We start from the raw sequence: 144,179 nt of genomic DNA, 5'->3' as shown, positions 1-144,179 counted from the left end.
AAAAGTACATGGGGCTGTGGAGACCATTGGTGAAGCTGACCAAAGCAATAATCACAGCATTACCTGTGAGTGCCACAGCATAGAGGGACAGGAAGAAGCCAAGCAAGAACAGTCTCAGCCCAGGGTGCTCTGAGAACCCCTCCAGCACAAACTGGGTCACCAGTGTCTGGTTGGGGCTTGCCATCTAGATGGACAGGAAGAAGCCAAGCAAGAATAGTCTCAGCCCAGGGTGCTCTGAGAACCCCTCCAGCACAAACTCGGTCACCAGTGTCTGGTTGGGGCTTGCCATCTAGATGGAGAAACCTCAGATCACACTGTATCCTGTTTGTAGGTCTCTGAGAAGAGACTGTAGATCTTGAATTTCAGACTCAGCTTTCCATACAGGTGTTCATTTTAAAATCCTCATCCTGTGAGAAAAGGAGAGAGCAAGATTATTTTCTTCATGGGACCCAAGTGACCCTTCTGAAAACCACATCTTTCATTTACTTTTCATTTTCCATCCTCAAATACTTCATCCTGTAATTTGTATTCTGATGAGCATTTCCAATTTTCTTAACATTTTGCATGTGTAAGCCAGTTGCAGCCTACTTCTCCTAAGAATTGCCTGATCTTTATTTTTCTGTTACCTGTCACTGCCTCAGTCTACCAAGGCATCACAGAGACATGCCTATATTCCTTGTCTGTACAGCAGGCAAGGGATTCCCCAGCATTGCTGCACACTGGTGGATACACTCTGATAAGCTTCTTGTGACTTCCCTTGAAGCCCATCTCCTCAGTCACTGCTCCTTTTCTGCTGCTTGGAGTGAGGTTCTGCTTCAGGTACTTATTCTCCTCAATTTGTGGCAATCCCACTGCAGATCTTTGCACACTTTTTCTTACACTTGATCACTGTGATGTCATTACTCTTTGTCTTAGTTACTTTATGCTCATCACTGAGACAAAATACCTGATGCCCAAGTTGGGAAAGGAAAGGTTTGTTTCTTACAGTTTTTGGAGGTTTCAGTCCACACTCAGTTGGCTCCCAGGTAGGCGGGCATGGCTGGGACATCTTTCATGGTGACTGCAAACAGCAAACAGGAACCGGCAAAGAGCAAGACACACCTTCTTCCTGCTGTTGCATCACATCCTGGCTCCACCCCTATGTGAGTGCAGCACTGACACCATCAATCCAAGCACTAGACAATGAACCAATTACAAATTCACAATGCAAATTCGTGAGGCCTGGGGGACACAGGCATAAACCATGACACTCCTATTGTTGACCCTGCCCTCAGTCTGAGCTTTCTCATGTATATTACTCAAGAGGACCTCTTTCTGAACCCAGGACTCTGAACCCACATACTTCAATGGCTTTTGTGTCTTGTCAAACTATAGACAGTGACACCTCAACACTCTCACAGTAGCTCTCATTGTTATTCACCAAATCTATCTCTTGCATGATTTTAATGGCAGTACAGGGCAGCTCCCCCAAATGGTCTTTCAGTATCCAATGTGTTGGCAGGATTCATACTCCATTGGAGCAGGGTTCTATCTCTCTTGATCATTTCTTAGTTTTAGCATCTGGCCATAGTGGATTCCTACAATATATCTGTACAGTGAGCCAATGGTAGTCTTTTGCATCTTTTTACCTCTCTCATTCAATGATCATTGAAACTGCAGATAAAGCTTCCTGTTACAAATTCCCCTACTTCATTTTCTGAGCAGGTTTGTCATTTCATACATTCTGTCATTTACAAGATAGTCAGTTTATCTGTCTAGGATATATCCATGTTTTTCCCACTGAGGCAGGGATAAACACCATTGTGATGATTAATTAACTGTCAACTTGAGTGGGGATGTGGACGATCTACTTTAAGGAGGATTGTTGTTGGAGTGGTATAAAAGGAAAACATGAGGGACAGATTTCAGCTGATTTTCTTGGAAGAGCTTCATTGTAACTGATTTTCTTCAGAGGAGTTTCAGCTGCTCTCTTTGGAGGTGCCCCAATTTTTGTCTTCACTTTGGGCATCAACTCCTGGCTTTTGGTGCAGATTCTTCAGCTTCTTTTTTTAAAAATTTATTTAATTTTTTAAAAATTTTATTTAAACAAAGACTAAAAAAGCAGAAAATGGGTAGAAATAGTACATACATTCAGAGAAAAAATAAACAGTAAGAAGTCACTAGTTGATATTTACATACTGTCCTCTTACAAATAGTTGTTCAAGATACAAAAGTGGAACATATTAAGTGGGAATTCAAACAGTGAGACTGCAAAGAGTTCTGTTCCACTATCCAACAAAAACTTAGTAATATGGTTATCAATCCTATACACTTAGACATACATGCAGTTATCCATATCTTCATTTATGTTGAGACTGAACAAACCCAAGCAGGCTAATATCCCTCTGAACAAAGAATTATACTATTGCTGGATTTCACCTTATGACACTCCAGGATCAGCATTGGATACTTTAGTGTCTCTTTTTCTTCAAAGTATCTGTTCATTTCATCATGGGTCATAAGATCAGTTCTCATAAATTGTTTACAGATTCTATACATGCATGAGCCTTAACATGTATTTCTATCCTTTCTATATAAGAGGGAGAAACAAAACAAAACAAGGCAAAACAAAACATATTCCTATAAACATATGAAATGAAAAAGACATATAAGGCCATTATATGTCTACAATATGTCCTACAATAGTTCCTGTGTTGTCTCTTGTTATCTTCAATAGAATTGGCTATATCATCAGACATAGTATAATTGAATATATCAGTACATAACAGTATTAATAAAAACACAACTTTTGTATATAGTATAAAACTTCAAAAACAGGCAGTTATAAAACCAGAATGTGTATCATAGTCTTGTCATCTTCAGTGCAGTTGCCTATACTCTCAGACTTGATACTATTAATCATATCAGCTTTGAATAAAATCTTCTCTGCCTCATTTCTGTTATGCTCTTTTTTTGCCATCAGTTGTCTGCTTATCTTTTTCATTCTGTTTTCTGATCCATTCATTGAGGCCTCTCTGCCACTGTTCCTGGAATCCTAGTACTTTTCTCTCTCTCTAGAATTCCCTCAGTATTCTCTGTAGAGTTGGATTGGTGGTTGCAAATTTCCCAAGTTTCTCTTTGTCTTGGAAGCATCTTGTTTCTCCATTAATTTCTAGAGACAATTTAGCAGAGTATATCAATCTGGGCTGGAGGTTATTTTCTGTTAGGGCTTGTAATATTTCACTCCAGGCTCTTCTTGACTTGAAGGTTTGTGTCAAGAAGTCTGCAATTATTCTGATGGGCCTTCCTTTATAGGTGATTTGTTTCTTGTCTCTAAAAGCTTTCAATATTCTGTTCTTATATTGAATTTCTGGGATCTTGATTATTACATGCCTGGGTGTAGCTCTGTTTTGGTTGTAGGTGGCTGGAGTTCTGTATACGTCATACATCAGAATATCATTTCCTTTTCCTATGTGTGGGAAGTTTTCCTTAATTATTTCTGTGAATAACCTTTGTAGTTCCTTTGTTTGTACCCCTGCTTCTTCATTCACATTCTTTATTCTCAAGTTATAGATCCTCTTGTCATCTTCTAGCCTTTGTATTGTTACTGCTTGTTTCCTTGTTATTTTTAAAAAGTTTTCCCTTTCATACTTGCACATTGCAAACTTGTCCTCCAGTTTGGATAATCTATCCTCAGTTTCTTTCAAGCAGATTTGCCATCTTTCCATAGAGTTTTTAATTTCCTGGTAATCTCTTTGAATCTGCTTCATGTATTCCATATTTTGTATATATTCTTCCACAAATGATTCTCTCCTTTGTTTGAGTTCCTCTCTTCTTCCATCTGTCTCTGCTTGAGGGATGCTTAGCATCTCTTTTATTAATCTTCTTATATCTTGCTTTACTTGGCTAAATATTTCACTTTTGAACTCGTCTATGAGGTCCTGAAGATATCTCTTTATGTCCACTGGCACCGTGTCTGATATTGCATGTTTGGTGTTCTCATTCTCCTTTATATTTACCTGTTCTGGGCTCAGTGTTCTCAGGGTTGGGATCTGGGGATTTTTTGTTGTTGCTTCCTTTTCCCATCTTTCTTGATTCTTCTAGGAGGCCCCAGTTTCTTTCTTTGTTGGTTACAATTCTTCTGAAGCATGCTGGCTAGATGACCCTTCTTACTGCTGTGTGCTAGTGAGTTGCAAACAGGGACATTGTATGCTGGCCCCTCCCCTCCAGATCAATCAAGCTGATGTGGCCTGCACTGTATTACTTTGTGCTGCCTCCTCTCCAGGTCAGTCAAACTGCTGTGGCCTGCACTGTATTGCTTTCTGCCGCCTCCTCTCCAGGTTAGTCAAACTTCTGAGACTTCACTGGGTTAGTGTGGTTGGTGTGCACCACCACTGTAGGGACTTGATTTTGGATAACCTATTAAGTATCAGTCAGGTCATGTGACCCAGGCCTAGCGTACTCCACCAATCCCGTTTGGGAAAGGAACAACTGACTGAAGTCACTGCTGCCCTTTTACTTGCCAGTCTTGCCCTGTCCCAGAATGTCATCTGCTGGAGCCCCCCTTTCTATGGAATGGCTCCACTCCCATCACTCACCACAAGTTGATGTAGGCACCCTGGCAACTCAGCTCTCAGTGCAGCTTGCCGAACCCTGAACTCAATGTAACTGTGCCTCCAGTGAGTCAAAGCAGCAGGACCTCGGATGGCTCGGCAAGTCATGGTGGGACCTCAGCAAGTTGTGGTGGGACCTTGGCAAGTCGCAGTGGGACCTCGGATGGTTGGCAACTTGCCCACTGTGGCGGGAACACTGAACCTTTAGCTGTCCCAATAATACTGATGGGACTGTATGTTTGGTTGGTTCTTCTCGTCTTAATTTCTTCTTGGGACAAGAGAATTCATTTCCCTCTGTTTGGGGCTCCCCACTCTGTATTAGGTTGAATTCTAAGTTGACTATCTCAGGGAGCCTCTATAGCCAGCTGTTATCTATCTACCATCTTTGCTCCTCCTCCCTTCTTTGAAATTTTTTCTGTCATTGATTTGTATTTTCATTGTGAAGTAGTCTGAATGTATGCATGGGATAATTTCAATTCTTTTATATTTATTTAATCAGGCTTTGCACACTGGTATGTGATTTATTTTGAAAAAGTACCACATGCTGCTGAAAAGAATATATACTACATTGTAGAGTGGTCAGATGTTATGTAAATATCTATTAATTCCATATGTTCAAGGATGTGGTTCAGCTCTGATATTTCCTTATTGATTTTTTGTTTGTTGACCCAACTCTTTGCAAAAGAGGTTGTAAAAATCCCTTAATATGATTGCATTAATGTTTATTTGATCTTTTATGAAGATAGGTGCTCCAGTATATGGTACACATATATTTATTAATGCTATCTCTTCTTGTTAAATTGTTCCTTTAACTAGTATTTAGTTAAATCTTTGCCTCTTCTAATCAGCTCTAGCTTGAAGTTTATCAAGTATGTTACTGAATTGCTATCCCTGCTTATTTTCAGTGTCTTGGTACATGAAAAATTGTTTTTCTTCCTTTGATTGTTTAGTCTGTGAATATCTTTTCAGGTTAGATGAATTTCTTGAATGCAACAGATTGTTGAATTTTGTCTTTTGATCCAATCTGAAAATCTATGTCTTTTATTTGGAGTATTGTTGCCATAAATGTTGAGAGATATTACTGAGATATGTCGATTATTTACTGTCACTGCCTTATGCAGTGCAATTCTGTTGTGCAACTCTCTGTTTTTCTTTTCCTGATCTTTTTGGTTGATGTTTATCCATCGTTCTTACTTGAATTTTTTGTAACCTTTGCATATTCAGCTTTGTTTAGTAATTTCTATTGAGAATATTCTTAGGTATTTTCTTGTACAACTTTTGACCTGGTGTTTTTCATGGAAATATTTTATTTCTCCATCTTTATTTTGAAGGATAATTCAATTTGGGCTGGAAGTTATTTTAGTGCTTGATTTACTTCACTCCAAGCTCTTCTGGCATTCAGGGTTGTGTTAAGAAGTCTGCTATGATACTAATTTACCTTCAACTGTAATATTTTGTTTTTTTCTGACTGCTTTTAAAATTCTATTTTTTTTGGCTGGATATTTGGTAATTTAATACAAGCATGCCTTGGTGGGCTTCTTTTTTCTTCATATTTTTTGGTATTTTATAAGCATCCCTTACTTGTATTTGGGAAATTTTCTTTGATGATTTCTGTAAACATGGTAAATCCATCTGTTATCTTTTTTCCCTCTAACTCCACTTATCCTTATATTGGTCTTCTTATTGTCATATAGTTCTGACTGGTCTTTCTAATGTTTCCAGTACTTAACATTGAACAGTAGGATGATATTGGAATTTCTTATCTTTGTACGGATTTTAGAGGGAAAGTTTTCAGTTTTTGATCTTTTAATATTATGTTGATAGCCTGTTTGTTATAAATACCTTTTATAATATTGAAATACTGTCTTTTAAAACCTATTTTACACAAGTTTTTTTGTAAACTGTTAAATTTTTATTTTTACCTAATGTAACTAACGAAGTTAACAGATAAGTATTACATTTTAATGTAAAAAAATGTTATAATTGATAAATTTACCATCTATATTTTAAGGACTATTTTAGTATAGCCAAAGATTTAACAATTTATTTTTTATCATGAATACATTTTGAATTTTGTCAAAGGCCTTTTCTGAATCTATTGGGTTGATCATATGGTTTTTGTCCTTGCTTCTGTTTATGTGATGTACTGCATTTGTTAATTTGTGTATGTTGAACCATCCCTGCATTCTTGGGATGAAGCCTATTGAATCATGATGTACTATGTTTTTGATGATTTTTTGCATTCTGTTTGCCAGTAACTTCCTGAGGATTTTTGCATCTGTGTTTATTACAGACTGGACCCTGATTGAGGAATTGAGGTCATTCACATTGACAAATATGAATGAAAAGTATTGATTTGTTTCTGTCATTGAGTTATTTTCTTGTTGCTGAGTTTCTCTTCTGCTTAACTGCGTATCTTACTTGATGCATTCATTGCATTGGACATTTTTTCAACATTAACTTCATTATTTCTTTCTAGGATATCCTTGAGAATTTTTTGAGTGCTGGCTTTGTGGTCATACATTTTTTTTACAAAGTGCTTTATTATGTCTTATTTCTCCATCATTTTCAAAAGATAAGAGCCAGACACAAGTATCTCTCTCTGAGTCAATGCCATTCATAGACTGAAGAGGGAGAGAACCAGGCTACATGGAAGGAGCTCCCTGCCTGGATACCAGTGCCACGCATGGGTCACTGCTGGCTTGGGGAGACCTAAGCATCTCTTTGTGAGTCAGTGCCATTCACAGACTGCTGAGAGAGTGAACAAGGTCCTGTAGGAGGAAATATCTACTGGGAATCCAGTGCCATGTGCGAGTTCCTGCCAGCTTGGGGAAAGCCAGACCCAAGCCTCTCTCTCTTTGGGTCAATGCCATTTACAGACTGCAGAGTGAGGGAACCAGGCTCTACAGGAAGGAAATGACTGCTGGGAAACCATATCATTTTCATTGTTTTATTGGGTCAGGTTTTATTTTTTTGTGTTCTGATGGCATGAGCAGATATTTGAAAGATAGAAAGATATGCTTGTTTTGATGTCCTTAATTGCATTCATTGTTTTGTTTTTATTGTTTCTACTCTGTTCTGCTCTGTTTCATTTTTGATATGTCTGAAGGTGTTTTCTGTAGCTATTTTGTAAACAACAAAGACACTGTGGTAACTATTTGTTGATTTCATAAGGTTTGGAAGTCCTGTGTCACTTACTTTGGTTTATTTTGACTGCTTTTCTTTTGTTTTATTTTCCTTGGTTTTATCCTCTTTAAAATAAAAAACAAAAACAAAAACAAAACCCAAAAGATATGTTTACAAAATATATCAATCTGAGGTGGAACCTGTTTACTTTTGGGCCTTGAAACACTTCATTCTAAACTCTCCTGGCCTTCTAGGTTTGTATTGAGAAGCCTATTGTAATTCTGATAGATTTTCATTTATAAGTTGTTTGTTGCTTTTCTCTAATTGCTTTCAAGATTCTGTCCTTGAGTTTGATTTCTAGGATTTCATCTATAATGTGTTGTCAAGAAGTTTTGTTCAGATCATAGTTATCTGGGATTCCATAAGCTCATTTATTTGTATGTTAAATTATTTTTTTCACATTGGAAACTTTTCTGCTATTATATCTGCATTGTTTTCTGATTTTTTACAAATGCTCATTAATCTTAGATTAGTCTTTTTACATCATCTAGCCGTGGTTAGATCCATTTTTCATGGTCTCTTATTTTTATAGTATCTTCCAATAGATGGTCATTGACAAGAGTCAGTATCACTTGTCTTCTAGTTCTGGTACTCTTTCCTCACATTGCTTGCCTTTGCTGTCTATGCTTTCAGTATAAATTTTAATTTCCTAAATTTCTGTTTGGTATGTTTTCACAAACTCTCTTTTGTAAAGTGAATATTCATATTTTACGTTATTTTATTTAGCTTATCTGGATTTTTTTAGTGTTCTCTGTAGACTTGCTGGTCATTTTGCTTATTGGTTGCATTATCTGTTTAATTATATCTTCTTTGAACTCATGAACACCTTATTAATCTGTTTTTTTTAAAATCTCTTTTGTTATCTTTTTAAATAAACTTGCCCATGTCTTCTGATTTCCTCCTGTTCAGTGCCCCATGAAACAACTCTGGGGAGTTTTTGGAGGCATTTTGTTGCTTGCCTTCTCATTTCTATTTTTTTATTATTTGTTCTTTTGTACTGAGGCTTGCAGCTTCAGTATGGTGAAAGACTTTGTTGCTAGTATGGAGATCTTTTTAGTGAGTGTTTGCTTTCCAATGTACACTCTGGATGTAGTTAACTATAGATCTTTGCCTCTGTAGTTAACTGTAGATCTTTACCATCTGTGTTTATTTGAGGGGAAAGGCAGAAGTATATGTAGCTCAGTACCCAGTTCTCCAGGAATGGGTATTATTAATGACACAAAGGTAATTCAGATATGGCATCCAGAGAAAACCATTAATATCAACAAACATATCACCTTGTTTATAGTAGTCAAATCTCCAACAATAACATCAAAGACAAACTGGATATTAACATACTCTATGATCCAAAAATGTACATTTATACATTTATTCATTGAAATTAGATTTATAATTATAATTTAAACTGCAAGAAAAGCCAAATATTGATTTACAGTAAATATCTATTAAATGGAACAACTTTATCTCCTCCAACAATAGAACAGTATTTAATAGTATTAGCATAGAGTTAACTAGCTATCTAAAAATTTGTAAAGCTTAATAGTGAAAGTCATAAAATTAGAGGATTTTGGGGGTTCAGAGGATGAAAAAAGTAAAATTTGAAAAATTAGTCAATGGAAGATGAGGAGAAAAGTGTGAAACAGGCATTTAAGTAGCAAAGAAAAACTAATAGTATTAGAAAACAGACACAGAAGAGAAAATGATAAAACCAGAGAAAAAACTACAGGAAACAAAAGATAAGAAGGAAGAAATAAAAAAGCTGAAAGGAAAAAATAAAAAAGATAAAAAGGGTGAGAACTTCCCAAGAATGTGAATAGTTTTAAAAATTTAGAAATCAAAAAATTTCTCTATGTTTTTGAATGAGTGGTTTCATTACAGGATAGTTAATCTTAAAATTCAGCAACTCATGATATTTCTTTGCCTAGCTTTAGGGACTATGGTTTTGTGAGTTGCCCTCCCTGTACCACAGGCCCCCTGTTTGTTTATCCCAGAGTAGAATAACTGCCCAAATTGAGAAGTATTGTTGCTCTTGGTGGGCGGAAACACAATCAGCCAACTGGTGTCTGTTAGATGTGGGCCCTAGGGTGGGATTCAAGCATACTGTTGAACTAATGTGAACACTCACTGGGTCTGATTTGTCACTATGGAGACCTGGGCCCTTTTTCTTCTTTACTGGAGCTTAAACTTGTCCAAGAGTCCTCCCACATAGTATAAATAGCCAATAAATATTTTAATAAATGCTCAATCTGTTTAACCATCAGGGAAATACATACCCAAACTATGCTGAGATTACATTTTACTTCAGTCAAAATGGCTATCAAGAAGAATTCACAAAACAATAAATGCTGGCAAGGATTCAGAGAAAAACAGGATCCTTTCTACATTGTTGATAAGAATGTAAGTTAGTACATCCACTACGGAAATCAGTGTAAAAGTTCCTCAGAAATCTAAAAATATAGGTATTATATGACTGAACCATACTATTCCTTGGTATATACCAAAGGAAGTAAAGTCTGTATACTATAGGGATACCTGCATAAGAATGTGTATTAAGAAATGGTTCACAACAACCTACGTATGAAACCAGCCTAAGGGCCAATCAAAGAGTGAATGGATGAAAAAATGTGATGTGTGTACAGAAAAAAGTAGCATTGCTCATAAAGAAGAATGGAATTCTGACATATGTAGAAAATGAATGGAACTTGAGATCGACATAATTAGTAAAACAAGTCATGTTTGAAAGACAAGTACCATGCTTCTTTAATAGGTAGAATCAAACAAAAGATGACATGAAAATAGAAGGAAAACTATTATTATGCAAGAGGGAAGGAATAAAATGCACAATAAAGTGGCATAAGTGACAGTAATGGGGAGATGAATTTGGTTAAAGTAAGTCAGGTACCTGCATGAAAATACCACATTTAAATCCCAATATTTTATAAAATTATTATGTACTAATAAAATGTACTTTAAAAATTTAGCTGAGTGTGATATTTCTGTAATCCTAGCTTCTCAGAGGCAAATTAAGCCTTACCAACCTTGACAACTTAGTGAGATCCTACCTTATAAGAAAAAAAAGGTTATAGATGTAGCTCAGTGGTAAATTGTTTGCCTAGCATGTGTGAGGCTCTTGGTTAAACCTCCAGGATGACAAAAACAGTGTTTCTAATGTATGGAGGAAATGGGAGTAGTATGTTATATTTTCCTACTCTCTTGTTTGTTTTTTATCTCTATAATCATGCTAATTTGCTGTTATTTCAAAATAATTTGTTACAATGAAAATATATTTTAGTAACTTTCTTAGAAACCACAAAGCAAAACCTATAGTAGATAAAAGAAAGTAGTAAACAAAGAATCAAAGCACATTGCTACAGAAAAGTTGTTAATCACAATGGTATATTATGAGAGGGAGAAAACGCAAAAGAATGTGCAACAAAATAGCATCAAATTATAAAATAGAGTAAAATCTTGCCTATCAGTAAAAAATTAGATGTAATAAGATTATACTCTCCAATTAAAACACATAAAATGACTGAGTTCATTTAAGAAAAAAAATAATACCTAACTATATGCTATTTGAAAAAAAATCCCACTTCACCTCTAAGAAGATACAGACTAGAACTCAAAAGATGCCATTAGTTATTCCATGTACATGGAAACCAAAAGAGAGCAGAAGTATTCCTATTTATCTTAGATAAATAGATTTTGTATTAAAATAAAAAAGGCAAAAAAGATTAAGAGGTCACATTAGCATGATGAGGGCATGAGTTCTATATTCTACCACATCTTCATATCACTTGACCCAAAGGTGAATATTTCACGCCCTTTGCCACCACTGCCAGTATTTTTGAGGAAATGTTCATTGCATTCCATGTTTTTTGTCTCACTACTACCTTTTATGCAGTGGTTATCCAGTGAGCATTCTATCCCCATTACTGACTGAATCGCTAGAATTCTCCATCTTCCAAGTGATCCCCACACCTTACCAAAAAAGGAGCTTTCTGAGCTGTTGCTACATGAACCATAACAGAAGACACTGACTGAAACTGAAGAACTAATTAAGATTGCAACAACTGGAATCATGGTCACTGTAGCTCGCTAAGTCAATACCCTAAATGTATTTATAGAAGTAAGAGACTGCAAAAGTAATCTCATAAGACTTCATACAATTGAGACAACTGACCTATTAGAGCTGCAAATCTTAATGTAGGGACAAAGGAGCAGAGTAACTATAGGAATAGACCTTAAAGAAAAAGATATTGATAAAATTCTTGATAAAAACATTCAAAAGAGTAACTGTGAGGAAACTCAATGAAGTTCATGATGATACTGAAAGACAATTCAATGCAGTCAGGAAAAATTTATGAACTGAATGAGAAATGTGGCAAGGAAAGATCATAGAAAAGAATCAAACAGCTTGGAAGAAAATAGTCAAACAAAAATGCAGCTGAAAGACTTAATTACAGACTAGATCAAGCAGAATAAAAAACATCTAAACTTGAAAACAGGACCTTTGAAGTATGCAATTCAAGGAAAAAGATAAAGAATAAAGATTGTTTTCAAGATTTATCGAACACCTATAGATGAAGAAAATTTCATATTTTAGGGGTCCCATAAGGCACAGAGAAGGGAAAAATCATAGAAGATTTGCTTATTAAAATAATAGGTGAAAACATCTTCAGTTTGGGAAAAGATACAGACTTTCAGGTACAGGATACACAGGACCCCAAACAGACAAGTGCTGAAAACATTCTCATCATGACATATTGTAGTAAATCTTCAAAAGCTCAACATAAAAAGAGAATTTTAATAGTAACAAGAGAAAATGCTAAATCATATTTAAAACTACAATAGAGCAGGGGAAAAACTTCCAATTGACAGTACTATATTCAAAAAGCTATTCTTCAAAAATAAAGAAGTAGAGTCTTTCCCAAGGAAGCAAAAACAAAGTTTCATCAGGCCATATCACAAAATATGCCTAAGGGAGTCCTACATCCACAAGCAAAAGAAAGATAGCTATCACCAGGAAAACACATGAAAGATAAATTTTTTGAAACAGAAGATACACAGAAAAGAGTCAGCCCTTATCAGTAGAGTAAACTTCAAAGATAAGCAACAAGATAGAAAAAGAATAACAAACATAGTCAAAACAAATCAGAAAATTTACATACTATCAGGTTCATATCTTAGCAATAATAATCTTGAATGTAAACAGATTAAATTCGTTATAGGAAATATAAAGACTCCACCGAAGAACTAATAGAATTAACAAATTAGCTCAGTAAAGGTGCAGGTTTTAAAACTAACATGCAAAGGTAGGTAGCATTGCTATATACCAATAAAAAATTTCTAGGAAAAAATCATAAACACAATGCTATTCTCAAGAGCTACAAAATGTAAAATAACTAGGAATAAATTTAAGCAAGGTAATGAAAGACCTGTAAAATGAAAATTGTAAAACATTAATAAAGAAATTAAAGAAGGCATACATTCTTCAAATAGAGTGATCTCTCATGTTTCATGGATTGGAATATTAAAATATTCATATATCCATACCACCCAATGTGATTTGCAGATTTTGTACAATGGCATTTTTCAGAAAACTAGAATAATAATCTTAAATTTCATACAGAAGTATAAAAGACCCTGAATAGCCAAAGCAATCTGGAACAAAACAGCAAACTATAAGGCAACATGATAGCAGATTCAAGACACAGTACAGTGCTATAATAACCGAGACAGCCTGCTATCAGTATAAAAACAAGCATGTAGCCCAATGGAACATGATAGAGATCCGCAAATAACTGCATACATCCACAACTCACTAGTTCTTGACAAAGGCACCACAAACATATATTAAAGAGAGGACAGTCTCTTCAATAAATTGTTCGGGAAAAACTGGATGTGCATAAAGAAAAGAAAAGAAACAGTCCTTATCTCACACTACACAGAAATCAATTAAAGTCAATCAGATGTCTAAATGTATCTAAAAACATGAAACTACTAGAAGAAAATATAGGAAAAATATTTCAAGATATTTATATAGACAAGAAAACCAGACCAGAAAAAGACAAATGAGTTTGTTTATACTAAGAAGCTAGGCACAAGAAGAAAAGCAATCAACAAAGAGACAATTTACTAGATTTATTCTGAGAGCAAACATTTACTAATAAATATAAAAAGGACAACCTACAGAATAGGATAAAATAGATTGGAACATCTCATCTAATATACAGAGTATATAAGGAAATCAAAGAATTCAGTAAAAAAATCAATTCAATTTAAAAGTGGAGAAATGACTGAACAAAAATACATACGTATATAAGATTGCCAACAAATATATGAAAAATGGTCAATATTGTTAGTCACCAGGGAAATGCACTCAAAACTACAATGGAATACTATCTCATCTTGGGTACAATGGCTATTGCAAAAAATATCAAAAAATAACAAATTCTGGTATAGATTCAGAGAAAAGAGAGCTCTTATAAACTATTGGTAGTAGTGTAAATTGGGATAGCCATTATGAAAAACAGTATGGAGGTCACTCATTAAACTATTAAATGGAACTAATCATTAAATTGGACCCACAAGTGTAAATATATTGTCTGTCTTGTGTGAAAACTCCAAAAGGTAAATAAGTAGCAAAATGGAGGATAGAATTTGGGAAGTAAGATGAGCTTGTTCAAATGGGAGGGGAACAACAGAAGGGGTGAGGAGGAAGGGAGGATGATTAAAGGGGTTTTAAAAAAAGAGAATGAAAAAAATGGAAGCAAAGCTTCAATCTCATTACATATTCTCTGAGGAAATAATTCCCAGTAATGTAGCATAATTTATTTAAAAATTTTCACACTGCCAAATAGTCTTTAGTTACTGTAAATAATGTTCCAAAGTACTTTCATATGCCTAAATTCTCATGCTTATCACCATTTCCTTGTGATATGTCTCCTAATGGCTAATTATTGGGTCAAAGAGCCTAGCTACATGCAAGGGTACTGCCCTGCACCACGACATTACCCTTTAGGAAGGCTACACCAATGCTGACTATTTCAAATAATGTAGAAAATTGTACAGAAAGATTAATTTCATATATTAAACTTGATTTTAGCAACAGTCTCAATGATCTTTACTGAAAATAATTTAGGTTTGTTTGAGATTTGAGAAAAATGGAAACTATCTTGAGGTGATGGGAGCCAGGTCTCTCACGGCTGAGAAAGGAGTACCAATCCCAAGAGGAGAGATGAGAATGATATCTCTAGAATTGGATTATTGGAGATATTAGGATAGAGCCGTATCTTTGAAATAACTTTCTTGATGTATACTTTAATGCTTTTTTTTTTTTAAATCAGTACTGTGGATTGAACTTACGACTGCATGCTTGCAAGGAAGGTGTTTATGCCGCTGAGCTAAATCCCCAGCCCCAATTTGGTAAGTTTTGGCATGTATGCATCCACAAAATCATCATCAGTATCTCAGGATCTCACTTTTTAATAGACTAATATTGGGTTAGGGATATAGCTCAGTGGCACAGTGCCTACTTGGCAAACATGAGGTTGTGAGTTTGATTTCTAGTACCAAAAAACAAAACAAAATAAAAAGCACTCAAAAATAGATTAATAGAAAAACTCTGTGTGTGTTACTATATGTACTGCTCACACTCACACTATTTCTACTGAGAAAATCAGAAAGAGGAAAACCCCCACAGCAATGAACAACAAAATCTTTATCCTTAAGTATCAGTCTTCAAAAAAAGGAACCAGAGCTGGTTCCAGGATAAAAAGAAAAAATAAAAGATGAGCCTAGATTTTCCTTTGCACCAAAAAAGAAAAGAACTTGTTTTGAAGTCCTGTAATACTCCCACGATCTTGTTTTGACTGATTAGACTCTGTTCCATTCTATATGATAGTATCAAGTTTGAAAACATAGGCAACTACTTTGAAGGCAATAAGATTCACTAAGATGCCCATTCTGGTTTGACTATTGTCTCCTTTGGAAGTCCCGTAATGTTTACAATGCTTAAGTTTTATTGGTCTTGTTCTCTACTGTTTTGTCCAACTTTATAATATCTAATGAGATAGACAATTCTTTTTAAGGAAACAAGAGACAACGTTGATAACCATTGTTGATAACCTTGTACTCTGTTCCACACCATGTGCTATGTCTATCCTTGGTTTTGACTGACAGCTTTGTTTTGCCATATTTGACTGCATTCTCTCCCCCCCCCCCCAAAAGTAATAAGCACTAAGGAGTAATAAAATCCAAAATGTGTAAATTTTGTTGTAAAAAAGAGAGGGAAAAAAAAGAAAAAAGAAAAAGAGCTCTAACGGATATAACAGCAAGTGTGTTTAGGGGTGTTAAATAGCTGACTATATCAATGTTTTTGGATCATTGAACACAGCTGTTTGCAGTCTCCCTGTTTGAATGTCCACCTTGTATTCTTTGATACTGTGATTTGAGCAACTATTTTCAAGATAATAATATGTAATCTACTAACAGGTGATTTCTTACTGTTATGTTTTTTTTTTTTGTAGTTCTGTATTACGTGTACCCTTACACCGCTTTGTTTTGTTTTGTGTTTTTCTCTTTTTCCTCTTAAATAAAAAAAAAGAATTACTCAGAAGAAACATGCAGCTAGAAAGGAGCCTGTTGGTAAAAACTGAACCATCGAGAATTAAAGAATAGTACTAAATAAGTGATAGCAGAAGACTGTAATTTGTTGAATGAGATTCTCTGAATCCATGTTTAGACTAAGTAAGTAACTGGAAAAAAAGAGAGCTTGTTCTTGAAGAACATAGTATGAAAAACAGAATGAGGAAATTATCATTGCCAAGAATTTGCAGATGAGTAAAATCTCGGTTAGACACACATCTTTCATTTACTTTCTAAGTACTATAAAGGATTTTTTATAATTACACAGGGAAAAATTGTAACTTTCCATTATGGACTTAATAAAGTAAAAGAAATGAATGCCAGCTACTGGGACAAACTTCCCCATCCCTTGAGGGTCCAAAGGAGGTGGCAGAGAGCTTAGTTTTTGTGAAGGTTGTTATGGAAGATAGAGAGCAGATGGAAGGGGTACACTGGGAAAGACACATTAACGATGATTGTCACCCCTGTGCCTGTACCCCCTGCTGAAAACCACATATTCTTTGTAGGATGTGTTGCATACTTAATGGAGAGGAGTAGAATGACCCTTCTAAAAACTAATAGATCAATAATTATTTCAATTCCTGAACATTAGCTTTTCCAAAGACCACTGTGATGCCCCTTTTCTCTGTTGCCTCAAGAGGCATGTGGATATTTTAATTCCTCCTTTTCTGATTTGGGTCTAATCTCCAGAGAGAACAAATTGATAAATCAGTTTTGTAACTCTGCATCTATACACATTGCTGGGTAAAGGCATGGCTGTCCACTCATTTAGGCCATTCATTCAGGAAAAGGTCTTTAATTAAGTATTGAATGATCCACTATGCTCAAGAGTCTGGGCAAATCTAGTGACGAGGCATTGTTTTCAAGCAGCCTGGAGCAGTTTCCCAACAGCCTCGTCAGACAGTGAGGGAGATCAGGGTCTCAGCAAGCCTGACTCCCAAACCTGTAGGATTTGAACTCCAACCAGGACCAAGACTGCCCTGGGGTCCTCTGTCATAGACTGAAATGCCTCCAAACTCCAAGTGCCCAACACAAAAATTTGGCTCCTGTTGAGCATATTTATAGAGAAACTACCTATATCCACTGTCCTCTTATCACACATACTCCCTATTTTCTTATATTTTTCTTTCTGATTACAAGGTCAAATAGCAAGAACCTTTCAGTTTTCCAGCTCTGAATCTGCCACAGACTGCACATGGCTACCACTGAAATGACTGCTTCCATATTTCCATTTCAGTGGGTGGCAAAAGGCTGCCCTTAGTTGACACAGATATGTTTCATAATGTCCTCTGTGGACACAGCTGAATGGAAAAAAGTGTAAGTCTTGCTTAGTCACAGGTATTGGTACCAGCTTTTTCCAAGATTGTTCATTCCAAAAGTACTGTTATTGGCAGGGAAGTGACTAGTAAAGCCAGGTATTAAACATCAGATAAAAATAACACATGTAAATAAATCCTCTGGTCATAAAACAGCTCAATATTCAGCTTCTTGTATGATGGAGCACAAAGCCAAAAGGTTTTTGCTCCTTTTCTAAAGTTTGATTAATCACCTTTTATAAAATTCGCAATGCATTGAGACTATGACTATCTATACTATAGTACTATCACTCCACGGTGAAGTTCAAGCAGTGGGACCAACAGCATTTTTTGTGAAGCACTTGTTTTAGGAGCGCTGGTTGTTAGTTTGAAGACCAAAAGTGGCTAGGCTTCACTCACCTCTGCTGTGGCCTCAACAGGCTTCTGTGAAGGTGGCTTCAGCCAATGTCAGTGATGACTACTGAGCATCCCTTCTTACAGAAAATGTCTCTCATGTCCTCTTCACTCCATTTCTGGACAAAGAATCTTTTGGTCATCAAGGAAACTGCTTTTCTGAGATCAGAGGCAGATGTTTATCCTACTATCCTGCAAACTCACAGAGGAAGCACACAGGGGCAGTTGAATGTGACCTTTGGCTTCAGGACTAATGTTTTCTGCAGCATAGGCATTGAAGAGGGTGAGCAACTCAGCCTCATACTGTAGGGCAGGAGGGGCTTCTCCCTGCAGACCACTCTGCTTCAGCATGCATCTCCTAGGAGGAATAATTCCCGTTCAAATGTCCCTCAGCAGATGGTTTCACAATGTCTTAGGTGAATTCTCCTGGGTCCTGACTATCTAAATTTTTAATTCTGCTGGTGATATCTAATGCCAGATAGGTACACATTTGTAATTTTTATGTGTTGCCTTACTTTTCCTATATTTAAACAATCTCATATATTGCTAAAATGTACTTTAAATTGTTCACTTTTCTGAAATTCTGTAGAGCAAATTTAGAATGCTAATGGATTTTGCCTTTAAATTGCTTAGGTTCATTCGTTATGCCATTCTGATTCAGTTTGAATATCATTCAGCATTCTGTTTTTTGTTTGTTTTTGGAGAAGCCCTGAACTAGGAAAATAAGGGATCATCCTCAACCTCATCAAAAAAATCAATGAAAAGTTGGCACCTATCCTCACATAAAATGGTAAAAAAAACTAGAGATAGCTTTTCTCTAAGACAAAAAATTAGGACTTTTTATACTACTTCTGTTCAATATTGAGTAGAAATTCTGTCCAGTACAAGAAGGTGAGAAGAAGAGATGAAACATCTTGCATATAATACCCACTCCACCCATAATTCTTTACAGTAGTAACAATTAGAAATTGACATTTCAAAAGTACAATAGAAGGAAAATATGAATTTCCTAAGAGCATATTGATAAAAGGTTGTGAAAGACTGTATTCTAAAACTTAAAAAACAATGCTGAAAGACATTAAAAAGACTCAAATAACTGGAAAGATATTATGGAGATTCATTAAAGTCAGTATATCAGTTCTCTCCAGGCTGATTTATAGGTCCACAGCACTATTAGTCAAAATACCATTAATATATTCTGTAGCAATTGAATGGGTGAGTGGATGTGTAGGTGGATAATTGCATGAGTACATGGATGGATGATGGATGATGGATAGATGACAAATGGATAGGTGGGTCTGTGATTGAGTGGGTAGGTAGATATATGGATAGGTAGATGGATGGGTGGGTTGGTATATCGGTATATGGGTAGATAGGTAATGGGTAGATGTGTGGGTGAGTGGATGGACAAATGAACATTGGCAGAAGGTTGCGTGGATAGATGGATGGATGGATGGATGAATAAATGATGAGTGCATACGTGAGTGGGTGCCTGGGTGTATAGGTATGAAGCACAGTGGATGAATGAAAGGATGAGTGGATGGGTGTGTTGGAGTAGGAGTAAATGGGTGGTGGGTGAGTACATGAACGTGTAGGTAGATGGAAGATAAATGGGTAGGTGAGGTGACGAGTGTGAAGATGGATGGATTAATGAGATGTCACGTGAGAATGTGTGGAGGCCACAGGGTGGTGGGTGAACTCTGAGAACTAGGGTAAGGTTACTGAGAGCATTCCCTGGTTGAAAACCTAAGTATATGCTTATTCCTTAGAACACAAACCACTCTCTTATGAAGAGAAAATGAACATTCAATGCTAGTTCTTGCCATGAATGTGCATTTTCCAAAGACTGGAAACAATATAAAACAATTACTGTACACATGACAATTTAGTTAGAAATCTATTACTGCTTGTGGAAAGTTTTGATGATAAAACAAGGGAAGTGACACTTCTTATAATTAGGCAGAACCAGAGACATAGGTGCCGGGGCTTTGGTATGGATAATGCATGAGTTTATAGACAAGGCAGAGTCTTGATCTAGTGAGTCCTACATACTTTTTTCCATTTGTTCAAAACTTATAAGGATCCTGCTCATCAAGCTCCGATTTCACCACACACAACACATGCAGCACTTGTCAAGTGACTGCTGGTGTGGAGCAGACTTTAAGTCAGAAAAAAGGCGAGAAAGAGACACTGGAGGATTTGTAATGCAAGCATTTGTGTAAATCAAGGTTCCTTATGCCACTGTGTTTTCACCATCTGAAGCAGCTCACAATCCATAAAAAGCAGTTTTCACTGTTTTGGTCTCTCTTAAGACCAGTGCCCTCAGTTTTTCTCCTCTGTGTCCTGTGGATTTTTCTAAATCTATAATGTCCCACCTCTGTTTCACTCCCCCAAGTTTCCCATGCCTGTTCATTTCCCCCTAGTGATTTCACTGCAGGTTATATGCTATCTTTGGAGATCTATAGCCTTGATCTCAATGAGGAAATGGCAGGGACAGAGAAAGACAGAGAAAAGGTAGTGCTTTTGCAGTCCTTGGGGCCTCCAAACTTGCTGTAAGCACCTGGAGCCTGAGTGTCCAGTACTGGTGTCCACCCCTCCTTAATCTCATACTGGTCCTGACCCTTTCTACACCCAGCCCATGAAACAGTCACAGAACATCTGTACCTGGCCTCCAGAATTCGTGTACCTGGAAAAGGATACTGACTATCCACTCACACAACAGGCCTGCAATCCACAGCTACCAAATGGTCATCAGTGTGGTTCCAGTTTTGCAAACAAAGAAATTGCCCAACAATCCCCTTTTGGACAAGGGTATTGGAAAGTGGTTAGGTCTCTTGGACATTCTTTTTCTTCTCTTGCTTTTTTGAACTGATATTACCATCAAAATATATGTATATCACAAAAACAGAGTCATCCCATACCAGCATCACAGTGTCAAACATTTAATATATGGAAACCTACTTTCCTATCACAAACAGAAACTCTAGTTCTCAGTCTACCTGGCAAATATTTGCTCCAGTGACACTGTGCTCTGATCATTTGCCTGTGTTTCTGCTGCCCTCTACCTGGGAACAAGGCTGATTTTTTTTCAACACAGCCCCAGAAATAACTAAGAAACTCTGTTCTAGCCTCAAACTAATACTTAAGTGATGGGAGTAGATTACTTTCAATATTGGCAAGCTCAATCCTGAGTTTAAGTCATGAATTCTCCTTAAAAGTGTAGCAGTGTAACACAATTTTAGATGTCACCTGCTGCTTTCTGTGTGAATTAATGGAAAAGACACTTTTTATATTGAAGCCAGAAATACCAGATGAATAGTTGATTTAGGTGGGACGTAAGCTTAAGATATTTCCTAAATAGCATCAAATCCAGTTTTCTATCATGAATGTTTCAAAATTTTAATTCATTCTATGTTTTATAAATGACTTCTACACATAGAGATAAATTATTGCTTTTTATTGCTAATTGGTCATTTAAATACAATTAGTGCATTTAAAAGTATAGAATCTGTTTTCTCATTATGTTTTTATATTAACAAAATATGATATTATAACTATGGTATTTTATATAAATGCCATAATAATCCCAAAGGAAAATATCTCCATTAGACTCACAAAAAACTAACAAAAAATCATAGCATGCAGCTGGCAATAAACCCATATAAAATGGGTTTATTTATAATATTTACAAATAGGGAAAATAACTATAAACCATAGGTAACAAAATGGCAATAGTATGTCCATACTTACAAAGAATTTTTTTGTGTGAAGCTGGATTAAATTGCACAATTAAAAGATAGACCAGCTAAATGTTACATATCTAAATAAGTCTGTACCCATACTTTTGGGTCACAAAAGAAATAAAAAAGAAATAGTTCTTAGAGTCAAACAATAATGTCAGCACAACATATAAGAATCTATGGGACACAGTGAAAACAGGAAAGTTTATACCTATGAATGCACACATCAGAAAAACAAGAGTGATAACCTCACAGTGCTCAAGATTCTAACAAAACAAGAACAGTTGAAACTCAAAACTAGTAGAAGGAAAAAAGTTGTAAGCATCAGAAGAGAAATTAATAAAACTGACAAAACAAAAATACAAAGAATTAATGAATCAAAGTACTGGTTCTTTAAAAGAATAAACAAAATTGACAAATCCTTAGCTAAACTTAACAAGAGAAAGGAAAAAAATACGTATCAATTCAATTAGAAATGTGAAAATGAACTCAATGAAAACGGAAACTCTAAAGGACTAAAAGTATTTACTTTGAAAATCTATAGTACAAAACTTGGAAAATATAGAAGAAACAAACATACATTTTTAAAGACAGAATCTCACATGCAGTTCAGACTGGCTGTGAACTTATTATGTGGCCTGTCCAGGCTGGCCTTGAACTCAAATGATCCTCCTGTCTCAGCCTCCTGAGTGCTAGGATTATAAGTGTGGGTCACCATCCCCAGCTAAAGAAATCAATACAATTCTACATGCATAGGAATTACCAAAACTAAACCCAGAAGATATAAAAATGATGAATAGTCTAATAACAGGAAATGGAATTAAGGCAGTAATGAAAAACTCACCAACTAAGGAAAGCCCTGAACCTGATGGATTCAATGATGAATTAATTCTATAAGAACATCAGGGAACATCTAACACCAGTACTTCTCAAAATCTTCAACGAAACTGAAAGAGAAGTACTGTCAAATTCATTATTGGAATATAACATTACTCTGATACTAATAAATATAGCAAAGAAGCAGTATACAGAATCATAACAAAATTGATAGTATTCTGTATATCAACAGTGAACAAAGAAAACAATACCCTTTTCAAGAGATTGTGAAAGCAAGAAGTCACATATATGTATCCAAAGAAATTTGAGGTTCAGATCTATATGGACAGAGAACAGCCACAGCATGACTTTAAAAAGATGAAAGTAATGGGCGGTGGCCTCTCCTCATCTGGCTCTCTCTGCATGATCTTGGGGATGCAGAGCACCAGAGAGATGCTAGATTTTGATGGTAACCCATTTGTGGACTCAGATCTCAATAACCCTTTCAAGGATCCATCAGTTACACAGGTGACAAGAAATGTTCCACCAGGCCTTGATGAGTATAATCCATTCTCGGATTCTAGAGCATCTCTACCAGGCAGCATTGCCTAATATACCTAATACACAGCCAGAAATAGTGAAACCAAAACAGGAACATCCAGCTTATACAGAGAATGCAAAGGAATATGTTCTTGCTCAAACTGAACTTCTAAAGCAGCAGGAAGAACTAGAAAGAAAAGCTGATAATTGAGGATAAGAAATGCAAAACTTCAGTCAACATGGCAGAAAAAATAATTGGCCTCCTCTTTCCGAGAATTTTCCTGTGGGACTTTGTTTATATCAGGACTTTTCTGTAGACATTCCTGTAGAATTTTGGAAGACAGTAAATCTCATACACTACTTGTGGATGCTCCATGCTGTAACACTATTTCTGAATATCTTTAGATGTCTGGCTTGGTTTTTTGTTGATTCCTCAAGAGGGGTTGATTTTGAACTAAGTATCCTGTGGTTTGTGCTGTTCACATCTTGCTCATTTGTCTGTTGGTATAGACCACTTTACAGAGCCTTCAAGAGTGACAATTCCTTCAGATCCTTTGTGCTCTTCTTCATCTATATCTGTCACTTTGCTGTCCATGTGCTCCAGGCTTTAGGATTTTATAACTTGGGCGATTGTGGTTGGGTTTCATCCCTTGTTGGTCTGGGAAATTTTTTTTTTATTTTTAAAAAGCAAAACAGAAAAAAGGGTAAAAATAATACAGAATTAAAAACAGAAATAGTTAATATATTATGCATTGTTTGTTATCTTAGAAGTAGTTGTTCAGTTTACAAAATCTAAGCATAAAATGAACAGACAATGAAACAATGACAGTACAAACTATTTTCTCTGATGAAGTAACAGAGAATTAGTAGTATGGTTGTCTATCTTGCACACTTAAATATACATACAGTTAAATGTGTATACCTGAAAATTGTTCTTTCTTTTTGAGCACTTTCTTTCCCTTTCATTATTACAGTATCTATTGTACATTTTGGATCTTATTACTCTTTCAGTTCATTAGTATTACTATTTATTTTTTACACTAAAGAGACAATATGATATTTACAAATGTGAGTCTGATTCATTTCACTTATGAGTATAGTCTCAAGTTGTCTCCATTTACCTATAAGAGCCTTGTCTTAGTTACTTTTTACTCATTGCTGGGACAAAATATCCAACATCCAAAATGAAGGAAGGAAAGATTTATTTCTTACAGTTCTTGGAGATTTCAGTCCATACTCAGTTGGCTCCAGTGCAGTGTGGCATTGGTGGGCAGTGCTTCATGGCCACTGCAAATAGCAAAAGTGAAAACAAAAGCAAAAGGAGAAAGACACATCTTCCTGTCATTAAATCATATCCTGGCTCCACTCCTAGGTGGGTGTAGCACTTTTACCACCAGTCTGAGCACTAGACAATGGACCAATCAGAAATGTTAGGTTTGGTTGCATCCATAATTGCATGAGGCTTAGGGACCACTGACATAAACCATGACAATCCATCCCTGGCCCCAAAAAACTCATGCACACCCTTTATACAAAAGACATTTAGTCCATCTCCAAGAGTTGCCAAAGTCCTAACAATTTCATCATCACTGAAAAGTCCAAGACCCAAGTCTTCTCAAAATCTATGGCAAACCCCTTGTACAAATGAAGCAAAGTTAAACATTTCCAAAATGCAAAGGCACAAGATAAACTTTATCATTCCAAAAGTTACAGACAGGAGAATACAAAGCATTGGAAACAAAGCAAGTCCACCATTCTGCAGGGTGAACATTAAGTCCTAGAGTTCCATGCTCATACAAATGAAGCAAGTTTAAAAATCTCCAAAATGCAAAGGCACAAGATAATGTAAAACAATGGTAATGTTTTACTATTCCAAAAGTTACAAACAGCAATACAAAGTGTTGGAAACAAATCAAATCCAACATCCAGCAGGGCAAACATTAAGTCCTAAAGTTCTATGCTCAGCATTTGAAGCAATCAGGTTGCAAACTCTAAAAGACTTGGGTGATTCCACCTCCACGGCACTTCCAGTGATTTCAGCTCCTGCAGCTTCTCTCTTAAGTCCCCTTTACTCATTTTTTTCAGCTTTCCTTTGATGAGCCACATTCCTGGATTTTCCAAACTTCTGGTGTCTCCACTACACCTTTGGCTTCACCCTTACATCTTTACATATTGCCTTCTCAAGGGCACACTGCTTGGCTTCCCAGGCCTTTTTCAATCAAAGTGGAAGCCATCTTAATCACAGAATTTGTGCATTTCCCTTGCACCTAAAATCAGCATCATGTGGATGCCACCAAGGTTTGCTGCCAGCTCTAGCTATAGCCAGGCTTTTCTCTCTCTTGATTGTAGGGGTTGAGTGCCTGGATTGCTGGGCTTTGTGAATCTGATTATGAGGAAAAGCTTCTCTACCTTGCCACCATTCTGGAACCTGGGGTAGCTACTACCATTTTTGAACCACATATGACAGCTGCCATTTTGGAATGTCATATGGCTGCTACCATTTTGAACATCATGTAGCCTCTATTGCCATTCTAGAGCATGGTGCTCTGCCACTTTCTCTTCTCTCACTTTTATAGTTTTGAAGCTGCAAATCATGGAGGCCCACTGCTTCCTGGAATGACTGCTGGCCATTTTTTTTTTTTTACTTCTCTGTTCCTTCTCAGCAATTCAAGTCTCAGCTCTATCTTTACAATCCACAGCTTTAGTGGGGTTTTCCTTTTGGCAAAACTCAGCATTTTAAATTATTCTGTTGGGCTCTTTGCTCTTGATTTGTAACATAAATCTGGCTAAAAGCACCAACAATATCCATTCCACTGTCTCCACATAAGACTGCCTTGAAATTTATTTGCCAGATTAATCAGTCCTCTATCCTTACACTCAGTCTCAGGCAAAGTCTTTGGACATGAGCAAAATGCAGACAAACTTTCTGCCAAGCCATAACACACATAATCTGGAGTCCAACAACCAATGCAGTCCTTATTCCCAGAAGATTGGTCTCCTGAGCTCTGACAAGAATCTCCCATGCAAAACAGCCTAAACTGTTTCAGCTCTTATGCATTCAGGCAACATCTCTGAACCTTTCCAAACTTCCCACAAACCATTTCCAAAGGCTCTTGAACCACATAAACAGGTTAAGTCACAGCGATAAACCCACTCCACTGGTACCAAATTCTGTCTTAGTTACTTTTTACTTGTTGAGGAGACAAAATACCTGATACCCAAAATGAAGGAAGAAAAGGTTTATTTCTTACAGTTTTTGGCAGTTTCAGTCCATATTCAGTTGGATCCAAGGCAGGGTGGCATGGTGGGGCAGCCCTTCGTGGCCACTGCAAACAGCAAAAGTGAAAGCAAAAAGAGAAAGACAAACTTTCTTTGTGTCATTACATCAGATCCTGGCTCCACTTCTGGGTGGGTATAGCACTCACACCACCAATCCAAGCACTAGACAATGAGGCAATCACAAACACTAGATTTGGGTGACATCCATAATTTCATGAGGCTTAGGGGCCACTGACATAAATCATGACAGAGCCTCAAGATCATCCTTTCTACAGCTGAATAATATTTCATTGCATAAAACTACTATATAATTTTCATCCATTCTGTGGTTGATGGGCATTTTGGTTGTTTCCAAAATTTGGCTATTACAAATTGTGCTGCTGTAAACATGGGTGAACATGTATCACTGTGACACGACCTCTTCAGTTTTTATGGGAAAATACCCAGGAGGGGAATAGCTGGATTGAATAGAACTTCCAATCCTAGTTTTTTTAGGCATCTCCATACTGATTTGCACAGTGACTGCACCAGTCTACACTCCCACCAACAGTGGAGAAGTGTTCATTTTCCCCCACAGCCTCACTAACATTTATTATCTGGTGATTTCTTGATGGCAGCCATTCTTTCTGGGGTGAGATGGAATCTCAATGTCATTTTAATTTGCATTTCTTGAATGACCAGTGATGGTGAAGATTTCTTCATGTATTTATTTGCCATTTGTATATCTTCATCTGAGAAATATGTATTGATTTCAAATGCCCATTTTTGGTCTTTGATTTTGAGGGGCTTGATGTTTTTCAATTCTTTATATGTTCTGGGTATAAGGCCTTTGTCTGAGGGACTGTTGGCTAAAATTCTTTCCCATTCTGTGGGATTTCTTTTCACTTTGTTGGTGACTTCTTTTGAAATGTAAAAACTTTTTACTAAGATGAGATCCCAGTTACTGATTCTTTGAAGTACTTTTTGTGTGTTTTGCATTTTGTTCATGAACTCTTTGCCTACTTGTATGTTTTCAAGATTTCTACCCACTTTGTCTTCCATTATATTTAGTGTTTCTGTATTAGTATTTAGATCTTTGATCCATTTTGACTTTATTTTAGTGCATGGTGATAGACGTGGGTCGAGTTTCAGTCTTTGGCATGTGGAAAGCCAATTTTTCCAATACCATTAAAGAGGCTATCCTTTTTCCAGTGAACATGTTTAGCCCTTTTGCTAAAGCTGAGGTGGCTAAATGTCTTTGTAATACTGTTTTCATCTTCCGATCTGTTCCACTGATCCTCAGGTCTGTTTCTGTTTCAGTACCATGCTGATTTTATCAGTGTAGTTTTATAGTATAATTTCAAGTCAGGGATTAAGATGCCCCCTGCCTTGCTTTTGTTGCTGAGAACTTCTTTGTTATTCTAGGTTTCTTCTGTTTCCAAATGAATTTTAGGAATGTTTTAGCTAGATCTGTAAGATATGCTAATGGTATTCTGATTGCAATTACATTAAATCTGTATAACAGTTTGGGAGTATGGTCATTTTCACAATATTGGTTTTGCCTAAACAAGAGCAAGGGATACCTTTCCATTTTATAATATTCTCTTCAATCTCCTTTTTTAGACTAGTATAATTTTCAGTGTATAGATCTTTTACATTTTTTGTTAGGTTGGCTCCTAAGTATTCCATTTTTTTGGATGCTACTATGAAGGGTGTTATTTCCATAATTTCTCTCAATAAGTTTGCTATTTGTGTACAGGTATGCTATTGATTTTTGAAGTTGACTTTGTATCCAGCTACACTGTTGAATTTGTTTATTAACTCAAGTAGTCTTGATGGAGTTTTTAAAATCTTCTATGTACAGTATCATATCATCTGCAAATAGTGATAATTTAACTTCTTCCTTTCCTATTCTTATTTCTTTTGTATATCCTATTCCTATCCCTATTCCTCTCTCTTGTCTGCTTTTTCTGGGTAATGTTTCCTGAACTACACTGAATAGGAGTGGTCATAGTGGGCTTCCTTGTCTTGTTCCTAATTTGGAGTGAAAGCTTTCAGTTTGTGTCCATTTAGCACAATGTTGGCTGTTGGTTTGCTGTACATTGCCTTTATCAGATTGAGAAAGATACCATGAATTCCAACATTCTGTAGGGCTTTTCTTATGAACAAATGCTGTACTTTAACAAAAGCTCTTTTTGTGACTATTGAGATGATTATGTGAATTTTGCCTTTGGCTCTGTTGATGTGGTGTATTACATTTATTGATTTGCATGTGTTAAACCATCCTTGTATTCCTGGGGTAAATCTCACTTGGTCATGATGTATACTCTTCTTGATGATTTGCTGCATTCTATTTGTCAGTATTGTATTGAGACCCTTTGCATCAATGTTCATTAGTGAGATTGGCCTATGGTTTTCCCCTTTGGTTGGGACTTTCTCTGGTTTTGGTATTACAGTAATACTTTTACTCCCGGAGTGAGGTAGGGAGGGTTGCTTCTCTTTTTATTTCATTGAAAAGTTAGAGGAGTATTGTCATTAAATGTTCTTTAAATTTCTTGTAGAATTCAGCTGTGAGCCCAACAAGACCTGGGCTTTTCTTGTCAGTTAAGTTGTTAATGATGTTTTCAATTTCAGGAGCTGTTACTGGGTTATTCAAAATTGTTATGTCTTCTTGTGTCAGCCTGGGTACTTCATACGTTTCTAGAAATCTGTCCATTTCCTCTGTGGTTTCCATGTTGAGTACATATTCAAAGTAGGTATTCCTGATCAAAATTTCCATGGAATCTGTAGTGATTTCTCTCTTTTTAGTCCTTACTGCATGCATATGAGTTTTTTCTTGATAAGGTTGGCTAGAAGTTTATCAATTTTGTTTTTTCTTCTGAAAAACCCAGCTCTTTCTTGTTTATTTTAAATTTTATTTAAAGAAAGACTAAACAAAACAGAAAATGTGTAGAAATAATACATACATTCAAAGAAAAAATAAAAAGTAAGAAATCACTAGTTGATGTTTACATACTGTCCTCTTACAAATAGTTGTTCAAGATACAAAAGTAGAACATATAAAGTAGAAATTCAAACAGCGAGACTGCAAAGAGTTCTGTTCAACTATCCAACAAAAACTTAGTAATATGGTTATCAATCTTATACACTTAAACATACATGCAGTTATTCATATCTTCATTTATGTTGAAATTAAACAAACTAAAGCAGGCTAAAATCATTCTGAACAAATAATAATAGTATTGCTGGATTTCACATCATGACACTCTGGGATCAGCACTGGGTACTGTAGTGTCTTTTAAAAAACATTTTATTTAAATAAAGACTAAACAAAACAGAAAACAGGTAGAAATAATACATACTTTCAAAGAAAAAAATAAACAGTAAGAAATCACTAGTTAATGATTACAGATTGTCCTCTTACAAATAGTTATTCAAGATACTAAAGTGGAGCATATAAAGTGGGGGTTCAAATAGTGAGACTGCAAACAGTTCTGTTCAACCATCCAACAAAAGCTTAGAAATATGGTTATCAATCATATACACTTAAACATACATGAAGTTATCCATATCTTCAATTATGTTGAGACTGAACAAACTCAAGCAGACTAATATCCCTCTGAACAAAGAATTATACTATTGCTGGGTTTCACATTACGACACTCCAGGATCAGCATTGGATACTTTAGTCTCTTTTTCTTCAAAGTATCTGTTCATTTCATCATGGGTCATAAGATCAGTTCTCATAAACTGTTTATAGATTCTACACATGCATGAGTCTTAACATATATTTCTATCCTTTCTGTATAAGAGGGAGAAACAAAACAAAGCAAGACAAAACAAAACATATTCCTATAACACATGAAATGAAAAAGACATATAAGACCACTGTACAAGGAGTTCTACCATAGTTCCTGTGTTGTCTCTTGTTATCTTCAATAGAACTGACTATATCATCAGACATAGTATAATTGAATATACCAGTACATAACAGTATTAATAAAAACACAACTTTGTATATAGTATAAAACTTCAAAAACAGGCAGTTATCAAACCAGAATGTGTACCATAGAGTCTTGTCATCTTCAGTGCAGTTGTCTATATTTTCAGACTTGATACTATCAATCATATTAGTTTTGAATAAAATCTGTCAATACCAAACAGCAATCAATCAAACCAGATTTAATTAAGATCATAGATGACAAAGTAGTGTAAGTCATACAGGGCTCCAGATTAAGTTAATAGTAAATTAAAGATGATTACTGTGCTATATCCTGATGTTTTTGGGATAGCTATCTGTGCCCTGAAATCTAGTGCAAGTAGCAAACTGGGACAGAATAAAATCTATCTAAGCAGAGTGGTGCGAGTAATGTGGGTTACTGATACACTATTAACAATATCTTCTGCCATCTTTTTAAAGACTCTCCCTCCTCTTTTACTTCCCCAGTGTACACTGTGCATTTCTGACCAAGACCCTTGGTTTTAAATTGGGGGGGGGCAACCTGCTATTTACCTAAGTTTTTCCAAACCTCCTCTCTCCTGGACTTTATCTCTAATTGTATTCCTTTACCTATTAAAGATTGTCTTTCTAACCTATCCACACATACTGGTCTAGTTGCCCCTATTATTCTCTGGTTCTCTGTCACATAGAGCATTGTTTTCTCATATTTGATTTTCAGTCCATGTACTCTTTTTCATGTTAATTATATTTCCTAAAAATAGCATCTCGATGAACCTTACCTCCTGATCTACTCTACGTGTGTTTTTTTAAAATTTAGTGTATCAAGGCCATCTATATTAGAGATTATAACCAACCTTCTCTGCCTCATTTCTGTTATGCTCTTTTTTTTCCATCAGTTTTCTGCTTGTGTTCTTCATTCTGTTTTCTGCTCTTTTCATTGAGGCTTCTCTGCCACTGTTCTGGAATCCTCTCTCTCTAGAATGCCCTGCAGTATTCTCTGTAGAGTTGGAATGGTGGTTGCAAATTTCCCAAGTTCTTCTTTGTCTTGGAAGCATCTTGTTTCTCCACTAAGTTATTTTTTTATTTAAAGAGAAATAAACAACAACAACAACAACACCCCCCCCCCAAAAAAAACCACAGAGGAAAAAAAGGGTAGAAATAATACAGAATTACAGAAAAATAAACAGTAAGAACTCACTAGTTGATAAGTTACATATTGTCATCTTAGAAATAGTTGTTCAGGTTACAAAATTAAAGCATACAAAGTGACATTCAAATAGTGACATTGCCAACAGTTCTGCTCAATGATCCAACAAAAACTTAGTAATATGGTTGTCGGTCCTACGCACTTGTTTTTTATCTTAAAGAGGGTAAGATTAAACATGACAATACACAACATACAGTTCATAAAGAAACAATTTAAAGCAATACAGATTTCAAAGCAAGTCCACTGAAGGTCTTCACTGTCTATCTTATTGTCTCTAGTTTTCTTCCAAATAGTTGTTTTCATCTTCACACACATTGAATACATACTGCATATTATAGAACTAATCAAATCATTACAGGTTGTAAAGGCTTTTTAGGTCTTCAAGACCTGAAATTGAGAAAGTCAATAATGACTACCATAATGTCTCTTATTCTCTTCATAGTAGCTGTCCCTATCTTTATGTATGCTGAAACTGAACTTAAGAGACTAGACTAATATAACTCTGAATAGTGAATAATAGTATTGCTAGATTTTATATCATAATGCTACAGAATTAGCATTGGTTTTCTTAGTGTCTCTTCTTCTTCAAAATATCTGTTCATTACATTGTGCATTATATAATCTGTTCCCGTAAATAGTTTAGAAATTCTTCCAGTGTGAATCCCTACATATATATCTATCCCTTCTGTATTACAGGGAAAAACAGATCAAAGCAAGACAATAAAACAAATTCATAGAAAAACATGAAATGAAAAAGACATATAAGACGTTAATATTAGGTGATCTACAGTAGTTACTATGCTTTTTTTTTGTTATTTTCAATAGAATTGCCCACATCATCAGGCATTGTATAGTTAAGCATGGCATTACATAGCTATTTTTATAAAAACACAACTTTGAAGACATTGTAGGACTTGAAAGCAGTTAACAATCAAAACTGGTACGGATACCTTTTACATCTTGTCATCTTCAGAGTAGTTGCCTCTACTTTTAGACTTGATACTATCAAGCATACCAAATTCAAATAAAATCAGCCAAGGCAAAGCCACAGTCTAACAAACCAGATTCAAATAAGATCAGTCATCATAAAACAATGTAAGTAATACAGGGTTTCAGTTTAAGTTAATAGGAAATTAAGGATAGTTACCATGGTATAACCTGCTATTTTTGAGTTAGATGTCTGTGCCCTCAAATCTAATATGAGTGGATAGACTGTTTCAAAATAAAATCAAACTAAACAGAGTGATAAGACTACTGTGACTTTTAAATCCTGATACACTATTAACAATGTCCTCTGCCTTCCTTTTTTAGGCTTTTTTCACCTTTCGCCTTATCAGGATGCTTTGTATGTTTTGGGTCCCACTAGTCCCTTTAGTTTTTAGATTAGGGGGCCAGCCTATTGTCTATCTGAGTGTTGCTGAGCCTTTTTACCCCTAAGCTTAATCCTGAGCTGTAATCCTTTACTTAATAAAGTTATAGGGTTTTCCTTCCTTCTAGCTGTGTAGTTCTACACTGCCCAAAAATGTCATAGCTTTCCAATCTATCTGTGGCAGCTGGATGGGTTGTCCCTATTTGTCTCTGGTTTCCTATCACATATAGTTTTGCTTTCTCATCTTTGAATTTTAGTTTATTAACCCTCTTTTGGGTTGAGTGTATTTCCTATTTAGAGCATCTTGATAAAGTGTATTAAAGATTTTGTGTATTAATGATTTAGTCTATTAAAGATTATAGCTTACTGTCTCTGCCTCATGTCTGCTATTCTATTTTACTGCTATAATTTGTCCATTTTAGTCCTTCATTCCACTGTCTGCCCCATTCATTGAGGCCTCTCTGCCACTGTTGCTGGAATCTTGGTATTTTTTCCTCTCTATGGAATGTCCTTCAGTATTTTTTGTAGGGTTCGGTTGGTGGCCATGAACTCCCACAGTTCCTCCTTGTCTTGGAAACATCTTATTTCTCTATTAATTTTGAGAGAGAGTTTTTCTGGGTACATCAGTCTTAGTTGCAGATTATTTTCTTCCAGGGCTTTGACTATTTCCCCCCAGGCTCTTCTTGATTTGAGAGTTTATGTTGATAAGTCTGTTGTTATTTTGATAATTTTTCTGTTGTAGGTAGTATGCTTCTTTGCCCTGGCTGCTTTTAGTATTCTGTTCTTTTGGTGGATTTCTGGAATCTTGATTATTAATATGTCTGGGTGTAGATCTGTTTTGGTTGTAGGTGGCTGGAGTTCTGTATGCCACAATTATCTGGATATCATTACTTTTTCCTATGTTTGGGAAGTTTTCCTTTATTATATCTGTGAATAGTCTTTGTAGATCATTTTTTGTTACTCCTGGTTCTTCATTCACATGCTTTATTCTTAAGTTATGTATCCCTTTATCATTTCTAGCCTTTGAATTGTTTCTTTCTGGTTCCTCATTATTTTTAAGAGGTCTTTTCTTTTATGATTATATAGCATAAACCTCTCTTCAAATTTCAAAAGGCTAACTTTAGTTTCTGTCAAGGCATTTTGCCAGTTTTCAATGGAGTTTTTAGTTTCCTGGTAATCTCTTTGGATCTGTTTCATGTATTCTAGGTTATGTTTAAATTGTTCACCAAAGATTTCTCTTTCTTTTCTGATTTCTTCTGCTCTTCCATCTGTGTTCTCTTGGGAGGGCCTTATCATTTCTTTAATTAATCTTTTTATATCTTACCTCACTTGGATCAGAAGTACAGTTTTAAATTCATCTGTGAGGTCATGGAGGTTTTTCTTTATGTCTGCTGATGCTGTGTCTAGTATTGGATAGTTACTGTGCTGGTTCTCTTCTGTATTTACTTCTCCTGGGCTTATTTTCCTCGGTTTGGCAGCTGGAGATTTTTAAAAAAATTTCTACCTCTTGTCATGTTTCTGGTTTCTTTCATACAGGTGTGTCCTGGGGGTCTCTGGTCCTCTCTGTATTGCTTAGGGTCTTTCTGAAGTGTGTTGACTGGGGTTTTGCTGCCCGCCTCAATTTGCCATTATCTGAGGGACACACAGGGGTGCCTGGATGGTGCAGGATAGCCTCAAGTCTCTGAGTCAGTCAGTCCACAAGTTAGGGTGTACCTTGTGGATGTCACAGAGTTGCGACAATTTTGTACCTCCTATTGGGTCCCAACCAGGGGCATAGCTCAGCCCCAACAGACCCTACCAGTTCTCTCCACACCAGGGGCATCTGCCTGATGTCACTCTGGTGCCAGGATCTGTCCAACTGCAAATGCCCTGCACCAGTCCCCTCTGCACCAGGGGTGGCCAACTGATGCTGCTGCAGTGCTGGGCTTTGCCCAATTCCAAGATGTCCTCCAGTTAGTGACAGCAGCTGCGGGGCCCAATCCCTAGCACTCACTGGAAATCAATGCAGTTCTTCCTCTTGAGTCCACTGCACACTGCTCTGCGTATCTTCACTGTGCTCCCAGCACAGCACGGATTGGTCAGAAAACTGTGGTGCCCAGCTTTGGAGCCCAGGTATATGGTCCTCTTGCAGTCTTGTCCAGCGTGGCCAGGTGGCTCTGGCTGTTTTGTGGGGCCCCAGGTCCCAATTTCCAGCACTTACCAAGAGCCAATATAGCTCTTTCCCTTGGATTCACTCCTCACTGAGCTGCATCCTCCCGTTAAGGGCCAGGATTCACCAACTCCTATCATTGGTGGCTGTGGGCTCAGCATGACTTTGGATCCTCCAGGCACACCTAGTACAGCACAGAATGGATCTCAGTGAATGTGTCGGGTTTCAGCTCACCACCTGTGCTTTTCTTTCCTCTTCAAGTACCGCCATGGTTAATAAGAATCCTTATCCATTTGTCTGGCCCTCTCCATGTTGTCATATTCTGGCTCCTGATCTGATTTCTCTGCAGAGACTCTCCATCCAGCCCCCTAGCAAGCTGCCATTTTTCGGAGCTCAGAAGTATTATAGCATTATGATTATTAACCACTAGATGCCACAGTTGCTTCACACAATTGAAACCAATTCAGTCTTGTTCTGCCCAACTTTATTTGCCCTGCTTACTCTCTACTCTCCTTTCCATCCAGAGCATGTCCCTGCTCTTTGCCCTGTGTCTGCATTAATTTCTTTCTTTCTTTTTTTCTTTTACTGGTACTGGGGATCAAACTCATGACTGCCTGCTTGCAAGGCAGGTGCTTATGCTGCTGAGCTAAACCCCCAGCCCCTCTCCATTAATTTCTAGTGACAGATTTTCAGGGTATATCAATATGGGCTGGAAGTTATTTTCTTTCAGGGGTTGTAATATTTTGCTCCAGGCTCTTCTTGACTTGATGGTCTGTGTTGAGAAGCCTGCTGTTAAACTGGTGTGCTTTCATTTATAGGTGATCTGTTTCTTGTCTCTAACAGATTTTAATATTCTATTCTCATATTGAATTTTTGGGATCTTGATTATTGTATGCCTGTGTGTGGCTCTATTTTGGTTATAGGTGGCTGGAGTTCTGTATGTCTCATACATCTGTGTATCATTTCTTTTCCTATGTTTGGGAAGTTTTCCTTAATTATTTCTATGAATATCCTTTGTTTGTACCCCTGCTTCTTCATTCACATTCTTTATTCTTAAGTTATAGATCCTCTTGTGGTCTTTTAGCCTTTGTATTGCTACTGCTTGTTTCCTTGTTATTTTAAAAAAATTTTTCCTTTCCTAATCCCACACTGAAAACCTGTCCTCCAGTTTGAATAATCTTTCCTTAGTTTCTTTCAAGTAGATCTGCCATTTTCCCATAGAGTTTTTAGTTTCCTGGTAATCTCTTTGAATCTGCTTCATGTTCTCTCCTTTGCTTGAGTAGCTCCATTCTTCCATCTGTGTTTTCCTGAGGGGTGCTTAGCATCTCTTTTATTAATCTTCTTATATCTTGCTTTACTTGGTTAAATATTTCCCTTTTGAACTTGTCTATGAGATCCCAAAGATCTCACTTTATGTCCACTGGTGCTGTGTCTAATATTGCATGTTTGCTGTCCTCATTCTCCTTTGTATTTACCTGGCCTGGGTCAATGTTCTCAGGGTTGGGACCCCCACTTTTTGTTGTTGCTTCCTCTTCCCATCTTTTTTGTTTCTTCCAAGAGGCCCTACTTTCTTTCTTTGTTGGTTACAATTCTTCTGAAGCATGATGGCTAGGTGACCCTTCTCACTGCAGTGTGCCAGTGAGTTGCAAACAGGGGCAGCATATGCTGGTCCCTCCCCTCTGGATCAGTCAAATTTCTGAGGCCTTCACTGTATTAGTGTGCACCACCTCCTCTCCAGGCCAGTCAACCTGCTGAGTCCTTCACTGCATTAGTGTGCACCACTGACATAGGGAATTGATTTCAGATAACCTATTAGGTCTCAGCCAGGTTGCATGACCCAGGCCAAGCTCACTCCACCAATCCCACTCAGGAAGGGAGCAACTAACTGAAGTCACTGCTGCCCCTTGTTCCTGCCAGTCCTGCCCAGTCCCAGAATGTCATCTGTTGGAGCCCCCTTCTCTATGGAATGGTTTTACTCCTGTCACTCACCACAGGTCGATGCAGGTTTCCCACTAGCTCAGCTCTGTTTGGCTCACCGACCCCTGACCTCAGTGTGACTGGGTTTCCAGTGAGTTGAAGTGGTAGGATTTCAGAAGGTTTGGTAAGTCACCACTGCTCAGGTTTAGGCATTGCTGTAGGAGCACTGAACCTTTAGTTGTTCCAATAGTAGCACTGGGACTGTATGTTTGATTGGTTCTTCTTACCTTAGTTTCTTCTTGGGAGGAGAGAATTCATTTCCCTCTGTTCGGGACTCCCCACGCTATATTATGTTGAATTCTAAGTTGACTACCTCAGGGAGCCTCTGTAGCCTTTGTATTATCTAGCCTCCATCTTTGCTCCTCCAAAACCCAGATCTTTTATTTATTAATTCTGTGCATTGTTCTGTTAGTGTCAATTGCATTACTTTCTACTCTGATCTTTATAATTTCCTCTCTTCTATAAGTTTTGTGTTTTACTTGCTCTTTCTTTTTCTAGAAGGTTGAGGTGTAGCGCTATGTTGTTTATTTGTGCTCATTCTGTTTTCTTGATGTGACAGTTTATTGCTATATATTTCCTTATTAGGATCCCTTTCTTTGTGCCTCACAGATTTCTGTACATTGTATCTGCATTTTCATTGAGTTGTATGTATTACTTAATTTTTTAAATTTCCTCTGTTACTTACTGATTGTTCAAAAGGTTGTTATTTAATTTCCTTGTGTTTATGTAGGTTTTGTAATTTCTTTTGCCATTAATTTCCAACTTCAGTGCATTGTGGTCAGATAATATGCCTGGAATAATTTCAATAATTTACTTAAGAATGTTCTATGGGCTAATATATGGTCTGTTTTGGAGAATGTCCTATGTGAAGCTGAGAAGAATGTGTTTTCTAATGTGTTGGGTGGAACATTCTATTTTTTATGTCTTTTTTGATCCAGGGTCTCACTATTTGGTTCAGCTTGGTCTTGGGCTCACTTTGTAGTCCAGGTTGGTCTCAAACTTGCAATTATCTGTCTCCCTCAGCCTCCCCAGTGTTGGAATTACAGGAGTGTTCCACCATGCCTGACTAAGGTTGGAACAGCCTGTAAAATATACTAAATCCATTTTTTCACAGTTTTATTTCAGTTATATTTCTTTGCTGACTTTTTGTCTAGTTGATTTATCCCTTTGTGAAAATGAGTATCATGTCGTCTGCAAACAGTGATAATTTAACTTCTTCTTTTCCTATCTTTACCCCTTTTATTTCTCTCTCTTGCCGAATTGCTCTGGTTAGTACTTCCAGTACTATATTAAATAGGAGTGGTGATAAAGGACATCCTTGTCTTGTACCTGATTTTAAAGTAAAGGCTTTCAATTTTTGGCCATTTAGTATGATGCTGGCTGTTGGTTTGTCATAAATGGCCTTTATTATATTGAGGTAAAGACCATCTATTCCAATTTTCTGTAAAGTTCTTATCATGAATAAATGTTGGACCTTATCAAAGGCTTTTTCTGCATCTATAGAAATGACCATGTGATTCTTATTTTTGGCTTTATTGATATGGTGGATTACATTTATTGATTTGCATATGTTGAAACATCCTTGCTTTCCTGGGATGAATCCCACGTGGTCATGGTGTATAATCTTCTTGATGATTTGCTGCATCCTATTTGCCAATATTTTATTGAGGATTTTTGCATCTGTGTTCATTAGGGAGATCGGTCTATAGTTCTCTTTTTTAGTTGGGTCTTTCTCAGGTTTTGGTACTAGAGTAATATTTGCTTCCAGGAATGACTTAGGAAGGATTGCTTCCCTTTCAATTTCATTGAATAGTTTGAGGAGTGTCGGCATTAGGTCTTCTTTGTATTTCTTGTAGAATTCTGCAGTGAATCCATCTGGGCCTGGGCTCTTTTTTATAGGTAAGGACTTAATTACATTTTCAATTTCATTAACAGAGATTGGGTTATTCAACAGTTTTACATCCTCTTGATCTAGCTTTGGTACTTCATATTTTTCTAAGAATCTGTCCATTTCTTCTGTGTTATCAAACTTTTGAGAGGAGAAGTTTTCGAATTAGGTGTTGATGATCTTCTGCATTTCTATTGGGTCTGTAGTGATTTCACCTTTTTCATTTCTTATTGCATGAATTTGAGCTTTTTCTTCCCTTTTTTTAATAAGGTTGGCTAGGGGCTTATCAATTTCATTTATTCTTTCAAAGAACCAACTCTTTGATTCATTGATTCTTTGGATTGTTTTCTTAGTCTCTATTGCATTGATTTCTGCTCTGATTTTTATAATTTCCTCTTTTCTTTTGGCTTTGGGCTTGACTTGCTCTTTTTTGTCTAGCTGTTTGAGGTGTAGCATCAAGTTATTTATTTGTATTTGTTCTGTTTTCCTGATGTGGGAACTCAGTGCAATAAATTTTCCTCTGAGGACGGCTTTCATTGCATCCCACAAATTCCGGTAAGTTGTATCTGCATTTTCATTTTTATTTTAGGTATTGTTTCATTTCTTCTTTGATTTCTTCTGTGACCCACTGATTACTCAATAGTGTATTAGTCAGTTTCCATGTGTTTGCGGGATTTTTGCAGTATCTTTTATCATTAGTTTCTAATTTCAGAGCGCTATGATCCGATAACATGCAAGGGATGATTTCAACTCTTTTGCATTTGTTTAAATATGTTCTGTGAGCTAATATATGGTCTATTTTAGAGAATGATCCATGTACTGCTGAGAAGAATGTGTATTCTGATGTTGTTGGGTGGAACATTCTGTAAATGTCTATCAAATCCATTTGTTCGCAGGTGTGATTCAGTTCTATTATTTCTTTGCTCATTTTCTGTCTGGTTGATCTGTCCCTTGGTGTCAATGGCATATTGAGGTCCCCTGTTACAATTGTGTTACTGATAATTTGAGTTTTTATTTCTGTTAATAGTTGTTTTATATAACTGGGTGCTCTGGAGTTTGGTGCATATACATTTAAGATAGTTGTCTCTTCCTCTTGGAGTTTTCCCCTTATGAGTATGTAGTGACCTTCTTTGTCCTTTATGGTCATTGTTGGTTTAAAGTTCATGTTGTCTGCAAACAGACTGGCTACTCCTGCCTTTTTTTGGATTCCTGTTGCATGATGTATTGTTTTTCATCCTTTGACTTTCAGTCTGTGAGTATCCTTCTGGGTTAGATGGGTTTCCTGTAAACAACCTGTGGTTGGATTTTGTTTCTTGATCCATTCTGCTAGTCTGTTTCTTTTGATTGGTGCATTGAGACCATTTACATTAATGGTTATTACTGTTAAATGCTGGTTTATTGTTGACATGTTATCTCTCTGCTGTTGCATCTTTATCTTTCTGTTATGTTTAATTATCTGCTTTGCTTAGTGTTTTTTTCCTTTGTGTATCTAAACTGTCTTTCAATATTTTTTGCAGGGTTGGTTTGGTGTTCATGAAGTTCTTCAGCTGTTCTTTGTCATGGACGCATTGTATTTTACCATCAATTTTGAAAGATAGTTTTGCAGGATACATCAGTCTAGGTTGGAAATCATTTTGTTTTAGGATCTGGAATACTTCACTCCAAGCTCTTCTTGACTTTATTGTTTGTGCTGAGAAGTCTGCTGTGATTATGATAGGTTTTCCTTTATAAGTGATCTGTCTTTTCTCTCTGACAGCTTTTAAGAATCTATTCTTGTGTTGGATTTCTGGAATGGTGATTATTATATGTCTGGGTTTAGTTTTATTTTGGTTATGATTATTTGGAGTTCTATATATTTCACTGATCCTGATGTCGGTTTTTGATCTCATCCTTGGGAAATTTTCAGCTATTACTTCTCTAAATATCCTCTTGACATCCTTTATGTTGTCTCCTTCTTTTTCATTAATCCCTATCATTCTTATGTTATTTTTCTTTGCATCGTCTTGCAGTTGTTGAATTGTTGTTTCCTGATTCCTTGTTATTTTTAAAAGATCTTTCCTTTCCTGTTCAGTAGCTGCAATCCTGTCTTCAAGGTCTGAAATTCTATCTTCACTTTCCTTAAGGTGGTTTTTACAACTTTCAGTGGAGTTTTTTATTTCCTGTATATCTCTGTGCATCTGCATTATGTATTGTGCTTGTTTCTTATATTGCTTGTCTAGGGATTCTATGTTTTTGTTTAGTTCCTCCAATTTTTTATCTGTGTTTTCTTTAGATATATTCAGAATCTCTTTCATTTCTTTTATCATTTCATCTTTTACCTGGGAGATTATTTCGAGTTTGAATTTCTTTAAAGCTTCCTGGAGTTGCTTGTTAATTTCAGTAGCTATTGTGTCCGATATATGAGGTGAATGGCATATATTTTCTTCTATATACATTGCTCCTCAGGTTTCTTGAGATGGGCTGGAGGTTTGAGGTTGTAATTTGGTCTTTCGTTTTGTCAGTTTCCTATATTTCTGTGTTTCAAGTGTTGTTTGAACGCTTCCTCAGGGTCTGCTGGAAATCCCCTTCTATGTTTGCAGTTACTGAGACTGTGGCACCACGTTACCCCAAGCCAGTGGGCCTGCAGAACCAATGGCCCTCCTCTGCCTGTTCAGAACTCTGCAGTTCCAGATAAGCTGGGCCTCAGGGACACTGTGCACGCACCTGCCTGTTGGAAGCTCCACAGCTCTCCAATCGCAGCTGGGATGTGGAGGCGGATGTAGACGCCTCAAACCCACCTCTCCACTTCACTGCACCCATAAGCCTGGAGGGACCCAAACAGTCTGGGCTTTGGGCAGAGTGTGCTGAGCACTCACCACAGGCTGCAGGGCCTCTGGAACCTGTGATGCTCCACTGCCCACTGAGACATCCACAGTCCTCCAGACACACGGGGGGGGGGCTGATGCAGTTGCCCCAGATCCGCCCAGCCCCTCCTCTGCACACGGATGGCTAGGTGTGGGAGTCCCAAACAGGCTGGGCTCCGGGGATAGCATGGGCCCACCCACCCATTGGAAGCTCCGCAGTTCTCCAAGTGCAGCCAGGATGGGTAGGTGGATATAGAGGCCTCAAACCCACTTCTCCACTTCACTGCACCCAGAAGCCTGGAGGGTCCTGAACAGTCTGGGATTCGGCCAGAGTATGCTGAGCACTCACCACAGGCTGCGGTGCCTCTGGAACCTGTGATCCTTCCCTGCTTGCTGAGATATCCACAGTCTTCCAGACACCCCCTTACTGGTTTTAACCAAAATATTCCTTTTGGAATCATAATGATAATCATAGCAGCACTTTTTACAGCATCAGCAGTCATCTCACTAGTTATGTTTTAAAAAGTACATGGACTGTATTGCACAACATATGCTATCTTTGAGAAGGCCCAACAGGAGTTTGCAATAGGTGTGATGTTCAACAAGACTATCCAGACACTAGGTGCAAATATGGCTTCCACAGCAGTGACTAGTGTGGCAACAAGTACTTTCAAGGGTAACCAGCTCGAGAGTTTTCTGCAGCATGCATTTCCTTCTGATGGTACCATTATATCCCAACTACTGTATTCTGCAGACATTTTTATGTTGGGAACACAGTACAAACAACGTGGGTATTTCCTGTTCACATGTGTATGGGCTAAAAGCAGAAAAACTTCCTCATCTTATTTTATAAATAGTTTCTTCATATTTCAGTGTCCTGGCAAAAGAATATCATATCCTAATTAAATATTCTCCATATATTTGGAGAATGGTGTTCAGGAAATTATATCAGTGGTGACCTGCTGAAATAAACATTGTACTTACAATCTGAAAATCTCTTAGCACTAACTATAGTTGTTCTTTCAGTACTCTTTAAAGATAAATGGAAAGCATTCTCTTTTTCCTTATTTATTTTGAAAGAAATAGGTCAGCAGAGACAGAAAGAGAGAGAGACAGAGAGACAGAGACAGAAAGAGAGAGGGACAGAGACACAGAAAGAGAGAGACAGAGAGACAGAAAGAGAGACAGAGAGACAGAAAGAGAGACAGAAAGAGAGAGACAAAAAGAGAGACAGAGAGACAGAAAGAGAGAGAGACAGAGAGACAGAAAGAGAGAGACAAAAAGAGAGAGACAGAGAGACAGAAAGAGAGAGAGACAGAGAGACAGAAAGAGAGAGACAGACAGACACAGAAGACACAGACACACACACAGACACACACAGAGAGACAGAGAGAGAGAAAGAGAGAGAGAGAGAGAGAGAGAGAGAGAGAGAGAGAGAGAGAGATATTTTAAATTGACTTGCTTTTCTATCAGTTTCATCACCAGTGAGAGCTTGGGTGCTTTGTGGTCAATGATGTAGATTTTGCAGTCTTTTATGTTGTTTCTAAGAGTAGCTGATATTTTAAAAAAATGTTTTAAAATTTTATTTAAAGAGAAAGAACAAAACAGAAAAAGTGTAGAAATAATACAGAATTTCAAAAAAAGTGAACAGTAAGAAATCACTAGTTGATAAATTACATATAGTCCTCTTAGAAATAGTTGTTTAAGTTATAAAAGTAAAGCATACAAAGTGGACATTCAAATAGTGAAACTGCAAACAGTTCTGTTCAATGATCCAACAAGAACCTAATAATATGGTTATCAATCTGACACACTTAAATATACATGCAGTTATATACTTTAGAGCACTTTTTAAAAAAATCTTTTTTCTTTTTATCGGTACTGGGGATTGAACCCATGACTGCCTACTTGCAAGGCAGGCACTTATGCCACTGAGCTAAATCCCCAGCCCCTAGAGCACTTTCTTTTCCTCTCTTTTTTACAAAAGCAATTACATATTTTGGGTTTTATTACTCCTACATTTCTTATTACTTTTTACAATAGAGACACATGTGATATTTATAAATACAGTTCTTACTTCACTAATGAGAATAGCCTCAAGTTGTCTCCATTTCCCTCTGAAGGCCTCAAGATCATCCTTTTTATAGCTCAGCAATACTCCACTGTATAAAAATACCACACCTGTCTTAGCTACTTTTTACTCATTGCTGAGGCAAAATACCTAATGACCAAAGTTGGGAAAGGAAAGGCTTATTTCTTACAGTTTTTGGAGGTTTTAGTCCATATTCAGTTGGCTCCAAGGCAGGGTGAAATGGCAGGGCCACAGTTCATGGTGGCTGCAAACAGCAAGGCAGAAACTGGCAAGAGAGCAAGACACATCTTCTTCCTGCCATTAAATCACACCCTGACTCCACCCCTAGGCCAGTGTATCACTCACACCCCGATCCAAGCACTAGACAATGAACCAATCATATATGCATAATGGAAACACATGAGGACTGGGGGCCACTGACATAAACCATGTCATTCCACCCCTGACCCCCAGGACTCATGTATATTTTTGATACAAAAGACATTTGGTCCATCTCCAAGACTTGTCAAAGTCCTAATGGTTTCAGCATTGCTGAGAAGTCCAAATCTCAAGTCTCCTCCAAGATCTATAGCAAACTCTTAACTTCAATGCCCTGTACAAATGAAACAAGGTTCAACATTTCTGAAATGCAAAGGCACAAGACAAACATTATCACACCAAAAGTTACAAACGGGAATATAAAGCGCTGGAAACAAAGCAAGTCCAACATCCAACAGGAGGAACATTAAGTTCTAGAGTTCCATGCTCAGCATTTGAAGCAATTTGGTTGCAAGCTCCAAAAGGCTTGAGTGACTGCACCCCCAATACACTTCCAGGGATTTCAGTTGCTGCAGCTTCTCTCTTAAAATCTGTGCTTGCTTTTTTCAGCTTTCCTTGGATCATCCATGTTCCTGGCTTTTCCAAACTTCTGGGGTCTCCACTGCACTTTTGGCTTCACCCTTATATCTTTACAAATTGCTCTCTCAGGGGCACACTGCTTGGCCTCCAAGGTCATTTGCAATCAAGGTGGAAGCCATCTTACCCTCAGAATTTGTGCATTTTACTTGCACCTAAAAGCACCATGTGGATGCCACCAAGGTTTGCTGCCATCTGGAGCAGTAGCCAGGCTTTTTGCTCTCTTGGCTGTAGGGATCGATTGTCTGGATTGCTGGGCTATGTGAACCTGTTTGTGAAGAAAGGCTTTTCTATGTTGCTGCCATTTTGGAACCTCAGGTGGCCTCTGTCACCATTCTGGAGCATGGTGCTCTGCAGCTTCCTCTTCTTTCACTTTTACAGTTTTGAGGCTGCAAAGGGTGGAGACCTGATGCTTCCGGAGATTCCCTAGGGCCATCTTTCTTATCTCTGTTTCTCCTCAGCAATCAAAGTCTCAACCCAGTCTTTACAATCCACAGCTTTCCTGGAATTTTCCTTCTGGCGAAACTCACAGAGCTGTAAATTATTCTGGTGGGCTCTTTGCTCTTGATTTGCAACATAAAGCTGGCCCCCAACAATAGCCATACCACAGCCTCAACATTCAACTACCTTGAAATTCCCTTTTTCAGATGAACCAGTCCATTGCCCCTTGTCTCAGTCTCAAGCAAAGTATCTGGGCATGAGCAAAAGCAGACAAACTTTCTGCTAAGCCATAACACACATCATTGGAAGTCCAACAACCAATACAGTCCTTCTTCCCAGCAGAAATCTCCCACACTTGGTCTTTACCAAGAGTCTTTCTATCAGCTTTCTGATATCCTGAGCTCTGAACAGAATCTCCTCTACATAGCAGCCTAAGCTGCTCCAGCTCTGTTAATCCAGGCAACATGTTTGAACCTTTCCAAATTCTGCTCACAGGCCATTTATAAAGCCTCTCAAAAAACATGGTCAGGTATAGTCACAGCAAATGACCCCACTCCTTGGTACCAAATTCTGTCTTTACTTTTAACTTGTTGCTGAGGCAAAATACCTGATGACCAAAATTGGGAAAGGAAAGGTTTATTTCTTACAGTTTTTGGAGGTTTCAGTCCATTTTCAGTTGGCTCCAAGGCAGCGTGGCATGGCGGGGCTGCAGTTCATGGCAGCTGCAAATAGCAAGGCAGAAACCAGCAAGAGAGCAAGACACATCTTTTTCCTGCCATTACATCACATCCTGGCTCTACTCTTATGTGGGTGTATCACTGACACCATCAATTAAAACACTATATAATGAACCAATCATGGGTGCATAATGCAAATGCATGGGGCCTGGGGCCACAGATATAAATCATGACAACATCTTTTCCACCCTCTCTGTGGTTGATAGGCATCTTGGTTGTTTCAAAGATTTAGCAATTATGCTGCTATGAACATGGGTGCACATATATCACTGTGACATGACCTTTTAAATTTTTATGGGAAAATACCCAGGAGGGGAAGGGCTAGATTAAATAGAACTTACAGTCCTAGTTTTTTGAGGCATCTCCATACTGATTTGCACAGTGACTGCAAAAGTCTACACTTCCACCAACAGTGGAGAAGTATTCCTTTTTACCTGCATCCTGGCCAACATTTGTTAATCAGCTGATTTCTTGATGTCAGCTATCCTTTCCAGAGTGAGATGAAATCTCAATGCTGTTTAAATTTGCATTTCTCAAATGACCAGTTGACCGGAGCCGCGGGAGACAGGAGACCAAACTCGAGCAGGATCAGCTCTCAAAGTTTATTGCGTACAGCGAACCGGACCTAACAAGGTCCGCCACCCTCAACGTTGGTTCCTCTTCTGCCCGTTGGGGGCAGGAACAACCTCTTATAAGGGGAAGCAGTATCCAATCACAGAGAAGCGCGCCTAACAAGCTGATAGGCTAGCGTCACGGGTAGCTGGGCAGATATGACAATTTGGCGGGCTTGTTCAGGCCGGGAAGAACCCGGAAGCAGGAAATGGGCGCCATCATAGGCGGCTTCCCACAACCAGTGATGGTGAACATTTCTGCATGTATTTATTTGTCATTTGTATATGTTCATCTGAGAACTGTGTGTTCATCTCAGATGTCCATTTTTGTAGAGGGTCTTTGAATTTGGGGGGCTTGATGTTTTTCAATTCTTTATATGTTCTGGATATAAGTCCTTTGTCTGAGGGGCTCCTGGCTAAGATTTTACCCATTCTGTGGGTTTTCTTTTCACTCTGTTAATCATTTTTTGAAGTGCAGAAACTTTTCAATAATATGAGATCCCAGTTGTTGATTCTTTGAAGTGTTCCCCATGAAGATTGCGTTTTGTTCATGAATTCTCTACCTACCCATATATCTCCAAAATTTCTGCCTATCTTGTCTTCCAGTAGATTTAGTGTTTCTATTTTAAAATTCAGGTTTTTGGTCTATTTAGACTTTGGTTTTGTGCATGGTGATAAGCATGGATCTAGTTTCAGTCTTCGGCATGTGGAGAGCTTTCTGATTTTTCCAACACCATTTATTAAAGAGGTTATCCTTATCCCAGTGAACATGTTTAGCCCCTTTGTCAAATATTAGGTGGCTGAGTGTCTTTGTAGTTGTGTTTGCATCTTCTAATCTGGTAGATTGACCCTCAGATCTATTTCTTTGCCAGTGCCATGCTGATTTTATCACAGTGGCATTGTAGTATAGCTTCAAGTCAAGAATTGAGATGCCTCTTGTCTTGCCTTTTTTGCCCAGAATTGCCTTTGCTATTCTGGGGTTTTTATGTTTCCAAATGCATTTTAGAAGTCTTTTCTCTAGATCTGTGATGTATGTTAATGGTATTTTGATTGGGATTGGGTTAAATCTGTATCATAGTTTTGGAAGTATGGCCATTTTCACAATGTTTGTTCTTCCTAGTCAAGAGCAAGGAATATCCTTCCATTTTCTTCTTTTAAAATTTTATTTAAAGAGAAAAAAACATAAAAAGGGTACAAATAATACAGAATTTCAAAAAAATAAACAGTAATAAATCACTAGTTAATAGATTACATATTGTCATCTTAGAAATAGTTGTTCAAGTTACAAAATTAAAGCATACAAAGTGGACATTCAAACATTTGTGTTCAATGATCCACCAAAACTTAGTAATATGGTTATCTATCTTACACACTTAAACATACATGCAGTTGTATCTTTTACAGCACTTTCTTTTCCCTCTCTTTTTCAGAATAACAATTACACATTTTGGGTTTTATTACTCCCACAGTTCTTATTACTTTTTTTTTTTTGGAAGAGCATAAAACCAAATGTGACAAAACAAAGCAGAATTAGTCAAAACAAAGAATGGACATAGTACATGATGTAAAAACAGAATACAAAGTGATCAACAATGGTTACCATAATGCCTCTTGCTACCTTAAAAAGAATTGCCTATATAATCAATTATAATAAAATTGAACAAAACCGTACAGAACAACACCAGTAAAACCGAAATATTGGAGACATTACAGGACTTCAAAAGACGATAATAGTCAAACCAGAGTGGGCATCATAGTGAATCTTATTGCCTTCAAAGTAGTTGTCTATACCCTCAAACTTGATAGTATCAAACAAAACAGAATAGAGTAAAAATCAGTCAAAACAAAATGGTCAGAGCAATACCGGGGTTCAAATCAAGTTAAAAGGAAATAAAAAATATTACTATACTATATTCTGCTATTTTTTAAATTTATTTTTTCCTTAATTAAAAAATAATAAAAATAAATAAATTTTAAAAAAGGAGATTGAGATAAAAGAGGACATAACAACATAACAATACAGGTCAGAACAGAACAATTTAAGCAACATAGTGTTTCAACACAAGATAACACAACTTAATAGTTACCATAGTGCCTCTTTCCTTGAAATATTTGAGTATAACTTTGTATACTATAGCATCAAACGTATGAAGACAGTGTGAAACCATTCAAGAGAATGAAAGTATTACAGGGTATTTAGAACCAACTAGAAGAAAATAAACAATGGTTTCTAAATTACCTCCTTGCCTATAAAAATTTTGTTTATACTATCATATATAATAAAATCCAATAAGACACAACATGATAAAACCAATGGAGACAGAAGAATAATAGCTTGATGGGACTTCAAAACAAGATGATATTAAATCAACAATAGCTATTATGATGTCTTGTTTTCTTCAAAATAGCTGTTCATACCATCATGACAATAAAATCAAACAACCCAGAATAAAACCATTCCAGTTAATGAGTGAAAATATTATAAGTCTTCAAAGCAATATAATGAGGAATCATGATTACCACATACTTTTATGTGTTTGTGTCATTTCCTACACTAGGGAAACTATTCAGTATTCATACATGTGAGTTTGATTTATTTCACTTATAAGTATGGTCTCAAGCTACGCCCATTTATTTATAAATATATCAATGTAATCCTTCTTTATAGCTGAGTAGTACTCCATTGTATAAAAATACCACAACTTTTTTATCCATTCCTCCGTGGATGGACACTTCAATTTTCTAATATCCTCTTCAATCTCCTTTTTAAGCATAATATAATTTTCAGTATATAGGTCTTTTACATTACTAGTTAGGTTGATTTCTAAGTTTTTCATTTTTTAGATGCTATTGTAAAGGGCAATATTTTGTAATTTCCCTCCGTGAGTTTTTGTTTGTGTACAGCAATGTTATTGATTTCTGAGCATTGACTTTGTGTCCAGCCAAACTGCTGATTTTATTACCTCTAGTAGTCTTTTAATGGAGTTTTTTTGGGTCTTCTATGTCGAGCATCATGTCATCTGCAAACAGTGATATTTTAAATTCTTCTTCTCCTATTTTTATTGCTTTTATTTCTCTCTCTTGTCTGATTGCCCTGGCTAACATTTCCAGAACTATGTTGAACAGGAGTGGTGATAGTGGACTTCCCTGTCTTGTTCCTAATTTTAAAGTGAAAGCTTTCAGCTTTTGTCCACTTAGTATAGTGTTGGCTGTTGATTTGTCATAGATGGCCTTTACAAGATTGAGGTTGACACGTTGTATTCTGAGTTTCTCAAGAGTTTTTATCATGAACAAGTGTTGGACTTTATCAAAACCTTTTTCTACATCTTTTGAGATGACCATGTGGTTTTTGTTTTTGGCTCTGTTGATGTGGTGTATTACATTTATTGATTTGCATATGTTAAGCCATCCCTGCATTCCTGGGATGAATTCCACTTGGTCATGATATATGATCTTGATGATTTGCTGCATTCTATTTGCCATTATTTTATTGAGAATCTTTGCATCAATGTTCACTAGGGAGATTGGCCTATAGTTCTCGTTTTTGGTTGGGTCTTTCTCTGGTTTTGGTATGACAGTAACACTTGCCTCCAGGAATGATTTAGGGAGGATTGCTTTCTTTTCAATTTCATTGAAGAGTTTAAGGAATACTGGCATCAAATCTTCTCTAAAATTCTTGTAGAATTCACCTTGAGTCCATCAGGACCAGGGCTTTTCTTTGTTGGTAAGTTTTTAATTACATTTTCAATTTCAATAGCTGATATTGAATTATTCAAAAATGCTGTATCTTCTTGGTTGAGCTTCAGTAGTTCATGTGTTTCTAGAAATCTGTCCATTTCTTCTGTGTTTTCCACTCTGAGTAGAGATTTTCAAAGTAGGTGTTCATGATCTTTTGAATTTCCATGGGATCTATAGTGATTTTCCCATTTTCCATCCTTATTGCATGAATTTGGGTTTTTCTTTATAAGGTTAGCTAGAGGTTTGTTACTTTTGTTTATTCTCTCAAAAAACAGTTTTTTGATTCATTAATTCTTTGTATTGTTTTTAGTTTCAATTACATTGATTTCTGCTCTAATCTTTACAATTTCCTCTGTTCTAGGAGTTTTGGTTTTAACTTGCTCTTCTTTTTCTAGAAGCTTGAAATGAAGCACTAGGTTGTTTATATATGCTCATTCTGTTTTCTTGATATGACAATTTATTGCTATATATTTCCCTCTTAAGACAGTTTTCATTGCATCCCACAGATTACAGTATGTTGTTTCTGCATTTTCATTGAATTGTTGGTATTTCTTTACTTCTTCTTTAATTTAATCTGTAGCTCAATGATTGTTCAAAAAGTTGTTATTTAATTTCCCTGTATTTATTAAGGTTTTGCAATTTCTTTTGCCATAAATTTCCAATTTCAGTGCATTATGGTCAGATATTACACATGAGATAAGTTCAATACCTTTGCAGTTACTTAAGAATGTTTTATGGGATATCTCTGCCCAGACTGCTGGAGTTCCCCCAGGCTTCCAGGTGCAGTGAAGGGGAGAGGTGGGTTTGAAGCTTCCACATCAGCCTCCCCATTCTGGTTACACTTGGAGAATTGCTGAGCTGCCGACGGGTGGGCAGGCCCACACTATCAGCCTAGCACAGCCTGTTTAGCTGCCGCGCCTGGCCATCGGTCTGCAGAGGAGGAGCTGGGCAGATCTGGGGTGCCTGCATCGGCCTCTCCATGTGTCTGGAGGACCGTGGATATCTCTGCAACCAGGGAGGGTCCACAGGTGCCTGAGGCACTGCGGCCTGTGGTGAGTAGCCTAACCCGGCTGCGACTGAAGAACTGTGGAGCTTCCAAGGGGCAGGTGGGCACACAGTGTCCCTGAGGCCCAGCTTGTCTGGAACTGTGGAGCTCTGAGCAGGCACAGGAGGGCCACTGGTTCTGTAGGCCCAATGGCTTGGGGTAGCACGGTGCCAGAGTCTCAGTAGCTCCAAACATAGAAGGGGATTTTCAACAGATCCTGAGGAAGCTTTCAAATAACACTTGAAACACAGAAATATAGGAAAATGACAAAACGAAAGACCAAATTACAACCTCAAACCTCCAGCCCATCTCAAGAAACCCTAGGAGTGATGTATATAGAAGAAAATATATCCCATTCACCTCATATATCAGAAACAATAGCCACTGAAATTGACAAGCAACTCCAGGAAGCTTTAAAGAAATTCAAACTCGAAATAATCTCCCAGATAAAAGAAGAAATGATAAAAGAAATGAAAGAGATTCTAAATATATCTAAAGAAAACACAGATAAAAAATTGGAGGAACTAAACAAAAAGATAGAATCCCTAGACGAGCAATATAAGAAACAAACAGAATACATAATGCAGATGCACAGAGATATACAGGAAATAAAAAACTCCACTGAAAGTTGTAAAAACCGCCTTAATGAAAGTGAAGATAGAATTTCAGACCTTGAAGACAGGATTGCAGCTAGTGAACAGGAAAGGAAAGATCATTTGAAAATAACAAGGAATCAGGAAACAACAATTCAACAACTGCAAGACGATGAAAAGAAGAATAACATAAGAATGATAGGGATTAATGAAAGAGAGGGAGACAACATAAAGGATGTCAGGAGGATATTTAGAGAAGTAATAGCTGAAAATTTCCCAAGCATGAGATCAGAAACTGACATCAGGATCAGTGAAGAATATAGAACTCCAAACAGTCATAACCAACATAAAACTACACCCAGACATATAATAATCACCATCCCAGAAATCCAACACAAGAATAGATTATTAAAAGCTGTCAGAGAGAAAAGACAGATCACTTATAAAGGAAAACCTATCATAATCACAGCAGACTTCTCAGCACAAACGATAAAGTCAAGAAGAGCATGGAGTGAAGTATTCCAGATCCTAAAGCAAAATTATTTCCAACCAAGACTGATATATCCTGCAAAACTATCATTCAAAATAGATGGTGCAATACGATACTTCCATGACAAAGAACAGCTGAAGAACTTCATGAACACCAAACCAACCCTGCAAAAAATATTGAAAGACAATTTAGATACACAAAGGAAAAAAACCACTAAGCAAAGCAAATAATTAAACAGAACAGAAAGATAAAGATGCAACAGCAGAGAGATAACATTCCTACAATTAACCAGCATTTAACAGTAATAACCATTAATGTAAATGGTCTCAATGCACCAATCAAAAGAAACAGACTAGCAGAATGGATCAAGAAACAAAATCCAACCATATGCTGTTTACAGGAAACCCATCTAACCCAGAAGGATACTCACAGACTGAAAGTCAAAGAATGGAAAACAATTCTTCATGCAGCAGGAATCCAAAGAAAGGCAGGAGTAGCCATTCTGTTTGCAGACAACGTGAACTTTAAACCAACAATGACCATAAAGGACAAAGAAGGTCACTACATACTCATAAGGGGAAAACTCCAAGAGGAAGAGACAACTATCTTAAATATATATGCACCAAACTCCAGAGCAGCCAGTTATATAAAACAATTATTAACAGAAATGAAAACTCAAATTATCAGTAACACAATTGTAACAGGAGACCTTAATACACAACTGAAACCAAGGGACAGATCAACTAGACAGAAAATGAGCAAAGAAATAACAGAACTGAATCACACCTGTGAACAAATGGGTTTAATAGACATATACAGAATGTTCCACCCAACAACATCAGAATACACATTCTTCTCAGCAGTACATGGATCATTTTCTAAAATAGACCATATATTAGCTCACAGAACATATTTAAGCAAATGCAAAAGAGTTGAAATCATCCCTTGCATATTATCAGATCATAGCGCTCTGAAATTAGAAATTAATGACAAAAGATACTGCAAAAATTCCGCAAACACATGGAAACTAAATAACACACTCTTGAGTAATCAGTGGGTCACAGAAGAAATTAAAGAAGAAATGAAACAATACCTAAAAGAAAATGAAAATGCAGATACAACTTACTGGAATCTGTGGGATGCAATGAAAGCCGTTCTGAGAGGAAAATTGATTGCACTGAGTTCCCACATCAGGAAAACAGAACAAATACAAATACATAACTTGATGCTACACATCAAGCAGCTAGAAAAAGAAGAGCAAGTCAAGCCCAAAGCCAAAAGAAGAGAGGAAATTATAAAAATCAGAGCAGAAATCAATGCAATAGAGACTAAGAAAACAATCCAAAGAGTCACCGAATCAAAGAGTTGGTTCTTTTAAAGAATAAAAAAAATCGATAAGCCCCTAGCCAACCTTATTAAAAAAAGGGAAGAAAAAGCTCAAATTCATGCAATAAGAAATGAAAAAGGAGAAATCACTACAGACCCAATAGAAATACAGAGGATCATCAACACCTATTTCGAAAACCTCTACTCTCAAAAGTTTGATAACACAGAAGAAATAGACAGATTCTTAGAAGCATATGAAGTGCCAAAGCTAGATCAAGAGGATGTAAAACTGTTGAATAGCCCAATCTCTGTTACTGAAATTGAAAATGTAATTAAGTCCTTACCTACAAAGAAGAGCCCAGGCCCAGATGGATTCACTGCAGAATTCTACAAGAAATACAAAGAACACCTAATGCCGACACTCCTCAAACTATTCAATGAAATTGAAAGGGAAGCAATCCTTCCTAAGTCATTCCTGGATGAAAATATTACTCTAGTACCAAAACCTGAGAAAGACCCAATTAAAAAAGAGAACTATAGACCGATCTCCCTAATGAACACAGATGCAAAAATCCTCAATAAAATATTGGCAAATAGGATGCAGAAAATCATCAAGAAGATTATACACCACGACCAAGTGGGATTCATCCCAGGAATGCAAGGATGGTTCAACATACGCAAATCAATAAATGTAATGCACCATATCAATAAAGCCAAAAATAAGAATCACATGATCATTTCTATAGATGCAGAAAAAGCCTTCGATAAGGTCCAACATTTATTCATGATAAGAACTTTACAGAAAATTGGAATAAATGGTCTTTACCTCAATATAATAAAGGCCATTTATGACAAACCAACAGCCAGCATCATACTAAATGGCCAAAAATTGAAAGGCTTTACTTTAAAATCAGGCACAAGACAAGGATGTCCTTTATCACCACTCCTATTTAATATAGTACTGGAAGTACTAGCCAGAGCAATTAGGCAAGAAAGAGAAATAAAAGGGGTAAAGATAGGAAAAGAAGAAGTTAAATTATCATTGTTTGCAGATGACATGATACTCTACATAGAAGACCCCCTAAACTCCATTGAAATACTCTTAGATACAATAAATAAATTCAGTAATGTGGCTGGATACAAAATCACTACTCAGAAATCAATAGCATTCCTATACGCGAACAACAAAATTCCAGAGAGGGAAATAAGAGAAACTGGACTATTCACATTAGCAAGCAAAAAAATGAAATGTTTAGGAATTACTCTTACGAAAGAAGTGAAAGACTTATACAGTGAAAATTATAATACACTGAAAAAGGAAATTGAAGATGATCTCAGAAAATGGAAAGATATCATTCTCCCATATTACAATTCTGCCCTCCAGTTCAGTTAGTCTGTCCTTAGTTTCTTTCAAGCTTCCAGGATAAAGAGGAACTGGGGGAATTTGCAACCACCAATTCAACTCTACAGAGAGTATTGCAGGATATTCTAAAAAAAGAAAAATACAAAGAATCCAGAAATAATGGAGGCCACAACGAATGGAGCAGAGAACAAAGTGAAGAAGACAAACTGACAGATACTGACAGAATAAGAGCTCAACAGAAATGAGGCAGAGAAGATTGGATGATAGGAACAGCTATTTTGGAGAAAATGACATCTTAATAGGTAATACTGATTTAATATCATCTTGTTTTGAAGTCTCATCTAGCTTTTGTCCTTCTGTCTCCAATGGTCCAAATAGGTTGTATCTTACTGGATTTTATTATGTACGATAGTATAAGCAAAAACCTTTTAAAGACAAGGAGATTATACAGAAACCATTGTTCATTTTCTGTTAGTCGATTCTAAATACTCTGTAATGCTGTCATTCTCTTAAATGGTTTTACATTGTTTTGATATACTTAATGCTACAGTATACGAAGTTGTACTCAAGGATTTCAAGGAAAGAGATAATATGGTAACTACTTTTAGGTCAGTATTATCTGGTGGTGAAACACTATTCTGCTTAAATGGTTATGTTTTGATCTGTGCTGTTTCGTTGTTATGCCCTCTTTTATCTCAATCTCCACTCCATTATTTACTTTTTTATTTTTATCCTTTTAATTAAAGGAAAAAATAGCAGGATATATTATAGTAACCCACTTTGACTTTCCATTACCTCGATTTAAAGCCCTGTATTAGTCTCACCATCTGGTTTTTAACTGATGTTCCCCTATTCTGTTTTGCTGGATAGTATCAGGTTCGAAAATTTAGGCATCAGCTGTGAAGATAATGAGATTCATTATAACGTCCATTCTCGTTGACTTTTATCTATTTTTGAAGACCTACAATGTCTCCAATGTTTTGGTTTTGTCGGTTTTATTCTTTACTGTTTTGTTCAATTGTATTGTAACTAACGATATAGGCATTTCTATTAGAGATAGCGGGAGGCATTATGGTAACCATTGTTGATCACCTTGTATTATGTTTTCACATTATCTATTATGTCCACCCTTTTGACTTGACCGATTCTGTTCTGTTATATCACATTTGGTTTTACTCTCTTCCAAAAAAGTAACAAGAACCATGGGAGCAATGAAACCCAAAATGTGTAATAGTAATTGTACAAAAGAGAGGAAAAGAAAGTGCTCTATACTATATAACTGCATGTATATTTAAGTGTATAAGATAGAAAATGATATCACAGAGTTTTATTGGATCATTGAACAGAACTGTTTGCAGTATCATTGATGGAATGTCCACTTTACAAGCTTTAATTTTGTGACTTGAACAATTATTTCTAAGATGACAATATGTAATCCATTAAAAAAAAGGAAAGATATCCCTTGCTCATGGGTAGGAAGAACAAACATTGTGAAAATGGCCATTCTCCCAAAACTGTTATACAGATTCAATGCAATCCCAATAGAAATACCATCAACATACCTTATAGATCTAGAGAAATCACTCCTAAATTTCATCTGGAACCAGAAGAGACCTAGAATCGCAAAGGCAATTCTAAGCAGCAAAAACAAAGCAGGAGGCATCACAATCCCTGACTTGAAGTTATACTACAAAGCAACAATAGTAAAATCAACATGGTACTGGAATCAAAACAGAGCCGAAGGTCAATGGAATAGATTAGAAGATACAACCACAACTACAAACACACTCAACCACCTTTTCTTTGATAAAGGAGCCAAGCAGGTCCACTGGAAGAACGACAGTCTCTTTAATAAATGGTGCTGGAAAAACTGGCTCTCCATTTGCCGAAAACTAAAACTAGACCCATGTCTATCACCATGTACTAAATTAAAATCTAAATGGGTCAAAGATCTGAATAGTAAAACAGAAACACTAAATCTATTGGAAGACAAATTAGGTAGAAACCTTGGAGACATAGGAGTAGGTAAAGAATTCATGAACAGGACTCAAACCGCACGGGAAATTCTTCCCAGAATCAATAACTGGGACCACTTCTTATTAAAAAGTTTCTGCATGTCAAAAGAAATCTCCAGCATAGTGAAAAGAAAACCCACAAACTGGGAAAAGATTTTAGTGAATTCTCTCTCAGACAAGGGCCTCTTGTCTAAAACATATAAAGAATTAAAGAAACTCAGACCTCCAAAATTCAAAGATCCAATCCAAAAATGGGCATCTGAGATGAATACGCAATTCTCAGATGAAGAAATACAAATGGCAAATAAATACATGAAAAAATGCTCATCATCATTGGTCATTAGAGAAATGCAAATTAAAACCACACTGAGATACCATCTCACTCCTGAAAGAATGGCCAGGATCAAGAAAACCGACAACAAATGCTGGAGAGGCTGTGGGGAAAAAGGAACTCTCCTGCATTGCTGGTGGGAGTGTAGACTGGTACAGCGTTTGTGGAGATCTGTCTGGAGATTTCTCAAAAAGTTGGGACTGGAAATCCCATTTATTCCAGCTATCCCACTTCTAGGCATATTCCCAGAAGAACTGAAAGCATCATACCACAGTGATATATGTGCACCTATGTTTATAGCAGCAAAATTTGTAATCGCCAGATCTTGGAAACAACCCAAGTGTCCATCAACTGAGGAATGGATAAAAAAGTTGTGGTATTTGTATACAATGGAGTATTATTCAGCTATAAAGAAGGATCACATTGAGATATTTATCAATAAATGGGCGCAGCTTGAGACCATACTCATAAGTGAAATAAATCAATCTCGCATGTGTGAATACCGAATAGTTTCCCTAATGTAAGTAATGATTCAAATATATAAAAATAAGTGGTAATCATGATTCCCCATTAGGTGGCCTTGGAGCTTTATAAAGTTTTCACTCATTAATTAGAAAGGCTTTATTCTGGGCTTCTTGATATGAAAATATTTGAAGCTAGAGTATATGAAGTTTTATCCAAATATTTCAAGGAAAAAGACAGACACTGTGGTAACTACTATTAAGTCAGGTTATATGGTGGTGAAGTACTAGGTTGCTGAAACGGTCATGCTTTGACCTCTATTGTTATATTGTTATGTCCTGTTTTATCTCAATCTCCCCCTTATTGTTTTAAAAAAATTATTTAGTCATTTCTTATGTTTGTCTTAATTAAAGAAAAAATTTAAAAAATTAGGATATATAAATAGTAACGCTTTATGATTTTGTATTTACTTGTTTTGAAGTCCTGTAGTACTCCCACGATCTTGTTTTGACTGATTAGACTCTGTTCCATTCTATATGATAGTATCAAGTTTGAAGACATAGGCAACTACTTTGAAGGCAATAAGATTCACTAAGATACCCATTCTGGTTTGACTATTGTCTTCTTTGGAAGTCCTGTAATGTTTACAATGCCTACGTTTTATTGGTCTTGTTCTTTACTGTTTTGTCCAACTTTATAATATCTAATGAGATAGACAATTCTTTTTAAGGAAACAAGGGACAACGTTGATAACCATTGTTGATAAACTTGTACTCTGTTCTACATCATGTGCTATGTCTATCCTTGGTATTGACTGACAGCTTTGTTTTGCCATATTTGACTGTATTCTCCCCCCCCAAAAGTAATAAGCACTAAGGTGTAATAAAATCCAAAATGTGTAAATTTTGTTGTAAAAAAGAGAGGGGGAAAAAAAAGAAAAAGAGCTCTAATGGATATAACAGCAAGTGTGTTTAGGGGTGTTAAATAGCTGACTATATCAATGTTTTTGGATCAATGAACACAGCTGTTTGCAGTCTCCCTGTTTGAATGTCCACCTTGTATTCTTTGATACTGTGATTTGAGCAACTATTTTCAAGATGATAATATGTAATCTACTAACAGGTGATTTCTTACTGTTATGTTTTTTTTGTTTTGTTTTGTTTTTTTGTAGTTCTGTATTACGTGTACCCTTACACCGCTTTGTTTTGTTTTTTGTTTTTCTCTTTTTCCTCTTAAATAAAAAAAAGAATGTTTTATGGGATAATATATGGTCTATTTTGGTGAATGCCCTATATGCAGCTGAGGAAAATGTGTATTCTGATGTGGATGGGTGGCATACTCTGTAAACACTTACCAAATCCATTGCTTGCAGGTATGATTCAGTTGTATTCTTTGCTTACTTTTTTTTGGTTTGTTTTATTTAAAGGGAAAAATAAAACTAAACGAAGCAAGACAGTAAAAGGCTAGAAGTAATACAGTATTTCAAGAGAAAAAAATATACAGGAAGAATTCACCAGTTAATAGATCACACATTATCATCTTAGAAACAGTTGTCCAGATTACAAAATTAAAGCATACAAAGTGGGCATTAATACAGTGAGATTGCAGTCAGTTCTGTTCAGTGATCCAAGAAAAACTCAGCAATATGGTTCTCTATCCTACACATTTAAATATACTTGCAGTTATATCCTTTAGATCACTTTCCTCCCTCTCTTTTTTATGCTAACAATCACATATTTTGGTTTCCACTACTCCCACAGTTCTTATAATTTTTTCTTTGAAGAGGAAAAGAAAAAAGATAAAAACCCCCCAAAACAAGAAATGAAACAAAACAAGACAGGCCAAAGAAAAACCCAATGAGATGGAACAAAACAGAGTCAGAGCAGGAGGATGGACATAGTATATAATGCAAAGAAAAAAAAAGATTACTAGGTGATCAACAATGCTTACCATTATGCCTCTTGTTAACCTAAAAAGAGTTGCCTATATCAGCTGGTATAAAAGAATTGAACAAAGCAGTACAGAAGACCAATAAAACCCACATTGGAGAGCTTACAGGACTTTCAAAGAAGATGATAGTCAAGCAATAACAGGCATCATAGAATATCTGGTTGCCTTCCAAATAGTTGCCTATACCCTCAAACTTGATACTATTAAGCAAAACAGAATATAATAAAATCAGTCAGAACAAGATGTGGAGAACAATACAGGGGTTCAAATCAGGTTAATAGGGAAACAAAAAAGTTACTATAATCTATCGCACTATTTTTAATTTACTTTTCCCTTAGTTAAAAGATACTAAGAAATAAATTAATAAAAAAAAAGAAAAAAGGGGGGAGAGATTGAGATAAAAAAGAACATATCAATAGAACAACACCAGTCAGAACCAAAAAATTTTAACATCATTGTGTTTTACCACCAGATAGCCTGACATTAATAGTAGTTACCATAGTGACTCTTTCCTTGAAATATTTGAGTCTAACTTCATATACTATAGCATCAAACTTATCAAGACAATATGAAACCATTCAAGAGAATGAAATTAAATACCCCTGCAGGGTATTTAGAACCAGCTAACAGAAACCAAACATCAGTTTCTATATTATCTCTTTGCCTATAAAAAATTTGCTTATACTATTGCATACATTAAAATATAATAAGATTCAACATGTTAGAACCAATGGAAACAAATGAACAACAACTTGATGGGGCTTCAAAACAGGATGATATTAAGTCAGCACTAGCTATAACACTCTTATTTTCTTCAAAATAGTTATTTGTATTATCACAGACAATAAAATAAAACAACCCAGATTAAAACCATTCCAATTAATGAGTGAAAACTTTATATGGCTTCAAACCAGTGTGACTGGGGATCATGATTACCATGTACTTTCATGTATTCTTATCATTTCTTACACTAGGAAAACTTTGATATTTATAGATGTGAATTTGATTTATTTCACTTATGAGTATGGTCTCAAGCTGCGTCCATTTATTTATAAATGTCTCAATGTGATCATTCTTTATAGCTGAATAATACTCCATTGTATAAAAATACCACAACTTTTTTATCCATTCTTCAGTTGATGGACACTTAGGTTGTTTCCAAGATCTGGAGATTACAAATTGTGCTGCTATAAACATGGGTGCACATATATCACTGTGGTATGATGCTTTCAGTTCTTCTGGGAATATGCATAGAAGTGGAAGAGCTGGGTCAAATGGTGCTTCCAGTGCCAGCTTTCTGAGAAATCTCCAGACTGACCTCCACAATGGTTGCACCAGTCTACATTCCCACCAACAGTGCAGGAGAGTTCCTTTTTCCCCACAGCCTCTCCAGCATTTGTTGTTGGTGGTTTTCTTGATCTTGGCCATTCTTTCAAAGGAGTGAGATGAAATCTCACTGTGGTTTTAATTTGCATTTCTGTAATGACTAGTGATGCCGAACATTTTTTCATATATTTATTTGCCATTTGTATTTCTTCATCTGAAAATTGTTTATTCATCTCCGATGCCCATTTTTGGATGGGGTCTTTGAATTTTGGGGGGTCTGATTTTTTAAAATTCTTTATATTTTTTAGACAGAAGTCCTTTGTCTGAGGGACAGTTCACCAAAATTTTTTCCCAGTTTGTGGGTTTTCTTTTCATTATGTTAGAGATTTCTTTCGATGTGCAGAAACTTTTTAATAAGATGTGATCCCAGTTATTGGCTCTGGGAAGTTTTTCCTGTGCAGTTTGAGTCTTGTTCATGAATTCTTTACCTACACCTATGTCTTCAAGGTCTTTACCCAATTTGTAATCCAATAGATTCAGTGTTTCTGTTTTAATATTTAGATCTTTGATCCATTTAGATTTTATTTTAGTATATGGTGACAGGCATGGGTCTAGTTTTAGTTTTTGGCATATGGAGAGCCAGTTTTTTCAACACCATTTATTAAAGAGACTGTCATTCTTCCAGTGAACATGTTTGGCCCTTTTATCAAAGATAAGGTGGTTGAGTGTGTTTGTAGTTGTGGTTGTATCTTCTCATCTATTCCACTGATCTCCAGCTCTGTTTTGATTCCAGTACCATGTTGATTTTACTACAGTTGCTTTGTAGTATAACTTCAAGTCAGGGATTGTGATGCCTCCTGCCTTGCCTTTGCTGCTTACAACTGTCCTTGCTATTCTAGGTCTCTTCTCACTCCAGATGAATTTTAGGAATGATTTTTCGGGATCTATGATGTATGTTGATGGTATTTTTATTGGGATTGCATTGAATTTGTATAACAGTTTTGGGAGAATGGCCATTTTCACAATATTTATTCTTCCTATCCATGAGCAAGGGATGTTTTTCCATTTTCTGAGATTATCTTCAATTTCTTTTTTCAGTGTATTATAATTTTCCCTGTATAGGTCTTTCACTTCTTTTGTGAGAATAATTCCTAAATATTTCATTTTTTTTGGTTGCTAGTGTGAAGGGTGTGGTTTCTCTTATTTCTCTCTCTCTGATTTTGTTGTTAGTATATAAGAATGCTATTGATTTTTCAGTATTGATTTTGTATCCAGCCACTTTGCTGAATTTGTTTATTATATCTAGGAGTCTTTCAATGGAGTTTTGGGAGTCTTCTATGTAGAGTATCATATCATCTGCAAATAGTGATAATTTAACTTCTTCTTTTCCTATCTTTACCCCTTTTATTTGTCTCTCTTGTCTAATTGCTCTGGCTACTATTTCCAGTACTATATTAAATAGGAGCAGTGACAGGGGACATCCTTGTCTTTTGCCTGATTTTAAAGTAAAGGCCTTCAATTTTTGGCCATTTAGTATGATACTGGCTGTTGGCTTGTCATAGATGGCCTTTATTATGTTGAGTTAAAGACCGTCTATTCCAATTTTCTGCAAGGTTCTTATTATAAATGAATGTTTTACCTTATCAAAAGCTTTTTCTGCATCTATAGAAATGATCATGTGATTCTTACTTTTGACTCTATTGATATGATGGATTACATTTATTGATTTACGTATGTTGAACCATCCCTGTATATATGGGATGAATCCCACTTGGTCATGGTGTATAATCTTCTTGATGATTTGCTGCATCCTATTTGCCAATATTTTATTGAGGCTTTTTGCATCTGTGTTCATTAGGGAGATTGGTCTGTAGTTCTCTTTTTTAGTTGGGTCTTTCTCAGGTTTTGGTACTAGAGTAATATTTGCTTCTAGGAATGACTTAGGAAGGATTGCTTCCCTTTCAATTTCATTGAATAGTTTGAGGAGTGTTGGCATTAGGTCTTCTTTGTATTTCTTGTAGAATTCTGCAGTGAATCCACCTGGGCCTGGACTCTTCTTTGTAGGTTATGACTTAATTACATTTTCAATTTCATTGATAGAAATTGTGTTATTCAGCAGTTTTAGATCTTCTTGACCTAGCATTGGTACTTCATATGCTTCTAGAAATCTGTCTATTTCTTCTGTGTTATCAAACCTTTGAGAGTAGAGGTTTTTGATATAGGTGTTGATGATCTTCTGTATTTCTATTGGGTCTGTAGTAATTTCACCTTTTTCATTCCTTATTACATGAATTTGAGCTTTTTCTTCCCTTTTTAAAATAAGGTTAGCTAGGGGCTTATTGATTTTATTTATTCTTTAAAAGAACCAACTCTTTGATTCATTGATTTTTTGGATTGTTTTCTTAGTCTCTATTGCATTGATTTCTGCTCTGATATTTATTATTTTCTCTCTTCTTTTGGCTTTGGGCTTTTGGCTTTGCTCTGCTTTTTCTAGATGTTTGAGGTGTTGCATCAAGTTATTTATTTGTATTTGTTCTGTTTTCCTGATGTGGGAACTCAGTGCAATAAATTTTCATCTGAGGACAGCTTTCATTGCATCCCACAGATTCTGGTAAGTTGTATTTCTGTGTTCATTTGTGTGAGGGGCAGTTCACTAAGATTTTATCCCTTTTTGTGGGTTTTCTTTTCACTATGCTGGAGATTTCTTTTGACATGCAGAAACTTTTTAATAAGATGTGATACTAGCTATTGATTCTGGGAAGTATTTCCTGTGCAGTTTGATTGCTGTTCATGAATTTTCTATCTACCACTATGTCTTCAAGATTTTTACCCAATTTGTCTTCCAGTAGATTTAGTGTTTATGTTTTAATATTCAGATCTTTGACCCACTTAGATTTTAGTTCGGTACATGGTGATAGGTATGAGTCTAGTTTTAGTTTTTGGCACATGGAGAGCAAGTTTTTCCAGTGCCATTTATTAAAGAGACTGTTGTTTTTCCAGTGAACATGTTTGGCCCCTTTATCAAGGATAAGGTGGTTGAGTGTGTTTGTATCTTCTAATCTATTGCATTTATCTTCAGATCTTTATTACTTCAGCACCATGTTGATTTTATTACCATAAACTCTTATATACTTAGCTTTGTAGTATAACTTCAAGTCAGGGATTGTGATGCCTCCTGCCTTGCCTTAGCTGCTTAGAATTGCCTTTGTTATTGTAGGTCTCTGCTGGTTCCAGATAAATTTTAGGAGCGATTTCTCTAGATCTATGAGGTATGTTGATGGTATTTTCATTGGGATTGCATTGAGTCTGCATAACAATTCTGGAGAATGGCCATTTTCACAGGTATTATTTAGTTCTGTCCTGCTTTGTTCTGTTTTTCCCTCTAATATAGAAAAGATAGAAATACATGTTAAGACTCATGCTTGCGTAAAACCTATAAACAGTTTATGAGAACTGATCTTATGACACATGGTGAAATGAAGAAATACTTTGAAGGAAAGAAAGGGGCACTGCAGTACCCAGTGCTGATTCCAGAGTGTTATGATGTGAAATCCAGCAATATTATTAATCTTTGTTCAGAAGAATTTTAATCTAATAAGTTTTATTAGGTCTCAACATAAATGAAGATATGGATAAATGTGTACATGTCTAAGTGTATTGAATTGATAGCCACATTACTTAGTTTTTGTTGCATAGTGGAACAGAACTGTTTGCAGTCTCCCTGGTTGAATTCCCATTTATATGTTCCACTTTTGTATCTTGAACAACTATTTGTGGGAGGACAATATGTATACATCAACTACTGATTTATTACTGTTTATTTCTTTTCTTTGAAAGTATGTACTATTTCTTCCCATTTTCTATTTTTTTTGTCTTTCTTTAAATAAAAAAAGAATCAATCTGATTAAGGTGGTGAAACAACTCTAAGCACAGTGTTGTTGTTGTTCCCAATGGTGCTCTTGAACTAACACGGTGAGCTTTCTGCACCATAGAGCACACCTGTCTCCACCAGGCCAAGATGATGTGATCAGAGGTAAAGGATCTATGGGGCTGGGTTCCCATGAGTATTAGGCTAAGCATTGAGTAGGTATTACTAGGTTCTGCTTCTCTTCTCATTGGGGAAGGAGTCAATGGTACACTGATATGGATGGGGCTTTGCACATGGAAGAACACTGTCTTCTACTGGTTCTGCACCAATGAGAGCTCTGAATATAGGTGTTGTGACATTCCTCCTCCTCTGCACCCTATGCCATTGTTGGATCCCAAGGGCAAGAAACACCTGCTTAATCCAAGCACTGATTTTCATTTGACCTACTAGCTTTTAAAAGGCTACCTTAAAATGACATTTGAATTATCATCTTTCAAGACAGTTCAACCAAAACTTTCTGATTTCTGTGGTGCACATAACTGGAAGCAGTTTTTTATTTTGATATGTATTTTATTTAATAAAGACAAAAATTTAAGAAACATACAGGAAAAATAAGACAGAGGTTTGTGTTTTTTAGTGAAATCAGCTAGCTTACAGCCAATGACACCAAAGAAGGGAGTCAGTGCTCCTTTTTAAGCACTGCCTATTTTTGTGGCATCAATGATGCTAAAGGAAAATGTAATGTGTCAATGTTCAGTAACTCCCAAAAAGGACCTTGAGGCTGGCCTCAGTTCTTGTTGAGGTGACACCTGCAACTCATCTACAACATGTCCTGGCCACTTACAGTAGCAAGGATGGCTTTCCCCTCTCTCTCCCCTCCTGTCCTTGAATGAACTTAGTAGTAATTAGTCATTATTTCCACTGTTTCCACATGCACCCAAGAATGGTGACCTCCTCTTTTCATGGTTAAGGGAGCTGGACAAAATTTTTTCCCTCAGGAACAAATCCTGCTTTGTGTGGTAAGCCCTAGAATAGATAGGTGTGCCAATGGAGAGGAGAAAATCTTGGTCTTGTTCTCATAGGTGGAAAAACATCAAGAGGAATGAAATACTCAGGAACAGCTGATCCTACTAACCAGGAAACACTTTTGTTCAAAGTTGTGATTTTGGTTGTACACATGAAATCTTGTGATTTTTCTACTAGTGCTTTTCTACTCCTGAAAGCAAATAACAGCTTCTTAACACTTGATCAGACACATTAGAGAGACTGGAGAACAATCAGAGGATGACTGGACTCTGATGAAGAAATAAGGGCATTCCTGGAGAAGGGTCATGTAGGAGGTATGATCTCAGGATGCTGTCCATGAGAGGCAGCCATCAGTCCAGGTTAGAGAGTGTTGGGGAAGCAAGAAGTTATCTTACAGAATGAGATCCCTAAATGCAGAAAGAGTGTTGCAATGTAGAAGAGGCTCCCTAAAGTAGTTTGGAGGAATAATGGGGTTCAATTCTATTTCCTGTAAATGACTGACATTTCTATCTGATGAATTGTTTCTCTGGAGTCATGGGGTGATCCTGGTGGGTTTACTCTGGATTTATAGTGGATGTATTGAAATTATTACTGCATATTTTAAATTTTATAAAGAAAAAACAATAAAAGATACAAAATTTCAAATCAAGATAATAGGAGAGTAACATTGGTTAATATATTTTGCATTGTTATCTTGAAAATAGTTGTCTAGATTACAAGATATAGGCTTGAAAAATTCATCAAACAATATAAACACAAACATTTCAATGAACTAAGAGATTAGTAGTATAACTATTATGCATATGCATTTTTTTCCTTTCCCAATCCCAATTTCTCTCCTTTACAATGTTTTCTTTTCATTTTGCAATACCTATTATACATTTTGGATCTTATTTACTCTTTAAAAAATTTCTCACAATAGAGAGACAATATTATGTTTACACATGCAAGTCTGATTTATTTCACTATTATTAGTATGGTCTCAATTTGCATCCATTTACCTATAGAAGTATCAGATTTGGCCATATGCCAGGGGTGTGCCCTGGGTAGCTGTGTGGGTCCTGGAGATTCTGAACTCCACCCACCTAGGCACAAGACCCTGGCAGCAAACTTCAGGGGTATGTTCTTGCTAGTTGTGTGGAGAATCTGAGCTCTGCCCAGCCCAATGTCTCAGTGCAATCCACTGTGGGAATACCCAGCCAGCATCACAGTTCACAGAGGTACCAAGCCCTGCTCAGCCCTAGAGACTTCAAACTCTGCCCATCACAGCTATTGGGTGCATCCAAGCTAGCCACCTGGGTCCTTAAAGCTCTGAATCCACACATCCAGGTGCAAGTCCCTGGCACTATACTCCAGGGTTGAGCCCTGGCTAGCTGTGTGGGTTATGGAGGTTATAACTCCGTCCATCCAGGTACAAGGCCCTAGCACTGAACTCTATGGGTGTATCTCTGCTAGCTGCATGGAGGATCTGAGCTCCATTCCCCAGCATCCCAAGGCAATCCATCTGGGGAAGGCCTGGTAAGTCTTATAGGTCACAGAGGTACTGAGCCCTGCCCAGCCCATAGCCCCAGAGCCATCCATCAAGGAGTGATCATCCTAGCCAATGGGTCCTGGAGATGTTGAGCTCTTCCCATCACAGTGTGAGGCTCCAGTGCCATAGTCCAGGGATGTGCCCTGGCTCTCCACATGGATATCAGATGATTGTAGCTCTAGTGTAGCATTCCAGTGAAATCCATTGGAAGGGTGCCTGGCCTGCTGTAAATGTCCTAGAAGAAAAGGACAAAATGAAACAACAATATGCACCCTCTGTCCTCTAGTGCACTGAGAATAAACCCAGGAGATAGTGAAATGGAAGAAGTTCGCACAACTGAACTTTCTGAAATGACAGAAACTGAAGTAAAGAAATAACTCCATGAAGCTATAGAGGAAATCAGAGCAGAAATAATCTCCCAGGTAAAAAAAGAGATGGCAAACATTATGAAAAAAATGTTGAGTGTATCTACAGAAGATCTAGATAAGGAATATAGGAACATAAGAAAATGATGGAAACCTTGAATGAACAATATAAAACAGAGCTAGAATGCATGAAACAGATTCAAAGGGATATTCAGGAAATTAAACATTGCATTACTCTTAGACCTTGAAGACATGATTGAAGCTTATGATCATGAAAAAAACCTTAAAATTAGCAAAGAACCAGCAAATAACAATTCAACAGCTGAAAGATGATACAAAAAGAAACAATATAAGATGGATGGGTATCAACAAAAAAATCAGGGATCAACACAAATGACTATTTTCAAAGAATTAATGAGTTGAAGAGTTGTTTTTTGAAAGAATAAATAAAATTAATGTCTCTAGCTAGCCTTATCAAAAAGAGGAAATAAACCACTCAAATTCAAGTAATAAGGAATGAAAAGGATGAAATCACTACCGACTCTGTGGAAATACAGATCATTAATACCTACTTTGAAAAACTTTACTCTTACAGGTTCTTTTTTCTATTTAAAGAGAAAGAAACAAAAAATACATGGATTTAAAAAGGGTAGAAATAATTCAGAATTACAGAAAAATAAATGGTAAGAAATCACCAGTTGATAAGTTACATATTGTCATCTTAGAAGTAGTTGTTCAGGTTACAAAATTAAAGTATACAAAGTGACATTCAAATAATGATACTGCAAACAGTTCTGCTCAATGATCCAACAAAAACTTAGTAATATGGTTATCATTCCTACACACTTGTTTTTTTTATCTTAAAGAGGGTAAGATTAAACATGACAAAACAGAACAAAACAGTTCATAAGGAAACAATGTAAAGAAACACAGATTTAAAAGCAAGTCCACTGGAGATCTTCACGTCTATCTTGTTATCTCTAGTTTTCTTCCAAATAGTTGTCCCCATCTTCACACACATTAAAGGCATACTGCATATTATAGAACTAATCAAATCATTACAGGATGATGAAGGCTTTTTAGGTCTTCAAGATCTGACATTGGGAAAGACAATAATAACTACCATAGTGTCTCTCATTCTCTTTGTAGTAGCTGTCCTTATCTTTACATATACTGAAATTGAACTTAAGAGGCTAGACTAATATCACTCTGATCAGTGAATAATAGTATTGCTAGATTTTATATCATAGTGCTACAGAATTAGCATTGGGTTTCTTAGTGTCTCTCCTTTTTCTTCAAAGTATCTGTTGATTACATCTTGCACTATATAATCTGTTCCAGTAAATAGTTTTAAAAAAATCTTCTCATGTGTGAATTTCTACATGTATATCTAATCCTCTCTGTATTATAGGGAAAAACAAATCATAACAAGACAGCAAAACAAATTCCTAGAAAAACATGCAATGAAAAAGACACATAAGACCACAATATTAGGTGATCTACTGTATTTACTATGCTTTCTCTTGTTATTTTCAATAGACTTGTTCACATCATCAGGCTTAATATAGTTAATCATAGTATTACATAGCTATTTTTATAAAAACACAACTTTGAAAACATTGTAGGACTTGAGAGCTGTTAATAATCAGTACCAGTATGGGTATCTTTTACATCTTGTCATCTTCAGAGTAGTTGCCTCTACTTTTAGGGTTGATACTATCAAGCATACCAAATTCAAATAAACTCAGCCAAGGCAAAACTGCGGTCTAATGAGTCAGATTCAAGTAAGATCAGTCATAGTAAGACAATGTAAGTAATACAGGGTTTCAGTTTAAATTAATAGGAAATTAAGGATAGTTACCATGGTATAACCTGCTATTTTTGGGTCAGATGTCTGTGCCCTCAAATCTGATATGAGTGACAGACCAGAACAAATTAAATTCAAACTAAACAGGGCAATAAGACTACTGTGTCTTTTAAATCCTAATACACTATTAACAATTACCTCTGCCTTTTTTATAGTGTATCACAGCTATCTATACTAAAGATTATAACTTACCATCTCTGCCTCATGTCTGCTACCCCACTTTACTGCTATAATTTGTCCACCTTACTCCCTCATTCCACTGTCTGCTCCGTTCATTGAGGCCTCTCTGCCACTGTTGCTGGAATCCTGGTATCCCTTCCTCTATTTCTCTGGAATGTCCTTCAGCACTCTCTGTAGGGTTGGGTTGGTGGCCACGAACTCCCACAGTTCCTCCTTGTCTTAGAAGCATCTTATTTCTCCATTAATTTTGAGAGAGAGTTTTGATGGGTATAGGAGTCTTGGTTGAAAATTATTTTCTTTCAGGACTTGGAATATTTCTGCCCATTTCCTTCTTGATTTAAGAGTTTGTGTTGATAAGTCTGTTGTTATTTTGATAATTTTCCTGTTGTAGGTAATCTGCTTCTTTTCTCTGGCTGCTTTTAATATTCTGTTCTTTTGGTGGATTTCTGGAATCTTGAGTATTATATGTCTGGAGTAGATCTGGTTTTTTTTTTTTTTTTTTTTTGTCTTTTTCGTTTTTACCGGTACCAGGGATCGAACTCACGACTGCCTGCTTGCAAGGCAGGTGCTTATGCCGCTGAGCTAAATCCCCAGCCCCAGTAGATCTGTTTTGGTTGGACGTAGCTAGTGTGCTGTATGCCTCTTTTATCTGGATATCATTTCTTTTTGCTATACATGGGAAATTTTGCTTTAATATATCTGTGAATATTCTTTGTATTTCATTTTTGGTTGCTCTTGCTTCCTCACTCACATGCTTTATTTTTAAGTTATGTATCCTTTTGTCATCTTCTAGCCTTTGAATTGTTTCTTTCTGGTTCTTTGTTATTTTTAAAAGGCCCTTTCTTTCACAATCATATATCATAAATCTCTCTTCAAGTTTCAAAAGGCTAACTTTAGTTTCTGTCAAGGCATTTTGCCAGTGTTCAATGGAATTTTTAGTTTCTGGTAATCTCTTTGGATCTGTTTCATGTATTCTAAGTTATTTTTAAATTTTTCAGAAGTTTCTCTTTCTTTTCTGATTTCCTCCATTCTTCCACCTGTGTTCTCTTGGGTGGGGCTTATCATTTCTTTAATTAATCTCTTCATATCTTGCCTCACTTGGATCAGGAGTACAGCTTTAAATTCATCTATGAGTTCATGGAGGTATTTTTTATTTCAGCTGATGCTGTGTCCAGTATTGGATGGTTACTGTGCTTGTTCTCTTCTGTGTTTACTTCTCCTGGGCTTATTTTCTCATGTTGGGAAGCTGGTGATTTTTATTATTTCTATCTTTTCCTCCATCCCCACCTCCCATGGTCCTCTTATGTTGTCGTCACACAAGGCCCCACCTCCTCCTCTTATTGGTTCAATAACAGAAGAAATGTACAGATTCCTAGAAACATATGAATTACCAAAGCTGGGTCAAGAAGATGTAAAACTGCTGAATAACCCAATTTCAGTTAATGAAATTGAAAATATAATTAGAACCTTACCAATAAAGAAAAGCCCCAGTCCTGATGGAGTCACTGTTGAATTCTACAAGAAATTCAGGAAAGATTTTATGCCAAACTTCTCAGATTCTTCAATGAAAATGAAAGGGGAGCAAGTTTCACTAATTCATTCTTGGAAGCAAGTATTATCCTACTACCAAAACCAGAGGAAGATCCAACCAAAAATGAGAACTACAGGCCAATCTCTCTAGTGGACATAGATGTAAAAATCCTCAATAAAATATTGGTAAATAGGTTGCAACAAATAATCACGAAGATTATATACCATGAATAGATGAGATTCATCTCAGGAATGCAGGGGTGGCTGAACATTTGCAAATCAATAAATGTAATACACCATATCAACAGAGCCAAAGACAAGAATCATGTTATCATCTCAATAGATGCAGATAAAGCTTTTGACTCATTCATGATAAAAACCCTACAGAAAATTGGAATAGATATTCTTTATGTCAATCTGATAAAGTCATATATGATAAACAGCCAACATCTTACTAAATGGACAAAAATTGAAAACCTTCAAACTAAAATCAGGAATAAGACAAGGATGTTCACCACTCCTATTCAATATAGTTTGGGAAACATTAGCCAGAGCAATTAGACAAGAAAGAAATAAAAAGAATAATGATAGGAAAGGAACAAGTTAAATTATCATTTGCAGATGATATGACATTATATATAGAAGACCTCCAAAACTCCATTGAAAATGTTTAGATACAATAATCAAATTCAGTAATGTAACTGGATACAAAGTCAACACTCAAAAATCAATAGCATTCCTATACATGAATGACAGACTCACTGATAGAGAAATTAGGGAAACCATATCCTTCATTAAAGCATCCAATAATATGAAATACTTAGGAATCAATCTAACAAAGAAGTAAAAGGTCTATACATTGAAAATTAAAGTATTCTGAAAAAAGAAATTGAAGAGGATTTCAGAAAATGAAAAGATATTCCTTGTTCATGGATAGGAAGAATAAACATTGTTAAAATGGCCATTCTCCCAAGATTATTTTACAGAACTAGAAGAGACCTAGAATAGCAAAGGCGTCTAGAACATATAAAGAATAAAAAAATCAGGCCCCCCCAAATCAAAGACCCAATCCAAAAATGGGCATCTGAGATGAATACACACTTCTTAGATGAAGAAATACAAATGGAAAATAAATACATGAAAAAATGTTCAGCATCATTGGTCATTAGAGAAATGCAAACTAAAACAACATTGAGATTCCATTTCACTGCAGGAAGAATGATCAGGACAAAGAAAACCAGCAATAACAAATGCTGGAGAGGCTGTGGGGAAAAAGGAACTCTTCTGCACTGTGGGTGGGAGTGTGGACTCATGAAACCACTGTGGAGGTCAGTCTGGAGATTCCTCATAAAGCTAGAATTGGAAGCCCCATTTGATCCATCTATTTTACTTCTAAGCATATTCCCAGAAGAATTGAAAACATCATGCCTCAATGACATATGTGCACTCACTTATGTTTATAGCAGCAAGTTTGTAATAGCCAAATCTTGGAAACAACCCAAATGCCCATCAAGTGAGGAATAGATAAAATGATATGGTATTTTTATACAGTGGAGTACTACTCAGTTATAAAGAAGGATCACACTGAGGCTTTTATAGGTAAATGACTGTGACTTGTGACCATACTCATAAGTGAAATAAATCAAACTCACATGAATAAATAACATATTGTTTCCCTAGTGTAAGAAAACGAAAGTCACTAAGATCCAAAGTCTTCAAAAAATACTGTGAAACGTAAGAAGCTGCTCAAAGGGTAAAAATAACTCAGATAGGGACAAGGAAAAGAAGGAAGGGAAAAGAAAAAAAGATATAAATTTGTATACATATGTATATTTAAGATAGTTAAGATGATTGTACTACTAATTCTATTAGTTCTTAGAACAAAACATTTAACACTTACAAGATTAGATCAATTTTGCATGTCTGTGTCTGGGAATCTGATGAACTCTTTTGAAGATAGCTATGCCAAATAACAACTTTTGTTAAGTTCTTACCACCTTGTTTTGAAAGCCTATATTGTTATTGTTTGGGAGTTTTTGTTATTTGTCTCTTTTGATTCTTGTTTTTCTTGTATTTTTGTTTTGTTTTGCTTTTCACTCCTTAAAATAAAAAAAAACTACAGTAAAAACAAGAATACATTCCAACAGAGTAAGAGATTTTGACATTGAACTCCCCATACTGAAATGCAAAAAGAAAAATTGGCATCCATTTAATTTTTATTTGATTTCTGTGTCCTCAAGGGATCCCCTGAGTAGATTCCATTCCATAGCAGGTGGCCACCATCTAGAGAGAGACTGAAAGATCAAATCCATCCAGACTTATCTTCTCTTGTACTGGTGTGTGATCTTATCTTTTCAGGGAACTTGTGTACTAACTTCCTGAGGTATTTTGATAAGCATAAATTATAACTGATTTCAGCTGTAACCAACAAGTTTAAAGAAGGAAGCATCACTATCAAATCAATAACCAAGAGATCTAAATCATTGGTTTCTGATTCTGTGAGAGAGACTGAAGCAAATAAATCAAAAGGTAAAAAGAGGTCCATCCTGAAAAAGAGGTCACATAAGTCAACAGATGGCTTGGAGGAACTTCACCTGCAAAGACAACCTTCTCTTAACTGCAAGACAAGACTGCATATTATTCAAAGTTCATCTTAATCTCCAAGTATCTGAAGCTTACAGGTTAAATTTGTACTCATCACCTAGTAACCATGATTTATAAACCAGTAAAAGCACATCAATCAGTTTTTACATGCCACATGAAAGAAGATAAAGGATGACTGAAATCTCTTTCTTACTTCCTCTGATAGCTGCTTTTCTCTGTGAAAGGCAAACAGTTTTCTCAGCTTATTCTCTGAGAGGGAAAGAAGGTTTCTAATGAAGGAGTTTTAAAGTTTACTGGAGTAAGTAGGAGAAAAACTGAAGTTTCTAACTTATTAGTAGGGAGAGAAAAGTCCAGACCTGTAGCTTGACTCTTAATCAAGGATTTAAGAAAAGGCTCTAACAACATTATCTCTGGTCACTTTGGGACAGAGGGCACTGAAAGATCACTTCAAGAGTTACTGCTCACTTCACTAAGGAGTGTAAGTAGGGATGATATTTAAGTGGAGATTTTTCTGCTGGCTACACTGTTAGGCTGTTAGAACTCAGTTTCTACTGAGGAACCTTTGGGTATCTGTCAGAGTCATCTCTTCAGTTGTCCTTTCAAATTTTATTGGTCCCCGCAACCAGAGATTTGTATCCAGAATGTGATCTAGTCTGGAATGTCTGGAAAACATTTAGTCTACAAATTATTAGCTAAATTATTTTTTCCTACACACATAAATGATGAAAATCAGGTCTAGGAAGATGTGAGAGAAAAAAGAGCCAGGAGGTTGGAGATTTTCCCTGGAACTAAATATGTTTTGGTTCCTTAAGTATTATGCTTGGGGAGACAGCTCCTTGCAGTCTTACCCAGATGGAAGTTCTTTCCACGGGATCTCAGGTTTAGTCTCCTGAGGAAAACTGTTGCAGGAAACACTACTAAGTTAGGATATGGCTTTTATGTGTGCTCTCCTGGATGGGCAAAATTTCAATGTCTCATCTGACGTAGATGGGGCATGTGTCCCTCATACTAAGATTGTGTCCCTCATCTATCTTCAGCACTGGCAGGCACTAATTTTCCTTGGGCTTGATTTAAAGGTTTTTAATTAGAAAGAGTTGGGGGCAGTGTAGAGATCAGAAATGAGATCAAGAAAAAGGAAATCTCTTCCTATGCACACAGTGTTATTGAGACAACTGGCTCATGAGTTGTTACCCTCAGCCTGCAAAGGTGAGAATGGGTGCTCTTAAAATCCATTGTTGCCTCCTCACCAGCAGAAGATCAGGCCAGAAAGGAAACTCAGGCAGAACAGGCTTAACATTTTCTCTAGAGTGTACAGAAGAATTTGGCCAAAATATCTCAGTGAAACTTATCCCCCAAGTCTTGCTGTTGATGTTTTGTCTTTTTTGTTGATGGAAGTGGTCCTGTATTGACTGATATGCATACATACTTTCCAAACATAAACTAGTTTTCATGAAAAGACCAATTTACAGCACTCTGTACTCTGTAGTTAGTATAAGGACTCTGTAGTTAGTAAATGTACTCTGTAGTTAGTATAAGGACCACTAGAAGGCTCACTACCATTGTTTCTTTGTAAACTACAGCAAAATAAGCATATATAAAACAGGAAAATAAGGTCTTGCCAGCAAAAGTAAAATGTCTCAAAAGAATATTACAATTTTTCAAAGTTCTTACCTTAAATTTCTGACAAGCAATTGACAAAGAAAATGAAAACAAAGCTGACAATTTTAATGAAATTCAGCAATCAGAAAATATAGGCAAACTCTTACCTCCTTATATTATTTCTTATGTTGGTGGAACCTCCAAGAATATTACAGAGCTGATATCAGAACCTCAAAACACATTATAAGAAAAAAAACTCTCAACCTGTTAGACGACTAATATACCAAGTTGTGTTCTCTAAAATCAAAGAATGAATTCTAGGAACAAGAGAGGTTGAGAGTAAGAAATATTTATTGTGAGAAAGCTCCTGCCTGAGAGAGAGAGGAGGGGATCCAAATAGGAAGCCAGGGACCCCACTTTATAAAGAAATTTTATAGAACAAAACCCACTTTGATACAATATAGGTTATAGCTATGATCAAATAATAAGATTATAAGCATAGCTGCTTAGATAATATTGATCCAGTGGGGAAGCATGTCATGTAGTGAGCAGGTATGGAAAGATCAAAGAACTTCTCAGATAGATGATGGATCTGGGGGTCACCCACTGAGGTGACTGATGCCTGTGTAGACTTTGTCAGACTTAGTGTTATCCTTTATGTCACTCCTTGGGAGTATATAGGTCTGTCCTTTTTTTTATCTTGAGACATGGCCTTGAACTGATGTCTCTGACCATAGCTGTGCTGTTTCCTCCTTTTGTCTTGTCTCCCTCAATGGCCTGACCCTGTCTGACTGCCTTTAATATTTCTACCTCACTTAGCTTTCTATGGTATAACAGCCAGGAAAAGTCTGAGATATAAATGTGATATGGACAGAGAGTTATTGCAAACACTCAGGAAATGCAAATAGACAATTGACTTGGGTTATATTAACAGACTAACTTTGGTTCATTGATAGAATAACATAGCCATAGGAAAGCAAGATGCTAATGATAGGGGAAGCTGGATAGGGATGAACCTAAATTGTGTTCTATAAAACATAGTCTATTTAGAATTCTGTATTACTTCTACCCTTTTTCCGTTTTGCTTTTTTTAAAGAATACTACAGTATCTTCCTTCGGGGATGGTGACACATGGCCCCTTGTCTGGGCTTCTGATAAGGGCATCCTCTAGGGCAGAGGCTAAGGAAGAGAAAGCTCTCAGTTCTGGCCACATTCACCAAAACTTGTCATCATGGAGTCTAAACCTGTGGCCTCCAGCAGCCAGTCACTCTCTGGGCCCCCTAAGTCCTAGTCCTGTCTTAACCTGGAGACCATGTGCCTCAGGGACTCCTGCTCAATTCTAGGTAATTGCTCCTGAGTGCTGTTCCTGGGGTCATAATACTTCCCCAGTAATATCAGTGTCCACACCAAGGGGATGGACTACATTTAAAGGTCAGCAGCAATGAAGGAGATATGGAAGACAAGCTCTCGACTCCTGGCCATATCACTCATATCTGTGAAATGTGAATGCCTCCAGTTCACATGGTCAGTCAGGACCAGTTACTCTGTTGCCATGAATTGCTTTCTCCCTCAACCCCTACTTTCAGACTACCTACTCATAGCTTTGGGTGAGTATTTCTGAAAAAAGATTTATTTTTACATTGACCTTTTTAACATGGATAAAAGTGTCACCAGAATCAGGTTGCACATGTCTATCATGGTTTTCGTTTGAAACTGTAAATGTGTGGACCTCCCCACATCTCCTCTGGATTCTGTTTGGCTGTTGATCAGAATGAATAGATGCCCAGATCTGTGGTTTGGCCTTTAAGATAGATGATCATCCTCAAGATAGGCAGGATGGTTTCCTGTGAATATGGTGCAAGGCTCTGGGTGAAGAGCTACCTGCAGACCAAAGAGCCGCAGGCAGCTAGGGGTTGGGGATTCAGAAACTGAAGCCAGGAGGGGCTGTGGAGACTTATGCTGACTCAAGGAAGACCTTGGCCATTTTCTGTGAAGCCATGAGTATGGTATAGGTGCTGGATTGGGCAAGACCCTACAGGGATACTCACTCACTAATCCATAGGTCTGCAGGAATGAGCCCCTCACCCTTGAGGATATGTGGGTGGCTCAACCTTTACTTAGGTGTGGGGTGGAGGTGAGAGAGTCAGAGTTACTGTAGGAAGAGCTGACAAATCCCAGGAGGTCCTGTCCTCCAGCTTCATCAGTGAGCCATAAGACTCTAACATCTATGTACATCAATAATGTCTGCTCAGGTGGGAGGAGAGAGTCTTTTTTGTTTAAAATGTGTTCAAGGCATTGATCCTTTTTTGACATGCACTCATAGGTCATATGAGAGTCCGTGGCAGATTCTGGGGGCTCCAATTACCTACTCTATGAGGATGCCTAGGCTAGGGACAGGCACAGAAAGAAAGATGGGACTGGACATTTTACCCTGATGTTTATTGATTTACCTGGTCATTGGCCTGAGTGAGCCCTATTCAGTGGAGAGTCAGAGTTGGGTGATGTGATAACCATGTGAGGTGTGGGGCTATACAGGCTTGGGAGCTGTGTGGCACATTGGCTGAAAGGTTTTGGAGCTGTTCTCTTGGGAGCTGTGTGGCACATTGGCTGAAAGGTTTTGGAGTTGTTCTCTTGGGAGCTGTGTGGCACATTGGCTGAAAGGTTTTGGAGCTGTTCTGAGGTTGGTTGCATTCCTTTCTTACGATTTCCCCAAACCTGGCATAATCTGACACCCAGTGAGGGACAGCTTTTATTTGGCTGCAAGAAAAGGAAAAAGACCTACTCTTCTGCCCACCTCAGAGGGATCTGCCCTGCCCACAAGAGCTGGCACAGGTGGGAGAGCAGGGATATTCAGGTATGATTTCTATGAACAAGTTGTGTCACATTGTTCTATGAATCTAATCACTAGAGCAATTGCCTTAGTGATCTCAGTTGCCTGTGTGTCTCAGTTATATATGGGAGATACTCTGCTCTCAAGACCCTTTTGAATTCTTGAGCATGTCCCACCTCTTAAAAACACCCCCTTAAATGTCCTCTGTGAAACCTGCTCCAACCCCATTCCAAATGATATAGTTCACTTTCTCTAGGGTTTGTGTCCAGTCATAGGCTTGGTTTGTAAGCTGCTCCAGTAGGATATGACACATGGTATGAACAGTAGTCTCTGCATCTTGGAGTAACATAGCCCATGTTGAAAATAGTAATGAGTAAAAATCCACTCTGAACTTTCAATCATTTATGGAGTGATGACATCTGGCATAAACCAGCTGGGGTGCTCTGTTGGACATAGGAACTATGTAACCATTTTAATTCTGCATTTCTCCAGCCAAGCTGCCCACAACAAGCATTCTCAGTCTCAGAAGGACTCAATGAAAAAAAACAAGCCATCCTTCATCTTGCACATTGTCCATCAGGTCTGACTGTATCCCACCAATTTCTGGGGATTGCGAGGAAATGGCAGTGAATAACCACACAGATGTAGTAGAGTTCATCCCACAGACTTTCTCTGGAGACCCTCTATTCTAGGATTTTGTTTTGTTTTGTTTTATTTTGGGTACCAATGATCGAACTCATGACCTTGTGCTTGCCAGGCAGGTGCTTATGCCACCGAGCTAAATCCTCACCCTCTAGCTTTGTTTTTGACCTTTCTTCCCTTCCTTTTTTGAATGATTATTACAAGAAACATATCTTCATGACCATAAACCTGAGGCCTCCACACCCAGTGTACTTGTTCCTTATAAACTTGGCCCTGTTAGACATCATACACATATTTATAATCCTTCCCAAACTGCTGGAGGGCCTGGTGACCAACAATAACACCCCTCTTACAGGAAGTACATGGCCCAGTTCTTCTTCCTGACTTGGTCTCTGGGGGCCAAACTTCTGTTACTTACAGCCATGGCACATGACCTCTATGTGAGATGTATTTTCTACCTTGTATCTAAGACAATAATTTTTACAGTGTTTTATTGTGAAAGTTTTCAAATATATGGCAAAATTGATAGATCTTCATAGGGAATACTGTTTTACATACTGTTTTCATCTATAGTCTACTATGAATTTGTTACTATAGTTGTTTCATTGCTTATTTAATCATGTGTTCATGCATCCAACTAATGTGCATATCAAAGCAATCTGAAAACATTAGTTCAGTTCTCTTTAAATACTTCTGGATATTATTAGAGCAAGTTTTGCTACAGTTTTGGTGCTTTTTTGTTTTTTTGCTATTTTCCAACAAAGAAATACATGTATAAGTGTATGCATTTGTGTAGTTTTAGCAAATACACACAGCTGTGTGATCCATCCCAGGTCAGACAGGGGCTGTGCCTTCACTCTAGAAGGTTTCAGTCACTGACTTCTTGTCCTGCCTATTCCCCATACGTTGCTGAAGTCATTAACTGTACTGATTTTAGCTAAGCATCTGTTGTGTGTGTTGTAGAACTTCATGATGGAACCATACAGACTCTTTCACGCACAATAGCTTTTAGATTCATTCATGCTGCTATCTGTATCAGTATTTGGTCTCTTAAAATTTTTGGTTAGCAGAGGCTGGGGATTTAGCTCAGCGGCACAAGCACCTGCTTTGCAAGCAGGCAGTCATGAGTTTGATCCCTGGTACTGATAAAAAACAAAAAAGACCAAAAAAAATTTTTGGTTAGCATTAAATTCTTTGAATATAGTGCACTGAATTTATCCATTTCCTGTTGATTTCTAATAATTTCTCATTTTTGGTGGTTTGACATAAAATATCCTTGAAAAATTGTGTGCAAACCCTCTTGTGGTCATGTTCTTTTCTTGGGTAAATGACTATGAATGAAATTGCTTGGTCTTAGATTATATGAATGCTATCTTGTTTTTTCTTCATGTAATTTGAAGCTCTGTTACTAGGCATGTGCCCTTTCAGATTTTTATGGTATATTAACTTTTTTCTATATACTTATTCCAGGTACTATTCTTTACTCTGAAGTTAATGTGTTCTGATATTAAAATGTTCATTCCAGCTTTCATTTAACTGTTTCATGGAATATTATTTCCATCCTTTTGCTTTTAGCTTACTTGTATCTTTATATTTAAATTTTTGTAGGTAACATATGATTAGGTCATGATTCTTTTGTTTTTCTTTTAATTATTTTTATGTAGAGGAAAAAACAGAAAAAGGGTGGAAACAATATATAATTTCAAAAAAACAGTAAGAAATCACTAGTTCATAAATTACATATTGTCCTCTTACAAATAGTTGTTCAAGTTACAAAAGTAAAGCATACCTGGGATTGGAAGTCTCATTTGATCCAGCTATTCCACTTCTAGGCATATTCCCAGAAGAACTAAAAACATCATACCACAGTGATATATATGCACCCATGTTTATAGTAGCACAATTTGTAATAGCCAGATCTTGGAAACAACCTAAGTGTCCAACAACTGAGGAATGGATAAAAAGTTGTGGTGTTTTTATACAATGGCGTACTATTCAGCTATAAAAATTATCACATTGAGATATTTATAAATAGCTTACCAGTAACTGTCTCTGGGTCTGGGGAGTGCTGCTGCCCCAACCAGCATCAGGAGGAGGGAGTTGCTCAGAGGAGGCCTGCTTGGGCCTTGCTGGCAACCATCTCTTGATCCAGTGAGTGCCACTGCCACTACTGCTGTCTGGAGGAGTGAGCTGGGCTGTGGAGAAGGTTTTGGGCCTACCTAGGCCATGAAGGTGACCTTTTTTCAGCCTAGGGAGCTTTGCCACTGAGGAGCTGGATGCCTGCACATCATCAGACCCCCTGGAGAGTTTGAGATCCTTGCTCTGGGTGATTGGGAACCCGCCCAGCTTACAGCCACACTAAATTGGGCTTGGCCAGATTTGGGCCTGCTTGGACCATGTCTGGGGGCCTTCTTTCAGTCTGCTGAGGTTTGCTGCTGGAGGGGGAAACTGCATGGCTTAAGGAAGCTTTAGGCCTCCATGAGCCTCCCCTGGTAACCTTCTTTTAATTTGAGGGCCTCACTGCCCAAGAGGGGAGCTACTCTACCAGAGGAGTCCCAGGAGCCCAGGATATAGGAGACATGTCCAGGGGGAGCTTTGGAACAACATTTGAAACACAGAAATATAGGAAAATGACAAAATGAAAGACCAAAATGCAATCTCAAACATCCAGCCCATCCCAAGAAAACCTAGGAGCCATGTACATAGAAGAAAATAGAGAGAACATGGTGGACAGATAGAAGCAGCTACACAGGCTCTCTGCGAGACCCAGCTTAGAATCCAGGAATGGTGCAGAGTGAGGAATCCTAACCAAGAGGAGATATACCCTGCTGACCCAAGAACGAACTGGGCTGAGAGATACCAACTGGGAATGCAATCCTGATGCTATAACAGGAACAGATAAAGCCTGAGCATGGAAGCTGGAGCCTGCACTATTGGAAGCCGTGATTTGGGTTTCCTGCCACTGCTGTTGCATCTGAATTGGCTCGGCAGGGAGAGAGATGCACGAAAGCTCTGAGAACAGGAATCGGTGAACTGAGTTAAGAGCTGGGTGGGCGGGGAGCTGTGCATCGACCTCCAGTGAGTGAGGGAAACTGGGACTCTCTCACGGTCTAGGAGGCACCAACAGAGGACATTCTGGGACCAGGCAGACTTGCTGGAACAGGGCGCTGTAGTGACTTCAGTTACATATCCCCCTCTCAAGCAGGATTGGTGAGCAGTGCCTAGCCTATGTGACACTGCTGGCTGAGACCCAGTAGGCTAGCACAACCCAGGTCCCAGCGCTGGAGGGGCACCCTAATGGTGAAGCCTTAGGTAGATTGAGCTGGAGAGGTGGGCCCTGCATACGCTGCCCAGTTCATAACTCCCAGGTGTGCTGCAGTGGGCAGGAACACCTAGCCGACGCAATTCAATCAGACTGTGGCCAAAAGAGAAGGAAGCTGGGCCTCCTACATATGCTTGTATATCAGGAACAAAGAATATGGGAAGAGGGAGCAACAAGAAAGCCTCCTCAGCCCCCAATCCTGAGAAACAGGCAATAGCAGTCATGTCACCAACAGGCATAAAAGACCCAGGCTCTCTGCTGGATCTTGCAGAGAGCCTGCATAGCTGCATCTCCAGAGCCTGATAAGACAAGTTCAGGAATGAAGTTATTAATGACCTGAAGCAAGACATAAGCTGGATAATCAGAGAAATGCTAAGCACCACCCAAGAAAAAGCAGCTGGTGGAATGGAATAACAGAAAAAGAGGGAAGAATTATTTGATGGAGAAAATAGAGAACACATAGAATACATGAAGCAGGTTCAAAGAGATTACCAGGAAACTAAAAACTCTATCAAAAACTGACATAACAGCTTGAAAGAAACTAAGGACAGATTATCTGAACTGGAGGGCAGATTTGTAATATGGTAACATGAAATGAAAAACTTCTTAAAGGTAACAAAAAACAAACAACAACAATACAAAAACTAGAAGATGATAAGAGGATCTATAACTTAAGAATTAAGAACATAAGAGAAGAAGTGGAAACACAAACAAATGGACTACAAAAGCTATTCACAGAAATAATCCAAGAGAATTTCCCTAATTTAGCAAAAGGTAAAGATACTCAGATACATGAGGCATACCAGACTCTAGCTACCTACAACCCAAATAGAGCTACACCCAGAAATATAATAATCAAAATTCCACAAATTCAATATAAGAAGAGAATATTAAAAACTGTCAGAGACAAGAAACAAATCACTTACAAGGGAATACTCATCAGAATTACAGCAGACTTCTCAGCACAAACCATCAAGTCACAAAGAGCATGGGGGGAAATAATTCAAGCTTTGAAAGATAATAACCTCCCACCAAGATTGAGATATCCTGCACAACTATCCCGGAAATTGATGGAAAAACAAGGTGCTTTCAAGATAAAGAGGAACTAGGGGAATATGCAACCACCAATTCAACTCTACAGAGAATACTGCAGGATATTCTAAAAAAGAAAAATATGAAGAATCCAGAAATAGTGGCGGGGAGGCCACAATGAATGAAGCAGAAAACAAAATGAAGAAGACAAACTGACAACTAATGACAGAAAAAGAGCTCACGAGAAATGAGGCAGAGAAGATTGGATGATAGGAACAGTTATTTTGGAGAAAACAACATCATAATAGGTAGTGCTGATTTGATATCATCTTATTTTGAAGTCCCATCAAGCTTTTGTTCTTCTGTCTCCATAGGTCTTAACATGTTGTTTCTTATTGGATTTTATTATATGTGATAGTATAAACAAAAACTTTTACAGACAAGGAGATTATACAGAAACCATAGTTCACTATCTGTTAGTTGATTCTAAATACCCTGTAATACTGTCATTCTCTTGAATGGTTTTATGTTGTTTTGATATATTTGATGCTACAGTATATGAAGTTATACTCAAAGATCTCAAGGAAAGAGCCAATATGGTAACTACTTTTATGTCAAGATTATCTTGTGGTGAAACACTAATTTGCATAAATGGCTATGTTTTTTTTTTTTTATTTAAGAGGAAAAAGAGAAAAACACAAAACAAACCAAAGCAGCGTAAGGGTACACGCAATACAGAACTACAAAACAAAACAAAACAAAACAAAACAAAACAAAACAAAAAAACATAACAGTAAGAAATTACCTGCTAGTAGATTACACACTATCTTCTTGAAAATAGTTCCTCAAATCACAGTATCAAAGAACACAAGGTGGACATTCAAACAGGGAGACTGCAAACAGCTGTGTTCAATGTTCCAAAAACATTGATAAAGTCAGCTATTTAACACCCCCAAACACACTTGCTGTTATATCCGTTAGAGCTCTTTTTCTTTTTTTTTCCCTCTCTTTTTTACAACAAAATTTACACATCTTGAATTTTATTACTCCTTAGTGCTTATTACTTTCTTTGGGGGGGGGAAGAATACAGTCAAATATGGCAAAACAAAGCTGTCAGTCAATACCAAGGATAGACATAGCACATGGTGTAGAACAGAGTACAAGTTTATCAACAATGGTTATCAACGTTGTCCCTTGTTTCCTTAAAAAGAATTGTCTATCTTATTAGATATTATAAAGTTGGACAAAACAGTAGAGAACAAGACCAATAAAACTTAGGCATTGTAAACATTACAGGACTTCCAAAGAAGACAATAGTCAAACCAGAATGGGTATCTTAGTGAATCTTATTGTCTTCAAAGTAGTTGCCTATGTCTTCAAACTTGATACTATCATATAGAATGGAACAGAGTCTAATCAGTCAAAACAAGATCGTGGGAGTACTACAGGACTTCAAAACAAGTTAATAGGAAATCGAAAAGAGTTACTATTTATATATCCTAATTTTTTTGAATTTTTTCTTTAATTAAGACAAACATAAGAAATGACTAAATAATTTTTTTTGAAACAATAAGGGGGAGATTGAGATAAAACAGGACATAACAATATAACAATAGAGGTCACAGCATGACTGTTTCAACAACCTAGTACTTCACCACCATATAACCTGACTTAATAGTAGTTACCATAGTGTCTTTTTCCTTGAAATATTTGGATAAAACTTCATATACTCTAGCTTCAAATATTTTCATATCAAGAAGCCCAGAATAAAGCCTTTCTAATTAATGAGTGAAAACTTTATAAGGCTTCAAGGCCACCTAATGGGGAATCATGATTACCACATATTTTTTTTTTTGTCTTTTTCATTTTTATCAGTACCAGGGATCGAACTCACGACCGCCTGCTTGCAAGGCAGGTGCTTATGCCGCTGAGCTAAATCCCCAGCCCCGATTACCACATATTTTTATATATTTGAATCATTATTTACATTAGGGAAACTATTCGGTATTCACACATGCGAGATTGATTTATTTCACTAATGAGTATGGTCTCAAGCTGCGCCCATTTATTGATAAATATCTCAATGTGATCCTTCTTTATAGCTGAATAATACTCCATTGTATAGAAATACCACAACTTTTTTATCCATTCCTCAGTTGATGGACACTTGGGTTGTTTCCAAGATCTGGCGATTACAAATTGTGCTGCTATAAACATAGGTGCACATATATCACTGTGGCATGATGCTTTCAGTTCTTCTGGGAATATGCCTAGAAGTGGAATAGCTGGAATAAATGGGATTTCCAGTCCCAACTTTTTGAGAAATCTCCAGACAGATCTCCACAAAGGCTGTACCAGTCTACACTCCCACCAGCAGTGCAGGAGAGTTCCTTTTTCCCCACAGCCTCTCTAGCATTTGTTGTCGGTTTTCTTGATCCTGGACATTCTTTCAGGAGTGAGATGGTATCTCAATGTGGTTTTAATTTGCATTTCTCTAATGACCAATGATGATGAGCATTTTTTCATGTATTTATTTGCCATTTGCATTTCTTCATCTGAGAATTGCATATTCATCTCAGATGCCCATTTTTGGATTGGATCTTTGAATTTCGGAGGTCTGAGTTTCTTTAATTCTTTATATGTTTTAGACAAGAGTCCCTTGTCTGAGAGAGAGTTCACTAAAATCTTTTCCCAGTTTGTGGGTTTTCTTTTTACTATGCTGGAGATTTCTTTTGACATGCAGAAACTTTTTAATAAGAAGTGGTCCCAGTTATTGATTCTGGGAAGTATTTCCCGTGCGGTTTGAGTCCTGTTCATGAATTCTTTACCTACTCCTATGTCTCCAAGGTTTCTACCTATTTTGTCTTCCAATAGATTTAGTGTTTCTGTTTTAATATTCAGATCTTTGACCCATTTAGATTTTAATTTAGTACATGGTGGTAGACATGGGTCTAGCTTTAGTTTTCGGCAAATGGAGAGCCAGTTTTTCCAGCACCATTTATTAAAGAGACTGTCGTTCTTCCAGTGAACCTGCTTGGCTCCTTTATCAAAAATAAGGTGCTTGAGTGTGTTCGTAGTTGTGGTTGTATCTTCTAATCTATTCCACTGATCTTCAGCTCTGTTTTGATTCCAATACCATGTTGATTTTACTACTGTTGCTTTGGAGTATAACTTCAAGCCAGGGATTGTGATGCCTCCTGCTTTGTCTTTGCTTCTTAGAATTGCCTTTGCGATTCTAGGTCTCTTCTGGTTCCAGATGAAATTTAGGAGTGATTTCTCTAGATCTATAAGGTATGTTGATGGTATTTCTATTGGGATTGCATTGAATCTGTATAACAGTTTTGGGAGAATGGCCATTTTCACAATGTTTGTTCTTCCTATCCATGAGCAAGGGATGTCTTTCCATTTTCTGAGATCATCTTCAATTTCCTTTTTCAGTGTATTATAATTTTCACTGTATAAGTCTTTCACTTCTTTTGTAAGAGTAATTCCTAAATATTTCATTTTTTTGCTTGCTAATGTGAATAGTCCAGTTTCTCTTATTTCCCTCTCTGTAATTTTGTTGTTCATGTATAGGAATGCTATTGATTTCTGAGTATTGATTTTGTATCCAGCCACATTACTGAATTTATTTATTGTATCTAAGAGTATTTCAATGGAGTTTAGGGGGTCTTCTATGTAGAGTATCATGTCATCTGCAAACAATGATAATTTAACTTCTTCTTTTCCTATTTTTACCCCTTTTATTATTTCTCTTTCTTGCCTAATTGCTCTGGCTAGTACTTCCAGTACTATATTAAATAGGAGTGGTGATAAAGGACATCCTTGTCTTGTACCCGATTTTAAAGTAAAGGCTTTCAATTTTTGGCCATTTAGTATGATGCTGGCTGTTGGTTTGTCATAAATGGCCTTTATTATATTGAGGTAAAGACCATTTATTCCAATTTTCTGTAGAGTTCTTATCATGAATAAGTGTTGGACCTTATCGAAGGCTTTTTCTGCATCTATAGAGATGATCATGTGATTCTTATTTTTGGCTTTATTGATATGGTGGATTACATTTATTGATTTGCGTATGTTGAACCATCCTTGCATTCCTGGGATGAATCCCACTTGGTCATGGTGTATAATCTTCTTGATGATTTGCTGGATCCTATTTGCCAATATTTTATTGACGATTTTTGCATCTGTGTTCATTAGGGAGATCGGTCTATAGTTCTCTTTTATAGTTGGGTCTTTCTCAGGTTTTGGTACTAGAGTAATATTTGCTTCCAGGAATGACTTAGGAAGGATTGCTTCCCTTTCAATTTCATTGAATAGTTTGAGGAGTGTCGGCATTAGGTCTTCTTTATACTTCTTGTAGAATTCTGCAGTGAATCCATCTGGGCCTGGGCTCTTCTTGGTGGGCAAGGACCCAATTACATTTTCAATTTCATTAGCAGAGATTGGGTTATTCAACAGTTTTATATCCTCTTGATCTAGCTTTGGTACTTCATATGCTTCTAAGAATCTGTCTATTTCTTCTGTGTTATCAAACTTTTGAGAGGAGAAGTTTTCGAAATAGGTGTTGATGATCCTCTGCATTTCTATTGGGTCTGTAGTGATTTCTCCTTTTTCATTTCTTGTTGCATGAATTTGAGCTTTTTCTTTCCTTTTTTAAATAAGGTTGGCTAGGGGCTTATCGATTTTATTTATTCTTTCAAAGAACCAACTCTTTGATTCGTTGATTCTTTGGATTGTTTTCTTAGTCTCTATTGCATTGATTTCTGCTCTGATTTTTATAATTTCCTCTCTTCTTTTGGCTTTGGGCTTGACTTGCTCTTCTTTTTCTAGCTGTTTGAGGTGTAGCATCAAGTTATTTATTTGTAATCATTCTGTTTTCCTGATGTGGGAACTCAGTGCAATAAATTTTCCTCTCAGAACGGCTTTCATTGCATCCCACAGATTCTGGTAAGTTGTATCTGCATTTTCATTTTCTTTTAGGTATTGTTTAATTTCTTCTTTAATTTCTTCTGTGACCCACTGATTACTCAAGAGTGTGTTATTTAGTTTCCATGTGTTTGCGGAATTTTTGCAGTATCCTTTGTCATTAATTTCTAATTTCAGAGCGCTATGATCTGATAATATGCAAGGGATGATTTCAACTCTTTTGCATTTGCTTAAATATGTTCTGTGAGCTAATATATGGTCTATTTTAGAAAATGATCCATGTACTGCTGAGAAGAATGTGTATTCTGATGTTGTTGGGTGGAACATTCTGTATATGTCTATCAAACCCATTTGTTCACAGGTGTGATTCAGTTCTGTTATTTCTTTGCTCATTTTCTGTCTGGTTGATCTGTCCCTTGGTGTCAGTGGTGTGTTAAGGTCTCCTGTTACAATTGTGTTACTGATAATTTGAGTTTTCATTTCTGTTAATAATTGTTTTATATAACTGGCTGCTCTGGAGTTTGGTGCGTATATATTTAAGATAGTTATCTCTTCCTCTTGGAGTTTACCCCTTATGAGTATGTAGTGACCTTCTTTGTCCTTTATGGTCATTGTTGGTTTAAAGTTCACGTTGTCTGCAAACAGAATGGCTACTCCTGCCTTTTTTTGGATTCCTGCTGCATGAAGAATTGTTTTCCATTCTTTGACTTTCAGTCTGTGAGTATCTTTCTGGGTTAGATGGGTTTCCTGTAAACAGCATATGGTTGGATTTTGTTTCTTGATCCATTCTGCTAGTCTGTTTCTTTTGATTGGTGCATTGAGACCATTTACATTAATGGTTATTACTGTTAAATGCTGGTTAATTGTAGGAATGTTATCTCTCTGCTGTTGCATCTTTATCTTTCGGTTCTGTTTAATGATTTGCTTTGCTTAGTGCTTTTTTCCTTTGTGTATCTAAACTGTCTTTCAATATTTTTTGCAGGGTTGGTTTGGTGTTCATGAAGTTCTTCAGCTGTTCTTTGTCATGGAAGTATCGTATTGCACCATCTATTTTGAATGATAGTTTTGCAGGATATATCAGTCTTGGTTGGAAATAATTTTGCTTTAGGATCTGGAATACTTCACTCCATGCTCTTCTTGACTTTATCGTTTGTGCTGAGAAGTCTGCTGTGATTCTGATAGGTTTTCCTTTATAAGTGATTTGTCTTTTCTCTCTGACAGCTTTTAATAATCTATTCTTGTGTTTGATTTCTGGGATGGTGATTATTATATGTCTGGGTGTAGTTTAAATGGCTATGTTTTGATCTGCACTATTTAGTTGTTATGCCCTCTTTTATCTCAATCTCCATTATATTATTTACTTTTTTATTTTTATACTTTTAATTGAAGGAAAAAATAAATTTTTAAAAAGCAGAATATATTATAGTAACCCACTTTGATATTCAATTAACTTGATTTGAAGCCCTGTATTGCTCTCACCAACTTGTTTTGACTGATGTTCCTCTATTCTGCTTTACTTGATAGTATCAGGTTCGAAAGTTTAGGCAACTGCTGTGAAGACAGTGGGATTCACTATGACATCCATACTGGTTAACTATTATCTACTTTTGAAGACCTGTAATGTCTCCAATGTTTTGGTTTTGTTGGTTTCATTCTTTACTGTTTTGTTCAATTTTATTATAACTGATGATATAGGCAATTTTATTTGAGATAGCAGGAAGCATTATGGTAACCACTGTTGATCACCTTGTGTTATGTTTTTACATTATCTATTATGTCCATCCTTTTGATTCAACCGACTCTGTTCTGTTAAGTCACATTTGGTTTTACTCTCTTCCAAAATAAAGTAATAAGAACTGTGGGAGCAATGAAACTCAAAATGTGTAATAGTCATTGTACAAAAGAAAGGAAAAGAAAGTGCTCTAAATGGTATAACTGCATGTATATTTAAGTGTATCAGATAGACAATGATATTACTGAGTTTTGTTGGATCATTGAACAGAACTGTTTGCAGTCTCACTGTTTGAATGTCCACTTTATATGCTTTAATCTTGAAACTTGAACAAATATTTCTAAGATGACAATATGTAATCCATTAACTAGTGATTTCTTACTGTTTATTTTTTTTCAGAAATTCTGTATAACTTGTACCCTTTTTTTCCTAAAAGAACATATATGCCATATGCCTGAAAAACCTGAAATAATATTAAGTGAAATAAAGAAACAACTCCAAGAAGCTTTAAAAGAATTCAAACTAGAAATAATATCCCAGGTAAAAGAAGAATTGATAAAAATAATGAAAGAGATGCTGAACACATCTAAAGAAGACACAGTTAAAAAATTAGAGGAAGAAAACAAAAAGATAAAGTCCCTAGATGAACAATATAAGAAACATAGAGAATACATAAAGCAGATTTAAAGATACATACAGGAAATCAAAAATTCCACTGAAAATTGTCAAAACCACCTCAATGAAAGTGAAGACAGAATTTCAGATCTTGAAGACAAGGTTGCACCTAGTGAACAGGAAAGGAAAGATCTCTTAAAAAATAAAAAGGAATCAGGAAATAACAATCCAACAGCTGCAAGAGGACTCAAAGAAAAACAACATAAGTTTGATAGAGATAAATGAAAAAGGAAGGATTAACACAAGTGGTATCAAGAGACTATTCACAGAAGTAATAGCTGAAAATTTCCTGAACGTGAGAATGGGAACTGAAATTAGGATTAGTGAAGCATATAGAACTCCAAGTAGCCATAACCAAAACAAAAATACACCCAGACATATAATAATCACCATCCCAGAAATCAACATAAAAATAGAATATTAAAAGCTGTTAGAGAGAAGAGACAGATCACCTATAAGAAAAGCTTATCAGAATCACAGCAGACTTCTCAACACAAACAATGAAGTCAAGAAGAGCATGGAGTGAAGTATTTCAGGTCCTATAGGAAAATGATTTCCAACCTAGAATGATGTACCTTGCAAAACTCTCCTTCAAAACTGATGGAGAAATGAGATGCTTCCATGATAAAGAACAACTGAAGAACTTCATGATCACCAAGCCAACCTTGCAAAGAATACTGAAAGACAGTTTAGATACACATAGGAAAAAAACCACTAAAGAAGGCAGACAATTAAGCAGAATGGAAAGATAAAGATGCAACTTCAAAAAAGATAACATGTCAACAACAAACCAATATATAACAATTAATGTAAATGCTCTCAATTCACCAATTAAAAGAAACAGCCTGGCAGAATGGATCAAGAAACAACATACAGCCATATGCTGTCTACAAAAATCCCATCTAACCCAAAAGGAAAGTCACAGACTGAAAGTCAAAGGATGGAAAACAATACTACAGGAACAGGAACCCCCCCAAAATGGAGGTTGCTATTCTGTTGCAGACAATGTGAACTTCAAACTAAGAATGATCCTAAGAGATAATGAAGGTCATTACATACTGGTTAGGAGAAAATTTCAAAAGGAATAGATAACAACATTAAATATATATGAAACAAATTCTAGAGCACCCAGTTATACAAAGCAAGTATTAATAGAAAGGAAAAATCACATAAACAATACCACAGTTATAACAGGAGACCTTAATACACCATTGACAACAAGGGACAGATCAACCAGACAGAAAATCAGCAAAGAAATAACAAAACTGAATCACACTTTTAAACAAATGGACTTGATAAACATATACAGAGCGTTCCATTCAACAACATCAGAATATAAATTCTTCTCAGTGGTACATGGGACATTCTCTAAAATAGACTAAATACTAACACACAGAACATATTTAAATAAATGCAAATGAGTTGAAATTATCCCAAGTATGTTGTTAGATCATAGCACCATGAAACTAGAAACTAATGATAAAAGTAATTGGAAAAACCTCTCCCTCAAAAACATAGAAATGGAATAATGCAATCTTGAGCAACCAGTGGGTCACAGGGGAAATTAAAGAAGAAATTAAACAATACCTACAAGCAAAGGAAAATAAAAATACAACTTACTGGAATTTGTGGGATGCAAAAAAGCAGTCCTCAGAGAAAAATTTATTTCACTGAGTACCCAATCAGGAAAACAGAATTAATACAAATAAACAACCTGACGCTACACCTCAAACAGCTAGAAAAAGAAGAGTGAGTCAAGTCCAAAGCCAAAAGAAGAGAGGAAATTATAAAAATCAGAGCAGAAATTAATGCAATAGAGTCTAAGAAAACAATCCAAAGCATCAATGAATCAAAGAGTTGGTTCTTTGAAAGAATAAATAAAGTTGATAAGCCCCTAGCCAACCTTATTTTAAAAAGGAAAGAAAAAGCTCAGATTCATGCAACAAGGAATGCAAAAGACAAAATCACTACAGACTTTGTGGAAATACAGAAGATTATGAAGACCTATTTCAAAAACCTCTACTCTCATAGGTTCAATAACACAGAAGAAATGGGCAGATTCCTAGAAACACATGAAGTACCAAAGCTGGGTCAAGAAGATGTAAAACTGCTGAATAACCCATTTTATTTTAATGAAATAGAAAATGTAATTAAGTTCTTACTTACCAAGAAGACCCCATGCCCCGAAGGATTCACTGCAGAATTTTACAAGAAATACAAAGAAGACTTACTGCTGACACTCCTTAAATCTTCAATGAAATTGAAAGAGAAGCAATTCTTCCTAAGTCATTCCTGGAAGCAAATATTACTCTAGTGCCAAAACCTGAGAAAGGCGCAACTAAAAAAAGAGAACTACAGGCCAATCTCTCTAATGAACATAGATGCAAAAATTCTCAATAAAATATTGCCAAACAGGATGCAGCAAATCGTGAAGAAGATTATACACCACGACCAAGTGGCATTCATCCCAGGCACATAAGGAAGGTTCAACATATGTAAATCAATCAATGTAACCCACCATATCAATAAAGCCAAAAGTAAGAATCACATGATCATTTTGTAGATTCAGAAAAAGCTTTTGATAAGGTCCAACACTCATTAATGATAAGAACCTTACAGAAAATTGGAATAGATGGTCTTTTCCTCAGTATGATAAAGGCCATCTATGACAAATCAACAGCCAACATCATATTAAATGGCCAAAAACTGAAGACCTTTACCTTAAAATCAGACACAAGAGAAGGATGTCTCTTATCACCACTCTTATTCAATATAGTACTGGAAACACTAGCCAGAGCTATTAGACAAGAGAGAGAAATAAAAGGGGTAAGATAGGAAAAGAGGCAGTTAAATTATCATTATTTGCAGATGACATATTACTCTACATAGAGGACCCCCAAAACTCCATTGAACAACTCCTAGATATAATAAAAAAAATTCAGCAATGCAGCTGGATACAAAATCAATGTTCAAATATCAATAGCATTTCTATACACTAACAACAAAATTAAGGAGAGATAAATGAGAGAAGCCACACCCTTCACTCGAGCATCCAAAAAATGAAATACTTAGGAATTAATCTCAAGAAAGTAGTAAAAGATCTATACAGGGAAAACTATAATACCCTAAAAAAAGAAATCAAAGATAATCTCAGAAAATGGAAAGGCATCCCTTGTTCATAGATAGGGAGAATAAATTTGTGAAAATGGCCATCCTCCCAAAACTGTTATACAGATTCACTGCAATGCCAATAAAAATACCACCAATGTACCTCATAGATCTAGAGAAATCACTTCTAAAATTCATCTGGAACCAAAAGAGACCTCGAATAGCAAAGACAATTCTAGGCAACAAAGGGAAGGCAGGAGGCATCACAATATGTGAAATTATACTACAAAAGCTACTGTAATAAAATCAACATGGTAATACTGTAATAAAATCAACAGATCTGTAGATCAAGGGAATAGGTTAGGAGATACAACCAAAACTACCAACACACTCAACCACCTTATCTTTGATAAAGGGACCAAACATGTTCACTGGAAAAATGACAGTCTCTTTAATAAATCGTGCTGGAAAAACTGGCTCCCCATATGCCAAAAACTAAATCTATATTCATGCCTATCACTATATACTAAACTCAAATCTAAATGGATCAAAGATCTGAATATTAAAGCAGAAACACTAAATCTGTTGGAAGGCAAAATAGGTAAACATCTTGAAGATATTGGGGTAGTTAGAGAATTCATGAACAGGAATCAAATCACATGGGAACTACTTCCCAGAATCAATAACTGGGATCATGTCTTATTAAAAAGTTTCTGCACATCACAAGAAATCTCCAGCATAGTGAAAAGAAAACACACAAAGTGGGAAAAAATATTAAGGAACTGTCCATCAGACAAAGGTCTTCTGTCTAAAACATATAAAGAATTTTAAAAAATCAGACCCCAAAATTCAAAGACCCAATCGAAAAATGGGCATCTGATATGAATATACACTTCTCAGATGAGGAAATACAAATGGCAAATAAATACATGAAAAAATGTTCATCAGCATTGGTCACTAGAAAAATGCAAATTAAAACCACACTGTGATTCTATTTCTCTCTAGAAAGAATGACCAGGATCAAGAAAATTACCAACAACAAATGCTGGAGAGGCTTTGGGGAAAGGGAACTCTCCTGTACTGTTGGTGGGAGTGTAGACTGGTGCAACCACTGTGGAGGTCAGTGTGGAGATTCCTCAAAAAGCTGGGATAGGAAATCACATTCAACCTGGATATTCCACTTCTAAGCAAATTCCCAGAAGAACTGAATACATCATACCACAGTGATATATGTGCACTCATGTTTACAGCAGCACAATTTGTAATAGCCAGATCTTGGAAACAACCTAAATGTCCATCAACTGAGGAATGGATAAAAAAGTTGTATTTTTATACAATGCAGACCTACTCAGCTATAAAGAATGATCACATTGAGATATTTATAAATAAATGGACACAACTTGAGACCCTACTCACAAGTGAAATAAATCAAACTCATATATATATAAATACTCTATAGACTCCCTAGTTTAAGAAATGAAAAGTGTACATAAGATTTTATGGTAATCATGATTCCTCATTTCATTGATTTTCTGTTATTTGATTCTGAATGCCCTGTAATACTTTGATTATCTCGAATGGTTTTATGCTTTTTGTTATGTTTGATACTATTTTATGTGAAGGTATTTCAAAGAAAGAGACATTATGGTAGCTACTATTAATAACCCATTGTCTTGTGGTGAAGTGCTGTGTTTCTTACATTGTTCTGCTCTGATGTGCTTTGTTCCATCCTGTTTCATCTTAATTTCTTTAAAATAAAGTAAAAAAATTTTTAAAAAGGAAGCTCTGGAAAATACACAATGTTACAGGAATGTTCTAGAAATTATAAATGTAATGTGTTTAACAGAGGCTTACTTTTAAATATCTGGACTATGTATTTTCGACTTTTTAAAATAAAGCAACTTGATTGAACGTGTATACCACATAATCAATAAACTTAAACTTAAAATATAAATGTCAATAAATTTCTAATTTTTTCTGTAAAAATAAATTTGAGGAGTCATTTTTTGTAAGGTTGGTTAAGGAATATTATACTTCATATCAATAAAGCCAAAAGTAAGAATCACATGATCATTTCTGTAGATGCAGAAACAGCCTTTGATAAGATCCAACATTCATTTATGATAAGAAATTTACAGAAAATTAGAAAAATGATCTTTACTTTAATATAATAAAGGCCATCTATGACAAACCAAAAGCCAGTATCATACTAAATGGCCAAAAATTGAAGACCTTTACTTTAAAATCAGGTACAAGACAAGGCTGTCCCTTATCACTGCTCCTACTTAATATAGTATTGGAAATACTAGCCAGAACAGTTAGACAAGAGAGAAATAAAAGGCTAAAGATAGGAAAAGAAGAAGTTAAATTATTATTGTTTGCAGATGACATGATGCTCTACATAGAAGACCCCCCAAAACTCCATTGAAAGACTCTTAGATACAATGAATAGATTAAGTAATGTAGTGGATACAAAATTAATACTCCAAAATCAATAGCATTCCTATACGCTAACAACAAAATCACTGACAGAGAAATAAGAGAAGCTACACTCTTCACACTAGCAACCAAAAAAATGAAATATTTAGGAATTACTCTCATGAAAGTCCTATACAGGGAAAATTATAATACATGGAAAAAAATTCAAGACAACCTCAGAAAATGGAAAGATATCCATTGCTCATAGATAGGAAGAATAAATATTGTGAAAATGGCCATTCTCCCAAAACTGTTATACAGATTCAATGCAATCCTAATAAAAATACCATCAACATACCTCATAGATCTCGAGAAATCACTCCTAAAGTTCATCTGGAGTGAGAAGAGACCTAGAATAGCAAAGAAAGTTCTAAGCAGCAAAGGCAAGGCAGGAGGCATCACAATCCCTGACTTGAAGTTATACTACAAAGCAACAGTAGTAAAATCAACATGGTACTGGAAACAAAACAGAGCTGAAGATCAATGGAATAGATTAGAAGATACAACCACAACTACAAACACACTCAACCACCTTATCTTTGATAAAGGGGCCAAACATGTTCACTGGAAGAACAACAGTCACTTTAATAAATGGTGTTGGAAAAACTGTCTCCCCATATGCCGAAAACTAAAACTAGACCCATGCCTATCACCATGTACTAAATTAAAATCTAAATGGATCAAAGATCTGAATATTAAAACAGAAACACTAAATCTAATGGAAGACAAATTGGGTAAAAACCTTGAAGATATACGGGTAGGTAGAAAATTCATTTAACAGGACTCAAACTGCATGGGATATACTTCACAAATCAATAACTGGGATCACCTCTTATTAAAAAGTTTGTGCATGTCAAAAGAAATGTCCAGCATAGTGAAAAGAAAACATACAAAGTGGGAAAAAATCTTAGTGAACTGTCCCTCAGACAAAAGATTTCTGTCTAAAACATATAAAGAATTAAAAAAAAATCATACTCCCAAAATTCAAAGATCCAATAGAAAAATGGGCATCTGACATGAATACACACTTCTCAGATGAGAAAATACAAATGGCATATAAATACATCAAAAATGTTCATCATCATTAGTGATTAGAGAAATGCAAATTAAAAGCACACTGAGATTCCATCTCTCTCCAGAAAGAATGCCCAGGATCACGAAAAGCACCAACAACAAATGCTGGAGAGGCTGTGGGGAAATAGGAACTCTTCTGCACTGTTGGTGGGAGTGTAGACTGGTGTAACCATTTTGAAGGTTAGTCTGGAGATTTCTAAGAAAGCTGGGATTGGAAGTCCCATTTGTTCCAGCTATTCCACATCTAGGCATATTCCAGGAAGAAACGAAAGCATCATATCACAGTGTTATATGTGCACCCATGTTTATAGCAGCACAATTTGGATAAAAATGTTGTGTATGTTTATACAATGGAGTACTACTCAGCTATAAAGAAGGATCACATTGAGATATTTATAAATAAATGGGCACAGCTTGAGACCATACCCATAAGTGAAATAAATCAAACTCACATGTATGAATACCGAATAGTTTTCCTAGTGTAAGAATTGACATACATAAAAGTATGTGGTAATCATGAGTCCCCATTATACAGTTTTGGAGCCTTATAAAGTTTTCACTCATTAATTGGAATGGTTTTATTCTGGGCTGTTTGATATTATTGTCTGTGATAATATGAACAGCTATTTTGAAGAAAACAAACATAGCTAGTGCTGATTTAATATCATCTTGTTTTGAAGTCTCATAAAATTGTTTTTCTGTCTCCATTGGTTTTATCATGTTGTATCTTATTGGATTTTATTATATGGGATAGTATAAACAAAATTTTTTATAGGCAAAAAGATAATGTAAAAACCATTGCTCATTTTTTATTAGCTGATTCTAAATATCTTGTAATACTTTCATCCTCTTGAATGGTTTCACACTGTCTTCATATGTTTGATGCTATAGTATACAAAGTTATACTCAAATATTTCAAGGAAAGAGGCACTATAGTAACTACTATTATGTCGGATTATCTTGTGCTGAAACACTATGTTGGTTAAATTGTTCTGTTCTGACCTGTATTGTTATGTTGTTATGTCCTCTTTTATTTCAATCTCCCCTCTTTTTAAAAATTTATTTATTTATTATTATTATTTTTTATTAAGGGAAAAATTTTTTTAAAAAATTAGCAGGATATATTATAGTAGCTTTTTTGATTTCCTATTAAATCGATTTGAAGCCCCGTATTGTTCTCACCATCTTGTTCTGACTGATTTTACTCTATTCTGTTCTGTTTGATATTATCAATTTTGAGGGTATAGGCAACTACTTTGGAGGCAATAAGATTCACTATGATGCCCACTCTGGTTTGACTATTATCTTCTTTTGAAGTTCAGTAATGCTCCAATGTTTAGGTTTTATTGGTTTTGTTCTGTAGCGTTTAGTTCAATTTTATTATACCTGATGATATAGGCAACTTTTTTAAGGTAGCAAGGGGCATTATGGTAACCATTGTTGATTACCTTGTATTCTATTTTTACATATGTACTATGTCCATCTTTTGTTTTGACTGACTTTGCTTTTTTTTGTCACATTTGGTTTTATTCTCTTCCAATAAAATGTAATAAGAACTGATGGAGTAATAATGCCCAATATGTGTAAATGTTATTGTAAAAAAGAGAGGAAAAGAAGGACACAACTGCAAGTGTGTTTAGGTGTGTAAGGTAGATGACAATTTGAACACAACTGTTAGCATTCTCACTGTTTGAATGTCCACTTTGTATACTTAATTTTGTAACTTGATCAACTATTTCTAAGATGACAATATGTAATCTATTAACTAGTGATTTCTTACTGTTTATTTTGTTGAAATTCTGTATTACTTGTACCCTTTTACTATTTTGTTTTTTTCTTTAAATAAAAAGGAATATTATACTTTAAATCACCTCTTGTTAAATCAAATCAATTAACAAATCATTTTCTTCTTTCATTTTGAACTGTGTTAGAGTCATTTCACTTATGTGCAAATTAAGTATCTTTGAAACATGTACAAATATCATCAGAAAACATCAAAAATATAAGTATATAAACCATATTTAAAATTTCATTTTTATGCAACATGAATGATAAAAATTAAACACTAAAGTTTAAAATCTCCTTACTTACTTATCGGTAGTACGTTCCAAAAAATCAGGTAAACTGATTTTTCTATTATCCATTAACCCCACTGATTTGAAAATTGTGGAAGATTAGGCTACTGGCATTTTAGAAAGATTTTTTACACAGTGGAATTCCTCTCTGCCAAAAAAAGCATAAGCAAATCATTTACAAGAAAATTACTACCTTTTAAGATCCTAATGTTAAATGAAATAAGTCAGATGCACAAATTTAAATATCACATGATTTCTCTGGAATAAAAAAGGGAAATAGCAAAAGGAAAGGGTATAAAGAGATGTAACGGGAAAGAAGGGAAAAAGAGAGGAAAAGACAGAATTGAGATAAAATAAAATGATAGAAGAATTGCACACCCCAAACACCCACAGAATAAACCACACATGGATAGCAGTACTAGACACAAGATAAACAAAAATATACAGTCAGAAATACTATAATACAGTTAGATTGGCAAAAATGCATAAAACATGCTGGCCAATAACCACAAAATAAATTTACTTATATAGGAAAATTTAACAGTGCATAACTAAAAAATTAGCAGATGAGAAAACAAATTAAAAGAAGGCTAAAAAGTTTTGTGTTGCTAGAGACTGAATCCAGAAACTTATACATTCCAGACAAGGGCTGTACTAATGCACTACATCTCCAGCTGCTCTTCAATTTCTGTTTTGAGTTGAAAGAAGATGGATAAAAAAGAAGATGAAAAAGATTCAATAAACTACCTAAGATAAAATTCATTCATATATTCAAAGGATTATGTACCATGATCAAGAGACCTTTATTTCTGGAATGCAAATCGGAATCCAAATGCAGAAACTGACCCAACTGTGAAACACCACAGTAACAGAGTGAAAGAATATGACTATGTCAAGTGATGCAGGAAAAAAAGATGTCTCGTGAGGAGAGGGAGTAGACATTGTGGAAGCAAAGGAATAAACTACCTACAAGGGAAAATGCTAAAATAGTGAATAGATACAGGACTTGAAAAAGTCATTGATTATTGTAATCTATAGTAATTATCAAAAGTAATGCAAAGATAAGTAGTTTAAGGCAAAATGAAGAGCAAAAACAGACTCCTAAAATAATTAACTGAAAATAAAATAGAAGAGCAGAACAAAATCTCGATAGAACAGTTGAAACAAATGAAAAACCAATAACAAGAGAGAAATTAAAATGCACCTTGTTGGATGTTCTGGAAACATTAGCCAGAGCAATTAGACAAGAGAGGGAAGCAAAAGGAATAAAGATAGGAAAGAAAGAAGTTACATTATCATTGTTTGTAGATGATATGATACTTTACATAGAAGACCCCCAAAACTCCATTCAAAGACTTCTAGATGCAATAACCAAATTCAGTAGATATAAATGGGTACAAAGCCAACACTCAAAATCAATAGTATTCCTTCCACAAACAACAAACTGAGAGAGAAATAAGGGAAACCACACTCTTCACAATAGCATCCAAAAAATGATAGAATTCATACTTATGAATTAGTCTAACAAAGGAAGTAAAAGATTTATACATTTTAATTGAAAATTACAGCAGTCTGAAAAAAGAAATTGGAAAGATTTGAGAAAATGGAAAATAATCCCTGTTCATAGATAGGAAGAAAAAAACATTGTGAGAATGGCCATTCTCCCAAAATTGTTATACATATTTAAAGCAACTCCAACCAAATACCATTTGCATATCTCACAAAACTAGAGAACTCATTCCTACAATTCATCTGAAACCAGAATACACATAGACTAGCAAGGACAATTCTGGGCAACAAAGGCAAGGCAGGAAGCATCACAATCCCCAACTTGAAATTGTATTGCTGTGATAAAATCAGCATGGTACTGGAATAAAGGTAATGGACATGACTTGAAACCATACTCATAAGTAAAGTAACTCAAAATCACATGTGTAAATGCTGTATTGCCTCCCTAGTGAAAGAAACTGAAATAGCAAATGCTATTCAAATCTACAGTAAATACTGTGTAAGGGTAAGGAACTACTTAAAGAGGAAAAGTAATGGGTGGGGGAAAGGAGAAAAGAAAGAAGGGAAAAGGAAAGAGATATAAATTTGTATATGTATACGTAAGATAGTTAAGATGACTATACTACTAATTGCATTAGTTCTTGGTAAAGAACAGATAATACTCATATGGTTAGATATTTGGTAATATGATTAGATATTTGGTAATCTAGACAATACTTTTGAAGATAACAACATACAGTATTACAAACATGGTTAAATTCCTGTCATCTTGTTTTGAAAATCTATACTGTTATTGCTTTGGGTTTGTTGTTATTGTTTGTCTCAGTTTCTTTTTGTTTTTCTTTTCTTTGTCTTTTTTCTCTTAAATAAATTTTAAAAAATGCACATTGTCAATATGATAACAAATATAAACAGAATAAGTACATGCATCAAAATAAAAATTGTCACTGATGACTTTAAAAGAGTCCAAATACATGTTGATAAGACAAGTAATATTTTAATGAACTACAGACAGTAGAGAGAAGCAAAAATTTACAAGAGAAAGATGTTATATGAAGACTTTCAACTTAAGAAAGATTTAGCTATATTAGTAACAGTAAACGATTAAAGTGAACATTATTTTCAGAGACAAAAAAATTTAAAGAGTTTTGAGGAAGATGAACCATCTTAAATATGTTTGTATCTAATACTAAATGTTCAAGGTATAAAGTAAAATTTTACAGAACTAAAGGAAAAAATAGACTAATTCATTTTCTAACTGGATCATCAGCATCTCTCTCACATAAAAACTCCAGTGAAAATATGGAAGATTTGAATGCTTTTGCAATATATAGTTTCTTTTTAAAATACTATTTTGTTTTTTAATTTGACAAAGAGTAATTGCATATCTTTATTAGGTTTTATAACCTAATAATTTACACTTCCGGTACTTAATGTACACTCCTAGGGAATGTACATTCTTAACCAAAGACAACTAGTTGGCATTCAAGAAGCACTCTATCAACCAGTGTGTGTACACTCTTCAAAAAAAAGAACATTGCAAAATAAATAAGATTTCTTTACTAGGCCATGTAATAATGTAGGTTTTTTCATAAATATAGAGTACATATATATTGTGTGTTCTGAAAAAAAAAACAAAGAAGCTAGAAATAAAGAATAAATGTCAAAATTACCCCCTAAGCCCTTGGAAATTAAGCAGTGAACTTTTAAGAAATCATGACAGATTGACATCAGCAAGATGGCAGATTAGGAGATCCCATACATCATCCCTCCACAAAATAATAATAGTCATAATGATAAACATTTAACAATTACTCACAGATTAAAAATAGCTCTTGCACGGTTCAGTACAACTAAGGAGCTGTAACAATCAAGTGAAGAAAATACCTGAGGTAGCCATAGAGAAAAATTTCAGCAAGGTTGCCTGCATCACTCCATACTCGGGGCCAACACAGTTTGGTTCCTAGAGAGCCTCTCAGCCATGATTCCCACTGGGGCAAAACAAAATGTTCACAGCAGCTTTTGCCACTAAACACCCTGCAGTCTTCTCTGACACTGAATCCAGCTCACACAGCTGCCTGGAACCTCTATGACACTGCACTCACTTGAACTGAGAGCCACACTGAACACCAGCTTTACTACAGGAGTCACTTGTGTACATCCCTGGATCAGTGTCAGTGCTGAACTTCTCCATACCCAACCCCTCCACAAACTCTCACCCATCCACTTTTAGCCCTGGGATAACCACACACATGCCTGTGACTCAAATATGAATCTGTATCAATGCTTGCACAGCTTCAGACCAGACCCAACACACATTAAGTCTGCCACTGATGAAACCCTTTCCCTACTGAAGCCAGTATGCAAAATGTGGAAGAGGCAACTGTGGAAGAGGTTCCTTTAAATGTACAGGCATCAGCACAAGGGTACAAGGAACACATCCAAAGAACAATGACATCATATCATCAAACGAATAATAAATTTCTAGTAATTGTGTTCAAAGACATAGAAATCTATGAATTGCTTAGTAAGAAATTCAACATAATTTCTTAAGAGAATTTCTGTAATTTGTAATAGAAAACAAACAACTCAATGACAAAAAACACAATGTATGAATAAAACAATAATCTCAATAGACAGAGAAATTCTGATACTTCAAAAAATAAATGAAATGAAAAATGCAATAGAAAGCTAGAAGAACAGAGTCCATCCCATAAAACTTCAAAAAGAAGTAGTAACTTGAAGATAGGTCATTTTGTATTATCTAGGCCCAGTAGGAAAAAGTTAAAAAATGAAAATAGTAAAGAATGTCTACCAGATTTCTGGGATAATGTCAAGCAAACAAAAATATTCATCATGGGTATTTCAGGAGGAGAAGCAAGAGAAATGATGCAGAAAGCTTATTCAAAGAAATAATAACTAAAAGTTTCCCAAGCTTGATTGAGGAAGGAAATAGGCATAGATTCAAGGATTCCAAATAGGATAAACACAGTGTATAACTGCAAGATCTTTTATGCAAGCCTTAAGTTACTTAAAGGAAAAACATGTAATAGCTGCAAAAAATGTAAAGAGAAAGGAATCAATGAAAATACCCAAACACCTCCACCAACTGACAAAAGGACACAAGGAAAGGAAGAGAGTATAAAACAATTGATAAAGAGAAAAAACAAGAAAATGACACTTGTGAGTCCTCACCTACCAATGACTACTTCAACTGTAAATAGGTTAAATGATCTGATCAAAATATGTGAATTGAATGAATGGGTTAAAAAAAGATAAAGTAAGATTCAGCAATATATTATCTCATACAGACGCTTTTTTAATATAAGGACACTCATAGACTATAACTGAAGGCTTGCAATAAAAGTACTCCAGGAGAATAGGAACCAGAAAAAGAAGAGGTGATCCTTGCACATTATATACAATGTGTCACACTGTACCACCCAAATATGCAATATTGTTTTGTAAATTAAAATAATAATTGTAATTAAGAGATGATACCTGGCAATTAAAAGAAGGGATGACTATGAAGGTAACAAAAAACAAGAGTAAGTCAAAAACTGTCTTTGGAGAAGAACAAAATAGAAAGTCGTTATATTTTAATAAAATTGTCAATTCAAAAGGAAAATATAAAAAGTGCAAATTTACAATTACTTAACATCAGAGAACCTAAATATGTGATGCAAATATTGACAGATCTGAAGAGTAGTGCAGTAATAGTAGGATTCTTCAATATTCCACATTCAGTAATGACATAACATCCAGAGAAAAAATCAATAAATATCTGATTTGAACCACACTCAGAACAAATGAACTTAGCAGTTATAGAACATTCTATCAAACAGCAAAAGGATGCACATTCTCTTTAGACATACTCACATCTTCCAAGATAAGTAACTTATAGATTATAAAACAAGTCTTAACAAATTTAAGTTCAAAACCATTCTGAATATGTTTTATTATCACAATGGGATGAAACTGGAAAAGAATAATGATGAGAAAACAGGAAAACTCAAAAATCGTGGACAACACATTGAAGAACTATTAATTCACAATGAAAACCACACAGGAATTTTAAAAAATATCTAGGGATGAAAAAAATCTTATAGTAAAAAGGAATTTTATAACAATAAATGTCTACATTTAAAAAAATAACCTTCAAATAAATAACCTATGTATATAATTCAAGGAAATGGAAAAATAAGACAGACAAATTAAGGCCAAAATCAGGAGAAGGAAGAAAATAATAAAGATGAGTATAAATAAATGAAATAACAAATAGTAAGCAATAGAAAAGATCAAAGAAATTAAGAATTGGTTGATTGAAAAGATAAATGAAAGCAGCTGAGAAGATGGCAGATCAATAAGCCACAAAATAAAGATCTTCTCGAGAGAAACAGCTCAGATGCTGGAATAAAACATCCTGGAGAAGATCACATGGAAGGAGATAGATTCTCTTGACCCAGGAAGAAACCAAAGGGAAAAAAGAGCGAGAAAAAAAAGAAAATCATGGATAGAAGGCTATTGATATACTCACTGTCACCAGAGCCCATCACATCATACATGAAACACTGCTGGAATCCAAAGACACAGAGCTGCAGTGAAGTTGGGGGTGGGTGAGCCTGAGGGCCTCTGCAAGAGGAAGTGGTGGGGAGGGGAGTGGGGGAGCAGAAAGCAGCACTTGGCTCACAGATCTGTACCAGCTCACAATATGTGTGAAATCAGTCCTCCTACAGGAATGGGCAACCGACCAGGTGGCAGTTTGGAATCGAGCAGGCTAAACCCAGAACTAGAACTGCAGCAGCTTCAATCAGTCACTCCTAGCACAGAGCAGATTAGTGAGAATTGCTTGGACTGAGTTCTGCTTCTGTGCATGATCCAATTGCAAAGGACAAGGTGTCCTTGAAGGTATACCTAACCAGCCCCATCCATGTGGCACACACTAACATGGTGATGACTCCCAGAGCTTGACCAGCCCAGAAGGGAGGGGAGAGCCTGCCCCACCCCTGTTTGTACATCAGTGGACATCAGCAGACTGGGGAGGGCAGCAATCCCAAGCCAACACACTAAAGTAATCATAGCCAATACAGGAAGTGCCAGGGGCCTTCATTATCCATTCTGGAAGAAACCAGAAACATGACAAAAGGAAAAAACAAAAGGGAATCTCCAGCCCCCAACACAAACACTACTGGCTCAGGAGAGGCAAACACAAAAGATATTTGCAGTTGCACACCTGCAGTGTCTGAAAAAGCAGCATCTGACATAAAGAATTATCTTTGTGACATTATAAAAGAACTAAAAACAGAAATTGTAATACAAGTAAAGGAAGATATAAGAAAAATAATAAAGGAAATGCTAAGTACCTCTCAAGAAGACACAGATGGAAGAATGGAGGAGCATAGAAAAAGGAGAGAAACCTTTGATGAAGAATATAAAAAAAACTAGAATACATGAAACATTCAAAGAGACTACCATGAAATAAAAACTCCATTGAAAGCTGGCAAAACTGCTTGAAAGAAACTAAAGATAGACTATCAGATCTTTTTAAAAAATTTTATTTAAGGAGAAAAAGAAAAAAACAGAAAAAGGGTACAAGTTATGCAGAATTTCAAAAAAAGACAGCAGGAAATCACTAGTTAATAGATTAAATATTGTCATCTTAGAAATAGTTGTTCAAGTTACAAAATTAAAGCTTATAACGTGGACATTCAAACAGTGACACTGCAAACAGTTCTGTTCAATGATCCAACAAAAACTCAAGAATATGGCTATCTATCTTATACACTTAAATATACATGCAGTTATATCCTTTAGAGCACTTTCTTTTCCTCACTTTTTTACAATGAAAATTACACATTTTGGGTTTTATTACTTCCACAGTTCTTCTTACTTTTTTTTGAAGAGAATAAGACCAAATGTGACATAACAAAACAGAATCAGTAAAATCAAAAGGATGGACATAGTACATAATGTAAAAACAGATTACAAGGTGATCAACACTGGCTACCATAATGCCTCTTGCTATCTTTAAAAGAATTGCCTATATCATCAGTTATAATAAAATTGAACAAAACAGTAAAGAACAAAACCTATAAAACCAAAACGTTGGAGACATTACAGGACTTCAAAAGGAGATAATAGTCAAACCAGAATGGGCATCATAGTGAATCTTATTGTCTTCACAGTTGTTGCCTATACTCTCAAACTTGGTACTATCAAGCAAAACAGAATGGATTAAAATCAGTCAAAACAAGATGGTGAGAGCAATACAAGGTTTCAAATCAAGTTAATAGGAAATCAAAGTGGGTTACTATAATATATCCTGATATTTTTCCCTTAATTAAAAAGATAAAAATAAAAAATAAATAATAAAAAAAGAGATTGAGATAAAAGAGGACATAACAACAAAACAGCACAGGTCAGAACATAACCATTTAAGCAAAATAGTGTTTCAACACAGATATCCCGACATAATAGTAGTTACCATAATGTCTCTTTCCTTGAAATCTTTGAGCATAACTTCATATACTGTAGCATCAAACATATCAAGCAATGTAAAACCATTCAAGAAAATGACAGTATTACCGGATGTTTAGAACCAACTAATAGAAAATGAATAGTGGTTTCTGTATTATCTCCTTGTCTATAAAAGTTTTTGTTTATATTATCACATATAGTAAAATCCAATAAGATATAACATGTTAAGACTGATGGAAACAGAAGAACAAAAGCTTGATGGGACTTCAAAACAAGATGATATTAAATCAGCACTAGCTATTATGATGTCTTGTTTTCTCCAAAATAGCTGTTTCTACCATCCAACATTCTTTGCCTCATTTCTGTTGAGCTCTTTTTCTGTCATTAGTTGTCAGTATTTCTTCTTCATTTTTGCTTTCTGATCCCATTCATTGTGGCCTCTCTGCTACTGTTTCTGGAATCTTGGTATTTTTCTATTTTAGAATGTCCTGCAGTACTCTCTGTAGAGTTGAATTGGTGGTTGAAAATTCTCCTAGCTCCTCTTTATCCTGGAAGCACCTTGTTTCTCGATCAGTTTCTAGGGACAGTTGTACAGGATATATCAATCTTGTCTGGAGGTTATTATCTTTCAAAGCTTGAATTATTTCCCCCCATGCTCTTCATGATTTGATGGTTTGTGCCAAGAAGTCTGCTATAATTCTGATGGGTGTTCCCTTGTAAGTGATCTGTTTCTTGTCTCTGGCGGCTTTTAATATTCTGTTCTTATATTGGATTCCTGGAATTTTGATTATTGTATGCCTGGGTGTAGCTCTGTTTGGGTTGTAGGTGTCTGGGGTCATGTATGCCTCACACATCTATCTTTACCTTTTGCTAAATTAGGGAAATTCTCCTGGATTATTTCTGTGAATAGCTTTTGTAGTTCATTTGTTTGTGTTCCTATTTCTTCTTTTATGTTCTTAATTCTTAAGTTATTGATCCTCTTATCATCTTCTAGCCTTTGTATTATTGCTATTTGGTTCCTTGTTATTTTTAAGAAGTTTTTAATTTCAGGCTCTCACATTACAAATCTGTCCTCCAGTTCACCAATCTACCCTTAGTTTCTTTCAAGGTGTTATGCCAGCTTTTAGTAGAGTTTTTAGTTTCCTAGAATTCTCTTTGAATCTGCTTCATGCATTCTATGTTTTCACTATTTTCTCTATCAAACAATTATCCCCCTTTTTTCTGTTATTCCATTCTTCCATCTGTTTTTTCTTGGTAGGTGCTTATCATTTCTTTAAGTATTCTACTTATATCTTGCTTTACTTGGTTAAATACTTCACTTTTGAAATCATCTATGAGGTCCTGAAGATATTGTTTTATGTCTATTGGTGCCTTGTCTGATATTGCATGCTTACTGTCCTCATTCTCCTTTGCATTTACCTTTTCTGGATCAATGTTCTCAGGATTGGGGACTGAGGACCTTTTCTTGTTGCTTCCTCTTCCCATACTTTTTGTTCCTTCCATACAAGTGTATATAGGAGGCCCAGTTTTTTTCTTTGCCGGTTACAGTTTGTTTGAATTGCACTGGCTAGGTGTTCCCACCCACTGCAGTGTATTAGGGAGACACAGACCTGGGCAGCCTATGCTGGGCCCACTCCTCCAGGTCAGTCAACCTCTGAAGGCTTCACTGCATTAGGGTGCACTGCCAGGCACGGGGACCTGGTTTGGTCTAGCCTATTGGGTCTTAGTCTGTGGCATCACCCAGGTGAAGCACTACCTACCAATCCTGCTTGAGAGGGGAATATGTGACTGAAGTCAATGCAGCATCCTGTTCTGGCTAGTCTGCCCAGTCCCAGAATGTCCTCTGTAGGAGCCTCCTTATCTATGGAAGCATCCCTGTTCCTCTCACTCACCACAGATCCATGCAGAGCTCCCCACCAGCTCTGCTCTCAAATAGGTTCACCGATTCCTGCTCTCAGAGCTTTCACATCTCTATCCCTGCTGTGCCAATTCAGATGCAGTGGCAGTGGCAGGAAATTCAAGCCATGGTTTCCAGAGGTGTAGGTTCCAGCATAGGCACTGAGATGTTAGCTGTTCCAGTTGTGGCACCGGTATTGCATTTCCAGTTGGTTTCTCTCAGCTTAGTTCATTCCTGGTTTGGCAGGGTATATAGCCCCCTGCTTAGGACTCCCCACACCACACCATTCCTGGAATCTAAGGTGGCTATCTCAGAGAGCCACTGTAGCTGCTGTTATCTATATGCCATGTTCTCCCAGAAGCCCTACTATCAGATCTTGAAGATAAGTTTGCAATGTGTGATCATGAAAGGAATGATCTCTTAAAAATAAAAAGGAACCGGGAAGTAATAATACAAAGGCTAGAAGATGACAAGAGTGTCTATAACTTAAGAATAAAAAATGTGAGTGAGGAAGCAGGGGTAAACACAAATGAAATACAAAGATTAGTGATAGAAATAATTAAAGAAAACTTTCCAAGCATAGAAATGCTGTTCAGATATATGAGGTATACAGAGCTCCAGCCAGCTATAACCAAAATAGATCCACACCCAGACATACAATAAATCAAGATCCTAGAAATTTAACACAAGAACAGAATATTAAAAGCTGTCAGAGAAACAAAACAGATTACCTATAAAAGAAAACCCATCAGAATCACAACAGACTTCTTGTCACAAACCATCAAATCAAGAACAGCTTGGAGTGAAGTATTCCAAGTCCTTAAAGAAAATAACCTCCAACCCAGATTGATGTACCTTGCAAAACTATCTCTCAAAATTAATATGGAAACAAGATCCTTCCATGACAAAATGGAACTGGGGGAGTTCATGTCCAGCAATCCAACCCTACAAAAAATATTGAAGGACATTCTAGAGAGAGAGAGAGACAAAGACCATAGTTTCAAAAACAGTGACAGAGGAGGCTCACTGAATGGGGCAGACAATGGAATGAAGGGGAAAAGTAGACAACCAACAACAGAAAAATAGCATGGCAGAGATGATGCAGAGAAGGATGGCAATAATCACTAACATGGATGCCTCTGACACACTAATAAAAAGAAATACAGGCAGAGTGGATCAGAAGACACGGTTTATTAAGATGATCTATATAAGAAATATATTTAACCTGGAAGAAGGTTTATAGACTGGAAGTCTAAAATGAGAAAACAATGCTCGATGTGACAGGGAACCAAAAAAAAAAGTGGGGGTAGCTTGTTTATCAGTTGAAGATTGGTTGGAAAGACATAACACTATTATACAATGGAGAACTACTCAGCTATAAGAAAGGAAAACCTTGAGGCTCTTGTAGGTAAATGGACACAACTTGAGACCAAGCTCAGGGGTAAAAAGTTTCAGAACCACTTAAGTAAATAGTGGGTTGCCTCCCTATTCTAAAAACTAAAGTAGTTAATGGGATAACAAAATGTGCAATGCACCCTGGAAAAGTGAAAGGGAGGGATTGTCTAAATAGGGAAGGCAGAGGACATTGGTAATCTTGTATCATGATTTGAAACGCATATTGCTTTCATTGCTCTGTTTAGTTTTATTACATTCTGTTTCAGTTTGTCTACTTGTATTAGATTTGAGAGCATAGATAGTTATTCTAAAGATGGTAGGGTATAATATGGTAACCATTTTAATTTCTTATTAATTTAATCTGAAACTCTGTATTGCTTCCACTGCCTTGTTTTGACAGATTTTATTTGAATCTGTCTTGTTCAATAACTATTTTATCTTGACTGATTTTATTTGAATTTGTTGTTTGTAGTATCAAGTCTGAGAGTATAGGCAACTATTCTGAAGACAATAAGAGTCACTATGATACTCATTCTGGTTTGACTATTACCCTCTTTTGAAGTCCTATAATTTTTCCAATGTTTTGTTTTTAATGATTTTGTTCTGTACTGGTATGTTCAATTTTATTGTACCTGATGATATGGGCAATTCTATTGAAGATAACAAGAGACATTATGGTAACCATTGTAGATCACCTTGTATCGTGGTTTTAAATTATATGCTATGTCCATCCTTTTGTTTTGAATGACTCCATTTTGTTTTTTTCCCTCATTTGGTTTTATGCTTTTCAAAATAATTTTTTTAAAAGATAAATGAAAAGGATAACTTTTAACTAGATAATGGGAGAAAAAAGAGAAGACTTAAATAAATAAAATCAGAAATAAACAGATACGTCAGAAGTTAAAAGGATTCTTAGGGACTATTATAGAAAATTTTATATCAATGTTAGATAGTCTAGAAAAAGTTAATTCATGGAAACATAAACTATTAAACTGAATGTGAGCAAATAGGTAACCTGAAACAACAGTAACAAGGAAGCATACTGAATAGGCTATCTCAACACAGACAAGTTCAGAAACTAATGGCTCCACTGGAGAAGTCCACCAAATAACAAAGGCCATGTATGTATAGCCTATCAGCAAAACTAGACTTCATATAAAAAGCTGAGAGATTTCCCTTAAAGATCAGTAACACAGCAAGGATGCTGACTCTCACCACTTCTATTGTACAGGGTACTGGAAGATAAAGTAACTAGGCAAGAAAAGAAATAAAATGGATCCAAGCTGGTGAGAAAGCAGTGAAATTGTATATTCAGGTGGCATAATCTTAAGTGTAGAATGTTGTAAAGATTATATCCAAAAACTACAATGAATTATGTATGGAAACAGGGTGGAATCAGTTAGTTAAAATTATAAGAAAAATAAAATTTATTCCTAACTGGACAAAAAACTGTGCAGGTAGTCCTCTGAGTGGCTTTGGAGTAACCCAGTCTTTTTCATTTTCTCACTTATAGTTCTCAAGAACTCCATAAAGCTGGGCATGACAGTGCATTCCTGTAATCCCAGCACTCAAGAGGCTGCAGAAGTGTCACGTTGAGTTTAAGGCCTTCCTGAGCTACATAGTAAGTTCAAGACAAGCCTGAAGTACCTAATGAAACTGTCTCAAAATAAAACCCTGTAGAATGTGCTGGGAATATAATCATTGGGTAGGTAAGGACTTCTTGGAAAAGCTCAGGTTCTGTTCCAGCCCCCAGTTCCAGAATGTCCTTCAATGCTTTAGATCAGCGAGGCATGGTGTTCCAAGAATAAGACCCACAGCAGGTTGTTTCCTGGGTTCCTCATCTGAGTTGCAGTGCACCTGTGGCATAATATGAATCACAACAGCAAAGACTCCACCCACCCAAGGACACCTTCATGAGCACTGAGTGATTGGATCATGAGGAATCTATGGTTCTACTTCCTCTTCTGCTTATCTTTAGGTGGTAAACCAACTTCATGTAACCTGTTGCTTTAGAGTGTACTCTGTCTCACCAGACTCAGCCAAGTCAGCAACCAGGCCACAATGACCCTACTTCGCAAACTACATTGCTGTATATTAGCAATAGATAATTAGAAAGTGAAATTTGAAAACACCATTTAAGATAACATAAAGCATCAAATATCCAGGGACAGATGCATTAAAGGATGATCAGATTTTTTTAAAATTGTCAAATAATGACATATTCCATGCTCATGTACCAATATTATTAAAATATACAGTGAGGTACTATACTGCCATAAACATAAACTTGAAGCATTCATAGATAAATAGATGCACTTGAGAGCACAAGAGAAATAAGTCAGACACATGAGCTTAAATATTGTTGGGTTCTCTTAAAAGAGCAATATACACATATACATATGTATGTGAGACAGGAGTAGGAATGATTGCAATGTATTAACTTTGGTTATTCTCTTCTCATTTTTTATGAAATTTTGTTTTAGTTGTTCATAAAATAAAATAAAGACATTAATTCTTCCAAAATAGATGAATAGAATCAATACAATACCAATAAAAATTTTAAGCAATCTGTTTAAAAATAGAAAGCAATTGAAACTTTTATAAAAGTGCAGAGAAAGGGAACATAATAATGTATTTTGAGAAAGAGTAACAAGGTTTCAGAGCTCACACTATCAACTGGAAAATTTATTAAGCATCCAGAGTAATTATGAGAGGGTAACAATGGAAGCAATAAAAAGAATCCACACATCATGCACAAAGTACAATTTTCAACAAATATACCTAAATTATCTCTTCTGTTGTTTAAGTATTTATAAGGTGTTTCATGAAGACTTAAAGTAGCTATACATTTTTCAGCTTTATTAAGAAATATTTAATACATAAAAGATTGAAAAAGTGTAATTCACGGTTTGCACTATCTACTGTTTTTTCTCTTTCTACTGTAAGACATTATGACAAGCTTTTTTTTGAAATGTTTAGTCCAGTTACATTTAAATCACTGTTCATGATATTGTATTTAGATTTTTATATTCCTTAAGTACTTTTTATCCCATCCTAATTCCTCTTTTACTTATTTTTATAATAATATGATGCACATTGTAAGATTCAGTTTTCATTCCTCTGCGAGTATTTTAATTGATTTGTTGTGTGTGTTTCTATTTAGTTTTTATGACATGCTATCAAAAATAAAGGTTTTTAAACAAGACATTTTCACCTCTCAATCCCACCCTTTGTAGTACAGTTGTATATATTATGTGCAAGTTTATGCAATAATACATCATAATATAGTGTTATAATTTTGTTTAAATAAGTTGTATTGTGAATAAAGTCATAAAAGGAGTCCTTTCTCATAAAGTTACAACTTCTGATAACTATTTGTATCTTCCTGGAGACCTAGGTTTTCATGATCTGAATTTTCTTTAGTCTAAATACATTCATCATCAGTTTCTATATTGATCTAGTTACATAAATTCTACTAATTTTTTTTACCTGAAAATGTCTTTACTTCACTATCATTTATTAAAAAGTTTTTTGTGGAGGTAAAATTATATGTTATGGACTTTCATTTGCCTGATTTTAGTGCTATAGTCATCATTCTATTGTCTATCAGCTTTCATTGTTCTTGTACTGTAACCTATACTGATAGCATTGCTATCCTGTATACAACAACATTTATTTTCTCTGGCTAATCATGTATTGAGAAAATCTCTAAGGACTCAAAATACTATTAGAACCATTAGAACTTATTAGAACATTTAAATGTATTCAGTAATGTTGTAGGACATAAAATCAATATGTGAAAATTAATCATTCATATTTTATTTTGAAATTATGTATCATTTTATTCTTTTTTGTTTTTAAAATAAAAATGAAAATCCTGTTTCTCTACATCAATAGAAAATTGCATGAAAATTAAAGCGATCCCACTTACAATACCAAAAACAAAACCCTAAGAATATGTTTAACCAGTGAAAGAGCTCTACAATGAAAACTATAAAACAATGATGCAAGTAATTGAAGAGGATACCAAAATATGAGAAAGTGTCCCATACTGACAGGTTGAAAGAATGAAAATTATCTGAATGTCCATAACACATAAAGTAAACTACAGATTCAATGCAATTCCTACCAAAATTCAAGCAACATGTAGAAGTAGAAAAATTCAAAACTTCATATAAAATCACAAAAGACTCAAATAGCTAAAGAAATCTTTAGCAAAAAGAACAAATCTGGAGTTGTCATATTATTTGATTTCAAAGTATACTATAAAGCTTTAATTAGTAAAACAGCATTGTACTGGCAAAAGTCAAATACATAAACCAATAGAGCAAGATAGAGAGTATAAAAATATATTCATGCATCCGCAACCAGTAGACTTTTGACAAAGGTATCAAGAAAAAAAAACCAGAAAAGAAAAATCTGTTCAGTGGTAGAAGGAAATTGGATATCTACATGTGGAAGAATAAAATTAGATAATTATTATTCATCATATAAAAATCCAAAATATATGAAAGATTTAAATGTAAGACCCAAATGTACTAGGAGAAAATGTAGGAGAAATGTTTTATTTAAGGTTTTTAACAATTAGATTATAATAGGTATATATGCATTTCATTTGGAAGTACTGTGACTAAATATTTAAAAAACATGAAGTTCTTACATCTGTACACTGAAATTTTCTATTCCAAATATAAGAAATTAAGCTACTATTTTAAAAAATATTTTTGAATATTCTATATCTTTCTCTTCACCTGCAGGCATCTCAATTATACATGAATTAGATTTCTTGATGCTTATATATCACAGGGACTGTGTTCATTTAATACATACTTTGTGAGTGTTTTATTTTTGATAATTCCTCTTGATATTTCTTCAAATTTTCTGGCCCATACTTTTTTCCAATGTGGTATTTTTTCTATCTTGTGAATCTTTCACTTCAAGTGATTGCATTTGCTTTTGCTGATAATTTTTATTTCTCTGTTGAAATTCATCATCTGTTCCTAATTTTGAATGTATTTTAATTTAAGTTCTTGAAAATCTCATCCCAAAGTATTATTCATCTCAAGTTCTTCCAATCATGTTTGTGTCTTTGGGTCATATTTTGTTGTTTTATTATTTATTTAGTAATATTTTATTATTAGACATTATTAGTGATTCTTCTTAAGGCTATAATTTTATAACCTTCTTCCTAAGAGAGGAAACTTTTTGTTTTAGCAGACAGTTAAAATTATTAATGAGTCTAAAGAGAAATATTTTACATTTTTTCAGAGGTTAATGTTACACTTTGCTAAAAAATATCTGGTCTTAGTTTTGACTTAGTCTCAATGCAGATGCTGTAGTCTTACAGCATAGCCTTCACTGCTTATTATGCTTTATGTCCAGATGTTCCCCAAAAGTCTCATGCAGTTATGGAGGCCAGATTTTCAGAGATGGCTGAAACTAGATTTTGCAACTAATTCATGGTCCAATTCAACAGTGTAATTGCTACACTGTCCTAGGGTGGGTAGCCTGCATACAATATAAAGGACAGAAAGAGGATTTTCATTTCTCTCTCTTTTTCCATTTCTTTCTGTCTCTGTCTCTTTCTGTCTCTCTTCTCTGTCTGTCTCTGCTTCTCTCTCTGTCTCTCTCTCTCTCTCTCTCTCTCTGTCTCTGTCCCCCTTCGTGTGTGTGTGTGTGTGTGTGTGTTTCTGCTGTCATCTGCCTGCTTGCCATGAATTGCTCTCCTCTGTGAAGCTACCCTACTTTGGAGATAGTTGATTATGGACTAAAATCTTTATAAACTGTGAGCAAAATAAACCTTTCCTCCTTTACCTTTGAGTGTTGGATATTTTGTCTTGGCAACAAGATAAGTAACTAAGACAGTGCTAAAGTGTGGATTATAGTGAAGATCCTAAGGTGTTTATTAAGTCTCTTACAATAGATAGGACATAATTTCAAATAATCTCTCTCATTCTGAAAGGTAGCTAAAATATCCTTAATATCTCCTTTCATATGTTAATTTTTACTTTATCTCCTGTAAGTGTCCACAGCTCAGGTATTAGCCAATGACTTGAAGTCCTTGGCCCCTATGGTTCCCTATTCTGTCTGAGATCCCTGTCCTTAGATTCCATCTGCCATAGTGGCATCTTTGCTTCTAATACCTTAATCAGTTAGCAGCTTGTTAATGACTAACTCTATGTCCTCCTGATCATGCACTTTACTCAGGGAAATTCTGTATATGGACTTGTCAAGATCTAACTCCTTTACAGTTTTTAATCATTCAGAACAAACTCTACTACTCAAAATAGTTGTGCTTGTTGATTTTTTAATTTTGAATTTATGTTTATGAAAGTCAAAATGATGTTAGCCTCTTTTTTCCTGATCCCATACTTTTTACCTGAAAGAATATAAAGAACAATAATAAGGTTTCTTGAGGATTTGAATAAAAGAATGCATAGAGAGAAAGACATCAGATATTTCAATGGGCAAAGTCTGAGGTAAAAGGGTCCACTGAGCACTGCATCCCCTGACACTGATGAAGCACAAACCCTCCAGTAGATATTGATTTGGAAAAATCTATAATGACTTGTGAAGAATCATACCATATTCTTTCAACTGAAAGATATGTGAAAAAAAAATAACATGCACATTACAACTCCATATTTATGAAAGTCCGTATGTATGCACAAATATCCACATAAAAGAAACTGAAAGATTCAGGAATATTAGCAATTTAAGAGTTTACTCAAGTATAACTAAGGCAGCATATTTGTTTACATTTTGGCTACTCCAAGCATTACTTAGGCAGGTGTCATTTCAAACCATCAATTCCTGTATTGAATAAGTTTGATAAAATTGTCATTTTTGTATTTCCTGTTATATACCAGACCGAAAGTAGTTAATAAATGCTACCTCTAGATATAAGTTTTTGCTTTTTCATTGTCTCCTTTATACACATTTCCATTTTCTACTTTCAATAGAATAAAATATATACTTGCAATGAAAAGAAAATTCCCTGGTTCATCTATACATTATTGTTATACAGGAAGCAAGAAAAAATAGGTGTGCATATCAGTTACAAGTGTGGCCACCTTAAGAATTCCTAGTAGGGGTCCCGTATGGTTGGTATGGATGTTCACCTCAGTGCAGATTGCTTCCTCCTATACTATGATGGGTAAGGAGAGCTCTTGTGCAGATTTATGACCTTGGATTTCATCTCTAATAGCACTTCTAGCAGCCCCTCTTCTTTAAGGATCAAAATAGCAAGACAGGCAAAGCAGTTCCATTTAGGAGTCCAAGACCATGTGTATGACCAGAACCAACCTTAATAATATTCACATGAAACATCATCCTTTGCCATTCTTCTATGCAAATCTCAGAATACAAAAGATTGCACTACAAACTGTTCTACTACGCACCACTCAAATGTCATTGCCCACAGACTTGAGTTTTGTTACAAATTATGGAAAAACAGATATCACAGTTCCTTTAACAATCATGTCACAAAAGTACCTTTGCCAAAGTAGGCCTAATAAGTGGAAATAAACAATGCATCTGTCTTTCACTATGGCAGTCAACTTGTTAGTTTCCTACCATGTTAGTTTCATACAGGAATCAGAATACAAGACAATGACTCTACCAACAAACAGATTGGAGTCTGCATCAAAAAAAGAAAAGTTAACACTGAGGGGTGACAGAAAAACCAACAGAGAAGGTAGAGAGAAGCCAACAGGCCACAGCAGTTCTTACTTTAAGATCAGTTTAGGACAAGACCCAGGACTATGAGACTAGCAGGAGGTATTGCTGCTGGTCACCAGTGATGAGCTTCAGCAGCAGCAGATGTCGCTGGATTCTATGAGGATTTGTTCAAAGAAGTCAGCTACCTTCTGCCTGGACTATACAAGTTTCTATTTCCTGCATCCAAGCCCTGCAAGTTTCTCTCAGTAGAAATAGTAAAGACATGTGTCACAAAGGTTCTCTCTTTCCAGGGTTTTGCCTGGGGACCAAACCTTCCTGAGCCGGACCCAGTGCTGACAGGGAGGCAGCCGGCAGATATTATTCCTAGGCTTCTGGGCATAAGGACAGATGGAAAACCTGTGACCACTTCATACTGTCTCACAATGTGTTCACACCATAGACATGGCAAGAGCCTTGTCAAATTATCTTCATCCAAAGTGCTAAAAATTGATAGACTTCGTTTACAGGAAAGAACTACCCTCCGAAAATCTTCAAGCTCCTTTATCTTCCCAAGCATCCTGAACACATGCCAGCTGTGACTAAGGCAAAGACCACACTTAGCTGCAAACATGCAAGATAGCCACAGTGGTGTTCACCCAGAGCCCCTGCCTTGTGGGAAATAGAGCTGGCAGAGCTGGTGATAGTTTATTTCCATCTTTGATGATTTCTTGAGTTCATTTAGTGCTCGCCTTTCACAGTCACCCGGGACACCTCCTCAGTGATACCATACTTGAAAGGTCAGGGGCTTCCCCAGCATATCAGAGCTGCACCCACTCAGTACCACAGAATATGTCCTCAAAAAACAGGACTCAGCCTTTTAGGAAAGCTATTCCCTCACTCATACCCACCATACCCCAGACACACACACTGGGCCACAGTGAGGCCAGGCTCAGCTGCAGGACAGAAGTCTCCTGAGTGCAACTTTGACATCCTTGTTCCTCAGAGTGTAGATGAGGGGGTTCAGGGTGGGTGCCACAGATGTGTAGATGACTGACACCACCTTGTCCTTGTTCAGGGTGTAGCTGGATGCAGGACGGATGTAGGTGTAAATGACAGTGGAGTAGTACATGCTGACCACTAGCAAGTGGGAGGAGCAGGTGGAGAAGGCTTTCCACTTGCCTTTGGCAGACCGAATGTGAAGGATGCTGATGACAATGAAGCCATAGGAGAGGACTGTCACAGAGAAGTTCCCCACAGCCAGGAATAAATCTGCTGCAAAGGCCATGGCCTCATTCAGGTGAGTTGGGGAGCAGGAGAGTTTCAGAAGTGGAGGGATCTCACAGAAGAAATGCTCGACTACATTGGATCTGCAAAATGGCAGGCGCAGCATGAGGCCTGTGTGTATCGAGGTGTTGGTGAGGCTGATGGCCCACACAACCCCAGCTAGGAATGCACACATGCAGGGTCCCATCAATACACTATAGTGCAATGGCCGGCAGATGGCCACGTAGCGGTCATAGGCCATGGCTGAGAAAAGCAGCAGTTCGGCCCCCATTGACCATGTGAAGAAGAAGAGCTGTGCCATGCAGCCTCCATAGGAGATGGTCCTGCTTGCTACCATGCTGCCCAGCAGCTTGGGCAGAATGGTGGAGGTGCAGAGGATGTCCACCAGGGCTAGATTAACTAGAAAAAAGTACATGGGAGTGTGCAGAGCTGGGCTGGCACTGATGGCCATCACAATGAGCACGTTGCCTGAAAGGGCAGCTGAGTAGAGGAAGAAAAAGGCAGGAAACAACAGCATCTGTAGGCCAGTACCATGAGAGAATCCCAGGATGAGGAACTCGGTTACCAGTGTCTGGTTCATCTCTGTGCTGTGTGTGCACTGGGGATCCATGGAAGAAACTGTGTTGCCTTGGGAGGTCTGAAAGAGTCTGAGAGCAAAACTGCTGTGGTTTCAGTTTATTCTAATGAGTCCACCGTCCAGTTGCATGCATGATTCACTTAGAGGCAAAAAATGTCAAGGTTACAGGGGTCCAAACAGAACTCTGGTCCTCCAAACACAACAGGGAGAACCACTGCTGCCAGCTGTGGTGTGCCTTCCCTAGCACCTATTCCAGTGGCACCATGGCTGTTTGTCACTCACATGCAGGGGGACTCGACTTACTATATAGTTCAGTTTAATCCTGGTCTAGACAATGGGGAACATGAATATAATAAGGAGAGATTCCAAGTATATCTCAAGGTAGCCTGAGTTCTGTCTCCTCTGTGAATATTGCAAAAGGTTTGTTTACAGTGCACTTAGAGCTTAGACAGTGCTGAGAACAGGTGAGATGTGATAAAAACCAAAACATAAAATGCTACCACCTTGCCTAGTCACATGCAAGCAGTACTATGGGTACAGTCCTCACAAGAACATAGCCTATCGCCATCAGACATTGCTCTCACTCTTAGCTTGCAGTGTCATAGAGCACAAGGCAGAACTGAGCCCATCTGCATACCAGTCTTGCTATCTCCCTTCCTGTGCAATCCTCACGCTGCTCATCCCCAACACTTGGTTCGCAAACTCCAAAGTTGTTTATCAAGATTCATGAGATAAATTTAACCTGCAATCTCAGACCCACATGGGCCAACTTCCAAATATACAGATAAGATCAGATTGAATGTTTAGACAATTTTTTCTTTAAACTTAAGGACATGTGCTTGTTTTCAAATTTTCTGTTTGCTCATGTTTGACTAGTTTGAAAATATTATTTTCATGCACCTCTGTAGACTATTTATAAACTATTTCCTGCCTTGATTTAGATCCCATCTCACTAGACCCCTGCCTGGCTTAGGGATAATGTCTGGGAGGTCTGAACCTTCACAGAATTTAGAAGAGCAGGTCGGGGTGGCCAGAGAATAACAGACCTAAATGTCACACATGGGCGTATACTTACAGGGATGGAAAGTATGGATGTACTGATACATATCAACCAGACATCTTGTTTTTTGTGAGAAAAATCGAGAAAGACTAACACAGAAAGGTTGTGTGCTGCATTTTGTCTGGATTGTTCATTTACCTTCTTCATATAATTATATAACTTTCATACCTGAAAACAACAGCCAAATGAATCTCATACTCCTTAGTCATTTTCATAAAATGAAAATATCCACCATTTTCAAAATCTTATTTATGATCAAACATATTATACATAGAATATCCTATTATAGCAGGTGCTTACAAAAAATGGTAAATTTCTTCTTGGAATTTCTGCTGTCCACTGGAGAAACATTATTTTCGCTACCACAAAAAAAGGAGTTTTCAGCTTTCTTTAAGAAACAGAATTGCTTTAAAATAAAAATTAATGATAGCCAAGCAGGTGTTATCTATGAGTGGGGAGACACTCGAGGCTCTATAGCCAAACAAGTGCCCCCCAGTGAATGGCCAGGGGCACAGAGGGACCAATTAGTCAGAAGTATCTGCCCCACTTTGGGAAACCATGCCTGCATTCAGATCCCTCTGGGGAAGCTGACCAGTACTTCAGGGAAGATCCAGTCCTTCTGAGAGAGGTTGGCAAGACCAGTACTCTTTGGTTAGGGCAAGGTTGGTGCTCTTTTGCTGCCTGCTGCCCAGAGACTGGTTTCCATTAGTTTTTTGGATGGGGTTCAGGGAGCTCACAGATCAGCAAATTAGATGTTCATGGCATTGAGCCAGTGAACTACCCAAACCATGCTTCCTGCCCCAGGCAGAAGCACACAAAATGCCAAGGCCAGAGAACTCTTTCTTACCCTATCATCTGGTCAGTACCACAGGCTGCAACCAGGAATCATGAGAGTTGAGCTCCTTAGAATGGCTAATGGCCATGTGTTAAGGCTACTTGTGCATGTGGCTGTCACCATTCAGTACCAATTTATTTACACAGTGACCAAGCACATACTTCACCTGATCATGACAATGGCCACAATTCATCTGTGGCCAGTTTTAGGACAACAGAATTATGTTGCCCTGGGCAGATGGTGCTGACCTGGTCTAGTATTGACCTAGTGCTACCAGTCTGTTCTGTCTCTAGAAAGGTCACCTGAGTGCTCTGTCTTCTAAAGGACAGAGGCCATTTGATATAGAAACATGGCTGGGTGGTTACCAGTTTCTCTCATACTACAACACACCACAGGCCTTTTCTGGATACTTTAACTCTGATCAGAGCATCACCTAGGTTGGGCATCCCCTTGATGTCCATCCACCTAGACCCAGAACAGAGGTTTTATGCCTTAATCTTGGTGGATTTGGTGATATTGTTGGTAAATCAGTGGGGTACTTACACAGACGGGAGGATGAGGTGTGTTCATTCATTAACTTCCTTTCACCCCTCACTGTCTGATCCTTCCTGAGCTAGCATCTCCTTTCAGGAAATAAGTGGAGACACATCACGATGCACTCAGGTTGTTCACTTGCCCATTTGATTTCTTTGCTTCAACTATATAAAAATATTGTGTTATCTATGGTCTTAAGGTTTCAAATATGTAGTCAATCCTTAGACTCCCACAAAACCCACAAGTATCATCTGCTGTCCAATATTAAACTTCCCTGGAAGAACACATGCATGCTACTCTGTCAGCAGACCTTCACTGAACACACACAGGGTCCAGGTATCTTGCACCATCATGCTTGGGGCAATTAAGAGCCTAACGGACATGATGGCTACAGTCAAGTGTGCATTCATTTGTTCATCTGAAATTCATTAAGTGCCTACTGAATGCCAGTTATGTTGGTAGATGCTGGGTATAAACCCTGAGCCAAAGGAAAGTAAAATATAAAAACAAAGGGGTTAAAGCTCTGCAGTTACACATTCTAAACAGAAGGAAAAGAGACAAAAAATACAGCAGTTTCTTGTTAGAAAACAGCCAGCAAGAATAGGAACAGCACCTCTAAAGTACTAAAAGAGAAAAGTCATATTTATACATTCATCAAAAATATTTTTAATGAGATAAAATAATCACATTAAAAGTAAATAGTCAAAATATCCAAATGAAAAGGTCGCGAGTGTTCAGAATGATATGAGTAGTGACCTACATTCAAGAAATGCAAATTAAAGCAGCATTGAGATTCCATCTCACTCTGGAAAGAATGGCTGCCATCAAGAAATCAACTGAAAACAAATGTTGGCAAGGCTGTGGGAGAAAAAGGAACATTGCTCCACTGTTGGTGGGAGTGTAAACAGGTGTAACCACTATGAAAATCAGTATGAAGAATTCTCAGAAGACTAGGATTGTAAGTTCCACTCAACCCAGCTATTCCCCTGCTGGGTATTTTCCCAGAAAATCTGAAAAGGTGGTATATGTGCACCTATATGTGGTATATGTGGTAGTGATATATGTGCACCCGTGTTTATAGCAGAAAAATTTGTAATAGCTAAATCTTAGAAACAACCAAGATGCCCATCAACTGCAGAGTGGATGTAAAAGATGTGGTATTTTTATACAATGGAATATACTACTCAGCTATAAAAAGGATGATCTTGAGGCCTTCATAGGGAAATGGAGGCAACTTGAGGCTATCCTCATTAGTTAATAAATAAGAATCATATTTGTAAATATCACATTGTGTCTCTAGTGTAAAAAGTAATGTAGGAGTAATAAAACCCAAAATGTATAATTGCTATTATAAAAAAATGAGGAAATGATATGCTCTAAAGGATATATCTGCGTGTAGGTTTAAGTGTATAGGATTGATAAACATATTACTCAGTTTTTGTTGGATAGTTCAACAGAACTGTTTGCAATCTTGCTGTTTGAATGTCTGCTTTTTATGTTTCACTTTTTTCTTTTAAAATGATTAAGATAAAAGAGGACATAAGAAAACAGATCAGAACAGAACAATTTAAGCAACATACTGTTTCACCACAAGACAACCCTACATAACAGTAGCTACCATAGTTTCTCTTTCCTTGAAATATTTGAGTATATCTTCATACACTATAGTATCAAACATAACAAAATAGTATAAAACCATTCAAGAGAATGAAAGTATTAACAGGACATTCAGAACCAAATAACAGAATGTGAACAACGGTTACTATATTATCTCCTTGCCCTTAAAAAATTTTGATTATGCTATCACACATAGTAAAATCCAATAAGGTACAACATGATAAAACCGATGGAGACAGAAGAACAAAGGCATGGTAGGACTTCAAAACAAGATGATATTAAATCAACACTGGCTATTATAATGTCTTGTTTTCTTCAAAATAACTGTTCATACCATCACAGACAATAAAATCAAACAACCCAGAATAAAACCATTACAACTATTGAATGAAAACATTATAAGGCTTCAAAGCAATATAATGGGGAATCATGATTACCATATACATTTATGTATTCTTACCATTTCTTACACTAGGGAAACTATACGGTATTTATACATTTGAGTTTGATTTATTTCGCTTATGAGTATGGTCTCATTTATTTATAAATATCTCTTTTTTTATTTTAAAGAGATTAAGACAAAACAGGACACAAGAAAGCAGATCAGAACAGTACAATGCAAGCAACATAGAATTTCACTAGAAGAAAACCCATAATTTACAGTAACTGCCACAATGTCGCTTTCTTTGAAATAGTTGAGTATAACTTCATATACAATAGTATCAAACATAACAAAATAGTACAAAAACATTCAAGAGAATGAGAGTATCACAGGGCATTCAGAACCAAATAACAAAAACAAACAATGGCTACTATATTATCTTATTTTCCAAAGAAAATTTGTTTATACTTTCACACATAATACAATCCAATAAGGTACAACATGACAGAGCCAATGGAAAGAGAAGAGCAAAGGCATAGTAGGGCTTCAGAGTATGATATTATGCCAGTACTGGCTATTATAATGACTTGTTTCCCTCAAATTAGTTGTTCATACCATCACAGTTAATAAAATCAAACAAACAAGGACAAACCCATTACAACTAACCAATGTGATCATTATAAGGTTTCAGAACAATGTAATGGGGAATCATAAGTACCATGAACTCTTATGTACTCTTAATATTTCTTACACTAGGGAGACTATACGGTATTTATACATGTGAGTTTGATTTATTTCCCTTGTGAGTATGGTCGCAAGTTGTGTTCATTTATTTATAAATATCTCAATGTGATCATTCTTTACAGCTGAGTAATACTCCACTGTATAAAATACCACAGCATTTTATCTATTCCTCAGTTGATGGACACTTAGGTTGTTTCCAAGATCTGGCTATTACAAATTGTGTTGGTATGAACATGGGTGCACACATATTACTGTGATATGATGTTTTCAATTCTTCTGTGAATATGCCTAGAAGTGGAATAGCTAATCAAATCAACTTGCAATCCCGGTTTTTGAGGAATCTTCAGACTGACGTCCACAGTGGTTGCACCAGTCTACACTCCCACCAACAGTGCAGGAGAATCTCTTTTTCCCCACAGCCTCTCCAGCATTTGTTTTTGGTAGTTTTTTTTTTATCCTGGCCATTCTTTCTGGAGTGAGATGGAATCTCAGTGTGGTTTTAATTTGCATTTCTTTAATGAGTAATGATGATTAACTTTTTTATGTATTTATTTGCCATTTGTACTTCTTCATCTGAGAAATGTGTATTCATGTCAGATGCCTATTTTTCGATTGGGTCTTTGAATTATGGAGGTCTTATTTTTTAATTCTTTATATGTGTTAGACAGAAGTCTTTTTTCTGAGCTATAGTTCACGAAGATTTTTTTCCCCAGTTTGTGGGTTTTCTTTTCACTATGCTGGAGATTTCTTTTAACATGCAGAAACTTTTTAATAAGACATGATCCCAGTTATTGATTCTGGGAAGTTTTCCCATGCAGTTTGATTCCTATTCATGAATTCTCTACCTACTCTTATGGCTTCAAGATTTTTACCTAATTTTTCTTCCAACAGACTTAGAGTTTCTGTTTTACTATTTAGATCTTTAATCCATTTAGATTTTTGTTTGGTAGATGGTGTTAGGCATGGGTCTAGTTTTAGTTTTCAGCATATGGAGAGCAAGTTTTTCTGACACCATTTATTAAAGCAGCTATCATTCTTCCAGGGAACAGATTTGACCCCTTTATCAAAGATAAGGTGGTTGAGTGTGTTTGTAGTTGTGGTTGTATCTTCTAATTTATTCCACTGATGTTCAGATCTGTTTTTATTCCAGTACCATGTGGATTTTACTACAGTAACTTTGCAGTATAACTTCAAGTCAGGGATTGTGCTGCCTCCTGCCTTGCCTTTGCTGCTTAGAATTGTCTTTGCTGAGTCTCAAAAATAGTGGATAGATAACAGCAAGCAACAGAGGCTCTCTGAGATAGTTAAATTAGATTCAAAAATAATATGGCATGGGGAGGCCTGAACAGAAGGAGATAGACCTTCCTGATCTAGGAACAAATGAAGCTGCGAAAACCCAATTAAAAATACAGTCCTGAGCCTTGCAGACTGCCCTCTCTCACCCGAAAAACACACCACAGTTGCCCGCCAGGAAGAGTGTGTTGGGCCGAGCCATGGGACCCTGTTCCAGCCTTACAGACTGCCCTCTCTCACCCGAAGGCCACACCACAGAGCTGGGACGAGCTGTGGGACCTCCTTCTAGCCTTGCTGACCGCCCTCTCTCACCCCAAAAACACACCGCAGCTGCCTACCAGGAAGAGGGAGCTGGGCTAAGCTTCCAGAAACTGCTCTGACCTTGCCTGTGACCTTCTTTTGACCTGGAAAGCACCAGCACTACTGCCACTGCCTGGAGGAGGGAGCAGCCCTACTGAGGCAATTTGAGGCCTACCTAGGCCATAGGGGGACCCTGTATCAGCCTGGGGTGCTTTGCCATCCAAGGAGCTGGATGGTTACACAATATCCAATCCCCAGGAGAGTATGAGATCCTTGCTTTAGGGGGTTGGGGGCCTGCTGCGCTTGCAGCCACACTAACTTGGGTTTAATGGGATTTGGGATTGCCTGGACCACACCAAGTGGCTTTCTTTTCCTTAGGGAGCGTTACTGCCAGAGGGGGAGCTGTGTAGCTTGAGGAGGCTTCGAGGGCTTCCAGGGACTTTGCTGCCCAAGGAGGGAGCTACACTACCAGAGGAGTTCCAGGAGTACAGGACATAAGAGACAATTTCCAACATGCCCAGGGGAAGCTTTGGAACAACACTTGAAGCACGGAAATATAGGAAAATGACAAAATGAAAGAGCAAAATGCAATCTCAAACATCCAGCCCATCCCAAGAAAGCCTAGGAGCCATGTACATAAAAGGAAATACATGCCATATGCCTGAAATACCTGAAATAATAGTAACTGAAATTAAGAAGCAACTCCAGGGAGCCTTAAAGGAATTCAAACTAGAAATAATATCTCAGGTAAAAGAAGAAATGATAAAGGAAATGAATGAGATGCTAAACATATCTAAAGAAGACAGTTAAAAAATTGGAGAAACTAAACAAAAGGATAGAATCCCTGGATGAACAATATAAGAAACAAACAGAATACATGAGGCAGATTCAAAGAGATATACAAGAAATAAAAAATTCCATTGAAAGTTGTAAAAACCACCTCAATGAATGTGAAGATAGAATCTCAGACCTCTAAGACAAGATTGCAGCCAGTGAACAGGAAAGAAAAGATCTTTTAAAAATAACAAGAAATCAGGAAATAACAATTCAACACATGCAAGATTACACAAAGAAAAACAACATAAGATTGATAGGGATAAATGAAAAAGAAGGGGACAACATAAAGGATGTCAAGAGGATATTTAGAGAAGTAATAGCTGAAAATTTCCCAAACATGACATTAGAAACTGGTATCAAGATCAGTGAACCATATAGAACCCCAAATAGCCACAACCAAAATAAAACCACACCCAGACATATAATAATCACCATCCCAGAAATCGAACAAAAGAATAGAATATTAAAAGCTGTCAGAGAGAAAAGACAGATCACCTATAAGAAAAGCTTATCAGAATCACAGCAGACTTCTCAACACAAACAATGAAGTCAAGAAGAGCATGGAGTGAAGTAGTTCAGGTCCTAAAGGAAAATGATTTCCAACCTAGAATGATGTACCCTGAAAAACTGTCCTTCAAAACTGATGGAGAAATAAGATGCTTCCATGACAAAGAACAGCTGAAGAACTTCATGATCACCAAGCCAACCCTGCAAAGAATATTGAAAGACAGTTTAGATACACTTAGGAAAAAACCATTAAACAAAGCAAACAAGTAAACGGAACAGAAAGATAAAGATGCAACAGCAGAAAGATAACTTGACAACAACAAACCAATGTTTAACAGTTGTAACCATTAATGTAAATGGTCTCAATTCACCAATTAAAAGAAACAGACTGGCAGAATGGATCAAGAAACAAAACCCAACCATATGCTGTCTACAAGAAACCCATCTAACCCAAAAGGATACTCACAGACTGAAAGTCAAAGAATGGAAAACAATACTTCATGCAACAAGAACACCCAAAAAAGCGAGTGTAGCTATTCTGTTTGCATACAATGTGAACTTCAAACCAAGAATGATCCTAAGAGATAAAGAAGGTCACTACATACTGGTTAGGGTAAAACTTCAAGAGGAAGAGATAACTATCTTAAATATATATGCACCAAACTCCAGAGCACCAAGTTATATAAAAAAGTATTAATAGAAATGAAAACCCAAATTAGCAATAATACAATTTAACAGGAGATCTTAACACACCATTGACACCAATGGACAGATCAACCAGACAGAACATCAGCAAAGAAATAAAAGAGCTGAATCACACCTGTGAATAAATGGATTTGATAGACGTATACAAAGTATTCCACCCAACAACAACAGAATACACATTCTTCTCAGCAGTACATGGGTCATTCGCTAAAATAGACCATATATTAACTCACAGAACATATTTAAATGAACACAAAAGAGTTGAAACTATCCTTTGAATATTATTGGATCATAGCGCTATGAAATAAGAAATTAGTGAAAAAATCTCATAAACACATGGAAACTGAATAACATACTCTTGAGTAATCAGTGGGTCACAGAGGAAATTAAAGAAGAAATTAAACAATACCTATGAACAAATGAAAACACAACTACAACTTACCAGAATCTGTGGGATGCAATGAAAGCTGTCCTCAGAGGAAAATTTATTGCACTGAGTACCCACATCAGGAAAACAGAACGAATACAAATAAATAAGCTGATGTTACACCTCAAACATCTAGAAAAAGAAGAGCAAGTCAACCCCAAGCCTAAAGAAGAGAGGAAATTCTAAAAATCAGAGCAGAAATCAATGCAATCGAGACTAAGAAAACAATCCAAAAAATCAATGAATCAAGGAGTTGATTCTTTGAAAGAATAAATAAAATCAATAAGCCCCTAGCCAACCTTATTTTAAAAAGGGAAGAAATAGCTCAAATTTATGCAATAAGGAATAAAGAAGGCAAAATCACTACAAACCATATAGAAATACAGAAGATCATCAACACGTATTTCGAAAACCTCTACTCTCAAAGGTTTGATAACATAGAAGAAATAGATAGATTCCTAGAAGCATATGAAGTACCAAAGCTAGGTCAAGAAGATGTAGAACTGCTGAATAACCCAATTTCTATTAATGAAGTTGAAAATGTAATTAAGTCCTTACCTACAAAGAAAAGCCCAGGCCAAGACAGGTTCCCTGCAGAATTCTACAAGAAATACAAAGAAGACCTAATGCCAACACTCCTCAAACTCTTTAATGAAATTGAAAGGGAAGCAATCTTTCCTAAATCACTCCTACAAGCAAACATTACTCTAGTACCAAAACCTGAGAAGGACCCAACTGAAAAAGAGAACTACAGACCAATCTCCCTAATGAACACAAATGCGAAAATCCTCAATAAAATATTGGCAAATAGGATGCAGCAAATCATCAAGAAGATTATACATCATGACCAAGTGAGATTCATCCCAGGCATGCAGGGATGATTCAACATACGTAAATTAATAAGTGTAATGCACCATATCAATAGAGCCAAAAGTAAGAATCACGTGATTATTTCTATAGATGCAGAAAAAACTTTTGATAAGGTCCAACATTCATTTATGATAAGAACCTTGCAGAAAATAGGAATAGATGGTCTTTACCTCAATATAATAAAGGCCATTTATGACAAACCAACAGCCAGTATCATACTAAATGGCCAAAAACTGAAGGACTTTACTTTAAAATCAGACACAAGACAAGGACGTTCCTTAACACAGCTTCTATTTAATATAGTACTGGAACTACCAGCCAGAGCAATTAGACAAGAGAGAGAAATAAGAAAGGTAAAGATAGGAAAAGAAGAAGAAGTTAAATTATCATTATTTGCAGATGACATGATACTCTACATAGAAGACCCCCAGAACTCCCCTGAAAGACTCCTAGATATAATAATTAAATTCAGCAATGTGACTAGATATAAAATAAATACTCAAAAATCAATTGCATTCCTATACACTAACAACAAAATCACAGAGTGAGAAATAAGAGAAGCCACACCCTTCACACTGGCAACCAAAAAAATGAAATATTTAGGAATTACTCTCATGAAAGAAGTGAAAGACCTATACAGGGAAAATTATAATACACTGAAAAATGAAATTGAAGATGATCTCAGAAAATGAAAAGACATCCTTTGCTCATGGATAGGAAGAATTAATATTGTGAAAATGGCCATTTTCCCAAAACTGTTATACAGATTCAATGCAATCCCAATAAAAATACCATCAATATACCTCATAGATCTCAAGAAATCACTCCTAAAATTCATCTACAGTGAGAAGAGACCTAGAATAGCAAGGACAGTTCTAAGGAGAAAAGGCAAGGCAGGAGGCATTACGATCCCTGACTTGAAGTTATACTACAAAGCAACTGTAGTAAAATCAACATGGTACTGGAACCAAAATAGAGTCAAAGATCAGTGAGTAGATTAGAAGATACAACCACAGCTACCAACACACTCAACCACCTTATCTTTGATAAAGGGGCCATATATGCTCACTGGAATAACAATAGTCTCTTTAATAAATGGTATTGGAAAAACTGGCTCTCCATATGCCGAAAAGTATACCTAGACCCATGCCTATCTCCATGTACTAAAATAAAATCTAAATGGATCAAAGATCTAAATATTAAAACAGAAACAGTAAATCTATTGGAAGACAAATTGGGTAAAGACCTTGAAGACATAGGAGTAGGTAGAGAATTCATGAACAAGACTCAAACCACATGGGAAATACTTCCCAGACTCAATAACTGGGATCACCACTTATTAAAATGTTTCTGCATGTCAAAAGAAATCTCCAGCATAGTGAAAAGAAAACCCACAAACTGGGAAAAAATTTTAGTGAACTTTCCCTCATACAAAGGACTTCTGTCTAAAACATATAAAGAATTAAAAAAAAAAACCAGACCCCCAAAATTCAAAGATCCAATCCAAAAATGGGCATCTGAGATGAATACATAATTCTCCTATGAAAAAATACAAACAGCAAATAAATACATGAAAAAATGTTCATCATCATTAGTGATTAGAGAAATGCAAATTAAAACCACACTGAGATTTCATCTCACTCCTGAAAGAATGGCCAAGATCAAGAAAACCACCAACAACAAATGCTGGAGAGGCTGTGGGGAAAAAGGAACTCTCCTGCACTGCTGATGGGAGTGTTGATGGTGCAACCATTGTGGAGGTCAGTCAGGAGATTTCTCAGAAAGCTGGGATTTGAAGCCCCTTTTGACCCAGCTATTCCACTTCAAGGCATATTCCCAGAAGAACTGAAAGCATCATACCACAGTGATATATGTGTACCCATAGTTATAGCAGCACAATTTGTAATAGCCAGATCTTGGAAACAACCTAAGTGTCCATCAACTGAGGAATTGATAAAAAAAAGTTGTGCTATTTTTATACAATGGAGTACTACTGAGCCATAAAGAATGATCACATTGAGATATTTATGGATGCAGCTTGAGACCATACTCATAAGTGAAATAAATCAAACTCACATGTATAAATACTGAATAGTTTCCCTAGTGTAAGAAATGATAAGAATACATAAAATTATGTGGTAATCATGATTCCCAATCATATTGCTTTGAAGCCATATAATGTTTTCACTCATTAATTGGAATGGTTTTAATCTGGGTTGTTCAATTTTATTGTCTGTGATAGTACAAATAGGTATTTTGAAGAAAACAAGACATCATAATTGCTAGTGCTGATTTAATATCATCTTGTTTTGAAGGCCCATCAAGCTGTCGTTTGCCTGTTTTTATTGGTGTTAACATGTTGTATCTTATTATATTTTACTATATGCAATAGTACAAACAAAATTTTTATAGGCAAAGAGATAGGCAGTGATTTTTTAGGCAGAGAAATTTTATAGACAGAGAAACCGTTGTTCATTTTCTGCTAGCTAGTTCTAAATACCCTGTAATACTTTCATTCTCTTGAATGGCTTCACAATGTTTTGATATGTTTGATTCTATAGTATACAAAGTTATACTCAAATATTTCAAGGAAAGAAACACTATGATGACTACTATTATGTCAGGATATCTTGTGGTGAAATACAATGTTGCTTAAATTGTTCAGTTCTGACCTGTGATGTTCTGTTGCTATGTCCTCTTTTATCTCAATCTCCCCCTTTTTTCCTTTTTTTAAAAAAGATATTTTATTTTTTCTCATTTTTTTAATTAAGGGAAAACTAAATTTAAAAATAGCGGGATATTAAATTTTTTTGCTTTCTTAGTAACCTGATTTGAACCCCTGCAACGCTCTCCCCATCTTGTTCTGACTGATTTGACTACATTCTGTTTTGTTTGATAGTATCAAGTTTGAGGGTATATGCAACCACTTTGAAGACAAGATTTACTATGATGCCCAATATGGTTTGACTATTATCTTCTTTTGAAGTCCTGTAAGGTCTCCAATAAAGGTTTTATTGGTCTTGTTCTGTACTGTTTTGTTCAATTCTACTATATGTGACAATATAAGCAACTTTTTTAAGGTAGCAAGAGGCATAATTGTAACCATTGTTGATCACCTGGTATTTTGTTTTTGCTTCATGTACTATATCCATCCCTCTGTTCTAACTGACTCTGTTTTGCTTTGTCACATTTGGTTTTTTTTTTTTTTTTCTCTTCTAAAAAAGTTATAAGAACTGTGGGAGTAATAAAACCCAAAAAGTGTAATTATTATTGAAAAAAGAAAGGAAAAGAAAGTGATCTAAAGGATATAACTGCATGTATATTTAAGTGTGTAGGATAGAAAAACATATTATGGAATTTTTGTTGGATCATTGAACAGGACTGTCTGCAATCTCACTGTATGAATGTCCACTTTGTATGCTTTAGTTTTGTAATTTGGACAACTGTTTCTAAGATGACAATATGTAATCTATTAACTAGTGATTTCTTACTGTATATTTTTTCTTGAAATTCTGTATTACTTGTACCCTTTTACTGCTTTTTTTCTCTCTCTCTCTTTAAATGAAAAAAATACAGTCCTGGTGATACGATTGGAATAGCTACAGTCTCAGTGCGGCTGCTTGAACTCCCTGCTTGGACTCGCTGCCACTGCTGTGCTTGAACTGGCACAGCCAGGATAGCTTGCCAACTTCAACTGCCTGGACAGGCGCTTGCACTGGGGGCGGGAGCTGGTGAACCTAACTGAGAGCAGAGCTGGAGGGGAACTCCGCATTGACCTGTGGTGAGGGAAAGGAATAAAAACTCTTCCATAGCGAAGGGGGAGCTTCAAAGACACATTCTGGGACCAGGCAGATAGGCTAGAATAAGGATCAGTGGTGATTTCAGCTGGCTACTCCCTTCTCAAGCAGGATTGGTGGGGTGCACTCGACCCAGGTGACGCTGCAGACTAAGACCCAATAGGCTAGCCCAAATGAAGTCCCTATGCCTAGGAAGTGCACCCTAATGCAGTGAGCCTTCAGCAGGTTGACTGACCTGGAGGCATGGGCCCATCATAGGCTGTCCCTGTTGTGTCTCCCTAGTACACTGCAGTAGGCGGGAACACCTAGCCATCGTGATTCAAAGAAACTGTAACCAACAAAGAAAGAAACTGGGCCTCCTATATATGTTTGTATGGAAGGAACAAAAAGCATGGGAAGAAGGAGCAACAAGAAAGGGTCCTCAGTCCCCAATCCTGAGAACACTGATCTAGGAAAGGTAAATGTACAGGAGAATGAGGACAGAAAAAATGCAATATTAGACAAGGCACCAATATACATAAAATGATATCTTTGGGACCTCATAGATGAGTTCAAAAGTGAAGTATTTAACCAAGTAGAGCAAGATATAAGTAGAATAGTAAAGAAATAATAAGCACCTCCCAAGAAAAAACAGATGGAAGAATGGAAGAACAACAAAAAAGGGGAGAATTGTTTCATGGAGAAACAATCAAACAATTGTTCAAAGAGATTAACAGAAATTTAAAACTCCATTGAACACTGGCAAAAATGCTTGAAAGAAACTAAGGATAGACTCACCGAACCGGAGGACAGGTTTGCAATGTGGGAACATGAAAGGAAAAATGTCTTAAAAATAGTAAAGAAACAGGCAATAACAGTAAAAAATCTACAAGATGACAAGAGGATCTATAACTTAAGAATAAAGAATGTGAATGACAAAGAAGGGGTAAACACAAAGGAACTGCAAAGGCCATTCACAGAAATAATGAAGGAAAATGTCCCATACTTAGGAAAAGGAAAAGATGCTCAGATGTATGAGGCACACAGAACTCCAGCCACCTACAATCCAAACAGAACTACACCCAGGCATATAATAATCAAGATCCCAGAAATCCAATATAAGAACAGAATATTAAAAGCTACCAGAGACAAGAAACTGATCACTTACAAGGGAACACCCATCAGAATTATGTCAGACTTCTCAGCACAAACCATCAAATCAAGAAGAGCATGGGGGGAAATAATCCAAGCCTTGAAAGAATATAACCTCCCACCAAGGTTGATCTATCCTGCACAACTGTCCCTATAATTTAATGGAGAAACAAGATGCTTCCAAGATAAAGAGGAACTGGAGAAATTTGCAACCACCAATCCAACCTACAGAGAATACTACAGGACATTCTAAAGAGAGACAAAAGCACCAAGATTTCAGGAACAGTGGCAGAGAGGCCCCAATGAATGGAACAAAAAGTGAAATAAAGAAGACAAACAGACAACTAATGATGGAAAAAGAGCTCAACAGAGATGAGGCAGAGAAGGTTGGATGTAATTTCTAATATAGATGGCCTAGATACACTAACTTAAGGGAAAAAAGAGAGAATCACAGGCAGAATGGATCAAGAGGTAGGGTCCATCGAGATGCTCTTTATAGAAAATATAATTAGGATATATGGATCAAAATCAAAAATGAGAGAACAGAACTCAATGTGATAAGGAACCAGAGAGTAATAAGGGCAAATAGACGAGTATTTATGGGTAGGTTGAAAAGACAGGCTTTAATAAGTGAAGAAATACAACTAGAGATGAAGTCCAGGAGTGAGAAAGTTCAGAAATACTTAGGTAAATAGCAGGTTGCCCCCCTAATATAAAACCGAGAGTGTTAGGGAGACCCAAAAATACAAGTACCCCTCAGAAGTGAAAGAGGAGGAATAGTCTTTAAAAAAAAGATGCAGAAGATATTGCTAATAGTGTATCAGGAATTAAAACCCATATTACTCACACCACTCTACTTGGATGTAACTTGTTCCATCCCAGATTGTATATAAGCACTGGATGTGAGGGCACAGACAGCTGTCTGAATATATCAGGATATAGCACAGTGGTCATCTTTAATTTCCTATTAACTTAATCAGTATCCCTGTATGACTTATACTGTTATATCATGAGTGATCTTAGTTAAATCTGACTTGTTTGATTGCTACTTATTATTGACAGATTTTACTCAAAACTGATAGGTTGATGGTATCAAGTTGGAGAATACAAACAACTATACTTACAATGACAATAATTCACTACAATACCCATTCTAATTTGACTACTACCTATCTTTCTAGCTTTACACTATCTTCAAAGTTGTATTTCTATTAATTCTGTAATGAGCTGATATGTTCAATTGTACTTTATCTGATAATATAGCCAATTCTGTTGATGATAATAAGAGATAGCCCAGTAACCATGATAGAACTCCTTATACAACAGTTTTACATGTCTTTTTAGTTTTATGTGTCTATAGGAATATGTTTTGTTCTGTCCACCTGTTCTGTTCTGTTGCTTGCTCTAATATAGAAAGGATATAAATATATGTTAAGACTGATGTTTGCATAAAACCTATAAACAGTTTATGAGAACTGATCTTATGACACATGATGAAACGAACAAATACTTTGAAGGAAAAAAAGTACCCAGTCCTGCAGTACCCAGTGCTGATTCTGGAGTGTCATGATGTGAAATCCAGCAATACTATTAAGCTTTGTTCAGAATGATTTTAATCTGCTATGTTTTGTTTGGTCTCCATAAAGGAAGGTATGGATAAATGTGTACATGTCTAAGTGTATAGGATTGATAGCCGTATTACTTAGTTTTTGTTGGATAGTTGAACAGAACTGTTTGCAGTCTCCCTGGTTGAATTCCCATTTATATGCTCCACTTTTGTATCTTGAACAATTATTTGTGGGGAGACAATATGTAAACATTAACTAGTAATTTATTACTGTTTATTTTTTCTATGAAGGTATATGTTATTTCTGCACATTTTCTGTTTTGTTTTATCTTTCGTTAAATAAAAAAAATTGTCTTTGCTGTTCTATGTCTCTTCTGGTTCCAGATTAGTTTTAGAGTGATTTCTCTAAATCTACGAGGTATTTTAATGGTATTTTCATTGGGATTACATTGAATCTGTATAACTGTTTTGGGAGAATGGCCATTTTTATAATATTTATTCTTCCTATCCATGAGCAAGGGATGTCTTTCCATTTTTTGAGATCCTCTTTGGTTTCTTTTTCAGGGAATTATAATTTTCCCTGTATAGATCTTTTACTTCTTTCATGAGATTAATTTCTAAGGATTTCATTTATTTGGATGCTAGTGTGAAGGGTGTGGCTTCTCTTACTTCTCAGGGTTTTGTTGTTAGTGTATAGGAATGCTATTTATTTTTGAGTATTGACTTTGTATCTAGCTACATTGCTGAATTTATTGTTTATATCTAGGAGTCTTTCAATGGAGTTTTGGGGGTCTTCTATATAGAGTAAATTGTGATCTGAAAACAATAATATTTTAACTTCCTGTTTTCCTATCTTTGCTCCTTTTATTTCTGTCTCTTGTCTAATTTCTCTTTGTAGTATTCCCAGTACTATGTTGAACAGGAGAGGTGATTAGGGGCATGTTTGTCTTGTGCCTGATTTTATGGTACAGGCCTTCAGTTTTTGGTCATTTAATATGATGCTGGCTGTTGGTTTGTCATAGACGCCTTTACCATACCGAGGTAAAGACCATCTATTCCAATTTTCTGTAAGGTTCTTATCATGAATGAGTGTTGGACCTTATCTAAAGCTTTGTCTCAGTCTATTGAAATGATCATGTTATTTCTACTTTTGGCTCTATTGATATGGTGGATTACATTTATTGATTGACGTATGTTGAACCATCCCTGCATGCCTGGGATGAATCCCACTTGGTCATGGTGTATAATCTTCTCCATGATTTGCTGCATTCTGTTTTCCCATTATTTTATTGCAAATTTTTGCATCTGTGTTCATTAGGGAGATTGGCCTGTAGTTCTCTCTTTTAGTTGGGTCTTTCTTGGGTTTTGGTACTAGAGTAATATTTGCTTCTAGGAATGACTTAGGAAGAACTGCTTTGCTTTCGATTACATTGAAGAGTTTGAGGAGTGTCAACATTAAGTCTTCTGTGTATTTCTTATAGAATTCTGCAGTGAATCTCTCTGGGCCTGGGCTCTTCTTTATAGGTAAGGACCTAATTACATTTTCAATTTCATTAATAGAAATTGGGTTTTTCAGCAGTTTTACATCTTTTTGAACCAGCTTTGGTACTTCATATGTTCCTAGGAATCTGTCTATTTCTTCAAACCCAGATTTTGGGTTAGATGGTTTTCTTGTAGACAGTATGTGATTGGTTGTTGGTTCTTGATCCATTCTGCCAGTCTGTTTCTGTTAATTGGTAAATTGAGATCATTTACATTAATGGTTATAACTGTTATTTATTGGTTTATTGTTGACATGTGATATTTCTGCTATTGTATCTTTACCTTTCCATTCTGTTTAATTGTCTGCCTTGCTTAGTGGTTTTTTCCTATGTGTATTTAGAATGTCTTTCAGTATTCTTTGCAGGGTTAGTTTAGTGATCATGAAGTTCTTCAGATGTTCTTTGTCATGGAAGTATCTTATTTCTCCATGTAGTTTGAAGGACAGTTTTTCAGGGTACAACAGTCTATATTGTAAGTCATTTTTCTTTAGGATCTCAAATACTTTGCTCCACGGTCTTCTTAACTTCATTGCTTGTGTTGAGAAGTCTGCTGTGATTCTGATAGGTTTTCCTTTATAGACGATCTATCTTTTCTCTCTAATGGCCTTTAATATTCTATTCTTATGTTGGATTTCTGTGATGGTGGTTATTGTATGTCTGGGTGTATTTTTATTTTGGTTATGGCTACTTGGAGTTCATTAGTCTCAACGTCAGTTTCCATTCTCATATTTGGGAAATTTTTAGGTATCACTTCTGTAAATAATCTCTTGATATAATTTGTGTTCATCCCCTTCTTTTTTTATCCCTATTAATCTTATATTGGTTTTCTTTGCATCATCTTGCAGCTGTTGAATTGTTATTTCCTGATTCTTTGTTATTTTTAAAAGATCTTTCCTTTCCTATTTACTAGGTGCAATCTTGGCTTGAGGTCTGAAATTGTATCTTCACTTTTGTTGAGAAAGTTTTGACAACTTTCAATGGAATTTTTGAATTCTTGTATATCTTTTTGAATCTGCTTCAGGTATTCTGTTTGTTTTTATATTGTTCATCCAGGGATTCCATCTCTTTGCATTGTTCATCTAATTTTTTAAATGTGTCTTCTTTAGATGTGTTCAGCATTTCTTTCATTACTTTTATCATTTCTTCTTTTACCCCAGAGATTATTTCTAATTTGAATTCCTTTAAAGCTTCCTGGAATTGCTTCTTTATTTCAGTTTCTATTATTTCAGGCATATGGCTTATATTTTTTCTATGTGCATGCTCATAGGTTTTTTTTTGTGATGGGCTGGAGGTTTGAGATTGCATTTTGGTCTTTCATCTTGTCAGTTTCCTATATTTCTGTATTTCAAGTGATGTTTCAAAGCTTCCCCTGGGCCTGTTGGACATCGTCTCCTATACCCTTGGCTCCTGTGACTGAATAGAGGTTGCTGAGCATGGTCCAGCCAGGCCCATAGGACCTACCATTCCATCTCTGGTGCTCTAGGAAGCTGGATCCTATACCAGTGTGTCTGAAAGCTGGGCAGGCACTTAACCACTGGGAGTGATGATCTGAGACTCTTTCTGAGCCCACATTGGTGTGCTGGAACTCAACTCACAGGTCCTCAGCTCCCTAGATTGAGAGAAGGTTCCTGGACATGACCCAGTTAGGCCCAAGAAACCTGCAGAGCCCAGTCTAGTGTGGTTGGAAGCTGGGAGGCACTTAACTTCTGGGAGTGATGATGTTAAACTCTCTCCAGCCCACACCAGTGTGTGGGATCTCACCTCCTATGGCCTCAGCTCCCTGGATTGATAGAAGGTCATTCTTCCAGAGCTTTCTAACAAATTACTTTGTATAAAGATCTTTCTGTCATTTATGTTTTTAGGATTTTACTGAATGATGAATTTTCACAGGATTTTGAAGTTTCCAACAGAAAATTGTCTAGAGTTTTTCACATTTACAAGGTTTTCATCCAGTTTGCATTCTTACATGTGCACCAACAGAAAACTGTTATGCACCTCTTTTACTTGGGTTTCTTTTTGCACTGTATTATTTTATATTCATGAAGTGAATTGAAGTGGTTAGAGATATTTCCACATGCTTTTCATTGATATCTATTCTATCTATTATGTATTCTTATGAATGACAAAAAAATTCTGGTGATAGCGATATCTTCCCACATTGCTTAGGGATTGTCTCCACTGTGAATTTTTTCAAGTATTTGAAATTTACAGAAATATAAGAAATCTTTCTCACATTGGTGACATCTATAGGTTTTTCTTTTTTCTTTTTTTGAAAGTTACTAGAATAGGCAATGATTTTCCTGCATCACTTACCATATTAGCTTTTCTGTTGATGGCATAAAATATGTGACAACTATGGAGGAGGTGGGCTCATAATGTGAAACAGTTCAGTCCATGTTTGGCTGAATAGTGATAATTTAACTTCTTCCTTTTCTATATTTCTTCCTTTTGTTTCTCTCTCTTGTCTGATTGCACTGGCTAGTGTTTTCAGAACTATATTGAATAGGAATGATGATAGTGGACATCTGTGTCTTGTTCCTGATTTTGAAGTGAAAGCTTTCAGTTTTTGTCCACTTAGTATAATATTGGCTGTTGGTTTGTCATAGATAACCTTTATAAAATTGAAGTAGACATCATGTATTCTGAGTTTCTGAAAGGGTTTTATCATGACCATGTGTTGGATGTTATCAAAAGCTTTTTCTGCATCTATTAGATGACCATGTGGTTTTTATTTTTGGCTCTGTTGATGTGGTGTATTACACTTACTGATTTGCGTGTGTTAAACCATCCCTGCATTCCTGGAATGAATCCCACTTGGCTGTGATGTATAATCTTCTTGATGATTTGCTGCATTCTTTTTGCCAATATTCTATTGAGAGTCTTTGAATCAATGTTTATTAGTGAGACTGGCCTATAGCTCTCCTTTTTGGTTGAGTCTTTCTCTGGTTTTGGTATGAGAGTAATACTTGCCTCCAGAAATGATTTAGGGAGGATTGCTTCCTTTTCACTTTCATTGAAGAGTTTAAGGAGTATTGGCATCAAATCTTCTTGTAAATTTCCTATAGATTTCAGCCATGAATCCATAAGGACCTGGGCTTTTCTTTGTTGGTAAGTTTTAAATTACATTTTAAATTTCAATAGCTTATATTGGACTATTCAAAATTGCTAGATCTTCTTGGTTGAGCTTTGATAGTTCATATGTTTCTAGAAATCTGTCCATTTCTTCTGTGTTTTCCACTCTATGTGACTAGAGATTTTCAAAGTAGGTGTTCATGATCTTTTGAATTTCCATGGGATCTGTAGTAATTTCCCCCTTTTCAGACCTTATTGCATGAATTTAGGATTTTCCTTTGTTTTTCTTGATAAGGTTAGCTAGAGGTTTGTCAATTTGGTTTATTCTCTCAAAAAAACCAGCTTTTTGATTCATTAATTCTTTGTATTTTTTTTAGTTTCAATTGCATTAATTTTTGCTCTAATCTTTACAATTTCCTCTCTTCTATGAGTTTTGAGTTTAACTTCTTCTTTTTTTAGATGCTTGAAATGAAGCATTAGGTTATTTGTGCTCATTCTGTTTTGTTGATATGACAATTTATTGCTCTATATTTCCCTCTTAAGGCTGATTTCACTGCATCCCACAGATTGCAGTATGTTGTTTCTGCATTTTCATTGAATTGTAGGTATTTCTTTATTTCTTCTTTAATTTCATCTGTAGCCCATTGGTTGTTCAGAAGGTTGTTATTTAATTTCCATGTATTTATTCAGGTTTTGTAATTTCTTGTGCCATTAATTTCTAATTTCAGTGTCCTATGGTCAGAAATTATGCATGGGATAATTTCAGTACCTTTGCATTTACTTAAGAATATTTTGTGAGTAAATATAAGGTCAATTTTGGAGAATGTCCCATGTGCAGCTTAAAATAATGTGTATTCTGATGTGGTTGGGTGGAAAACTCTGTAAACATCTACTAAGTCCAATTGCTTGCAGGCATGATTCAGTTCTCTTATTCCTTTGCTGACATTTTGTCCTATTGATCTGTCTCTTTATGACAATGGGCTATTAATGTTCCCTGTTGTAATTGTGTTCCTTTGTATTTGGTTTTTCAGGTCCATTAGTATCTGTCTTATATAGTTGGGTGCTCCTACATTTGGTGCATATATATTTATAATTGTTAGTTCTTCCTCTTGAATTTTTCCACTAATGAGTATGTATTGACCTTCTTTATCTCTTTTAATCATTTTAGGTTTGAAGTTCAGGTTGTCTGAAAATAAAATAGTTACCCTTGATTTTTTTCTGGTTTCCTGTTGCATGGAATACTATTTTCCATTCATTGACTTGAGTTTCTTTTGGGTCAGATGTCTTTCTTATATACAGCATATTGTGAAATCATGTTTCTTTTTTAATTTTCGATTTTAAAGAGGATAACATTAAGCATAACAAAACAGAGCAAAACAGATAATAAGGAAACAATTTTAAGAAACATGGATTTCAAAGCTAGTCCACTGGAGATCTTCACTGTCTATCATATTGTCTCTAGTTTTCTTCCTAATAATTGTCCCCATCTTCACATACAGTGAATACATACTGAACATTATAGTACGAATCTAAGTAGAACAGGATGATGAAGGCTTTTTAGGTCTTCAAGACCTGGCATTAGGGAAGTCAACAATGGCTGCTATAATGTCTCTCATTCTCTTCAAAGTAGCTGCCCATATCTTTACATATGCTGAAATTAAACATAAGAGGTAGACTAATATCACTCTGAACAGTGAATAATAGTATTGCTAGATTTTATATCATAGTACTACAGAATTAGCCCTGAGTATCTTAGTGTCTTTTGTTCAGAGTATCTGCTCATTACATTGTGCATTATATAATCTGTTCCCGTAAACTGTTTAGAGATTCTCCACATGTGTGAATCTCTACACATATACCTATCCTTTCTGTATCATAGGGAAAAACAAATCAAAACAACACAACAAGACAAATTCCTAGAAAAATATGAAATGAAAAAGACATATAAAACCACAATATTTGGTGATTTACAGTAGTTACCATGCTTTCTCTTGTTATTTTCAACAGAATTGTCTACATCATAAGGCATAATGTAATTGAACATAGATTACATAACAATTTTAATAAAAATACAACATTGGAGACATTGTAGGACTTTAAAAGCAGTTAATAATCAAATCAGAATGGATATCTTATTACATCTTGTCATCTTCAGAGTAGTTGCCTCTACTCTTAGACTTGATACTATCAAGCATACCAAATTCAAATAAAATCAGTCAAGACAAAACAGTGGTCTAACAAACCAGATTCAAATAAGATCAGTCATAGTAAGACAATATAAGTAATACAGGGCTTCAGTTTAAGTTTATAGTGAATTAAGGATATTTACCTTAGTACATCCTGCTATTTTTGGGATAGCTGTCTGTGCCCTCAATTCTAGCATGAGTACACAGACCA

The 144,179-nt window shown here is 36.3% G+C and overlaps 2 protein-coding genes, 1 long non-coding RNA gene and 1 pseudogene across 4 annotated transcripts in view; 1 reads left to right on the top strand and 3 right to left on the bottom strand.

Moving 5' to 3' along the window:
- The window catches only part of LOC106025652 (olfactory receptor 13A1-like), a 20,266-nt gene extending 1,954 nt beyond the window's left edge, over positions 1-18,312 (bottom strand). The window contains exons 1-3 of one of the 2 annotated variants that reach the window (XM_063235086.1): positions 18,143-18,312; positions 986-1,175; positions 1-407 (exon numbers count right to left, since the gene is read on the bottom strand). The exon at positions 1-407 is cut by the window's left edge and continues 1,954 nt beyond it. In XM_063235086.1, the coding sequence (XP_063091156.1) occupies positions 1-184 (184 nt within the window). In that variant the 5' untranslated portion in view covers positions 185-407; positions 986-1,175; positions 18,143-18,312. The remainder of the gene's footprint in view (positions 408-985; positions 1,176-18,142) is intronic. The other variant, XM_013143333.2, reaches the window with a different exon arrangement.
- A 4,833-nt stretch (positions 18,313-23,145) lies between these two features.
- Positions 23,146-42,790, top strand: LOC100720761 (secretory carrier-associated membrane protein 1-like; annotated as a pseudogene).
- A 24,069-nt stretch (positions 42,791-66,859) lies between these two features.
- LOC134475245 (uncharacterized) lies at positions 66,860-105,984 on the bottom strand. Its single transcript, XR_010046290.1, has 2 exons — positions 105,812-105,984; positions 66,860-67,958 (listed from the first exon to the last, which is right to left on the bottom strand). It is a non-coding gene; the product is annotated as an uncharacterized LOC134475245 (long non-coding RNA).
- Positions 105,985-119,651: 13,667 nt separating this feature from the next.
- Positions 119,652-124,958, bottom strand: LOC100721030 (olfactory receptor 13A1-like). Its single transcript, XM_003479576.2, has 2 exons — positions 124,950-124,958; positions 119,652-120,566 (listed from the first exon to the last, which is right to left on the bottom strand). The coding sequence occupies exon 2, from the start codon at positions 120,564-120,566 to the stop codon at positions 119,652-119,654; it is 915 nt and encodes a 304-aa protein (XP_003479624.2). The 5' UTR covers positions 124,950-124,958.
- Between the last annotated feature and the right edge of the window lie 19,221 nt (positions 124,959-144,179).

Source organism: Cavia porcellus, unplaced genomic scaffold (assembly GCF_034190915.1).
Source record: "Cavia porcellus strain 051 isolate PalLab524CR breed Dunkin Hartley unplaced genomic scaffold, mCavPor4.1 scaffold_2, whole genome shotgun sequence".
Classification (NCBI taxonomy): Eukaryota; Metazoa; Chordata; class Mammalia; order Rodentia; family Caviidae; genus Cavia; species Cavia porcellus.
This window is presented reverse-complemented; position numbering and strand designations above follow the sequence as displayed.

Coding starts and splice junctions, on each gene's coding strand:
- LOC100721030 (XM_003479576.2), bottom strand. CDS start 120,566: ATGAACCAGACACTGGTAACCGAGTTCCTCATCCTGGGATTCTCTCAT.